General features: G+C 46.0%; 3 protein-coding genes across 18 annotated transcripts; 1 reads left to right on the top strand and 2 right to left on the bottom strand.

The window, feature by feature from the left end:
• Positions 1-33,073: 33,073 nt before the first annotated feature.
• EIF4E3 (eukaryotic translation initiation factor 4E family member 3) lies at positions 33,074-98,969 on the bottom strand. 15 transcript variants are annotated; one of them, XR_014000324.1, is made up of 9 exons: positions 98,033-98,337; positions 70,334-70,468; positions 54,777-54,849; positions 45,833-45,927; positions 44,258-44,318; positions 41,721-41,787; positions 39,031-39,186; positions 34,813-35,016; positions 33,074-33,639 (listed from the first exon to the last, which is right to left on the bottom strand). XR_014000324.1 is itself a non-coding variant. In XM_081159223.1 (8 exons), the coding sequence occupies exons 3-8, from the start codon at positions 54,933-54,935 to the stop codon at positions 34,970-34,972; spliced, it is 585 nt and encodes a 194-aa protein (XP_081015349.1). In that variant the 5' UTR covers positions 54,936-54,975; positions 70,334-70,468; positions 98,825-98,969; the 3' UTR covers positions 33,074-34,969. The 15 variants fall into 15 exon arrangements, 9 of the variants coding, with proteins under 9 accessions (XP_081015349.1, XP_081015346.1, XP_081015348.1 ...); XR_014000325.1 differs by having other exon boundaries at positions 54,777-54,975; positions 98,033-98,316; XR_014000326.1 differs by lacking the exon at positions 98,033-98,337 and adding an exon at positions 97,372-97,482 and having other exon boundaries at positions 54,777-54,975.
• Positions 97,871-98,995, top strand: GPR27 (G protein-coupled receptor 27; the record flags this gene model as incomplete). The annotated part of the gene is made up of 1 exon (XM_081160692.1): positions 97,871-98,995. The coding sequence occupies one exon, from the start codon at positions 97,871-97,873 to the stop codon at positions 98,993-98,995; it is 1,125 nt and encodes a 374-aa protein (XP_081016818.1).
• A 16,622-nt stretch (positions 98,996-115,617) lies between these two features.
• PROK2 (prokineticin 2) lies at positions 115,618-139,070 on the bottom strand. Of its 2 annotated transcripts, XM_081159907.1 has the most exons (4): positions 138,843-139,070; positions 135,565-135,690; positions 120,457-120,519; positions 115,624-118,610 (listed from the first exon to the last, which is right to left on the bottom strand). In XM_081159907.1, exons 1-4 carry the CDS (start codon positions 138,930-138,932, stop codon positions 118,506-118,508), a joined length of 384 nt encoding a protein of 127 aa, XP_081016033.1. In that variant the 5' UTR covers positions 138,933-139,070; the 3' UTR covers positions 115,624-118,505. The 2 variants fall into 2 exon arrangements, with proteins under 2 accessions (XP_081016032.1, XP_081016033.1); XM_081159906.1 differs by lacking the exon at positions 120,457-120,519 and having other exon boundaries at positions 115,618-118,610.
• Positions 139,071-144,179: the final 5,109 nt, after the last annotated feature.

Genomic DNA, 144,179 nt, shown 5'->3' with positions numbered 1-144,179 from the left:
ACTGACCTTCTCCCTGGACCAAACTGGAATTACAACTAAAATATTGAGGAAAAAAAAATCCTGAATAACTAACTGAAGACTAGTTAGAGACAACCCTTATAACCAAGTATGTGAAGAGGAGGCCACATAGAGACTGGTAGGAAATTTGGAGGTGTGAGAGTGCTGGCTGGGCTCACACAGGCAGCAGCTGAAGCTCTGGAGAGATATCTCAGCTGTGGGGGTTCCCTCTGAGAAGCCTGGGATCTAAACCCCAAATTGGGCTCCCCTTTCGCATCAGAATTGCAAAAGGTGCCCACATAAGATCTGGCTATGAAAAGCACTGGGGGTTCTGTCAAGCAGGCACAGATGGCTAAATACACAGACACCTCCATAAAGGGCCAATGCACTAAATTTCACTTGCAGCCACTTATCTTGGGCTACAGCGGTGGGAGGGCAGAGTGGACTAGAACTGCATGAGCTTGGGGAAGAGGGGTGAAGAGCAGAGAGAACAACCTTTGGGATCCACGTGCTGAGTCATTTCCCCATATGGCAGAAACCATCTTTATCAGGCAGAGCTTTCCCAATAATGCAGCTTTTGCCTGGGGGAAAGAAATTGCCCCAATCATTGGAAACCTTCTTACCCCACCCTGCAAGTTTTTACTGAGACTAACAATCCACAGGCAAAGGCAGATCTCTGGGTGTTTTGAGTCTTTGACTGACCTGCCTCTGGGCCCTGAGCAAGGAAAAGCAGACCTTGGTGCACAGCTCGGTCCTTCCCACATGCATCCAGCCTCAGCAGAGGGAGCCACATGCTGTGGATCGCTGATAACTCCAAACAGGTTCCCAGGGCCAGTCACAAACAGAGTCTGACATTGGCCTGCGCAAGAGGCCTTCTGAAGAGACCCAAAACTAATAAACCCAGAGACCAGCTTCAGACAACAACAGAGCAGGATCCAATAAGTTCCACAAGCAGTGTATCCACAGGGAGATAATAGCAGGCTCCAAACCCTGTAGAGAAGAATTCCACTTCCTGTGATAAGCAACTGCACAGAAGACCACATGCTGTGTTGGGGGTTGAGCCTCACTGTCAGCCAGCCTGAGGGTCGAGCCCATGCATAAATGAGCCAATTGTAACAGGAGGGCCCACACAACGCTTATGAGGAACATTATTAGAGTATCCAGGTCTGGTGATCAGGAAGACTGCGCCACTGGGTCCCACAGGTCACCCGCTACATAAGATCACCCCACGAAGACTGGAAGTCATAGCAGATCTACAAAATACACAGAAACAAACCAAAACAGGCAGCCAAAGTGGGGAGACAAAGAAACAAGCCCCAAATGAGAGAATAAGAGAATTCTCCAGAAGAAGAGCTCAATGAAATGGAGATAAGCAACTTATCAGATAGAGTTCAGAGCAATGATTATAAGGATGCTCAACAGCATGAGAAATAAATAGAAACTATAAAAAAACACCAGTTGTAAATGAAGAATGACACAGCAGAAATAAAGAAGTAATAAACAGCAGACTATAGAAAGCTGAGAATAATATCAGTGAATTAGAAGACAGGGTAGAAAAATAATCACTCAGAGAACCAAAAAGAAACAACAATTAAAGAAGAGGAGGACACTTTAAGGGAGCTGTAGGACAACATGAAACAACAATATCCACATCATAGGAATGCCAGAAGGAGAAGAAAGTAAGCCAAGGCTAGAGAACCTATTTAAAGAAATAATAGCAGAAAACTCCCCTAACCTGGTGAAGGAAAAAGTTCACAGAAGTTCAGGAGGCACAGAGAGGCTCAAGCAAGAAGAACCCAAAGAGGCCAATTCCCAGACACATCATAATTAAACTGCCAGAAATTAAAGACAAACAGAGAATCTTAAAGGCAGCAAGAGAAAAGCAATCAGCTACCTACAAAGGAGCTCCCATAAAGCTGTCAGATGATTCCTCATCAGAAACTCTATAGGCCAGAAAGGAATGACATGAAGTATTCAAGTTAATGAAAAACAAGGATCTGAAACCAAGACTACTCTACCCAGCAAGGCTATCATTCAAAATAGATGGTGAAATAAAGAGATTCCCAGACAAAAAAAGGCTATAGGAGTTTATCACCACCAAACCAGCACTGCAAGGAATGTTAAAGGGACGGCTGTAATAATAATGAGAGAGAGAGAGAGAGAGGGAGAGAAACAAAGGCATAAAGAATAAATATGGCAATAAATAAGTACCAGTAAATAATAACCTTAAATGTAAATGGATTAAATGCTCCAATTAAAATATATAGGGTAGCTGAATGGATAAGAAAACATGACACATATAAATGCTGTCTACAAGAGACCCACCTCAGAACAGAAGACTCACACAGGATGAGAGTGAAGGGGTGGAAAAAAGTTTTCCATGAAAACAGAAACAAAAACGAAGCTGGGGTAGCAATACTCATACGGGACAAAATAGACTTCAAAATGAAGACCATAACAGAGACGAGAAAGGTCTCTACATAATACTAAAGAGATCAATACAACAAGAGGATATAACCCTGATGAACATATATGCACCCAATATAGGAGCACCTAAATTTATTTTAAAAACTTCTGGAGGATTTTAAGGGAGCAATATAGTCATAGTCATGGACTTTAACACCCCACTGACTTCACTGGATAGATCTTCCAGGCAAAAAATCAGCACGGAAACAGTGATTCTAAATGACACACTAGATTAGATGGATTTAATTGACATTTACAGAACATTTCATCCCAAAGCTGCAGAATATACATTCTCCTCAAGTACACAAGGGACATTCTCAAAGACAGGCCACATGTTAGGACACAAAACAAGTCTCTACACCTTTAAGAAGACAGAAATTGTATCACGTATCTTTTCATATCACAATGGTATGAGACTAGAAATCAACCACAATAAAAACACTAAAAAACATTCATACATATGAAGGCTAAATAGCATGTTATCAAACAATTAATGGGTTGCCAATCAGATCAAGGAAGAAATAAAAACTTCCTGGAAACAAATGAAAATTAACACACAACAACTCCAAACCTATGGGACACAATGAAAGCAGTCCAGAGAGCGAAGTACGTAGCGCTACAAGCCTACCTCAAAAAACAAGAAAAACTTCTAATAGGCTCTCTAACCCTACAACTTAAAGACTTAGAGCACAACAAGAAAAGCCCAGAATAAGTAGAAGGAAGGAAATAATAAAGATAAGAGTAGAAATAAATGACATAGAGGCTAAAAAAAAATAATACAAAAGATCAATGACACCAAGAGCTGATTCTTTGAAAGAAACAAGAGTGATGAACTCCTAGCCACACTCATTAAGAAATAAAGAGAGAGGACCCAAATAAAGAAAATCAGAAATGCAAGAGGCGATATAACAACTGACCCAACAGAAATGCAAAGGATTGTAACAAAATACTATGAACAACAATATGCCACCAACCTGGACAACCTGGATGAAATGGACAAATTCCTAGAAAAATACAACCTTCCAACTGAATCAAGAAGAGTCAGAAAACCTGAATAGGCTGATAACTGCTAATAAAGCTGAAGCAGTAATCAAAGGGCTCCCAGCACACAAAAGCCCTGGACAGGATGTCTTCACAGGGGAGTTTTACCAAACATTCAAGGAAGAACTAATACCTACACTCCTCAAACTATTTTAAAAAATCCAAGTGGAAAGAACACTTCCAAGCTCTTTTTATGAGGCCACCATTAACCTAATTCCAAAACCAGAAAAAAACACTACAAAGAGAATTACAGGCCAACAACCTGATGAACATAGATGCTAAAATTGTCAACAAAATATTAGCAAATCGGATCCAGCAATATATTAAAAAGATCATACACCATGACCAAGTGGGATTTATTCTGGGGATGCAAGGCTGGTATAATATTTGCAAATCAATAAATGTGATACATCACATAAACAAACTGAAAGACAAAAATTACATGATCATATCAATAGGCACAGAAAAAGCATTGTACAATATCCAGCACCCATTTTTGATAAAAACTCTCAGCAAAGTGGGACTAGAGGGAACATACCTCAACATAACAAAGGCCATAAATGACAGACCTACAGCTAACATCATACTCTACGGGCGAAGACTGAAACTATTTCCCCTAAGAACAGGAACAAGACAGGGATGTCCACTTTCACCCTCTTATTCAACACAGTACTGGAAGTCCTCGCCACAGCCATCAGACAGGAAGAAAACATAAAAGGCATCCAGATTGGAAAGGAGGAAGTAAAACTGTCAGTATTCCCAGATGACATGATATTGTACATAGAAAACCCTAAAGACTCCACCACAAAACTACTAATTTTAATAAATGAATTGGGCAATGTAGCAGGATAAAAAATTAACACCCAGAAATCAATGGCATTTTTATACACCCATAATGAATGCTTGAAAGAGAAACTAAAAAAAAAAATCCCATTTACCATTGCAACAACAAAAAATTAAGATACTTAGGAATAAGCTTAACCAACGAAGTAAAAGACCTGTTCAGAAATCTACAGGATATTGAAAAGAGAGATAGAGGAAAATATAAACAAGTGGAATAATATACTGTGTTCATGGATTGGTAGAGTTAACATCGTTAAAATGTCAATACTGCCTGGCCAGTGTGGCTCAGTGGTTAAGCGCCCACCTATGAACCAGGAGTTCACGGTTTGATTCCCAGTCAGGACTCATGCCCGACTTCTGGGCTCGATCCCCAATAGGGCATGTGCAGGATGTAGCCAGTCAATGACTCTCTCCCATCATTGATGCTTCTATCACTCTCTCCCTCTCCCTTCTCTCTCTGAAATCAATAAAATACATATTTTTAAAAATGTCCATACTACCCAAAGCAACCTATTCAATGCATCCCTATTATAATACCAATGGCATATTTCACAAATCTAGAACAAACACTCCAAAAATTTATATGGAACCAAAAAGGACCCCAAAGACCCACAGCAATCTTGAGAAAGAAGAACAAAGTTGGAGGGATCACAATACCAGATATCAAGTTATACTAAAAGCCACTGTCATCAAAACAGCCTGGGACTGGCACAGAACAGGCATATAGGCCAATGAAACTGAACAGAGAGCCCAGAAATTGACCCACACTTTTATGGTCAATTGATATTTGACAAAGGAGGCAAGAGCATCCAATGGAGTAAGGACAGTCTCTTCAATAAATGGTGCTGGGAAAATTGGACAGATACATGCAGAAAATGAAACTAGACCACCAACTTACACCATACACAAAAATAAACTCAAAATGGATAAAAGACTTAAATGTAAGTCATGAAACTATAAAAATCTTAGAGGAAACCATAGGCAGCAAAATCTCAAACATCTCTCATAGCAATGTGTTTGCTGATACATCTCCTAGGGCAAGAGAAACAAAGGAGAAAATAAACAAGTGGGACAACATCAAACTACAAAGCTTCTGCCCAGCAAAAGAAACCGTCAACAAAATGCAAAGGGAACCCGCTGTCTGGGAGAAAATATTTGCCAATCATATATCTGATAAGGGGTTAATATCCAAAATATATAAGGAACTCATACAACTTAACAAAAGGAAGACAATCCAATTAAGAAATGGGCAAAGAACTTGAATAGACACTTCTCCAAAGAGGACAGACAGATGCCAAGAGACATATGAGAAAATGCTCAACGTCGCTAATCATCAGAGAGATGCAAATTAAAACCACAATGAGGTGTCACCTCACACCAGTCAGAATGGCTCCATCAACAAATCAACAAATGACAGGTGCTGGGGAGGGTGTGGGGAAAGGGGAGCCCTAGCCCACTGCTGGTGGGAATGCAGACTGGGGCAGCCACTGTGGAAAACAGTATGGAGCCCTGGCCAGTGTGGCTCAGTGGTTAAACATCAGCCTGCACACTGAAGGGTCTTGGGTTCAATTCCCAGTCAAGGGCAAATTCCTCAGTTGCAGGTTTGCTCCCCACCCCTAGTCAGGGCACATGTGGGAGGCAACCAGTTGATGTGTGTCTCTCTCACACTGATGTTTCTCTCTCTCTCCTCCCCCTCCTTCTCTCCCTTCTACTCTGTGAAAAAGCAGTGGAAAAACTATTGACAGGTGAGGATTAACCAAAAAAAAAAAAAAAAAAAAAGGGAAGGAAGGGAAGGGAAGGGAAGGGAAGGGAAGGGAAGGGAAGGGAAGGGAAGGGAAGGGGAGGGAAGGGGAGGGAAGGGAGAAAAGAAAAGAAAAGAAAAGAAAAGAAAAGAAAAGAAAAGAAAAGAAAAGAAAAGAAAAGAAAAGAAAAGAAAAGAAAAGAAAAGAAAAGAAAGGAAAAGAAAGGAAAAGAAAGGAAAAGAGTGTGAAGTTTCCTCAAAAAATTAAAAATGGAGCTGCCTTTTGACCCAGTGATCCCACTCCCAGGAATGTATCCTAAGAAGCCTGAAACACTAATCAGAAAGAACATATGCCCCCCTATGTTCATAGCAGCACAGTTTACAATAGCTAAGATCTGGAAACAGCCCAAGTGCCCATCAGGAGATGAGTGGATAAAAAGCTGTGGGACATTCACACCAGGGAATACTATGCAGCTGTAAAGAAGGAGGACATCTTACCCTTTGGGACAGCATGGAGGGACCTGGAGAGTATTATGCTGAGAGAAATAAGCCAGGCAGAGAAAGACAAGTATCACATGGCCTTGTTCATATGTGGACTCTAATGAACAAAATAGATCCAGAGACACACAAGCATGGGACAGACTGAGGAATGTCAGAGAGAAGGCGGGGGTGGGGAGTGGGCCGGGAGAGATGAATGAAAGAACTGACATGCACATCCGGTTAACCCATGGACACTGACAATAATGTGGAGAAGGAGTGGAGGGGCGGAGGGGGTCAGTGGGGAAAACTCGGACATCTGTAATACTTTCTACAGTACAGATAGGAGACTGACGCGCTACCTACTGCGCTGAGGCACCTCTACAGTAAAGATAAATTTAAAAAATAAAATAAATTTGAAAAATCAAAAAAGAAAAGAAAGAAATGCTAGCCAGCACTTGAAACGGAGAAAGCGGGGGGGCGGGGGGGATGAGGCATGTATGTGCGCTTTGTTTTCTTCTTTTGCTGTATAAATGGTTTTGAGTGCTGAAAACATCACAGTGTTTCTCATGGAATTTTTTAAAAATAGAGTTAGTTGTTAACATTTTAAAATTGAGGCAATTTCAAATAATTTTTTCTAATTTATCTTGATAAAAGGCACAATCTGAGACCCTCTCTCATTTGGAAGCAAATGTCAGGAGCGGTCTGGGGGCGAGTGCCTCCATTGGGCAATGCAGGGGAGCTCCTATGCCCTGGTCCTCACCATTCCCTGTTGTCTACCACATACCACTCTGTTGATATCATCTCTGGTCTCTGAGCTGGAGGTTCTAATTAGGCAGTGAGAAGGAAAGAGTACAAAGCAATGAATATGTAAAGCATACGTAAATCATGCATTATGATTACAGGTAATTTCAGAGCCAGATCTCAAAGACTACCTTTTGTATAATATAGATTTTTTTTATTGGCACTTCTACATAACATTTCTTCTAAAATATAAACTCACATATATGATATAAATATACAACCACTTTCCCTTATTCACAATTCTGAAATTCAAAGTCTTGTTTATTCTGCCCTGGCCGATTGGCTCGGTTGATTGGAGAGTCATCTTGTACAAGGAGAAGGTTGTGGGTTCAATTCCCAGTCAGGGCACATACCTTGGTTGACAGTTCGATCTTCAGTCAGGCAGAGTTTGGGAGGCAACCAGTTGATGTTTGTCTCTCACATCAATGTTACTCTCCTTCTCTCACCCCCTTCCTCTCTCTCTAAAGTCAATTTTTATTTTTATTTTTAATTTTTTTTTAAATATATCTTTATTGATTTCAGAGAGAGGAAAGGAGAGGGAGAGGGAGAGAGAGAGAGAGAAACATCACTGATGAGAGAGTCATTGATCGGCTAGCCTGCAAACCCGGGCATGTGCCCTGACTGGGAATCGAACCCCAATCGCCTGGATCCTAGGTTGATGCTCAACCGCTGAGCCACGGCCAGCCGGGCTAAAGTCAATTTTTAAAAAATCATATCCTCAGGTGAGGATTAAAAATAAAAGTCTTGTTTATTTTAAAAAATTTACTCAATGTTGGCAAGACCTGACCTGATACAGGATCTTTATAGAGGTTACTTAGATCATTAATGTGAACATTTACTTATTTCAGTGCAGAAATATTAATGTATCAGTAACAGGGTACACACTGTATGCTCCATGCACCACAGAACCTTTATAAAACCCCCAAATTCTATATTCTGGCGCCAAGGGTTTCAGGTAAGGGATCGGGACTCTAATATAAATTTTCACATACCTATAAATGAAATATAACATTCTCCACTTGAGGAAAAAAATGTAGTCTGTTGGAAAAAAGGGGGTGTCTAAATCAGTATCTTCAAAATAACCTTTTTGAAGACAATTAGTAAGAATCGGGGTAACGCAGTAGTCTCAGACAAGCGGGAATCAGAGGGTCAAGCCGGAGCAAGATTTCTCAACAGTTCTGCCCGCAGAATGTGGAGGACACAAGCTTTTTGCGAGGCCAACCCTCTTCCCTGTCTCTCCACAAACCCCCACTTTCCACTTCTCACGGTGAGACCGACGTCCTCAGACCCCAGCGATTTTCCGAGGGAGACAGAGGCCGCTTCGCCTCGCGTCCACTGAGCCGACCGGGTACCCGGCCGGCCGGCCCGGGGAGCAGCCTGCGCCCCAAGTGCAGGCTCCAGCTTGTGCGCCAGCCGGACGCGGGCTCAGGGCCAGGCTCTGCCTCCCGAGACAGCGGCGCCCCGCGTTCCCCGGGCTCTGGCCCTCCGTTCTCGCACTGGGTGGCGGGAAGGAAAGTCACTAAGGAGAGGGCCCAGTGCTCCCACAGAAAGCAGGCTTCCAGCGGCCGCCTCCTGGGCAAGGGCGGCCAGCAGCTCACAGGCACAGATGCCTGGACCCGCCTCCTGCGCGCCCGGCCCGGTACTGAGCGGGCCTGGAAGCAGAGAAAAGCCTGCAGCTGCCTCCTGCCAGGCCTAAGAGACTACCTGCTTGGCACTGCAAGAGCCCAAGGCCTCCAAGAAACTGATTTCAAAAGGGGCGGGGGCTTCTACGAAGCCAGAGCCTGTGCCCGAGCCATGGAGCCTCTACAAAGGGCCTGAAGGAGGTTTTCCTCCCCTTTCCTCTTTAATCTCCACGGGGCTGCCTCGAAGCCGGGCCACTCTGGCAGAGGCAGCACTGACAGCCCTTCCGGAACAGGGCATGGCGGAAAACCCCAGACCCCACACACAGCAACTGCAACAAAACGCCTCCCGCACCCGTGTCCCAGGACACGCCGACCCCACTGCCCGTCGGAGAAGGGCAAGGGGGAGCCCCACCGCCACCCGTGGGGTGGCCACCGTCCTGAGACTGCTCCCTCCCCACCCCCGTGGCAGGGCGGAGAGGAAGGACCGGAGCATGGTGACGGGTTTCACTCGGGCCTCAGTTTTATCCCCGAGACAGAACCAAAAGTGGAAAACACTTCTCCATTTTTGCACTTGTGGTTTTGGTCTGATTTCTCTCTTACGATTTTTTAAAAACATCTGAATTCATTTCCTCTGAAAATGGAGAAGGGCATGTTGGCATTGAATCCCCGGAGCCGGCTCACGATGCACGTCCAGTGTGGATGCCACATGCTCTCAGCAGGTGCCCTAGTTGATGCAGCTCCGTGGGGAGGGGTCCTGTACGTTCACCTGCAAACCGGCCTTTACTTTTAATTCTTTCAGTTTTCTACCGAGCTGACTCCGCCATAATCTATGTTACAGCGCCATCTCATGGCGGTTTGTGACCACCCTTTATGGATAGAAAAATGCTGGGCTGGCTGTCTCTTCAGCGTTTTAAAGAAATGATCATTTTTAATTAATCGCCCCAGATAAATGTGACAAAACAGTGGTCTGTAAATAAAAATGCTGTTTTGATGAAGTCTGCTAAAGGCCAGGAACTACAGACAGCACTTGAACAGCCACACAAACCTTGAAAACGGGAGATGAAACGTAAATCACTTCTGTTCTCACTCAGCGCCCCTGACCCCTGCATCCCTTCCCCGCGCCACCCGGTATGCTCATCAGGCAGGCCGAAGGCCGTGGCAGAGGATCCGGGAAGACCCTCGGAGGGAGAGTCCGGTCCCAGGAAGTCGCTGGAGGCCTGGAATTTCCAGCTCTGCCTTCTCATGGGGCATCGTTCCTCCCTCTTCATCTCCAGAAAACCCAGGGCACACTCCGGGTCCTCGCCACGACACAAGGAGACTCCATGCCACATCTAAGCCCATCATTTGCGAACATACTTCAGTCCCAGGTTGCATTCCAGGGGAAGATCCCTCGGAGCAGCCTCCTTCGGGGAGTCTGCCTGCCCAGTTCTGGAGGCTTGTTTCCTCTCTCTTCTCCAGGTTTATTTCCACCCGCAGAGTTGAAGCACATCGCGAACGGGCCTGGGTGTAATTCCCTACCCAGGACTCGGCCCGCCTGCGGCTGCTCTGCGGGCCCTCGGACGGCACAGGGCACAGGGCTTCCATTCCCGGCGTGCGGGGCAACGGCGAAGGGAGCCGAGTTCACGAGAGGGAGCTCCTGGTGGTCTGGAAGTGGCAGGGTCGCCTCAGCCCACCTGTCCCCGCCCAGGACAGCGATCTACCTGCAGCTCCCACACCTGGGAAGTCCTTGTTCGCAGCCATCTCCCTTCCAGGCTGCCCACGCTTCCCCCACCCCTCCTGCGGCATCAAGATGGAAAGTTTGAGTTCTTGGTGCAAGGCAGGGAGGGCACCATTCGTTGTCCATCTACGGATACTTTTCTCTCCATAAAGAAGATACAGAAGACACAGCGCTTCGTGAGAAAGGAAGAAAAATTAATATGCATTTGGCCAGATGCAAAATAAGAAATTTGGAACAAAGGCAATTTTAAAAAAGGCATTTGAATGTCAAATATTCCTTGGGTTCTTTCTGCCCTGTCACAACTGAACTGATTTCCTTTTTAACTGCTTCGTTTTCAGTAATCGTAGGGATCACAGTGTCAACATTCATGAAATTCAGGACTTAAACGTCCCAGCTCGTCGCGGTCGGTTCCGTGTGCCTGGTGTCCCCTTCCCCACTCTCTCCTCAGGCCCGTTTCCGCCCCCCCCCCCCTCCCCAACCTCGGTTGCTATAAACTTACCTTTGCTGTCCCCTCCCTCCCTCGTCCAGGGCTGTTCTTGCTTCAGCCCCTGCCCTTGGAATGTTCTCTCTTCAACTACCATCCTTGAATCCGCAGGACGAGCCCAGTGCCCACATTTCCCCATCTTTTGTTGAGTGTGTTTGTGTGTCTGTTACTGTTTTTCCCCCTCCATCAGGGCTCCAACGCGCTCGGCTCAGAGTCTGAACCGACTGTACCCATTAGGAAATCTCAAAGTGCAGACTGGCCCTACAACAGGTTCTGCAGACGGGCGGCCTCACCCCACCCACCTCCCAGCAGGAATGGTTTGTCATCGCTGCTCCAATTTAAATTTCTCAGTTTAATGTTCAAAAGAGATGATTTTTCTAATATCCTGCAAACTCCATCTGCGACCCCCCAAACAAGCTGTAGTCTCTGCCTCTCGCAGGCATGAATTATAAAAAGTCCGTACTAGGAGCAGGGAGGAGGTCGGGCCTTCTTGACCCTGAACCGTGAGAGCCTGGGTGCCTGGGAGCGCGCAGCACGTGGAGAGGCAGTGACACCTTCTTACAGCTGGCTGGTCCCCACCCAGCCTGCTGCTCCTCGGGGAGGCCAGGGCGCGGCCCTCGGAACCGGGAGCGAGGAGCCGCCGCTGCACTCGAGGCCGCCGGTGGCGGTGGTGGCGGCAGGGTCACTGTTCCAAGCTGGTGGCCTAGCGTTGTGTGAACAGAGAAACAGGTGGGAGTTTCGGTCGCTAAAATGGTGGCATCGGTTATTTATAGATTCGGACTAAAACTCAGGGGAACTGCCTTCTGCGGAGTCCCGTCCTCCAGGACAGGCTGGAGTCAGGGCTGTGAGTCTCAGTCTCTCATGGCGCCGCAAAGGATGCTGCAGGCGGGACTGTGGAGTCCAGCCCAAGGGCTCTGGAAGCCCTTTGATAAAGAAGCCGTAGCTTTCGAACAGGCTTTTGGAAGCGTCTAGAACGGGGCTGGGGCTCAGCTTCTGCGGGTGCAGCACCGCCCAGCTCGTCTTCCTGCTGCAAGGCTAGACGCGAGGCTTGCGCAGCCTGGTGTCACCATCTCTGGAGCAGAAAGTGTCCCTGGCGCCTTGCATGTGGCCGTCACTTAATCGATATTTACTGAAGGGGTGAAAGAATAAACACAGAACCTCTTTTGTTGGTACTAAGTATACAGCTATGTATTATCGGAGAAAATTCCCTTAAGTTCTCCACTTTATTTTTTAATCGTCACCCAAGGACGTGTTTATAGACCTTAGAGAGGGAGAGAAACAGTGACGTGGGAGACACACTGATCAGCTGTCTCCCACACACGCCCGCCAGGGCCGGGGACCGAACCCCGAAACCTAGGTATGTGCCCTGGACTGGGAACCAAACCCACCTTTTTGCTGTGCGGGATGACACGCCAACCGAGCCACCCTGGCTCCATTTTATTTTATAATTTTGACATTTACGTAGGTTATTATTTTTCTTTTTGGGGGGAGGGGGAGATGGGAAGGGCACCATTTCTTGAAAGATCTCTTTGGGCTACGTGCTGAACTAAATACTCCGCCTGTGTTGCTTTGCTTTAAGCTCACAGGAACCTACGGCCTTTCGCATCCCGCAGCGGCTGACTTGGCTGGGGCCGCGCAGCCCGTCGGGGTCGCGCCCCCAGCCACCCTCGGCGCCCAGGCCCAGCTGCGCCTGAACGCGCCTGCTCTGCTGGGCTCAGACGGAAACGTTGCTTTCTGTTCTCGGTGATAAATCTAAAAATCAAGATGGAAGAAATCTTCAGAGAATGGCCGAGCCCATTAACATTTTTTAGGAATGCTTACATTTTCATGACCGAGAAACCATTTCAGGAAACCAGTGAAAGCTTTTGCTTGTTTATTTTTTTATTTCTTTACTAAAGAGCCTCCTGGAAGACGTGCACAGGGACACGCCCAGCTCCAGACTGCTCTCTCCAGGCTCTCCTACTCATTTAGTCCACAACCTACCTAAAAATCTTAAAATGAAAGGAAAACATAGAACTGAACTTATATCTGGTGGCATCAATGCTTGAATTATGGTGTTAATTCTAAAATAAGCTATTGTATTGATTTAATTTTTATTAATATCCATTTGAACATATATAACAGCACTGAACATGTGAAAATTTAATAACTTTAATTACCATTTACTTGGAAAAGGTCCTCATTCATCCAAAAGTGAAGATTCTACCACTCTATCAAACTTGCTTGGAATCAAAACAAACTTTTCCATTTTCCTGTAATTCTCAGGGGAAGAGCATGCAGCTGGCTTCTCTATTCCGATTCATCCCGCCCCAACCCACACACAGGTGTTACCTGGGCCATAGACAGCATCTTGAGAAATAGTACAATTTCAGGCCCTCTGTGCCACGTGGCTTAAATAATATCAGTTGGAAGAAATAAATTTTATTAAAATTTTAATAATGCATGCATTGAGCTATCGATACTCAGTTTGTATGGGAGACATTTCCAAGTCAATCACCTAAAATTAAAGAAGCCCCCGTGTTTATGATGCTTGGAAAGTTGCAAATGTGGAAATGTACCTTCCCCTCAGCTTTAAATCCCCACATTCCACAAATCGTTTTCCAGGGTCACAGACGGCTCAGGCTCTATTGCCTCGACAAGAGAGTCAGGTTATCATTAGCATGTTGAACAATGGATGGCGTCCACTGTATTTTCTTGTTTAGAAAAATAAATCATCCTGAAGACTTTTTTATGTTCTATGTAAAATGGAAGCACATCAGCACTTGTGTATTTTCTTCCCCTGAGTCGGTCTGGCAGGGTGCCCGCGGCGGGAACAGCCAGGGGCTGCCAAGCAAGGGCTGGCCTGGGTCCGTGCCCATCCCTCCAGGGGATGTAAACATCCTGCCCTGGAAACTCACCAACCTGTAGCTAGAAGACTCCCGTGTGCACAGTGTGCAGCTGGGAGAACTGGAAACCGTGAGTCACTGCACCAGCCCCGCCCTGCTGGGTAATGAGGTCAAAGGTTGAGCTTTATCCACCCTGCCCCGGCCCCCAATACCAGGGCGGCACTGAATCTAGTGGAGAAACATACAGGAGCCAGAGGGCAAAGAAGACAGATTTCCTGAGCCCCTCCAAGCCCATGCCTGCTCCTCACCGGCACTTCCACGTGTGTCCTCTCTGGCCATAGTGAGCAGGGCCGCTCAGTGGGTAAGGCCAGGGAATCTAGAGTCAGACACCCCTGGGCTACTCACTAGCTGTGCAGTTCTGGGCAATTTGTGTAATCTCTCTAATTCTCAATGTTTTCATCAGCCAAGTGGGGACATACCAGTTAAAATACTGAAATCCTTTCCTACTTCTGGCTGAGCCAGCCCGTCCCTGGGTATCACCCCGCCCATCACAGCCCCCTTGCAATCCAGGAACCAAAGGCAAACGAGGGCACAGCCCAGCCTCCAGGACCTGTCCGGTGGCAAGAGCCGCCTTGCTCATGGCTGGTGCTCGTGGCATACCAGTGGTTAGGTAGCTTTACAGGGCTGTCCTAGGGACGGGGGGAGAGTCTACAGAGCCTATCACATGATAAGCCCCAAATAAAGGATGGCAGCTATGCCCATTATACAGATGGGGAAAGCTAGGCCAAACAAGGTTCAGGACCATGGTGAAAAGCATGTTATGGAGCCAGGATATGAATCTAGTTGACGTAGATTCTTGGCTCCATGTCAATCAACCATGATGTATCAGGTGAGAATTAGAAGATCCCATTTAATGATGGCAGAAAAGATGGGCCCATTGCTTCAGCTAGATTTCAGAAGGCCATGCTCATCCTGAATGTCACCCTTGAGGACTAAAAGGCAAGCATGAACCCAGTTCTAATGACAATGTTTTAATTCTGTCACCACACTTATTACATGGAAATTGCTTTTCTCAAGACTGACTGGAACCCGCTGGTCTGAGCTGAGGAGTGAGTCTGACAGGTACAGGGCTCTGAGTGAGTGCTGGGTTGTACCTCTGTGGTCTGTGTTCTTTGGGTGGGGGAAGAATACGTGCAAAGAGATTCAATCCCTAATTTCATTTTGTCAATAAAATCACTCTTTTAAAACTTTTATCAAGGTAGGATATTGTCAGGATATATTAAAAGCAATAATGGCTCTTCAACTGGAAATGTGATTCCCTGTTCTCTAAGATGCAGTCTTCTGATTCTGTATCCTGCTCCTCTCCCAGCTCTTAGCACTTGAGTATGAAATGTTCACCTGGGGGCAGGAGGGTGCTTCTAGGGGAGTAGGACATAAGGCAGTTAAGTTTTAAGAGAAAGGGGAAGAGATAGGAGCATTATAGGGGAAGGTCAGAGTGGAGATGATCCCAGACTCAACCTAAGACTTTGCTGCTCGACTTGTGGCTCCCGGGCCAACAGCATCGGCCTCTTCTGGGAGCACAGCAGCAGTAAAAAATGAGGCCACACTGCCCAATACATCACAGTCTGACTTTAATCAGATGCCCAGTTGATGCCTCTGCTCTGCTCTAGGGGGTTCCGTCTCTGCTCAGAATGGGCAGACAGAAACTGGTAAGGGGTGGCCTACAGCCGACAATGAAGCTGTGAGAGATGGGCAGATGCCCCAGTGTTCGCTCCAAGGTTATGCCGTCTGAATCGGCTGGAGGGAAGTCTGTTCTCAGCTGACGAGCAGGCCGTGGGTGCAGCTGCACACAGCGTGGTGGCCATCTGTGTATCACAGCGACGCAACACTGTGCAGGGGCGCGGAGCCGCGGCAGAGGCTAAGCCGGCCAGGTGTGTAAGCGGGAAAGGAGTCTTGAAGATCAAAGGCAAGTCGATGTAAAAGAGAACATCTTGCCCACCAAACACAGGCCCTCTGAATGGAGAGAGGGCGACATCTGAACAGACCAGATGTTAGCAGCCGAGGGATCCTGAGTCAACTCTCTGAAACAGCCGTGTGGCATCAAAACCTCAGTATCGGCCAGGCCCACCACTAAACACAAACACACGTCCTATAGAAGACGGGAAGTCCTGCAAGGCTCCCAGCTGAGGCGGTAGGAACTCTCCGCCCCTGTGGTAATGGGCAGTCATTAATTATAGGACAGATGATGAAGCCCCAAAGTGAGTTCTCTTGTGGATAACAGGGGAGTGCAGTTCTTGGAAAGAGCTGTGTGGGCACTTTGCACTCGCAATCTGAGGTCAGGACAGGTGCCCTCTCCTGCAGGCCTGAACTGGGTGGCAAGTTATTTCTGTTCACAAGAAGGGGTGGCTCTGTCCTGGAAGCACCCACCCCTTGTGGTCACGCTTCAGATCTGGTGCCAGGGCTCAGTCCCTCCACCAGCAACCCAGAAGGGTTGTGGGGGACGGGCAAGGAATGGATGTGTCGGCAACTTGTGAATTTTCCACAAGTACCAGCTGGTCTCCTTTTAATTGCCCCCACAGAGATTTTCATAAATACATTTAAATATAATAATTATTATTGTTATTTTACTTTGTACTTCTAGATGGCACCTTTCCTTCAAGCAGCTCAAAGAACTGTTCTGAAATTATCCAATTAATCTTTGCAAAATTCCTGTGAAGGTGGTTGGCAGTTTCTCTGCATTTCTGGAGGAGACGAAAGAAACAGGGAGGTCGGGCCCGGAGTGACACGGGGATGGTGGAGAAATGGAAACCAGACCCCCAGACATCCTCTCGAGCTCAGAGTCCTCCACGGTGCACAGCTGTGGAGGCAGGGCCTTGAGTACAAACACTTGTCTTCATTCCCTGGATCCACCCTCGGGAAGACATGGCTTTGGGCTGGCCACTTGGCCTCCCTGGGCTGCCGCTCCCCCAGCTTTCAAATGTCTCAGTGATACAGCTGATGACTGGGTGTAGAAAGGTTGTTGGGCTGCTCGGGCAGGGCTCTGAGCAGCTGCAGGGACTCTGTCCTGGGCACAGCCTCGGGCGCGCAGCCCCATGGGCTCTTCAGCCGGTCCGTGCACTGCAGTGCAGGTGGCACACTTAGGCTGGAGTGGAGCAGAGGGTCCAAGGTCCAGCTTGGGAGGCAGACGGCCTGACTCGGATCTTGACTCCAATGCTCCCTAAGTCTTAGGGCTTTGGCAGGTCACCTAACCACACTGAACTTCTGTTTCCTCACCTGTAAAATGGGAGTGGTGGTGACTAAATGACATAGTGCACGTAAAAGGTCTGGCATTGTAGACAGTCGCTAAGGACACCGAGTGGCTGCTGTCGGGCGGCCTGCACTGGAGCCCTGGCCCACCACCTCCAGCTCCGTGGCCTCGGGCAGGTCACCTCACCTCAGTGGACAAGGTAGGCTCCTGAGAGGAGTAAGCAAGTTCATATACGTAGTTTGTAACAGAATCGGACAGAGTCCCTGCTTGATGAATGTAATTACTACTCATGTTATGACTGTTGCTTCATTTCTTGTTTCTGTTTTATCTGTGGAGCCATGAACACTGGCCTCCACCCCCAAGGAAAGAGACGGCTGCACAGTTTGATGGCAGTGTGGAGGGAAAAGAGCCCAGAATCAGGCTACTTTCCCTTCGACTGGAAGTGTCTCTTAGCTGGAAAACACGCCCCTGGAGTCAGCGAGGCTACATCTGCAGCTACATCTGCCACTCACTCGCTGAGCACACTGGGCGAGTCCTCTCACCTTTCTCTCAGTCAACACATCCGCGAAAGCGTGGCAACAAGCTAGTCACCTTGAATTGTTAGAAAGGTGACTTGAGCTAATGTATACAAATGCACTTGGTAAGCTCTAATACTATATATATTTAAATGGTTATGAGTTCAGAAACACAAAGATCTGAATTTTCATTTGAACCCAGGGAAACTAAACACTTGTATGTATGCTTCTATTTTTTGCTTCTTTCAATAAAGTGAAAAATGTAAAAGCTGTTGTCTCACGTAAGTGAAGAACAAAGATGCGTTAGTTTCTGGTGGTCCCAGCACCTTGGGTTTGCCCTTCACCCCCAGCTGCAATAAACAAACCAAACAGTGTATCTACCCACCCGGGAAACTCACAGTAACTTGGATTCCTCTTTGCCGAGCTTCCTGTGGGGACTTCAAAGCCTGCAGACTTTGCAGATGTCTTGCTGGTGATACCCCTTTAGCTAACACATGGGAAATACTCCAATAAGAGAGACACCAGCTCCACGAGAGGAAATTTGGGGCAGAAACAGAGGGAGGACAGTGTGCAGGCCGAGCCGGATGAGCATGGCGGCCTGACAGTCATTTCCGAGATGGACAGCAGGAATCTCAGAGGGGATCTGCGACGTCAGCTCACCTCCAGCATTTACAGCAAAGAAGCACCTCGTGGGCTCTAGGTGGTAAATGGTAAAAACTGCCTTGAAAGAGTTACATTAAATGCCTCACTTGTGCCAAGACTCTCCCTGCAGTGGTTCACCCCCTCCGAAGATCAGGACAGTGCACCCTCCCACCTGGGCAGGAGGGGGGCAGACAGAGGGTAGGTCAGTGGCTGTGTTGTTTTCAAACTTGTGCTTCTTTTACTGTTTTGTTCTGTTGCTAACCCTCACCCGAGGATGTTTTCTCCATTGCTTTTGAGAGAGAGTGGAAGGGAGGGTGGAGAGAATCATCGATGTGAGGGAGACACATGGACTGGCTGCCTCCCACACTCGCCCTGACTGGGGCCGGGCACTGAATCTGCAATCCAGGTACATACGCTTGACAGGGAATCAAGCCCGAGGCCCTCAGGTGCTCGTGGGGGAAGGGCGGGGGGGGGGGGGGCTCTAGCCACTGAGCACGCCAGCCAGTGCTCTCTTCTGGTTTTGATTGTCCTTCCAAAGTAGGTTTCCATGGGACAGTTTTACCTTGAGCAGCTCTAAACTCTAACACAGAAAGTAAATCTTTACTTTCAGGAAAGTTTTTTATGGATTAAAATCTGCTTTTTGAATCAAGAAGCAACTCATCCTTTCAAAAGAATTTATTTAAAAACTACAGTATTGTCTACAAACCTAGACAAGGAGCGTTAAGAATCTGTGCATCTGGCAGAACCATTGGTGGGGCTGGGCTGGGTTAGGGGTGCCCACTCCGGGCCCAGCATATTCTCCCCCGGACATCAGGAGAATGCTTTGCAAGGGAGTGGCCTAGATCTGGGGGGGGGGGGTGTGTGTGTGACTGCAGTCACAGATCAGAGTGGAGCCCCCCATCCACTGGGGAACCAAACCCACAGGGCCAAACAGACCTTCAGCTGGGAGATGCCCGACCTGCCTGCTGCTCAAACCTGGTTGTTTTATACCCTGAAGATCCTTTGAACACCTGCTGTGAGCCAGGCAGGTGGCCTCCTTGCTCACAGTAGCCCTAAAGCAATGGTGCGTATGGTGACCCTCTTACTGTATGCCTAATGTTGTAAGTACCTAAAATTGATTTGATGTGCTCTTAAATTCTTACATTTAAAAAGTAGTGAAATTTTCAAGCATAAAATAAACTGAGAATTAATCAAATAAAGGCATGGGAGGCGCTATTCAAACCATCCCAGAACCCTGGCTGCGGAGGAAACGGGAAAAGATGTGGGCAATGGGGACTCAGACACAGCCCCTGCCCCCGGGCTCACTAGCTTGTAACCTTGGGGAAGAGACCCTTCCTCTCTAAGCCTTGAGACCCTCAGCTATGGAGGAGGGAGTGTCATGAGATGCCCTGGCTCAGGCTGGGGACTGAACCACTAAAAGTTGAGTAATACAGACTTAGGAGGCCCATGCATATCCAAAGGTAAATGGAGGTTTATCTTCCTTCCAGGAAGGTCCACACCTGTTTGTCTCTGGCAGGTGCAGCTGAGAGAGGCCCTTCGTTGGGCTTGTGCCCAGCGGGTGTAATCATGTAAATGACAAGCCCTCAAAAGACCTAACTTGTACTGGATCTTGGGAATCTCAAACCACAGTCCTAGGAGAGGGCCTCCAGCCTAGCTTGAGCCCTACTGTGCTCAGGAGACTAAACTCCACCACCCAGCTGACCCGGAGAGAGGCCCTGTCCAGTCCACTCCTGTAGCCACAGGATCTCTCTGTGCAAAGCCTTCTGAGCTCCTGAGGCACAGCTGGTCCTGGTTGTCCCTCGACACCACAGTGACTTTGAAAGGCTCTGGTGGACTGAATGCCTTATTTATCTATTCTGCTAAAAATTAACCTTAGAATTTCTACAACTTCTAAAACTACATACTTTTCCCTGTATTTTGAACTTCATACCATGAGGGAAGCATCTGTAAGAACTGGAGGGAAGCCTGTCACTGTAAGACCTGACTGCAGCCTGCTTTAACCTGGGCTGTCATGTAAGCACATCTTGTTCTCAAAGAGACTCATCTATGAACAAATTTGGTGGTTTGTCTGCAACATAAGAATTTAAATTTTGTTTTGTAAAAAAAGAAATATGCAAATGGACGTGCGAAATGGCTGCTGAGATAGGTTAGAACGGGCTGTGTTATAATCCAAAGTCACTGACCCTTTCACAGGCCGAGTCAGTGGTCTCGGCTCAGAGAACACCAGGCCCTGCTCGCTCTGGGCCCGGGGAGTCCTCCCAGGACTCTGCCCTCGGCCCTCTCACTGGAGTGACACTCTGGGGCTGCTGTGTCTGGGGCTCCACGTGGGCAGAGACCACTTAGCAGAACAGAAAGAACGTCTAAGTAACTGCCCTGTTTTTCCTCTTGGAATTTGACACACATTCAAATTCTAGCAGAGTGTCCCGTAGACACTATGAACGTTAGGTGACATGAACACAAAAGGCAAAGCCATTCCTGAGGACAAGACACACACTGACAGGAAAAATAATTAGATTTAAAATCATGAAATTCCTTCAGGGCCAAAAACTTCTGCTTCTTAGTGTGAGAATAGTGCGTATTTGTTAATCAAGGTGAGGGTGACTCAATTACCTAAAGGAGGGTTTCTGGCCTCTAGAAAGTCAGAGGGACCCACACAAATGAAGCTTAATGGCTACAGATCCTCTAAAGAATTTCTTAAACGGGGAGGAGACACAGGTGTCCGTAACTTACCACCTGCGGCCCCACAGTGCCTCTTTGCAGGACTCACAGCATTTCTTTGGTCCTTCCTTTTTCCTGTTTGTTTTCCTAGTTATTGTTTGCATTTGTTAAAATTAGCATGTATTACTTTTATCCTAAATGTTTTTTGGTAAGAATAAAGGTTTCTGGACTCTCAAATGCGCTTTTAAAACAACGGGTCAAGTTTCTAAACACACAGGCCTCCCTGCCCAGCAGGCTGCAGCGACAGGCGGCGTCAGACCAAGCCCCGCGAGGGCAGCCCTGCGGCTGCTGCAGGGGCCTCGCGGGTTTTCTCCTCTGATGGCCCCAGTGGTGACGCGTTCATTCTTCCTGTTGCCCGGATGAGCAAACCGGGGCTCAGGGAAGTCAGCTCATGGACGGCCATAGAACTAGCAGGTGGGTGCAGAGAGGCAGGACTTGGTCTTCTCACTCCAGCCGGGGGCTCTTTTCAGCACACACAGGGGCCCGGCAGTGGAGGCTGGGTTTCTGAAGGCGGGGATCTCTGCCGGCTCCAGGCTACGTTCCTCCTCCACCCAACAAAGAGCAGAGCCTCCCGATTCTCCGATTCTCCCGGAGAGAGGGTGTGAAGAGGCCTGGGAGCTCTCAAGCTAGCGAGCCAGGGCCACAGGGGGCTACCAGACATTCAGTGTCTCCTAGATGGCAAGAAAGGATGGCTCCTCGAAAGCCTGAAAGCTCAGAACAAACTTTGAGGTGGAGGAGGGGACCCTGCTCACCCTCGGTGCACCGGCAAGGGTGAGCCAGGAGGGACGGAGGTGGAGGGCTGGAGACACCAGGGGCTGGGTTGCCAGCAGTGTGGAGCCCACGTGTCACAGGCAGAGAGAGCCCTGGAGCCAGTTCACGGAGACATTTTGCTCATTGCTGGGAGCTAAATACAGCTTTGAATTATTGAAGGTCCTGGAATGCCACAAACATTTTGAAAACTGCCTGTCAGGATGAGAAAGACTTGGGGGAAGGACTTTCCCACCCAGTGTGGGAAGTGGGGGGCCAGGTGGCTCCACTTCACCTGCGGGTGCTGGTCAAGTATCTGCTGCCCGTGGTGGGTGTGGCCGGTGGCAGCAGAGCCCACAGACTTATAAGGTAGGAAGCCACCGTGTGGAGGGCTGTGTCGCTTACCTATTCGAGGGGACACTGTCTGGCCCTTGCTGAGACTGTGGGATAAAGGTACAAACCCTGCATTTTTTGAAGTCTTTCTGGCAAAGGCGTGAGGCACACCCAAGGCCAGTCAGGGACCATATTTTGTGCAACAGCAATTCTTCTAAATATAGGCCGCCGAGCGATCCCAAGCAGCATGGAAGCAGTGTCCTTGGATGCTCCACAGAGCAGGCGGCGGCCAAGCTGCTGGAGCCTTCGCCGCAATCCTGGGCTCGCTCCCCGGCCCGCGGGACGGTGCGGAGCAGGCGCCTTCTGCACCGGTCCTTCACCTCGTCCTCCCTGGGCCACCCTGACGGCACACAGCCCCTGCACCAGGGCCTTTCTTTTTCCACCAGGTAGAAGTAAATTTCCTCACCCACGCTGGGCTATCGCTAACGTTTGCCAGATATCACAGGCCAATTTCTTTTCTTTTTTAAGCTTCATCTTCACAGCAGAAACATAAAAGGGGGATCTATAAACATTTCAGATTCATAATATACTACTTCCTTTAGGTTCTTCTAAGCGGAAACTCTGCTTTTGAGCAAAGGTGAGCATCCACTAAAAAGTAATCTTCTCTGTCAGGAGGGCTCGCCGTGCACTCGGCCGCAGCTGAAACGTGTTTTAATAAGGCCTTTCTCCTTTACAAGCCCGGCTGGTGCTCAGCTCCATCCTTGGCCTGTGAGCAGGAGGGGAAGATGGCTCTGAGGTATCCTTTTGTTACCCTAATCAGAGCCAGAAGGGCTCTATTGACTTTTGGGCCTTGGGGAGTTGTAGTTTTTGCATCCATCTCATCCAAGAAAATCAAGTTTGATTAATTTGTCATCAAGGAAAATGTGTGACCCTCTCAGAGCCAGGCCTTTGAAGTGGAGGGTTAGCCGGGGGTGCAAAAGCTGGGGTCAGTGGGGAAACAGCAGAGCTGCCTGCTTTCATTTACAACTTAAAAAAACCCTTTTTCCACACATGTGCAGCGCTGCAGTACCCCGTCCAGGGTCTCCTTTTGTTTACTTTAATTGTGAAAATAGAGTTATCAGGGCTACAAAGCAAGACCCAGAAAACACTCAGCCACGACACCACGCACGGGGGAGGAGAGATTTGACCTCCTGCCAATCTCAGAAGACACCGGGAGCGGGAGTGGGGGGCAGAATGTGGTGTCAGCACGCGCCTCTGGAACGGATAAGAGAAGGGGTCCCCGCCTGGGTCAGAGGACAGATGCTCGTTTATGATGTTCTGGTCTTGTTAACCTGCACTTAGAGGAGTTCCCAAACTGCTGAAAAGGCATAAGGTAGTGGCCCCAAGATATTATTTAATCCTAGACTCAGTGTCATATTTCTTGTTCAGATGCTATATATACTTTATAGAGAATTACAGGGCTTTTAAAAATTACAGAGTAAGCAATCTTTAGACATTCCACAGTAAAAGAATCCCCACATTTAACATGTTGGTGCACAGGCCTTCTTATGATGGTTACCCCTCAGGTATATACACAAAGACAGTGAATTACTGAGCGAAAGTCAAGGACTCGCTTGGCTTTTAAAGATGTTTGAAAAACACCAATAAATTACAAACAGCCTTTGTGGTCACTGAGTTCAGTGTCAAAACTATTATTAGAGACGTTTAAAACAATGAGATTAATGACACTCTGTTTAGAAATCTAATGCTATTTTTACTTTAAAAAAACAAACTTCTGTTTATGACAACATTTAAACATTCCTTCAGTCAAACATGCATTGAGCTCACAGTATGTGGAACTCAAAGATGTTTGATATATACTTCCTGCCTTTTTTATGGTCTAGTAGTTAAGAAGTTTTAGTGCTATTTACGAATCTACTAAACTGTAAACTCCATGAAAAAGGATCGTGTCCTGCCTTGGTTATTTTTGTATCCCAGCACTTCACAGTTGCTCAATAAATCCTGAGTGAGTAAGTCAATGCCCAGCTTCCTCATCTCAGCTATACGAACGCCTGTCTACTTTCCCGCCAGATGCCAGGATTAAAAATATGCATGAAATACAGGGAACTTGCGGGAGGCTCTTCCAATCCTCCTCTATTGATGAGTTTGAATACTTACAGCCCACCGAGGGCAAGATGGTACTTATGCTTCAACGTGAATTTGTTCAGTTTGGAAAACATTTTCATTAAGTGAACTTCCTTCTTATATTCCTGAGTAATGATGTCAAGAATATCCTTCGAAAACAATGGAGTAGAATGTTCATTTGTGTTTTAAGTTCGCTCATGTAAGCTGGCTCAGAAGTCAGATACACAAGTGAAGAGGCAGGTTTGTTCTCCCCTATATGGTGTGATGAGGCAGAAAGACCAGGACACAAGCAGAAAAGTAGTTAAGTTTGGATAGTGTTACCACCACCAACTTGCAGGACCTCAACAACTTAAACTGGATCAGTACCTCAAGAGGAGAGGGTCAAAGTTGGATCACCTCCTTCTCTTTACCGCATGGACGAAAGGGTATATCCATCAGTGGAAGCACATTACTAACTACGTGAGCGAAGTGCTGAGCTGGGGGCCTACAGAAGTTACCTCCTGTGAAGAGAGCTGGAGCTCAGACATGAGTAACTTACTCAAGGCACAAGCTAATGGGGTTTCAATCCAATAAAAAAAACTCCAAACTAAGCTTTTTGCATCACTGCACTTTGCTTTCCTTTCCTTTTTTTTTTTTTAATATATCTTTATTGACTTCAGAGAGAGGAAAGGAGAGGGAGAGATAGAAACATCAATGATGAGTCACTGATTGGCCGCCTCCTGCACGGCCCCCACTGGAGATCAAGCCCGCAACCCGGGCATGTGCCCTGACCGGGAATTGAACCGATCGCCTGAATCCTAGGTCGACGCTCAACCGCTGAGCCACGCCCGGCCGGGCTGCTTTCCATCTGATTGTTAACATCCAAGGCTAAGATGGGCATCACATGGGTTCAACTCAGGGAGAATCCCACAGTCTCCCATCAAAACCTCCAAACCTTTTATGTAACACTCTGCTCAAGAAATCAAATTCCATCTTCTCTGCTCTTCTCCTTTCCAATCTCTGGTAGAAGCATTTGCAAACACAAATAGTTAAAGGTCACCAGTAAGAAGCAAAAGGGATTTTGCACGATCCATCTGTGCTGGAATAATCCAGAATTGGCCGTGAATATGTTGAAGGGCCTACACTACAGCAGTAATTCTTTTTCACCTGCCATCCACACCAGTCAAATGTGTTATTTTTGTACATTCTCTAGAAGAGTGTTAGGCATGTGCATCTACAGATTGGGCACTCAATGAGTGAGACAGAAAAGCAAATTTCAAATATAAGTTTTTAAATTCCCAGTTAAAACCTTGAGGAAGTAAGCAAGTGGATGGTGTGTCCTAGTTATAAACTGATATCAAGTCAAATCTGTTTTTGTGGAACTGATACAAAGAATCAGATTAGAAAATGTGTATTTTTTCCATATAAGATATGGAATGAAGAAAAGATGATTGATTTTAACAGCCAGAAGATTTGGGGATCTGGCTGCAACTTTGCCACCAACTGCTTAAACAAATTCTTCATACTTTCTGGGTCATTTCTTCATTTTTTTAAAATGAAAAAGGTTAAACTAGACCAGAGATTTTCCCCTTTTTTTCTTAAAGCTGTAGATCCTTTCTTTTAGAAAGAAGCTCTTCTAAGACAAGTGAATCTTTCCTTTCCATTCGTCAGCCCAGCATTGGGAGAACAGGCTGGAGCTACCCTTCCTTGCAGGTATCTGTGTCTGTGACACGCTGTGTGACCTCCTCGGGCCAGTTATTTCACCTCTTTCAACTTGGGTTTCCCACATACAGAAAACGGGGGCAACAATAATAGGATCTATCCCGGGGTTTTAGGGAGAAGTATACTAATTGATCTAGAGGGTGTGGAACTCCGAGTGTCAGCTGTTACTCTGGATACGACAGCCATGAGCGAGCCCGCGCCACCCCAGAGCAGGTCGGACTCCACGACTGACTCGGCGCAGGACCTGCTGACAGTGGTTCTCCTCTCACGTTTACAGGGCTCATACGTCACTTTTGTGAACCCAACTTTCTTTAGCAGAGGAGCTTCTACATAAAGAGGTAAAAGTAATGTTTATTACTTGAGTGATAAAACCAGAAATAAGTGCAAAAAAGTGCTTGCTGGAAGTCAGGGTGCTAGTTATTCCAGTGGGAAGGTGGGGGCTGTGGCTGGGTGGGGACTCGAGCAGAGGCTCCTGGGTGGTTTGGTGAAGTTCTATTTCTTGACCTGGGTGCTGTCACAAGAATGTCCTCCTTATAACAAGTTACTCAGTTACACATTTGTTTTAGGCACTTTTCCGCACCTTTGTTTTATTTTACAGTAATAAGTTCTAAGAAGTGATATTTCATAAACAGAATCAATGAGCACATAAATTATGCTTACTGGCTTCCAAAGTATTAACATCTCGCCACACAATACACATCAGCATGAATATGTTATTGTTTTACTAAACTTTCAAAATATATATTTTACAATAAGAGCTTTGTTTGCAGTATCTGAAAGTATTTCTGTAGAGCCAACCACCTGGGGAAGACTCTTTGAAAGCCAAAGACTTCTGCTAAAATTTTATTTATGATTTTGTGATTTTTGTTGCAGTTGTTAATACTCACCCGAGGATATTTTTCCATTGATTTTTAGAGAGACTGGGAGGCAGGGAGGAGGAGGGAGGGAGGGAGGGAGGGAGGGGGGGAGAGAGGGAGAGAGGGAGAGAGAGAGAGAGAGAGAGAGAGAGAGAGAGAGAAAGATCACACCGTGTGAGAGAGACGCATCTATTTATTGCCTCCTGCACGTGCCCCCACCGGGGCTGGGGATCAAACCTGCAGCCCAGGTACGTGCCCCTGACCAGGAATCAAGCTCACAACCCTTCTGAGCAAGTGCCGATGCTCTAACCACTGAGCACACCAGCCAGGGCGTGACTCCATGCTTGTTAAAGACACATTCTGAATATCAAGTCTTCTCCCTCCTAACTTGCTGTCTTCATGAAACCCCGTTACTGCTGCCTGGAAGAGGGAACATTGCTTCAGTGTTTAATGTTCATGCCCGTCATTCTCCAGTAAGAGAGGGCACAGAACTCACAGCTCACCTGGCCGGCGTGGCTCAGCGGTTGAGCATCCACCTAGAACCCAGGAGATGGAGGTTTGATTCCCGGTCAGGGCACATGCCCGGGTTTCAGGCTCGATCCCCAGCGGGGGGGTGTGGGAGGCAGCCGATCAATGACTCTCATCACTGATGTTTCCATTTCTCTCTCCCTCTCCCTTCCTCATAAAAAAATATTTTTTAAAAAAAACAACTCAAAACTTTCCTAAGACCTGAAACCTTCTTCTAGGTCCCTGGTTTCTAGAATTCTCTAGGTGTGAAAGCAAATGATTTAAGTTTCCTGAGTGGAAGGGGAAATTGGGGAAGAAGGGCTTGCCCACATCTTTGAGGCTGACAGGAGCACACACATAACCAGACCATCTGTACACATGGTCCAGAGGTCAGCGTGCTTGTGATTAGAAGAGCTTATGATTTACACTTGTTAGTTAATGTGCTTGTGATTTAAACTGATTTTCTCTGGCAAGAAATAAGTTAGCACCATAGCCTAGCCATATGATGGGAAATAGAGAAATATTTCCAGGATATACATTTAACTTGTTAAGCCTTGTAAACACTACTGTTTTCTTCCTATAACAAAAGACCTATCTTCCAATACGATTCCAGAGATTTTAAAAAAATATGATCATTAGTGAAAGCAGTTACAAGTTCTTTAACAACAGTTACAACACTAGAAGAATCACTGGTGTTGGCCTTTAAAAAGCTGCACCTCGGTAAGAAGGCAGAGCCCACGCTTACAAAACCACCAAGAACAAATTCCAACACGGACATCACTAGACCTGAGGCCCGCACGGGACACACGGCAGCAGCAACCAGACTCACACCCGAGAGGAGACACGAGGAACCTGAAGGTCTCGGAGTGGCAGGCCCCCATCAGCGTTGCCACCACATGCCCCGCGTCCAAATGAACAGAGCGCCACACACACAGCCCGGGGCTGCTTGTTTCCACGGCGAGGAACAGGAAAGCCTCCAGATGAGCGGGAGAAATCAGAGTTCGCTGGTACTTTTGTTTGTTTTTAAAGGGACATCTTAGCCAGAAAGGAAGAGCAAATTCACTTTACTTGGCTAAATGAGGACAAGTGAATCTTCTGGGCAAATTGTAGGGCAAAAGAGAAATAAGGATAATTAACTTATTCTAAATGAAACCACTCTTAGTAAAGGGTAAAGAAAAAGAATTAAAGTAAGTGAAGTGTGTTTCCTACTAGACTAAGTGAGCCCCATCACCAAGTGTGTTCAGGGGGGCGCGCGCCGGAACGCTGGGAGCCCGCACACCGGGCCTGGGCAGAGGTTTCCGTGCGTGCTGGGTGCACGGCTGTGACCTCCGCCACACGTACGCCTGGAGCCGCCCTGAGATGAGGCAATGCGCTGGGTAAAACTGCATGAAATGTTAAACTCGAGGGAGGAGAATGACATGTCTACACTACGGAACCCAGTTACAGAGAATTACGGGCAACACATTAGGAAAGATTAAATTCTACAAACTAGTGAACACTTAAACCCCACAAAGTTATAACTTGAAAAAGAAAGGAGCACAAATTCATAGCAATATAGTCCCAAATTAGAAAAGTGCAAGAACCTTTGCATGAAAAGTCTAAACATTTGCATGAAACACATAAATCACCACACTTTCAAGCAGGAAAAGTGCAGCCTAGTCTTACCTTATTGCTGCAAAAGGCTGGAATAAAACCACTGACTTATAGAAGCAACTTTCACATGTATTTGAACATCAAACACAACACACAATATAAAATAAAAAATAACTAGAACAGAAAAGTTTTCATTCTGACCTTAAAAATCCTGAGCAAATCACTGGATGAAGCCAGATCAAAGGAAGGGCATTCCACCAGCTTGGAGCCATATGTGAAAGGGCCCCAACCACACAGGCCACAGATGGTACACGGCTGGGGGGGCCACGAGCAGATCCCAAACATACGGCAAATAAACTCGCTTCAACTTACGCAGGTAGGACAGTTTGAAAGAATGAATAATTTTGAATACAACTGATGAGATTTTAAATTTGGGACAAATGGTGCAAACTAAAGTGTGCTCACAAGTTTAAGTGCTGAAACCCTTTGGTGTAATAATTTAAATGAAACTAAAATCTCAGTGAGGATACATGCAAAGAAGATAGTTACAACTTTTTATAAAACCATGCAGTGGTTATAAACCAAATTACCTGATTAAGGTCTGAGATATTCGGAAGGAATTTAATCTAGGCTCACAGAATTAATGGCTGTATTTGAAAACATAAACCCTGTAAGTTTATTAAAATGCTCGAAGTCCCTTAATATTCTCCGTTCATCATATAATGAAAGTGCTAAAATTAAATTTTTCACTTTCCTAAACCTTTACTGAAACTTGCCTTTTCATGCGTACAAAGGTGAGGCGGCGTTAAGTTTCCGTAGAAAACGCAGCAGCACTCAGATCTACTTCACGCTCCTGTCTGTAACGCACAGCTGCCAGTCAGTAATTCCCAAACAAACACTTGTTCCAAAATAAAAGTTTAAAGAAGTTCTCGGGCTTGAACATTAGAAGTCGAAAGCTTCATAATGAAATCCGGCATTTCATTAAATGCACTGATAACTTTTTTCAGGCAGCAACCGAAACAAACATTTAACACAGACGCCTTCAACCTCATGACTTTTGAAGGACACAAGAGCACAGAATATCCAAAAGGCGCTTTTATTGGATATTCTAGTCGGGGACATTCATCACACACAGACACAATGGGATTAAGTGTCAGGAGCAATGGCGAACAAGGAAACGGTGACTCACGGCGACTGCTCACCACTCTCGGTTTAGGGAATACTTCTTTGATTTTTTGACACTTCCAGTTTAGTATCAGCTGTGCTAAGCTACATCTAGGAGTGACAATTAATTTTAGTGGAAATTCACTCCCAGGCTACTTGGAGAGTCATTTGAACAGTTTTGCGTTATTTTACAGGCAATTTTATAGCTCTGTTACGTTCACTTAATCTTGTTCAATGATGCTGAACCCAGATGCCATCAGACATTATAGAAAAGCAGTTACTGCACATATGGAGTAACTACTTTTTCTGAACATTAATTTCTTTTTTCTTAACAGGCTGAAATGGTGTTTAGAAAAGAGAAAAGGCACCACTCTGTAGTAAAGGTTTTATGTTCTGGACTTGCAGAGCTGGGCTACCTGCTAGTGCTGCAGTCCTGGCACAGGCTCTGTCTATCGGTCTTAGCAACAGAGGCTCCTCTAGCCAGTCAGTCTGAGGCATCCTAATCGGGCACCTGAGAGAGCTGGGCGCGGGAGGCTTTCCTTGCCTGCGGGGTTGGGTGTAACCAGGGACGCTCAAAGTGAGGGCCGAGGACTGTCCACACGGCATCCCTGGGGAGCTGCTAAAAAGGCAGAGCCAGGCCCACCTGCTGCCATCTCTGAGGCTAGGCCGTCTAGGGCTGGGGGGGAGCTGGCACCAATGATCCTCCTCCGCCAAGGGCTGGGCGGGTGGCACTGAGAGATGATCTCGAAGGTCCCTTCCACTCTAAAATTCTAAGTCTGCGTTTGTTTTAAAAGTGGTGTCCTGTCAGCTGGTGAATGAACCTGTACAGCAGCAGAGGGAGACTTTCAGCCTAAGTCAGAGTGTTCTAAGACTGTCCCGCACACAGACACAGTAAGCAATGAAGCAGGCGGTACTGGTACTGTCGGTGTGTCAGGGGCCTGCTTGGGGTTTTCCCTCAGGGGCAGCGGAAGAGCCCCTCGAGTCACTACGGGCGCAGAGGTCCCCAAGGCCTCTCCTGCACAGCACCTCCTGGGGCTTCCTCTTCACCTCTGGCCTCTCTCAGTTGTTGAGAAAATTACCCAGGCTTTTCCACAATCTCGATTCACCAAACTCTTACGAAATTTTTACAATATATTCTTTTGATAAACTACTACAGGCAGTCCTCTACTTTCACTTGTAGTAAGTGAAATCTTACAGAAACAGATTTAGGAACAAACAGTAGACATACTTTAAAAGGGGACTTCCATACTCACAAAGCTAAAAATCAAACTGCAATTTTACTTCTCCCTTTGGCACAATATTTGAAGAAATAATTCCTACATGTTACTTTATTTCATTCTCTCTCTAGAACTGCTTAAAAGCTCAATGAGAGCCTACGATTTGAGATTTTAAGCACATCTGGAGAATTCTATCTTTGACGCATTTTATTAGGTGTAGAAGAGCTAAACCTCTGTGGGTAGTATCAAATTTTTATAAAACTGTAAGAGCAAAGTGCAGTAGGCTCTCAAAATAATTACACAAACAGCTGAATAAATTATGCTGCTCAGCCAGGCCGCGGGCAGGCACGCAGCGCCCCCATGCGGCGGCTCTGAGGTCATCAGCTTGGCAGGGCTCAGGCAGGGCTCTCCCAGCAACGCCCCCTCCTGTCCCAATCAGGTCACTTCCAGGCACCAACCTGTGACGGTGCTGCGGTCAGAGGGAGGGACTTGTGGGGACTGTTTATGACAAGGATGTCTCATTACAAAGACAGTCTCAGCAGCGGTCAGACTGGACCAGAGACACAGTGCTCAGCGGGCGAGATGCTGGGGTGAGGCCGACAGGCTTCGCACGCTCTTGCTCTAAGGAAGCCTGATGGACGTGGCCTGCAGACGCCAATGTCCAGCTCTGTCTCCAGTTAGCCCCATGCCCTTTAACAAAGGACAGGTTTGGTGGGTAGATTGTATATTGTGTCTATGGGCCCAATTTTATTCAAAACTTCTTTCAACTATAAAGCCTTGTGACTGAGTACATGAGCTAAATTCAAGAAGAAGGTTAGAGTGAGGCTAAACTCCTTTCAAGTTTATTGGAGTTGTGTTTTTCTTTTCATTTTTTTCTCCGTCAACTGTACCATAAATTTAACAGCCACATTATAGTAAATATGCATGTTCCCTGTAAACGTTCCCCACGTATCAAAAGTGCGGGAAAGTAGAGGGTGCGGGGAAAGACAACCTGCAATGAGAGTCAGCATGTCAGCAGTGCTCCTGAGAGACACTGAAATACAATTTATTTAAATGAGTAGTGTTCGCCCTTATTTCACAGTGACCTTCCTTGCTGTGAACAGCTGAGCCCTAAGCGCTAGCAGCCTAGGGAATACTGGGAGGTGACAAAACACGCTGGTTTCAGAGCCCCTGGCTCTGCCCCAGACCCTGAGGAAAGACAAAGACAGAGTGAGCTCCTCGGCCTGTGTGTGTCTGTGTGGACAGTCTAGACGGCACCTGCTAGGACGCGGCCGAGGAAGGCCCAGAATTCATCTGAAAGGCCTCGCTGGCACTCCCCAGCATTGGTCGAGACGGGGATACTGTCCAACACAGAAGTCACAGGCCTCACAGGACACTTCCTTGTAGCTCAGAAGAGATACCTTCTTTAACCCGAGAAGGCAAGGAGAGGCTTTTAAATTGATTAAATCAGCTTAGCTCATACATCTCTTATGAACTAAATATTCAATTAAAACATTTTCAAAAGCAAAATCTGACAAAGTCCTCTCTTAAAGTAATTTAGATGATAGGTTCTTAACCCAGAGGAATTAAACCCTCCTCGCAGCTGGTATTTTCCAGAGCTTCAGGAATAGCTGCACGCGCCTGGACAAAGCTCTACTTGTGTGTTAAGCCGTGATTCATGGTCAATGACAATATAAACTAGAAAACACTGGTGTGAGCCTAACATTCCTATTTATTTTATTTTTTTTACTTCAAAAGCTACATACATGCAGAAGTTGAACATGTCATCACAATGCTTTCAGATAAAGTTCAAAAATAAAAATACTTCAAAATCCATTTACTCATGGAAGCTATGACAATTATAATGACGATAAGTCAATTATAGCCTTTTCTAATCTATCAGAAAAATACTTATGTTATAAAAAAAGAATTTTAACTCATGTGTATAGTAATTTTTAAAATTCTTGATGAATAATAAAACGAGCTGGATGTTAGTACAATATTTAAAGAAACAAGTTCCAGGCTTGTGAAAACGGGTCTGATATCCTTGGTACCTCATTTAAAAATTGCTGAAGAAACTCAAGTTTAGAAACAAAGCATTTTTTAAAAAACTATGATCATTGTTATTATGGTTGATGTGGTTAGTAATGCAAATGAAGGGTACAACTTTTATAAACAGATGTTGTTGAAAGTCCTTTCAAATGTTTGAATGAAGAATTTTATTTACAAACACAGGTTGGAGGCTTGAGGTACCTCTATGGCTCTCTGCTGGTCAACACTGCAAGAGGAATTAAAAATCCTGGTTACAATGAAGCTCTGAGCGCTCGGCCTTTCTCTATAATGTGTAAGCACCTGAGAGCAACCCTGACCCCAAAAAAGCCCCAGCAGGAGGCAGCGCCTTCGAAGGAGCCCACCTCTTTCAGGTAGAGCGGGGGGAGCGTGCAGAGGCCAGGCGGCCAACAGGCCGCTGAGCGAGTCAGCGCCAAAGCGTGGTGTTTCCTTCCACCAACACCAGAGTTGCTTCGGTAACAGAATACAATATATATTAACAATTCCAAAAATTAATATGAACAGATACACACTCAAAGTTCAACTTTGTGAATGTTCACATTCATCCGGGAAACGAGCTCTAACTTCCTGCCCCTCAATGAAAACGCAAAGGAAAGCTGCCCGCGTGGGAGGACTGCTGATGGCTGGAAATGACACCCAATGTGGGCAGCAAAGGGGGTCACTTAACAAAAGGTGTGACACTGATGTGGAAAGCCCTAAGTGGGTACATACACCCAAAATTTGGAAGAAGCTTAATTCAAATAATTAAAATGTTCCCTCCTCTTTAAATCAGAAGTATAAGGTTTCTTATCTGGAGAAACCCCTTGTTACCATCTAAACCCTCCCATGAGAGGGCCAAACTGAAATTCTGGTCAGAAATATGTTCAGAGTCCAAACCTGGAGTTTGATTTGTATCCTGATACTCAACTGTCATTATAGTTTTCACGTTGGGCAACTGAACTATTTTTTTCCTCTCATACTAAAAAAAGTCTTAAAAAGGAAAAATAAAAGATGTGTATGCTGTCAGTGCAACATCTGATAAAGTGGTTTTTCTTTTCCCCAGGACAGAAAAAACAATGCCAGTGCCTAGTACGTACGAGTGTGTCGCAACAAATAACACTCAAGACAGGTTTCACCCCGGGTATTCCTGCCAGCGCAGCGTGGTCTGCAAAAGCAGTCCTGTCATGATTAAGCATATTCTCATTGACTAGGTGCAACATAGCTACTGGAAGGGAAACTGGTTTCTTGGGCCTCAGTGAAAGGAGAGTGTACAAAACAGTAATTAGACCAAATAAGGAATTTAAAAGGGCAAAAAAATTGAGTGAAAAGAACACAGAATTTAAAAAGAAAAAAAAAAAGCAAGCAATGTGACGGCAGAAACCCACAGTGTCCCCCACCCCACCTGCCGCTGTGAGTCCTAGGTGCCAATCTGCAAGCACAGAGCCCACTCTAAATTGACCAGCATCGGACTTCGGCAAGTCTCCTCTTCACTCTCCCTCCTGTTAAGACCGTTTCCAAAACCAATCAGCAAAGGACAAAGAATTCTTTACAGAGTGCAATTAGTGTTTTCCACGTCCACCTTCAAAAGCATGATGCTCTTCATGGGCTAAAGGACAGAAAAAAACAAAAAGAAAGAAAGGAAAGAAAACTTTAAGCAAAGGATGGGGCAACCCTTCTCTAAGGCATCTGTCTCATTCCATTTCCCCAAATGCTGGCAAGAACACAAATACCTTTTTGTGCCAGTAACTGTTAGCTAAGGCGTGCATTTCCTGAGAAATGTAATAATGAAAATTAAAACAAGGAATAAACAAGCCACGGGCATGCTGCCTGCTTCTCTCGCTGTGCCGGGGAGGATGCGTAACCAACAGAGAGTATGTGGGGCTCCGAGCAGATGCTGCAGGGAAAACGCGCCCCACCAATGCACGAGCAGGGAGGGACCTCATCTTACCCAAGACAGGGCCATTCACAAGCCTATCTTTAAAAATAAAATAGAACAAAAATAAAACAAAACAAAGAACAACACCAGGGTGGTAACGATTATGTCTCCCACCCCTGACCGCCCTCTCTGGGATATGAAGTTTCATGAAATTAATGGGTCTTTTATTTTTCCTGTGCATTTCTTCTCCCCAGCTATACTGCCTGGCTTGCAAATTACTATTTACAATTTTAATACTCTAAATAATAAATTATCAAAACTATTTTTCAAAGGCTTAAAACTTTGAAAAGTGGAAGTGGGAAATGGGAGACTTGTGAAATACATAACATGTCCTCCACGGCGAAGGGCCAGGATTGACTCTACTCGCTGGTTCTGGTTAACCACCATCCTGAAGCAAGGGCAGGTTCTCTTTCAGGGAAAAGTCTCTGTGGCTTGAGTCTGATAAAACCAAGGGCAACTCAGGATCCCCTGAGCTTCGTCTCCCCTCCCCACCCTCACCTCAGTGAAGCTGTCCTAGAAAGGCAATGGCGCTGGCCCATTTCCCCTCTGAAGCCCCTCCCAGTTCTCTGGTTTCAATATGCACCGAATTCTTCGGGTGAGTGGGGGTGGGGATGGGACCATCTTCCACTCAGGATCACCTATATGCTCTCCCGGTCTTCTCTTCACTTGCACAAAACACTGGGAGAAGCACACCTAGGCTTTCCTAAGGGTGGCCTGCAATCCAAACTGATTTAATTGAACATTTCTCACAAGGAGAACTACAAATATTTCATTTTGTATAGTTTTCATTCTTTTTAAGGAAGATTTTCAGGGCAGACACGGAAAAAAAAAACCTGCTCTGCAATAAAATATACAGTGCTGTAGGTCACACAGGGGAGCCACGACCTCACAGCAACGCTGGGCTCCAAGGATAAAACTCGAGATCGGAACTATCAAAAGGTTTCACGACTTGTGAGTGTGAGGGACACTGCAGTGCTGTGACTGGGACAGGCCATGGAGATAGCAGGATGGGCATTCAGAGCTGGGAGAGCTCTGTTCACCCAAGGCTGGCAGAGAGGGAATATGGAAATGCCTGAACCCAGGACTCAGCAAACTTCCTGGAAAGGGACACAGAATAAATATTTTGGGCTTTGCAGGCCATAGGCCTCTATGCCAATCACTGACTCTGCCACCGTAACATGATGCAGCCACAGATGAATGTGCACAAACGGGCACTGCTAGGTGCCAGCAGCCTTACACACACGTGGACACTGAGATATGCATTTCATACAGTTTTCATGCACTGTAGTTCTTCTGATTTTTTCCAACCACTTAAAAATGTGAAAACCATTCTTAGTTGCAGCCCATACGAAAACAGGTGACAAGGGGCCAGATTTGGCTTGAGGCTCGTAGTTTGCCAACCTCTGCTCTAAACAATTCTCACATCAGAAAAGACATCTGTCATTCAGCTGCTCTGAATTTGGGGAGAGGGCTTTCTGTCCACTGGGAGTTTCTCAGTCAAATAAACTATCTTTATCCAAATCATATATAACTTATCAGCAGCCCAATTCTCATCCACCCTGCAGGGAACTCTGCCGTGTCACCTGGCTCCACGCCCTGTGAATGCTCACAGCAGAGTGCTAGGAACAAGACCCAGTGAGCCCACAGGTGGCCATTCTAACTCAGCTCCCTCTCCAGCTGTCCCTCAGCAGGCTGGGCATAAGGTTTCTGCCCATGCCTTAGCTTTCCAGATCAGTTCTGCAGCACCTGATGTAGAACCCTACTGAGTAAAGGACTGCCTGCTGCATGTAAATTAAAGAGAATTGCTTCTTGTTTTCCAATTCAAATTTTTGAGTAATCTTTGAGGTTTTAAATGTTAATTTATGCCATTAAAATATGAATTTCCACTGAGACCTGTAGCCAGTTCTGTGTTACCCACAAACTTCCCTTGGCCTCTATCTTTAGGGTGTCTATTCAGCTTGATTTAACTGCAGCTTTCTCCCTTTGTTTGGCTCCCCGCAAGCCCCTGCCCATCACAAAGCTAAGCAGGGACTCAGTCTTGCTCAGTCTTACCTGATGGGACTGCCACTGCCCTAAAAAGCAGCCTAACCACTCTGTGGCCCAATTATCTACTGAAACCTCTCATAGCATGCTGAACCTGCTGCTAACCAACATGTTACCTGGAAATTTAATAATACAATTTTGAAGTAGAAGGGACCTTGGAGATCATTTAAGACTAACCTCCTTGCTACTTAGATGAGAAAGGGAAGGCTGAGGAGTGACTTGCTCAGGTCACAGTGTTGAAGTGGGACAGAAACCCAGAGTGCCTGACAGGAGTCCCAACTGCTTTCCTTCCCTTCTGAGTGAAGTGCAGAGCTGGCTGGAGGGCAGTAAAGAGAGTTTAGCCGGTTCATAGAGGGCCGTGTGGCATCCTTCCTTCGTCTCTGCTGTGGCTGGCCTTGCAGAGTGCGAGAAGAGAGACCTCGGGGACCTTTCGGCTAACATTTGTTTGAAAATGCAATTAATGTTCCCTGAGGAATGAAAATTGTACCTACAAATGTGCTACTTCCACACGCACCACCAGTAAGCGACCCCACAGTGCCTCTTGGCCCTTCTATTTAAATTGTCATCTCAAATGAGGAGCTAAGCACCTCCTGAGGCTCTGCAGCCCAGCCCAGGCTCACTGCTGAACTTCAATCACCTGGCCTGGCTGTGGGATTTCTTAGAGGAAACAAAATTTCACTTTTCCCCTCCTTTTTGCCAAGGAGCTGAGAAAAGTGAAACAATAAATGAAGTGTATTTCAGCGACTCTAAGATGCATTTTCCCCACTGGCGCCCCTGGGATCAATGCTGTGTCACAATTTCACTGGGGGCCTTTTACTTTTCTTTCTTAGTGATATGAAAACAATCCTACCACCAGGGCATCTTAGAGTCAATGAAATACAGTAGTTAAAAAAGCTGGGTTACTGACTCTCGGAACAGTTTGGGAAACAAGAAATTTATCACACACATGTGTAAGGCTGCCAATGCTTCGCTCTATCTCATTGACGAAAGTGTAGCCTGAGGTCCGAGCTACCAGACATTGGTTAAATAGCACTAAGCTATTTTCATTACGACAAAAATGACTTTTTCAAAAGAGCACACAAAAGCAATGAACATGAATCATGATGGAAACAATGGGTCCACACACCTATTCATACTTTTTCATTCCATCACTGTGCGTGAAGTCTGCTCAGCTGTCAGTCATCCATACTGAGGAAGCACCAGCGCTCCAGAACATTCACTCATCCTGTGCTCAGAAGAGCTCCTCCACAAACACAGATGCTATATATTGTAAAGTCCTGTTTGTGAGGGATGACTGAGTATCTACCTGCCAGCTCATATAGGAACAGTTTTGTTATTGTTGCTTCAAATAAAAGGTAATTTTTTCTGAGAATGACAAATTTAAGATCAGGTTAAAATTTTTGAAATGATACATACAACATGTATCTCCTCTCTGATCCATGCATTTAGGTAAGAATTAAATCTCATTCTAATTTCTGAGACTAAACTTTTTTTAAAACACTTAAATTTATTTTATTGAAATATTTTCTGGATTATAGAATTTCAAGTGATTCTGCCTTCACCTCATTTGCAACGCACTTTCTATTTTTAAAAGTATGACAGAATTATCTAGAAAGTAGTAACTGGAAACAAAGCACTTACGTTTATAAAATACTGCTTTAAAAGCTATGTGGGGCAGAAGTTCATGGATCTTTTCTAAAACGGTCGCTTCGCCCACTGAAGAGGCATTTACATTCCAGACTTGGACCACGTCGTCTCGGTCCCGGACACTCACGCTGACTCCTATGACTTCGTCATCTAGGGGGAAGACAGGGAAAAAGAGATGAGTGACAATTTCAAGTCTGCCAGCATTGTTTTCTAAGCATTTATTACTTTACCTGTAAGTTATAAAGTGATAAAAAGGTGACACAAGAGAACCCACAATAAATACTTGTTTCTAAGAAGAAATACTGGACAAAAAGCACGTTATTGGGCAAAAGCTGTAGCAATCACATCACATTTAACCGGGAACTTAGATAAACAAAGCGTTCAAGCCAAACACATTTTCCAGATAAGTAATTTACTCTTTTAACATGTTACCAAAGTTTTTTGACTATTTCTTACTGTTTTGATGAGACTTTTTCTAAAATGAGTTGCATAACTCTGCCCTCTGAAAGCCAAGTGAACTCAGATGAACTCTTCCTCGATGCTTGACTGTCTTTGTTGAGAAGAGCAAGTATTTCTCCTGACTTCCTGCCAAGCGCTCAGATATCCTGGGGTGGTTAGTACTATTTGCCCCAACACTAACTGGACGTGGACTGTGCATTCCGAGTTGCTCCCTCTGCTTTCTGTGGTTTGTCTCCTTTCCTATGAATTCTTCCTGTTCCCCAGGGCTTTGCTCGAGCCATCCCTGTCCTGTGTCTGGGCTTTTTAACTGTGGGCTAGAGAATCAGTGACCATTATAGTACCGCAGTGGCTGGACATTAAAGCATTTACCCACATTAATTAATGGAGGTCTTTTTAAAAAAACTGAATCCTGGGTTTAGGGCTACCTGTAGATACTTGAGAATGGTGGCTGGTAAGTACTATGCTCTCATATGCTCCCTTGCAGACCCTCTGTGGATGTTAATTTGAAGTGAAATGATAGGAGTAAAGACTCATGGCTCCTGGTTTTCACATGTTCGTGACACATTAATGAAACAGAGTTGGCTCTCTGCACCTGCACATTCAGCACCAATAGGTAAAAGAGAAAGGTAAGCATCAAAATTAGAAAATGTTGCTTTAGTAAACATGCTTTGCCCAATTTGCTGTAAATCTGTAAATCTAAACAACTTCTTCAGTACAGTGGTCATGAAGTCTTTAGGAAAATATCAGTGTTCTCCAGTCTTTTGATATTGCACATTCCTACACTTCTGGCCAGAGGGAGCTGAGGATGCTGAGCTGTCGAGTCCTGCCTGGCGTGGCTTCTGGTAACGAGCGAGGCACAGCCCACAGACCTAGCACAGCACTCGCGGAAATGGCAGGTAAGAAGGCTGTGACTCTCAGGCAAAGGCACATCCATCGGCAAACGTGGAAGAGTCTTACGTAGAGTCAATCAGCAAAACCCTGATTAGTTTAGGGCACTGGCAGCATGAGCAGTCAGGACCAGGGCAGGCCGCTGATTAAAGATGGGGAGTGGGGCCCAGAGGGATGAGCCACTTCAAGTGGCAGAGCCAGTTTTTAATGGTTAATAGTTAATGGAGTTCCTGAGTCAACCACAGAACAATAGGTCTCCTTTACTCAATCCTGGCTGTTTATTATTACTTAGATAATTTTCCCTGGTTCTGGAAACAGGAATAATTCACACACAAACTTTCTCTCCCAGGGATTTCTATATTTACGATTATACCTAGGGTGCATTTTGGCTGCATATTGTGAAGTTGCTAACCACTCCCTATTAAAATAAAAGGAATCTTATTTTTAAGACAATTTTGTCTAACCCAGGTTTTGTCTTCAGTAAATAAAAAGAGTGGTGTAAGAAGAAAGTAAAACAAAAGCAGAATTACCCAAACTGCTGGCAATGAGTTGGAAGCTGGCCACGGGACTGGGAGGCCGCCGGCTCTGAGGATCACACTAGCCAGCACATCTGCCGGCAAATTAGTCAACACCGTTTCGTTAAAAAAATCGCAACTGAATGCTAAACGGGAAAAACGTTACTCTAAACGTTACCTCAGAAGCATCCAGAAGGAGCCAACCAAGAAAAACAAAACTTTAAGTGAACAATTCAGTTCCCCTCTTTGAGTGGTTTCATGATAAAAACAAAGAAAAATTAAAATATACTCAGAAAATTCACTCAGTATTTGAAAGTGGTCTCCAGAGTCACGTCCTGAAGACCTTATACTTTAGCTTCAATAGTGGGGGGTCATAGCTGAAAGGCTGAGTGCATCCTGCCTACTCTTTACTGCTCCCCTTGAGCAGGAATGAAGAGAGGAGCTGGAGGAAGGGGAACGGGGCTGAGGGGGACAGAAAGAATTGTGCCTACCTAGCTATAAACTTCCAGAGCCCGACTGATACCAAATTTTCTTTTCTTTCTGCCTATTTTGAACAGATGATCACAGATACGGTTAAGATGAGTTATGAGGGAACATACATACGCATATACACAGACATATACTTAGTACACACACATGTAAATATGTATGTGTACATATACATAGAACACTAAGTGCCACAATCACATGAAAAAAAAATCTCAGTAACTTCACAGTTACAAAATAAACAACTTCAAAACATGTAAAAAGTCAAACACATACAAACTTCTGCAAGTAACAAGCACAAGGCAAGCACAGGGAGAGGCCGCGCTCGCTCTTTACCTGCTGCGGCGCAGTCTGTGAACTGCTCCCCGATAGTCGCTAACAACAACTCTTTCCAAACTGTGGACTGGTGTGAAAAAATAAAAAAAAACAAAACCAAAAAAACACAATGTATATATATTTTTAGACAATTATACTCAGGAGCTAAACAAGTCCCATTTTCCGCAACTTCACGTGCTTTCCATGCCCATGCTTAGAGCCCACAGACGCCTCCAACTACAGGCGGGACACCCACAGGGGCGCGTGCTGCCGTTCCACAAATAACGTTACAGACAGATGCAGTGACCCAGAGGCACTAACTTCGTGTCCAAAAGCCTTGGTGTCCTAAGTCACAAGGCTAATTTCTAGTGGACCCCTGATAAAATTCAAACAAGGGGGAAAAACGCATTAAAATGATTTAATTTTCTGATTTCTTTACCTCTCTCTGATTCAGAATGTATCAACTGGTTACACTTGAATACTATTAGCAAAATCCTTCTCTTCCAAACCCTTTCCTCTGTTTTCCTTGCAGTTTGTAAGGTACTTCAAAGGTTACACAGCAAAGAGCACTTAGGAAATGTCTGGGTTACTGAATACTAGACTTGCCAACGCCCACTCCGGAGGCAGGCTGTCTGCCCTAGTGACAGAGCCCTGTGAGTGTCCGTGTGCACTTCCCCAGAGGAAACAGCGCGCGGTCTGCTCCACCTCCTGCCAGTGGGAACATGGAGTCCTCTCTACTCAAGATCTGCTAGTGCCACCCAGCAAACAGGCCCCTGAAGGCCTGCAGTTCTGCCGGTTATTCCCCCTTGAGAAGTTCTTGGTCCCATTTATCTTCCTTGCCCCGGTCCACAGTCTCTGAGCTCTCCCAGAACTGGGTCTGAATCCTGGCAGGCTGCTTAGCATTTGTGAACCTGGCTGGGCAGGCTATCAACCTTTCTGAGCACGTTTCCAGAGGCGAACAGGGAAAAATAGTAGGGCCTGACCTCCCAGGGTTGTCGTGACCATGCCTCAGTCAGCAGTGCTTTCAAAGGGCTTAGCTCTGATGCAGCCGACTCAGCCATTCCATAAAGAGCTGTATGTCTGCTTCATGCCAAGGGCTCAGTGCATATTAACCACAATACCAGTGTTTATCATTACGTTCCAACGAGCGGAAAGCAGCCTCGCTGAACCATTGTGACCTCTTACTCTCAAGAGGGGTTTTCTTTTCTCCTCCCTAGACCCTCCCTCTGGTCTACTTGTCTCCCATCTAGAAATCACCCTGTTTTCTACCTGCCCAACTGTGTTCTCTTATGGTCAGTGGTGCAGCTCAGGGGGAGGGTGGAGTTAGGGGAGGGAAAGTTCCCTGTCCTGCTCTGGGTGCAGACAAGGGTGGCCACCAGACCCACTGGTTGCCAACTAAGCGTGCACTGAACTGCTCAGGATGACAACACTGTACAGACGTGAAGTGTTACTTGGGACTGAATGTGACCGAGTGGACTAACAGGGAAAAGGCAGACATGCCTTTCAGCCTCTTCACAGAAAGTTGGCATCCTGATTGTTTCTACTAGAATTCAAAGTCTAGTGTCAGAAAATAATGTGAAAAGGAAAACTTGTTGAAATTTTTAAAAACGTGCATTCTCTCCTCTTACACTATCTGCTTTTTCTCCTTTTTAAGGGGCACAGAGTGGATTCACAGGCCCTACTTACCTGGTTGTCATTTGCTCCCGACATCGTGATATACGCCAACTAACAGACAAATCTTGGAGCTACACATCCTGACAATAGCCTGCATCTTTAACAAACAGATCTGGCCACATCTTAGGTGTGTGCTTATAGGGAAATGACTCCAGCTCAAGCCCATGGGTCTCTGGGGACATTTCAATTCTTTGAGCTTATCCACATGAAAGAAACCACGGAGAGGTGAGAATGGGTAGCACTTGCCCTTTCATCTATTTTCAAAGCCGCTCTCTGGTTTCCCAGGGCTTAAGAACATTTGAACGTTCACTTTCAGTCGGTGTGGTGCACTAGAGTCCACCCACCCCTGGGAAGCTGAGGTTTCTGAGGCTTGGCCACAGCAAACCAGCGTCTCACCAGGCCATTCCTCCAAACCAGGTTCTCATGGGCCTCATGTGAAACCCCACAGAATGGTGAGACCCAGGCCTCCCCAGCACCCCCACTCTCCACACCATGGTCATACTCAGTACCACTTGCCCCCAGTGGAGGAGGGACAGGCTGTTGGAGGGAAGGACCCTGCTTCTTGCTTTGTAAAACTAACATCCACATGTTACTTATGGCTTGGTGAGAAAACGACCGCCTCAGAGATAATAAGCTTTCTGTAAAAGTTACAGGCATTCAGCTCTTCAGACCACATGGCACAGACCATGACACCTCTTCTAGAGACGCACAGTGGTGTAACGGAAGGGGACGGTGCAAGGCAGGAAGCCGCAGGACAGGGCAGTTTCTCAGCCCCATCCTGTCCCGAGGTGACCGGGCGCGCTGTCTGAAAGCACAGGACGGCCTCGTCTGCAACCAGCGACTCAGGCCCAGGCAGTTCTAGGACAGGGTCCGAGCACACCCACCGTGCTGTCCTTGGGCACTCTCATCTTCCACGCACCGCCCTTCGCATTACTCTCTTCTTCCCTGGGTCAAACAACGTCTGAAGTTACAACAAGGACTTACTTTAACAACAGATGACAATGAGAACAAAAAACAACCAGCACTCCTCAATAAACTCCCCCAGTCCTTTTATTGGGAACAGAAGTAGATGAAAGAAAAAGGAAGGGGGTGGGATGAAGAGGGAAGAAAATGAAATTCAGTGACCACAAGGGCAGGGAAGGGGATGGGAAGCCAGGCTCTCAGCCCCAAGGAGGTGGTCCTGAGAGGTCCCCTAGGTTGCCTGGGATCGGTATATTAGCACAAGTATTTCACCTATGTAAAGGCCTTTATTGTTTGGTATCAGGGTGATGGCATTGTCTCTTAGGTCCATCAGGTGACCCAGCCCCTTTGGTGGAAATTTTCTGTGTCTCCCTCTTCTGGTAAGAGCATCCCAATTTCCCTTTAAGGAGCCACGTGTCCCCTACTCTGTGTCAGACCCATTCAGATAGGGGTGACTGCACTCCCTAGCTTCAAAGATGGGCTTATGACTCTGGCTCGCCCATGAGATATTGCCTCTTCCCGTGCTTGTGATCGGCCAGGGCTGGGTGACCCATGTGAGCCAATGAGAGCCAGCCCTGGTATCTTCCGGGCTGGTCAGTGCTGACACAGATAACCTCGTAGGGTGCGAGCCTGGGGGCACTGTGAGCCCTTTTGCCACCACCAACGGGAGGGCCTGAAAATTAAACCAGTGCTGAGACAAGCAGAGCACATCTGTTGGAGCGCTCCGCTCCTAGAGCACCTGAGCACGCACCTGTCAGCAATCAGCGTCACCGCTGGACTTCTCAGGTACAGGGCCCCAAATTCCATTTTTTGGCTCAGATTTAGTTCCTGTCATTTGCTACCAAAGGAGATGACATACATTCCCATTTTATTAATGACTATGTAACTTATAACAGTTGAGGGACATGCTTTAACGATGTATTACTAGCTGGGACCTCAGCCCAGGCAAGCTGGCTGCCTGTCCACCTCCCTCATCACTGCACCAAGCTATTAAAGGGAGTCCCTGCCCAGACCCCAGGCCACGGGCAGTCCCACACCTTCTGTGGTCTGTGTAAGAGAGGTGTCTTTGGTGACATGATCTTGTTCAACCATACAACAGGCATGGATCCCACATCTGTCCCCCTCAGCTCCCCACAAGTCTAGAAGCTTTTCCACTCAACTGCCCAGGTCATCACTGAACAAATGAAAGAAGACACCCAGGTGATGCACACCCTGTGCAAAGGGTGGCACCACCTCAAAAGCATGAGTGATGGCCTATTGGTGGCGAAACTGAATGGGGCCCTTGGGGGGAGACCGAGAGCTCTTCCTACCATGCTGAGCCCATGGTGAGCGGGGGAGAGGGGCCGGAGGGCAGGGGCTTACTTCATAATTAATAGCTGAAACGGCTGCCAGCACCACCTGAAGAAAAGTGCTCTGCATTCCAACTCAGCATGAAGTGTTTAATGAGGTTACAATCATTCCCCTCCCACCATGACCTCAGGTTAACGCTAGACACTTACCAAAGCGGTCGCCTCTCTCCTCTCATTAAATGATAACTACATCTCAGAGGCAGGCTAGTCACCGGAGGGATGTTATTGTACACACTCCAGAATATCTTCAAAAGAAAAACACTTTGTTTAATATACCCAGTATTGATTTGTACCATGCCACTAGATTATAAAATTAATGAATTAAAGAAAAAAATCAGATCCTCATTAAGTCCTATCCATCCAAAATAGATTTTTCTCAGTGTTCTAATTTTCTGCTAGAAAACATTAGCATAACATTAAAAAATGTTCCTTGCTGAAGTAGGGCCAAGTGCTGTGCTTCACAGTGCCGTGGTCACTAAGCAAACACTCCTGTGCAATGTACCTCCACATACACCAGGAAAGGACCTTGCTAATGGTTTTCCTGACAAGTAGATGGCACCTGATAAAGCCCTTGGTGTTGAACACACACGACCCACGTTTCCTGTAACACAGGCTTCTCTCCAAGCCTACGAGGCTGCGCCCTGGACTACGGGGTGGGGGGAAGGAAGACGCTGGGCAGAGTGGCCCGAGTGCTCCTCCGCCTCGCGGAGACGGCGGCAGCTCAGCTGCCCGAGGTGCGGGGCGGTCTGGACTGCGTGCCTGTGCTCTCCTCACTCACAGTGCTGCTCGGAGGCGGCGGAGCCTGGCGCGGCGACAGGCTGAGGGCATCGTCCAAGAGGACGAGAGCGGGCCCCGCTCTGCAGCCCGGGGGGACACGAGGAGGAACCGGCCTCGCTGGAACGCGGCCACGCCGGCACCCTGCTCTTGGACGTCCAGCCTCCAGAGCTGTGAGACATCCGTTTTTGTAGTTTAAGCTGCCAGGCTACGGCATTCTGTGAGAGCAGCCAGAACTAATGAAGACAGAGCGGCTGGTAGACAGAAACATTATATAATAATAGTGTAATAGTAACAGCAATACTACCTGTAGTAATGATGCCAGGCTTTGGTCTATTAAATTTTACATGTTTGTGTAATCTGTCCCAATGACAACCTCATTAGGAGGCACTATTTTTAAGCTGTTTCACAGATAAGAAAGTTGAGGCAGACACTAACCTGCTCGAGCGCCCCTGTTCGGTGTAACCATTAGGGTTTGGATGAGATTGTTTATGAAGAACAAAGCCTTCCCCAGTTTGTTTGGAGTGGGCTACAGGATTACTCGGCTACGAATTCATTTATGCACAGAATCACACCACCAGTGAGAACTAGGCTCCTGTGTGGGGAGGCGAGTGAGGTCACCGTCTGTGTCTCCTCACGGGTCTACAGGGAAGAGCACAGCAGCAGAACTGGAAGGAGGAGCCCCAGAGCCTTGTGGAGAAAAGCGGTGCTGGGACGAGGCCACATCTGTGCTGAAGAGGGCCCCTCCTGCGTGTCTGAGCCTGTCTTGTAAAAAATTAACGCTGAACTAACTTCAAGGGCAGCAACAAGCTGTAAGGTAAAACTGACGGCAAAAATCTGCCTGCAGGGAGATTGATTAATTAGGGATCCCAGGATCCCTGTACTAATGCAGTGCTAATGTGGGGAGTAGCTGAAAATGGATTTGTAGGAACTGTGGGTCCTCAAGCAGTTTCCACTTTTTTAGGGAAGTACTGAAGGAGACCAGACTTTGCCAACCCAAGATATGCCTTTTGGCATATTATTTTAAGCTGGTTATTTTTAAGAATCAAAAGACTCAGAAAGAATCTTTGACCCTTCCCTTTTCCTGCCTAGGGGAATTCAGGTAGAAAACCCTGCTTCAGGAAGGTGGCCTCTGCCCATTCCCCTCAGCAAGGCTGAGCTGTGTGTGATAGATGGAGGCTCCTGCCAAATCTGTCTGTTGAACTCCCCTCTCTGCCCCACTGTTTGGGATCCCCCAGCGTGAATTTGTTTACCACGTTTGCTTTCCCATCTCCCTGAGAACTGCCTGCTTTCCCTTTGAAGTCCCAGAGCCCAGCTCCCCCTGCTCAGTCCAGAATGGCACATAAGCCTCAACTGCCCAATACGCCCTGGGGTCCCATATTCTTCTGGACACCCCATATGTACATACATAATAAATTAGGTTATTTTTCTCCTGTTAATCAGTCTCATATCAATTTATTTCTCCTGTTAACCAGTCTCATGTCAATTTGATTATTAGAAAGGTGGAAGGAAAATTATTTTTCCACCCCTAAAGTTCCTACCCTATAAATGGTTTGCTCTTAGTGCAAAGAATAGGGTAGCTCCAATTCTTTGGTTTCTGTCTGTCTGTGCACATGAATAGGTAGAGCCAAATTTGGTGCCAGGCAATTTGATTCCAAAACCTGTGTTCTTAACCACTAAGCTATTTCTTTTGAAAACGTTACCATGTTTTTTGGAACATCTTTCTTCCATCTCGGAAGCCACAGACCAGTCACAGAAGGAGGGAATGTTTAGAGACGTTTTCTCGCCAGTAAGCCCTTGGTGGCGTCCAGCACAGTGGTGCTGTGGCTCCAGCCTGGGACTCTCACTGTGAGGTGCTGATGACCTGTGCAGAACTTATAGGCGAGACTATGCTAAATGAGAAATCCCTGCCTTAGGTGAAACCAAAAGGACTTCGGTGCAGGAAACTTCAAGTCCCCTAAAAGGCATTCCCATACCACAGCACCTGCCCGCACTGCTCTGCCGAAGTCCTGGAGTCCTGACTTCTACCTACTGTTTGAAGCACCTTGAACAAAATGCTCTCCTGTTCCAAAGGTGAGAAAACACCCTAAGGACTGTACTAAGGTTTACAGCTTCTTCCTAAGGTTTATAGCTTGACCCTCAGGTTTACAGCTTCTCTTGAAAAAACCAGAAACACACACTCATTTTGTTAGTCTTGGCAAACCTGACAGATGACAACCTGAGGAGACAGCAACAGACTCAGCTCTGACTCAGCGTGCTGATGAGAGACACGGCTGTCCACCTGCGCACGAGAGCCGACGAGCGAAACACCTGGGGACGCACCGAGGGGAGCCCAGTCTAAAAGGCGGCACTAAACGGGCCTGTTCCCTGCTGCAAAGCACACGCAGTACCCGTTAGGTCTGCGTGAGGGTGAGACAGCTGAGGGAGGGGCCCGCGTCACGCAGCGCCTCAGACCCTCCCTCCTGCAAGCGAGAGGCCCCGCACGGAAGCTTTGTTATTCATGGCCGTTTCCTTGTAACGCTTTTTCTTTTTAGTTGAAACACCTACATTTCACTAGAGATAGAACCCAGCAAATAGACTACAAAGCAATTAGGCTTATAATTCTATTTGGGCCTGCAAACAATAGATTGCAGTAAAGCTAAAACCAAGCACAATGTTTACCAATGATGGTCAAATGGTTTTTTCAAAAGCCTAAAGAAAACCCAGGTCAAGGAGAAGAGCAAGAGCTGGGCGTCCTTCACTGAGCCAGCAGTGGGCACCGTGGGGAGTCCTGGGGAGCGGAGCCGGGTGCCCGCGGGCAGCCTGTGCAGAGGCCACTCCTCGGCGGGAAGTTCTTGAGCATCACTGCGGCACCTCTTCTGCTTAACAAGCAGGCCAGATGGCTGCCCAGTGCAGACTTAACTCTAACGGAGTTAGGAGCAGAGTTCCCAGGACAGTCCCCCCAGGACACACAGCCCTGGAAGCCTCCTTCCTCCCGGGCAGCAGGGCGAACGCAGCCATTTCACTGGCTAACTCAGCTCCAGGTGGCAAGTGAGCGCGTGGACGGCCTGAAATGGGGAAGCAGGTGTGGCCAGACTCAGCAGATAAAGATGACGTCTTGATAAACCCGTTTGCTAGTTCTGACTGGAGCTACTATGCCACACCTGACAGTCCTCTGCCAAAGAGAGAATCATCCATTGCCAGGGAAACTGGCAAATTTTCTTCAGGGGTGTTCTGAAGAAAAAATACGAGAATATACTTGAGAAAAAAAGATGCCACGTGGTGACAGAGAGCAAAGTGTAACACAAACACCCAGCAATGCACCTCCAGAAACCCAACCCTGCCCAGTCCAGCATTTCTTGTGAGGGTTGCCACATATGAAGCAGGAGAGTATTTTTCAAATGCTAATGAACATTTTCTTTCATCAGGTGTTTCTAGCTGTCTGGGGCTTGCTTCTCACCAACTGAATCTGAGCAGATGCCCAGAACAAACGTGGCTACTGAGGACCTTAACGGGTGTTTTCAGCTCGGAGCAGACAGGATGGGAGGAAAGCAAAGTGCTCGAGGTGTGCAGGAGCTGGTCACTTGGAGAGAAATGGGTTTGCTTGGAATTCCAAAAGGGCTTGACTTAAAGTGAGAGCCCAAGTTTTGAGGACTGATGGCCAAGCAGATCAGATGGAGGCTGTCAGGGCCATTTCCCACCCCGCAGGAAGTCGACAGAGAAAAAACAAAGTCTGAGTTGGGGACTTAAGCAGGGTTTAAACTTTGAGAGAAGTTCCTGAAAAGTCTGGGGAACAGCAGAGCAGTGTGCAGCCTGCTACTAGGTGCAGCCGACTGGTAGATGATTCCTTATTGAGGTTAATATTTTTAAGTTCAGAGGGGCTCCATACAAAACCCAAGAACTTGTTCATCTCAGGAGCTTAGATACTACTGAAAAAAGGGTGATACTTTGTGAAGAGGTGACTAGACAAAAAAAATCAGGATTTGGGCCCCTAAAGGTGTAAATCGTGGGAAGGTGACTAGGAAATACAAGGTAGATTAGAATTGTTTAGTAAGGTTTGTTATGTAGACTAGGGATGAAAAAGGGGGGCACCTTCACAAAGGGAAACTTAGGCCCCAATGTGAGGCAGAGAGCAACTCCTGCGTGCTGTTTCTTAGCTGCCTTCAGCTCAAACTAATCCTTCTGGTAAGAGGCACATTCTGATCACCTTCAGAAGAGACCAAGTTTTACCTCCGAAGTGACTAAATTACTTTTACTTGGCAAGATTTAGTCTGTCCCCTGCACCCCCACCCCATCCTCGGAAGGGCCTGCAGGCCAGCTGACTGGAGGGTCACAGGTAATTCAACTTCGGTTCTATTTCTGCACAACTAGGTTGTGACTATATGTTGATCCCATAAACATGTAATGAATAAATTCAATGATAATAAAGAATCCTGTCTGTTACACTTATTAGCCTGTGCTGGCCACAGCTATGAAGTAGAACTTGCTTCAGGTCTCTCTCTCTCTCTGTCTCTGGTGTGCAGTTTCTTTTGCTCCTCCCCTTCCCCCCTGGTTCCCTCCAGGCCACTCTACTGCAGGACACCGCCTGCCCTGGGCTGCCCTTCTGCAGGGAGTACTTGGAACCAATGGTCTCATCATCTTCCATTATCAACACTGACTTATAAACCTCTCCTTCTGAAATGGCAGCCTCGCTTCCAGGGGTTGGAAAGCCACCTGTTGTCCCCACTTCATGGCCTAACTTCATGTGCACAGCTGCATGCTTCTGAGGGTGACATCTCGATGTCATGGGCACATTTTCTTCATTTTAATAGAATACATATATTTTAAGAAGCCCTTTTGTTTATGGTAAATGATTCTGGATATTCATTTACAGAAGAAATGTCATTTTCTATATAAGTAAAAATCAGTCAACTTGTGGGAAATACTGGGTAGAACCCAGTACCAGTGGGACACAATGTGGCAGAACTTGAAGTGACAACACAGACGGCTGAGGGGGTAGAGATGCTGCATGGCAATGAGCTTTCGGGTGCAGTTTTTGGTCTCGAGAAGCAAGGCTGGAAGACACTGGGAGTGAGGAGCCCTCCCTTACAACTCACACCTGGTAGGTAGCTCTTGGTTCTCCCAGGGGTGAGACCAGGCTTGTTCAGAGCTGGGTTCCATTCTGCAGAGCATCCATTTTGTACTTAAAACACAGGTACTTAAAACACTCCCCTCCCCATCAAGGTCTCCGATATGCTGAGGACCTCAAAGTATAAAAGATGCATGGTCTTTATGTGAAAGTAATCACTAACAATACACGGTTCTTACAGCTCAGCCAAATGCAAGTGGGGAAACAGGCATGCGTAGGGATGCTGTTTTTAGTGCTAACAAAAAGTTCAAGAATCAACCTACAATCACAGGCTAAAAAGACAGTGGGACAAAAGCAAGTCTTCAACTGACTTTAAGATAGAAACCTAGGCTAGTCCTTCAACACTAAGGATTATTCACAGATATTAAGGACACTCAAGGGCTGAAATCCCAAAAGTTATTGATGGGCAGATATGTCTTCATAAGTAGGGGTGTTAGCTATGGTGTAACTGCTTGAAAAAAATAATCTAGTGATCGTAGCACACAGTTTGCTGATATAAAACATGGCTGAGAAGACAAAGAGCAGTTCCTGAGGGAGGCAGACAATGGCAGAGGAGCGATTACTATTACCATTGAGCCTCACCACTGCTCTCTACTTCCTGTGCCATCTCATTCTCACAAGCTCACGAGACACCTGGGTCCCAAGGATTCCGTCTTAAAGATGAGCAGGCAGACACAGAGCTCGAGCAACTTGCCCCAGCCGGAGTGCAGCAGGTATGGGGCATAAACCCAGGCGGTGTGACCCCCGCCACAGCCCACGTCCTCTCCAAGCAACTGGCGGAGCTGCGGGTGGGACTCAACACCACCTCAGTGAAAGCTGCTGACATCCGAGGGCTTACTAACTGTTAAACACTCCTAAGAACTAGGTGCAACCTCAACTAACGCTCAGTCAACCAGGGGAAGCAGACACTTACTCTCTCTGTTTTACAGGTGAGGGAACTGAGGGGACAGAGACACTGGAGAGACGACAGGATGTCCTGTGCACTTAGAGTACCTGCAGGAGCCCCTTTTCCTAATCACTCCCTTGTAAAAAATATTTTAATGTTTTCACTGATTTTTTTTTCGAGAGGGGGAGAGGGAGAGAGAGAGAAACATTGATGAGAAACATCATGTATCGGCTGCCTCCTGCACGCCCCCTACTGGGGATCGAGCCCCCAACCCAGGAATGTACCCTGACCGGGAATCGGACCAATGACCTCTTGGTTCATGGGTCAATGCTCAACCACTGAGCAACACTGGCTGGGCTCCCTTATAAAATTTTAAAGCTACAGAGAGACTGTATATCTGTTTATGTACTGTATGTACATCTGTGCTTTACATATTAAAAAAGTAAGATTTTTTTCACCCACCAAGAATCAGTTTTTGCGCCCACTGAGAATAGACGGCCTATAGCTTACTGGACCCTTCTAGGAGTAGTCTACTGAGACTCAGGAACACCACTCACTTGTTAATTTCTCATTCATTCATTCAACCCTGCAACATTTATTGAGTAAAAGGAACCAGACAAAATAAGTAGGGTGCGATCCATCATATGAGGTTCAATAAAAACAAAGTGAGCATGTGGTGGCAGGAGTGTGAGCAGCGGTGGCTGCTGGGGGAAGGACTGGCTGGACCGGGCTGAAGGAACTCTCTGACGATGGACTTTTTTTATTCTGATCTGGATAATGATTACAAGTTTGCATGCCTTTGCCAATATTTATCAAACTGCACACTTAAGAAATCTGCATTTACTGAATATAAATTACATCCCAATGTGGCTTTCAAGGAAGTTTTAAAGAAAGTACTTCCTAGTACATACCAACCTGGGTACCTGAAGTGGTCCCTGAAGACCCGGCTAACTTGCTCTGGACACCAAAGCTCAGCTGTGCACGTGTGTGGTCACACAGGGACAGGACAGCAACTGCCCCTTCATCTGACTGTACAGGCCGGCCGGCCCGGACTCCGGGCAGAGCTCTGATGGCCAGTGTCGTAAAGGAGAGGAAAGTCCACCGAGTCCTCACAAACCAAGGGACCTAAGGACGTCCACATGAGGACAGGCTTTGAAGTCGAATGCTCAGGGCTCCAAACGATGGGCGAGGGAAGCCTGCTCTGGACTCTGAGACCACTGACCCCCGGGCCAGCTACTCCCACACTGCCTGTGACGAGGTGCGTGCTGGCTCTGAGGCTTGTCACGCAGCACCACATGCTTATGTCATTTCCCAACTAGATAAAAAGCAGCCTACGGTCGGGACTGTGTCTTTACTCCCACTCACTGCCCTCCCTGGGACCACAGAATAAACCATATTTCCAGCCAGATATTGGGAAAGGTGTCAGAAAAAATGCTCTCCATGATGCTATGCATGTGAGAGACTGCCTAAGAGGTGCAATCTAGGTGCCCAACTCTTTGAGTTTCTAAGACATTAGAAGGTTTAGGGGTACCCCAGGGAAACTATTTAAATTGGCCTTGTAGAAAACTTAGGACTTGGTCAATGAAATTACGAAGCAGACTTAAAAGCTTCATTCTCTCTGTAACAGTGTACTAAACCAGAAAAGGGAGAGAAACTTGATGGAATCTGCTTTTGAAGAAAATAGAAATGTGATCAACTAAATAAATCAGTTTTTTAAAGAAATGTTCCTCCTAAGAGTTGGAGACAGAGAGAACTAATAGAACTAAGCTTACCTTTGTTGAGAACCTACTATGTGCTCTGTTGTTCAATCCTCATAACCATGAAGGGGGTGCTGCCAGTGTACTAGTTTTACAGAAGGTAAAAGGGTGGAGACTTGCCCAATGGAGGGCAATGGAGTTTGCACACGAAGTAGGAAACTGATCTTAGACCTTCCTCGCCCATGCTCAATGCTCCCTGCTCCCCCTGGGTGGCTGCAGCCGCAGTGCCTGGGCCTTGCCCAGGTGGGAAATAGCTCGCGCAGGGAGCTGGTGTTTGAATGGGGGACACAGGCCTGTGTCTTCCCAACCACAGCAGCCTGCTGCTCCCAAGGCTTTGTGCAAGGTTTAGGGAGTAGGTAAGTTCTGGCAGTTTACCAAGATAAGGGCGGGCCACGTGGGCGCATGCCCAGGCAGCCTCGGGTCCACGAGTCCGGGGCCGCTGCACCAGAGTGGGCTGAGAGCCCTCCGGGGGCAGAGCCATGGCGGGGCTCCAGCACAAGGGCAGTTTCAGGGGGGTGACCCAGCCCAGCACGTACCATGTCATGGGCTGTGCTCCTTTTTCAATCTTACCTGTACTGTTTGTACCGTGTAGATTTTCTTCAGATTTGAGGCACACTCAGCCGCTGTGGCTCCAGGCAGGGATCTAAATAAACATAAGCGAAAGGGCAAAGACACAGCAGGACAGGCAGTCAGTGCCCACGGGCTCCTCCGCAGTCTGCAGGCACTCATGCAGGGCAGGTACAGCCACAGGCCTGGGCATTCCTGGGACCTGTTTACAATTTAAGATGTGAAAGTCCTACTTTCTGAAGTCATGGGTTTGCTTTTCCTAAAAATAAACTTATTCTGTGGAAATATAGTAGGAAAAAAACAGAAATGTTTGTAAGAAAGGTCCTGGAAACCTTAAAATCACATTTTTAAAAATACTAAAATAACCTTGTAATGACCAAGCCTTTTGCCTAGGAATTTGGGTGGGAAACTGACTATGGCACAGGTGACAATGGAAATACAGGGTCCTGACCTGGTTATATGTTTGAAAAGCTTGTAAGCTCCCCTGTGGTAAATATTCATGAACTCCTGAGAAACAGAGTGACTTCTGCCAATGCTAGGAAAACATGACTACGAAAAGTCAACTTCAGCTTCCCTGGGCTTGCCTGCATTTACTTTCAGCTGTTTCCCTGGCTGACGTAATTAGCTCTGCTGGACTCACGGTCAGCATACATTAATTCTTAGTTTGCCTATGTTCCACTAGATGGCAACATACTACAGGTTTACACACTAGAAAAACCAGGCATGATTTCCTGGGAGGGGTAACACGACGGGGTCTCGTCCATCCTCAGGAGACCCTCAGCTGTGGACACCTCTCCTTCCTCCCTGTACTGAACAAGCAGTTCTTGCTAAAAAAACGGTGTCCGGCTACATCAGGCCTAAGATGAAAGTGCACCACTCAAAATAATGCTCCAAAACGCCACGTCTGTTTGTTAGTGAGACATAAGAGACTTGCTGAGAGGAGAGCGTGCTGGCTCGAGGCTGACCCACTGGGGTCTGGAACCTATAAAAGGGATGCTCTTTACAGCCACTGACCCTCAGTCACAGTCCTGGACTTGACTTCCGGATGGTGAACTCCCTGGGTGGTCGTTAAGCTGCTGAACGCTGGAGATGTGCATAAAACCCACATAGCTCAGGCAGAGGGGATGGCAAAGCAAGGGCCCTGCCCAGCTGTGTGTGTATTTGGGGGGGCGGGGGCTGAACATGAGGCATAAGTGGCAGGCTCTACAGATGATATTCCTGGAACTAGGGACCCATGGATGCTCCTTGGGCATTGAACCTGAACACCAAAAACACATCTCTGAAATCAGTTCTGAGCCTGGAGGTTACTAAGAGACCCCTGTTGAGCAGGTGAAGTCTGATAAATAAATCTCCCTAAAGTACTGGGTTTACAACTCCTTTCTAGTTGTTTATAAATAATCTGGACACTGGTTTTTTGAAAAGCAAATCGACAATAACCACCACGATTGCATTTTGTTGCCCAACTTGAAGCCTCAGGTAAGTATGCTGCGGAGTGCGGGGAGGGGAGACTCATCCAGCGCCTGCTACAACTGTGCCTGCCTGAGCCTCGGCCATCAGGGTATCCCAACCGCCGGGGCTCAGCTGGAATACTGGCTGGATCAACATTGATTTGCTGTTTAATGCAGGCCTTTAAGCTGTTCTTAGCTAAAATTATGAAAATATTGGGGGGGGGGTTAAAAACCTTGAACTTTTTCTGAAGAGAGAGTCATATGAAAAATCTATTGCTTTTATATGAAAATCTGCTGCATTTATTCCAATACTGACTTTTCTTCCTTTGAAAAGCTCAGCTGACTTCCCAAATGAGTATGCCCAGCACAGACACCCCGGCTCACCTAAAGCACAGAGGAAGATGTACACAGGGCTCCCCGACAGGTGGAGGGTGGGGTGCTGGGCTCCAAAGGGAGTACATGGACTTTGTACTTTTTCATTTTAAAATATTGTATATTTCAAATTTTTACTAATTTTTGAAGTTACACTTCAATTTATGATGGTTTAGCATGAGAATAACTTGAATGCTCACCTCGCTCACACCAGCGTAAACAAACACAAGGTGAGGATCCCACCACCTAACCTAGAAGGAAGTTCACTGGGGACTTTTTAATGCTTCACATTCTTGAGCCCGAGACCAGTATACAAAGTCCTCTCAGTTTTCCATTTTTGAAGAAGTTTAGTTTCCAGAGTCCATAAAGGGCTCTCGAATAAAATAAGGACTAGGCAGTGCCTATCAGCAAGCGTTCATGACAACACCAGTAGCTCCTATGTATGGAAGTAAATTCTTGCATTTACCTTCATTACAGCACCGAGTCCCCGCAGGCCTTCCTACGTAGCTGTCAATATTCTCTTACTACTGCACAGGTGAGCAAGCCAGAATTTAGAGAGGTCCGGTAACTTGCCCAAGGCCACAAAAGCCTGACCAGAATACAGGCGACCTGCCTGACATTCCCTGCTCTTTACCCCTGACAGCTGGACTGTCCGGTCAAGCTGTACGTACACTCTTAATGGGATTCTGCAATTGACCTTGGTTGTTCTCATCCAGGCCACAGGCTGCTGGGTCCCATTTTTAATACTAGATTGTGTCCGTATAACTCCCTTAGAACAGTCTTTCTGATGGAGCACTGCGAGGAAGGGCCTCACTAAAGCTGCCAGGCTCATGTTCAACAGCTCGATTCTGATGAACATCTCACGACGCCGATGTCCCGGTGTTTGAGAGGAAGCATCAGGTTCCACGGAAGCTCCTTCTAATTTCTCACTGGAGGAGGCGGGATTCTGTGAGCTGAAAGGCTCCTTCCAGCTGCTGCCCATTTTATAAATATCCAGGTTTCAAAGTAACAAAACAGAGTTGTCAGAACTTCTGAAGGTAGTAAATATTTGGCTTGACCCGTGCAAGGCATGGCATTACTCTGTGAGCCAAATCTGATTCTGACAGTCACTGAAAAATGCCAAGATGCTTAAATCCAGTATCTGAACCTCAGATATCAACAAGCAATGCTCGTCAATGCTGAAAGGGGCAAACAAGCTGAGCTTTTTAAATGATCTGCCTTGTAAACAGACCAGCATGTGCTGGACTTCTGGTTCAGCCTCGACCCTGTTTCTTAAAGCAGCAGTGCAGGGGGCTAAGGGCCCAGCTGCAGCCCTGGCAGCCAACACCCACACCTCTGCCCAGCTCTGCTAACAGGTGCAGCCCCTGGAAGGTAAATGTCCGTAGTGGGTTTCCATGAAACAAACATTTGTACTGTGTCACTTACACTATATTCTCCTACCTTTAAAAAGTCTTTTTACTTCATTCATGTTACAAACCTAAACCTCCCAAGAGAACCCTAACTAAACCCTCTCTCCGCAGGCCACAGATGCTCCTCTCTGGGTGGCGTGGCCCCCCAGGGAACATTCAGCAATAGCCGGAGGAAACATTTTTGGTTTTCACAAGGGAATGGGATGCTGTTGGCATCTAGCGGCTGGAAGCCAGGGCTGCTGCTGAGCCCCCTGCAATGTACACAACAGCCCTCAACAAAGAATTATCTAGTCCAAACACCAACGGAGTCAATGCTGAGAAACCCCGCGTGGGCAGGGCACAAATAGTTTCAGAGGTTTACAATTCATTTAATCAACAGACTCATCGCACACCTCTTCTAGCCGCTGGGAACAAAGACAAAGCCCTCGGCCCCGCCGAGCTCCGAACTGGCAGCCTGCTCTCTGAATCCCCCAGACTCCCGAGGGCAAAGAAACAATGTTTCCACCCTTGTACCTGCCTGGGAGAGAGGAAGTGCCGGAGCAGGCTGAGGGCAGGTACACACTGACCCTGAGCCCTCCCAAAAGGAGATGTAGCCGGAGCTGCGGAAAATCACAGAGCCAGGAGTGAGGACCCATTCTGACGTTCTCTGAATTCCGTGCCACCCTCCCACAGGACACGGCTGGAGCTCAGGACACAGCAATGGAACAAAAATGCCCCTGGATGGACCAGGGTAAGGAGTCTGAACTGTCCCTCTGGGAGCTTTCTCTCTGATTTAGTGACTTTACTGTAATAACGGCTTCCTTCTATTGAGCACACATATGAAAGGGTTTTACATCTATTATTTCAAACCCTTACAGCAATCCTGCCATGTTGGTATTAACCCCGCTTTATAGATTAGGAACCCAAGGCTCAGTGAGCCTGTCTCTCAGCAGATCTGGGTTCTTTCTCTGGTCTGTCTGGCTCTGATGCCCACAACCTTCTCATGGAGAGGAAGCCTCTCAGTAAAAGCCAGCCGTCCTCTCAGCATGGGTAGTCACAGGCAGGACGTCTTATGTCAAAGACCGCTCCTGCCCACCTCAGATTGTCTGCTTCCCCTTCCTGGGCCCACCCACTGCTCTTGCCTGTCATTCTCTCCTCTACCACCAGCCATCTAGTCACCAACGGGGCAGAAGCAGAGATGCAGGACAGGGTTAGATGCCACCAGAGTCCCTGGCAATAACGATATCCCAAAATGTGATACAAGGAATACTTTAGGAAGAAGACATCTTTAGGTCGTTTTCTGGGGCTGGATGTGAGAAGAAAATAATTGACCAAACAAAAGCCACAGACGGGCTGTAGCAGAAAGACAGGGAAACAGGGCTGAAGAGGATGGTCTCTGGAAACAAAGATCTGAGTTCCAGCCCCATCTCTGCCACCTACAGCCGTGTGACAAGCCTGAGCGTCCTGGCCCTCGCTCCCCTCCTCTGGGCACGCCACTCTGCTTCCTAGACTGCGTGGCCGACTGCTACAGAAAGTGCCTGGCATCTGCTAAGCAACTGCTGCTGACATCACCACCATCACCACCATGGACAGGAGGACAGGGACAGGTGAGAAAGGAATCAGAACTAAGACACCAAGCACGTTCTCTCATCTGTGGGGCAAAGAGTCGAAGTCCCAGGAAGTCAGAGCGGAGAACCACCTCTACCCAGCCCCGGAGAAGCCAGCCCGTCAAGTGCCAGTCTCTCTGGGCGTAAGGCCGTAGCTAGGCGAGGGCTACCCCCCGCAGATGGCGCTAATCCAGAAGCTGCGACTGTTAAGGCAGAAGCGGGATCCTTCCAGGTCTCCAAGTAGATGATCAGTAGAAAGATATCAGCGGAGCACTAATGTTACTTCAGACCAACTTCCAACGCCAGCTTTATGTTACTTAGTAACGGAATAAAAGGAAATGCATCTTAAGAGTCTCCAGGGAAAACTGGTTAAAATTCCCTTTTATCTGTGTAGTTAGGAGAAGGCAGGAAGTCCAGTACGGTTGAACCAACTGTTCCACTTGAATAGTTTTGAGCCACCTAAGCACCACTTACTTGCTGAAATTCATGTGTCGTTCATAAATCACCTTTATCTACTCATTAAAGCAGGTTCCTGAGAATCTCCACAAGACAAAACTCTTAGCTCAAGTCTGAAATGCTTCAAAGCATCGGATCCTCCCTCTTTTCAAGTACTTACTGAGCCCCAGTAACTGGAAGGAGTAGATAGCATGTGCTGCATGCATGCTTTGTCTCATTTCACCCTCCTTAAACCCACTCTGCAGAGAAGCAAACTGAGGGCAGAACTTGCCTAACGATACACAGCTGGCCAGTGGCAGAGCTGGGACCTGAACAAGGGCCGCGTGGCAAGGGCGCTCCTGGTCACGAGCCCAAGCTGCTCACTTACTGCATGACCCACGCTCTGCTTGGTACCAACGAACACAACTCCGAACCAAACAGTCTCAACTGCCCTACAGCCTGCATCCCCAGCTCGGACTGCCGCAGTCCCAACGCCTTCCCCGCCACCCCCCTCTACAGATGTGACCGCTGTGCTGCGCTGCGCCCGTGAGAGGTCACTGGGACAGAGACCTTGGTAAATGCCTAAAGAGGTTACCCCACCCACAACCAGGCTAGCTCTTGGGGGGCCACAGCACCCCTTAGCCAGTCATCTAAATACGTGGAGATGCTTCTCACAGAGGAAAACTGAAAAGGTTCCCCCAAACCCTGCCTGCACCCGTCCACTCACAGTGTGGTCCCTGGGCTGCAGCTGCCCCGGGGAGCAGGGGAGAGGCCACGCACAGCGTCCCCTGGCACCCGTGAGCCCGCTGACGCACGCATACCCGAGAGCCTAAGGGGTGCTGCCTGTCCTCCAGGCCACAAGAGATGCCAGCAGCGCAGGAGGCAAAAGCTAACGAGCCGCTGATGGCGCAACAGGAGAAAGGTGACATCACATTTCACACACGCACGTCCCATCGCTCAGCGCCTACGGGGACAGTGTGGGCGCTGAAGTGCAGGACGGTTCCATAAAGGCACTCGAATACGGGTTTGGGCAGGGCTCTCCTCTCTCTGCGAATCCCGAAGCAGGACGCCCTGGCCTGACTGATCTCTGACGACACTGGCCCTTGGTTTCCTTCTTTGTGAATTAAGCGGTAGGCCTGGATTACCTCCCAGGTCCTGTCCAGCTCGTTTCAGATACGAGACGTGTGAGAACTGTGTCCCATTCATTGCCCATATTCAAAGGAATGCAGTGTTCAGCACGATTAGGGACCCCGAGCTGGGGGTCGCACACTTAATTCAGATCCTGTTTCTGTTCCACATGAGCTGTGTGGCTCAGAGCGGCTCCTCCGGCCTCGGTGCTCTCATTCGCGCCGCGCTGCCGACACCGCCTCCTGCACTCTCGAGGGTTGGGTGGGTCATCAGGCACAGCACCCACTGCCCACCCAGAACACTGAGGCACATGGTAGTTAATAGTAACTGGTTAAAGCGGAAAAAGAGGTTTGAAACTTTATATGCGGTACCACATATCCAAATAATGGAGACCTGTCCAGCGCACGTGCGCAGAAAATGGCGGATGAAGAATGAATGGGGACAACACCCCCCCTAATCTGAGGTCCTCTCATTCCAGCGACAGGAAACGGCAAGGGGAAGCTATAAAGCCAGGGGTATGGCTCCTAAAAGCCAGTCTTCTTGTTGACTTTGCTAACATCGGGCTCAGCTATGGAGGGAAAATCAGCTCAGGCTCAGTAACGTGATGAACACGTCCCTTGGAGATCACTCCTTTAAATCACTGTTTGACAGATTTCATTTCAATCACGTTTAGATAGATCTGTGGCTTGTGGTTACGGCTTGCTGCTTGAGAAAGAGTCACATACAAAAATGATTCAGGGACACTATTAACATTTAACAACACATCCATTAAAACTACACAGTCTGAATGCTTTATTTTTGCATTTTTATTGGATTTTGATTTTTCCCTGCTATTGTCACACCTAGCCTACAAGCTCCTTAACAGTAGCAACTGGGAGTCTTTTGATCTTGATACATAATTACTCCTTCAGCACTGGAAGATGGGTGAAAGAGAGGTATGACTGTGTTAGAGCCAACAACAGAACTAGCAAGGCCAGGTTTCGATCTGTCGTAATGCCAGGTCACTCAAATTTTGCCAGCTGTCTTAGGTTTGGAAATAAGGACATGGCATCTCTAATATTAAAAAGAGAAAAAATATTTTTGGAACAGTTAGTACTGGTAGGAACTAGGAACTTTTCTGAGAGAGGATATTTAGAGACCACCGGCCTATCTGCAAAAGCCAACCGTTGACCCTGTTGAACGGGCTGTGAGCCCCTAATCAGAGCCTTTCTCTGCCTATCTACCCAGAGGCCCTTTGCCCCTTACATGCTCCTGTGCCTTTAAAAGAGCCTGGAGCTTCAGGAAGGCAAGAACAGGGAAAAGAGAACAGGAGTAGCTGACATGCCAGCCACCCTCTACCTGTCAGCTGTGGCCTTCTATGCAGCCTCCTGACTGCACCTAGTCCCTATGGGTCATTCTATGAACAAGGATAATTTGGGGATCCTCTTTGCCAAGCTGGACTCTACCTCCATGCATCACATTTGTTATTATGGAGCACACAATTGGAATGCATTTGAAAGCATTATGCCCCAAACGGTGGGTCCCTCTAGAACCCAGCACCTCACTGAACTCATCACTGGTGCTGTGGAAGCAAAGGGCATGTGAGGGAGCTCCCCCAGGAGGCCCAGGTCCAATGCTGTGGGCATCTTTACCTTCTCAGCACCTTCTCAGAACAGTGACCAGCAACTAACATGCTCAATTAAACTGGTTAATAAACAGAGCAGTAATTCTCAAGTTTTGATGCCTAAGGCATTTGTTACAAATGCACACTGCATCCCAGAGGTCTCACTGAGTAAGTCCGGGCAGGGTGGGGAGCCTGAATTTTAACAAGTATAGCTGGGTGATTTCAAAGGTAAGTGGTCAGGAGCTACACTTGAAGAAACAAGGCTGGGTGGAGCTCAACCCTGATGGGGTGGGGTTAGTGGGAGATGCCTGTAACAGGCCACCTCTATGATTAAAAACACAAAAACACAGATACTCACTAAGCACCTACTATGTGCACTGGAATGTGCACTTCCAGGAGACACACAAGAGGCAGTTAAAGCCTCACAATCAAGCAGGCGGGACAGAAGAGAAATCAGTGACCATTAAATCAAATACTGGCCTGTAAAAAATGCTGGGGAAACAAAGGTGGTGGGCTTAATCCTGCCTGGGCCTAGGGCTATGGAAGGACAATTATAGAGTCAGCATCTTAGTAAGGCCTTGAGGGATGCATGGCAGCTTTTCAGGTAAACAAAGGGAGAAGGGCATGCCAAGCAGAAGGAACACGGTGAAACCAGTCTTAGAAGCTGGCTGTGCAGGGTCACCCTGAGACGGGCCAGGATTCTGCTGTTACCAGAGAGAACGGACAGACTGAGTGGAACTCTGGAGTTGGGAGAGATAGGCAATGAGGCTAAAAAGGAAGTGAGTTTCAAATTAAACATAGCAATACAAAAGTCTGTAGCATAGCATGTAAGTCTACAGTCTTCCCTTTTTATTTAAGCTGGGGAATGCTGCTTTCAAGTTAAAGCCGCCCATTTCTAAAAGCAAAACACAACAACAAAACCAGTCAGAGGTGCTCTGGTAAAAGCAGGGGTGGAGATCCAGGATCCCACCGGTCCGGTACACGCAACCCCACTGCAGAGACACCCTTAGGTGGTGAGCGACAGTCAAACCCGCCACTAAGGCAGAGAGGGATGGGGGAGTTTGGGGATGACAAGATCAGAGAGGATTCAAAGGACAAATGGAAACTTCAACTCTGAAAGACTTATAGGATGGTGGCATTGTTACACAGTACATGGCAGGTAGCACATGTCGAGTCCTGAACTCAGGAGAGAGCTCAGGGCTAGAGGTGCAGCTTTGCAAGTGATAATGAAAGTAGTACGAACAACACTGGAGAAGGGGAGTCAGTGAGGGCAGAATCAGTAGCGCCCTCCATGCTGAGTGCGGGCCAGCCTATGCTGGCTCCCACCTGGGAGCTGCAGACACGGCAGAGGGGAAAGAACCCTGCGGAGCTCACATTCTAACGAGAGAAGACGGGCAGAGGGCTGATCCCAGCGAGAAAAGCAAGCAGGGTGTCTGGGTGTGCGCACACCTTGTATCAGTGCTCAGGATGGTCGCCCTGACATGGTGACATTTGAGCAGAAACCAGGAAAGAAAGGGAGCACAAGCGCCCAGAGATGACGGACGGAGGGACGAGCTTCCAGGCAGAGAACCACGCCCAGGATACCGGAGAAGGAACAAGGGGCCAGTGAGCTCAAAAGGTGTGGGCAGGAGGGACAGGGACAGGGACACAGAGGGGTAAAGGGGGCCTAGGTGGGGGCAGGAAATGTTGCAGAGTCCCGCGGGCTGTTATAAGCATCTTGGCTTCTGCTCTGAGTGAAACAGCATGAAAGTAACAAGTCTTAAGTTGGGTATTAAAGGCACCACTTTGCTGCGGTGATGGGAACGGGCTCTAGGGTAGAAGCAGGGAGAGCAGTTAGGATGCTCCTGCATTCCAGGGTCTAGGATGCAGGTGGTGACAGTGAATTGGATTCTGGATACACTTTAATGGTAGAATCATAGCATTTGTTGACAATGGATGTAGAGGGGAGGGAGAAGCGCAGGAGAGAGGAGAAGGGGGAAGGTGAAGAGAGCCACAGATAACTCCAAGATTTCTGGGCTAAGCAGATGTAAGGAAGGAGTTGCTACTAACTGCTTTTACCTGAGATGGACAGATGGAAGGAGGAACGTTGGAGGGAAGGTAGGGAGATGGTCTGGCACACAGAGTCTGGATGTGTATCAGACATCCACACAGACACAGGAGGCGGCACTGGCTGTGCAGTGTCAAGTGTGGGGAATCACCAGGCATAGACGGAACTGAAAGCCCTGGGACTGGATGAGCTCACTGGTGTGGGTGGAAGCAAGAAGAGAGCTAAGGACTGTGGGTAACACTCAGAGGAAAGCAGGTAATCAGGAGATGAAAACAAAGCAGAGGCACACAACCAAGAGTGGCCTCCAAGAATCAAGACAGGGCAGGGTTCGAGAGACCAGAAAATGGAAGGAAAACTTCATGCTGTACCCTCAACCAAAAGTACCTCCCATATGCTTAAACCTTTAGCTCAAGTGTACTTAAAAACAAACAAAAAACAAACAGGGTCATATTGGAATTTCCATTTGAAAATTCAAATAACTCCACTGACGGGCTCTCCAGTTCATCCATGAGGGCAGCGAATGAGGTTGCTGGCTTCCTCACACTGAGTTCAGATAAGCCGCTCCAGGGGCTGTGGGTGAGTGGAGGAAGAGGAGGGGGGAGGGAGAGGTTTGTAATTTGGGAGCAGGAAATACCCATGTTAGAAGTTAATATTCATTAAGCATTTATGTGTTGGTGTTTTACATTCATGGCTCTCATTTAATCCTCAGAACAGCCCTATAAGATCTATTCTATTATCCCCCTTTTACAAACAATGAAAGTGAGGCTCAGGAAGGCTAGATCACTCGCTTGTCCACCTCCCACAGCAGGCTGGATGGTAGGACAGGCCAGGAGACAGGTACCAAAGGAGAGTCTTAAGTAGTGGGAGGCCTTTGGGTGATGTGGGGCTCAAAACCGGTATCTTTGGTGGCGGATATCAGCTGAGAACTTTACCAGTTTCTCTAGCATCTTGTTCTTCTAGGAGAAAAAGTTAGAAATGAACCTCTAGTGAAAATATTTCAGAAAAAACGAGACTTGTGGTACCTCCCCCCCCCCCAGCTTCTTCTTTGGGTGCTGGGAAGAAAATGGCTCCAACTGTCGATTCTCAGAGATGGGAGCTAAGTCCCATAGGAAGGAAAGAATGAGTATGTCAGTCTTGAAAAGACGAGTATCACTTTTTAAAAAGTCTTGCAAGCATTTTATACAAGGTCTTTTAAGGCCAGATTTCTGTCTAGTAAGTAAATTTCACAGAAAACTGTCAATACATTTCCTCCTAACAACTATAGTAGATACAGTGCTATCGGAATTGTGATAATCTCCCGGGGCAGCCCTGAGGTGTAAAGCTGGGCACCCTCTGTGTGAGACACTAAAAAGGGGCCTCGTGTTCATCAATTTACTCGTTTGTCAGCGATTACTTGTGCTCCTACTGTGTGCCGGGCACAGTTCTAGGTGTTGGGATACAGCAAGTGTCAAAAACAAAGTGCCTGCTTCTTGGCCCGCAGCAGAGGGAGCCGCCGCGGGGCTGGCACAGACTAAAAGCGCACACAGGGCACACTGCGTGGTCAGCATCGCGGCGGGCGCCGGGCGGCGGGGCGCGGACGCACGGCGGGGGCGCAACTCCCACGCCGCTGCCAGGGAGGCATTTCTGAGAAAAGGGCACTTTCGCTGCCCCTTGAGAAAGCTGGGAGTGTCCCCACCCACGCAGCTGCCAAGGTGAGGTACCGTCCCTACGGAAGCCCTGGCACCTAGCGGGAGTGTGGCTGCTCGGTAAGTGCTGGAAAAAATGCCCGCGCAGCGGACGAGAAAGAACTCGGGGTGCAGGCCACCCGGGGGCGCGGGGTCAACGCGCCCCCCCCCCCCGACGCCGCGCCCCCAGGGCGGGCCCACCCTCCCGGCGTCGCAGCCAAGGTCGTGTCCCGAGCTCCCGAGAGCCCGCGGGGTGGCCGGGCCCGCCGCCGCCGCCAGCCCGCGCCCGCCCGCCGCCCCCCCAAAGGGAACGGGACGGAAAGTGCGGCCGAAAGTTCGGGGCCGCGCCGCCCTCCCCCCGCCGCGCGCCCGGCCCGGCCCTCGGCGTCCCACCCGCGCCCCTGCGGCGGGCGGGCGCCCAGACCAGGCGGCGCGGCCTCACCTGTCCAGCCAGAAGGTCCAGGGCGAGTGCAGCGGGACCCCTCCCGGCTCGGGCGGCGCGGGGGCGGGCGCGGGGGCGGCCCGGGGCCTCGCCATTTTCTGCGCCCCGCCTGCCAGGCCCGCGGACCGGCAGACGCGAGGCGAGCCGCGGCTGAGTCACCCACCCGCCTCCAGCCGCCCCGCCCCCGGCCCGCGCCCCGCCCCCGCGCCCCGCCCCCGCCCAGGTCCTCGGCTCGCGCGCCCACGGCCCCTCGGAAACGCGCCAAGCCCACGCCCACTCCCCGCGCCCCGGCACCCGGCCCACGGCCCACGGCCCCACCGCCCCGCCCGCCAAACAGAACTGGCCGGCTCAGGGCGAGGTGGGTCGGGCTCCCCACTGGCACGACCTGGGCCCCAACGGAGCGCTGGCAGCGCAGCCCGGGGCATCCTGGCGGGCGCGGGGCGGAGGAAGGGTACCCTCAGGCCCTCGAGAGGCTGCTTCTGTAGCCAGACAGGCAGTGGGCAGCTGAATGGATGGGCTGCAGGAGGATGGAGAAAGGCCTCCGGGGGGGGGGGGGGGGGGGAAGGGAGTTGGCAGATGACTAGGGCAGGGCTGGAGGCATGAAAGGGCAGATGGAAGCACAGTTGGACGTGCAGGGTAGATGCGATGGGAACCTCTAGCCAAATGGATACAGAGCCTGGAATGCGCAAGAAAGGGCCGCCGGCCAGAGGCCAGGCACCACGGACTCGGCCGTGAAGCTGTAATAGGCCAGCCTTACATTTCTCACGGTGACAGCACTTTCCAAACTCAGCTGATTTGAAGGGACTAGAGCCCCCAGGCCACCTTCTGTGTGGCCACCATGTGACCTTAGTGAGGGGCCCAGGCCTGGCCCAAAGTGTGGCCAACTTCAAAGGAAGGTTCCCAGAGTCAGTTGAAGTTCTCCAGGCTTGCCCCAAAGCGCCCACAAGAAAGGGGGAGGAAGCCAGGCAGTCTAACAAGATGCCCGCTGCTTTCTGCACCTCTGTAAAGAAGCCTCCATGGCCAGAAGAGCCCTGAGGGGTCCTCCTGGCACAGCCCCTTACGGGTCTGCGTTGCCCTCTCGAAAGGCAAGGAGAGGCCTGAGAGCATGTGAACACACCTGGAACTGGCAGGGCAAGGATACTCCCTTTAACCTTGAACTTCTGTATGTCCCTCTCTGACCTCCAACAGCTCCGGCTCCTCACAGATTTTCCACCTGGCCTAATACCCGTTCTCTGTGCTTGAGCCTTCCCTGGGATGGACCAGAACCGGAGCTGCAAACCCAGATGGGCTCAGGCTCACCACAGCATCGCAAAGGTCTGTTCTGAATCCGAGTAGGTGCCTTCCCTAAAAGGGATTCAAGTCCGGATAAAATGGCCATGGAAACTAGACGGCTGCCTTTTGATCCCTGCTTCAAACATAATTTATTTCCCTTAATCCTTACCCAAGGATATTTTCCCACTGATGTACTGAGAGAGTGAAAGGGGGGGACATCCATGGGAAAGAGACAGACCGACTGGTTGTCTCCTGCATGGGCCCTGACTGGGACCAGGGGTCGAGCCTGCAGCCCAGGCACATGCCCTGGACCGGGAATCGAACCCAAGACCCTTCAGTGTGCAGGCCAACGCTCTAACCCCTGAACACAGTGGCCAGGGCCAAACATAATTTCTACGCAGCATATGATGCTGGAAGCAGTGACATATTTATAAAGTCCTTCCAGCTTTGAGATACTGGGGTCCTCCTGGTTAGACGCATTTAAAATTTCTCCTTTTGCCCTAAGCTGAGTGAGGATTTAAAAAAATCGTTTTTCCCTTTATTTTTTCATGAAAATACATGTATGGCATTGTTTAGGCTGTTCTGAGCACTTTATACTTAACTCATTTAATCCTCACAACAATCCAATGAGGAAGGTACTATTATTGGCCCATTTTATTGATGAGAAATGCAGAAGTTAAATTAACCCCAAGGTCACACAGTTAATAAGTGAAAGAGCCAGGATTTGAACACAGGTTTCAGACAACAGAATCTAGGCTTTTAACACCCAGGCTCTACTGCCCTTCCAACTGAAAAACTAAAAGGTCTGCATGGTAATACTATGAAAAGTCTCCCTCCATCCCAAGGCTAGCAGTCTTCCTGCTCACAGGAAACCCTGTTAACAGTTTCCTTCCAGAAAAATGCAAGTATGCACATAAAAGCATATATCTAGATATATAAATTGCATACCTACCTACCCATATCTTTCATGACAGAAATAGAAGCATTTGATACCACTGCTGCACACCCTTATCTTAACATTATATATTAGAGGATTTTTTCCATATCAAAACACATAGATCTATTTCATTTTTTTAAAATCTTTATTGTTGAAAGTATTACAGATGTCCCCCCTTTTTAAAGTGCTACAAAGCAATCCATTCTAAAAAAGTAATATAATTTAATTCACTCCCCCTTGAGATTTTGGTGGTCTGTAGTGACCTGCTTTTATAAATAATGCTACCATAGCAGTTTTGTATTCGATGTCCTTCCTCGTCTGTACCAGGTTACTTCAGAACAATTGGGAGAAGTGTAAATTTTGTCTGTATTTAAAAATGTGATACATTTTGCTAAATTACTGTGCAAAGTGGTTACATGAATTTATATATCATTAACTTATAAATACTAGTTGATTGTGAAAATTTCTATTTACTAATTGACATTTATGTTTATAAAATTCTAAGGCAGTGGCAGAAAGGGAGTTTTTGCTTCCTAATGATTAAAACTAGTCAAGCTGTCAGCTGAACATCTTCCTATGTCCTTGAACAACACCCTCAGCAAGAAAGGGTTCATTTAAAAGTTTTATCTGCAGTTTCTAAAAAACAGTAGGTACCATGTGATAAGTTACTTTCAGAAGTTAGAAGAATAGTCTGCCAATTTTCCTTTATTGAGTCATGATTATGTACCTCCCTCTCGTTTTCACTTGCCTTCCAGGATGCTCAGTATTACATCTGACGCTCAATCACAACATCAGTATTAACCACTGAAGAAGCATCACTATTCTTATATTACTTTATTCCTATTTTAATTGTAATGACCTAATTTCACACATGCATCTTATACAACCCCTCAAATTTATTTTGGAAGTAGGTGATGTACAAAAAAAATTAAATGACCCTTTAGATTAGTAAGAGGTCAGGTAACATCACTAAGGTAGGAGGCTAGGGGGGAGAGCAATGCGCATAACTTTCATTCCCTTCCTGTTTGACATGTACTATTGCTCTTCAGAATCGTCCTTCAAAGACAACAAATTGGGAAAATTCCCCCATCTCCCCCTTTGTAACTGGACAGCGGGAATTAGAATTTCAGGGTAGAAATGGAATTTGAAGATTATCTAAGCAAACCTATCATTTTACAAATGAGGAAACTGAGGCCCAGAGAGGTGAAGTGACTTACCTGAGGCCACCACTCTAGGAAATGACAGAGCAGGACTAAAGCGTGGGCAGCTTGAGATCCAGGCCAATGTGCTTTGACTAACAGGCAACTCGGACGACTTGGGGTGGCAGGAGGAAGAGAAGGTAGCCACAGCCCCTAGCAACGAAGACAACAGAAAGGACTTGAGGCACTCATAAATAATTAAGCAATTAGCTGCAGCAGCCACTCCCCTCCCCTCCAGCATGCAGTCGCCAAGGCAACTTGGACAGCATGCCCGCTGGTTGCCTAGTAACAGTGTGGTTGGCTCCACTGACATGCTCCCTAGGCATCAAAGGATTTGAGAGCAGGGAAGAGCCTTAGCCAGGGATCATTTTTCTAACACCTTCATTTTCCAAATGAGGAAAGGGAGGCCCAGAGAAGCTGAGTAACCTACGCAGTGTCACACAGCTGCTCAGAGGCACAGCCAGGCTCTCTATTTCCAGCTGTTGTTCACTGCACTAGGGCTATGTTGGGGACACTGCAGATGGGAGAGGGGGGCGGAGATCTCTCCGTGGTTCCTAGGACAATAGGGAAATAAGACCCAGACAGCAAGCAAGAAAGAGACAGAGACCTTGAGCTCTCATGTGCAATTAACTAGTAATCCCATCAGCCCAACTTTCATCATCACCATGGCAACATGGGTGAGGTGGGTGCTGGTTGCCTAGTAACAAGTGGTCCTCTCTCTTCCACTCATACCCTGCTCCCTGGGAGTCACAGGAACAGTAGAATGTTGGAGCTGGAAGGGAAGGCAGAGATCCTAACTCAGTCTCTTTCTTTTACAAATGAGGAAACTGAGATTTGAGACACTGCAAGGTCATACAGCCACAGAGCCAGCTAGTGACAGGGACTCGCTGGCCAGCCATTCTTTCCTGGGTTCCCTCCATTTATTGTCTCTGTCATAGCACTGTGGGAAAAGAAACTTCACTCAAAGCAAAAACATTGGAGGAGAATGGCTGTTGGTCCCCTGGAGGTACTTCTACCACTTGTCTAAAGGTGGCTATGCCACATATGAGGCCTGGCACACAGTAGGTGTACATGGATGGACTATGCACAGTAGTTAAATCCAAGGTCTCTAAAGTCAGAAAACCTCAGTCAAAGCCAGCTCGCCCCGAACCTGGCAAGCTTCTTGTCCCTCTGTGCCTCAGTCTCCACATCTGAGAAATGGGCATCCTGACAGTGCCCACCTCTCAATGAGCATAAGTTGTCATCAAGATTAAATGAGACAATGGACACATCAAATGACTGGACGCAAGATGCAGTAAATGTCAGCTATTCACTTATTCTACATGCAGTAAGTACTTGTGGCATGTCTGCTATGCAGATACCTGTCTGAGGCTCTTGAGATTCACTAGTGAGCAACACAGAAAAAAGAAATCCCTGTCTCAGGGAACTCACTTTCCAGTGGAATGACTGTGTATGTGCGTGTGTGTGTGTGCATTTTTTAAAATGCTTGTTGAATGGGTGGGGGAACTTACTGGCAATATCCTATGTTTATGTTACTGGGCTCCTTCTCTAAGTCTGAGAAGTTTCCTGTTTACAGGGTGAGATGCTATAAATATGCAGGGCTGTCCTGTATGTGGGAACTTCTTTCTTTCTTTTAAAAGCTCAAGAAAAAATGAGAAGGCAGTGGCCACTAGATGGCAGACCTCAGTCTCCCTAGACACACGGCACGGGGAGAAGGCACAGGCCTGGGGCACACTTTCAGCAATGGCAAGTGTTGCAATTGGTCAGTCCTAGGGTGATGGCTTGGAGAGGTGAGGGAGATTCGAAAATCCCCTAGGACACTGGGGTCATCGGGGGAGGCTGTAGAGTGGTTTAAGAGTGATTGCTTTATCCCCATGTACAAAAATTAATTCAAAATGGATCAAAGACCTAAAGATAAGATCTAAAACGATAAAGTACATAGAAGAAAACATAGGTCCTAAACTTATGGACCTTGGTCATAGAGGACATTTTATGAATTTCACCCCAAAAGCAAGGAAAGAGAAAAAATAAATGAATGGAACTATATGAAACTAAAAAGCTTCTGCAGACCAAAAGAAACTGACAAAACAAAAGGCAACCAAGCGAATGGGAGATGTTATTTACAAACAACAGTTCTGACAAGGGGTTAATATCCAAAATATATAAAGAACTCATACAATTCAACACCAAACAAACAATCCAATTAAAAAATGGGCAGAGGACTGAACAGATACCTCTCCCAAGAAGATATACAAGTGGGCAACACTTATATAAAAAGATGTTGAACCTCACTAGCTACTATGCAAATGCAAATCAAAACTATAATGAGATACCACCTCATGCCTGTTAGAATGACTGTTATCAACAAGACAGGTAATAAGTGTTGGGGAGGCTGCGGAGAAAAGGGAGCCCTCATGCACTGCGGGTGGGAATGTCGACTGGGACAGCCACTATGGGACAGTCTGGAGGCTCCTCAAAATATTAAGAATATAGTTAATCATGTGACCCAGCAACCCCTCTCCTGGGTCTCTACCTGAAAACTTGAAAACATTTATCACAAAGGTATATGCACCCCTATGTTCATTGCAGCATTATTCATGGTGGCTGAGACATGGAGACAGCCAGTGTTCTGCTCTAGAGGACTGGACAAAGAAGATGTGGGACATGGACACAATGGGATACTCTCAGCCATGAGAAAGGGTGAGATGCTGCCATTTGCAACAACATGGATGGACCTGGAGAATATTCTAAGCAAAATAAATCAGTCAGACAAAGCAAAGAACCACATGACTTCACTCACGTGTGGGATATAAAACTGAAACTCATAGACACAGGCAGTGATATGGTGGTTACCAGAGGGAAGGGGGGGAGTGTATATAGGGCCAAATATATGGTGATGGAAGATAATCTGAGTTTGGGTGGTGGGCACACAATGTACTATACAGGTGATGTATCATAGAAATGTAAATTGAAACCTCTACAATGTTAGTGTGACTTCAGGAGTTACTGACCTTGCTGAGTCCCACATTCCTCATCTGGACCACAGAGAAAATGACAAGAGCTCCCTGAAGGCATGTGCAAGAAAATACGTCTAGTGCACCTTGCAAGCTCAACAAGCATTACTTACAGAAAAAGCTCAACCAATGTTACTCATCTAAAATTGAAAAGATCCCTGAGTGTCTGGTTCCGAGTGGCAAGAGGAAAAAGGGTAAAGGGATAGCGTTTGCTAAGCATTTGCAGTGAGGAGAATGAGGTCTTGCCAGTCACCAAGCCTGGAAGCTGTGACACTGAGGTTCGGTTGTCCACCCTCCACCTCCAAATCCACCAGAGTACCCATTTCATTCTCTCTGCACCCCTGTGCTGGTCTTCCTTCTTTTCCCAGCTGCCCCACCCACCCCCAGTCCTCATTTCCTGAGTTCCAGCCAAGCACAGCACCCTGCTCACTGGTCTCCCTGCTTCCAGCACTTGCTCCTCCAACCCACTGCCAGGCCGCGGCCTGAGCAACATCCCGAGCAGGGATTTGGTCATGCCTAGGGCACTCCGCTTGCTTCTCACTGCTCTCAGGACAAAGCCCAAACTCTTTCTGGTGGCCAACAGGGCTCAGCATCTACTGGATCTTTCCTGCCTTTAAATAAATGTATTTGTAAATACACACACACACACATTTGGATGACTCTTCCCCTTGGTGCAGTGACATGAGCTCCCAGGGCTGGGCTGGGACCCTCTCCTCCACCACTGTCTGCCCAGCTCCTGTCGCACGCAGCAACTGGCACATGGAAATTCAACTTTACGGAACCGGTGACCCGTCTAATCCCCACTCAATAAACACACTGTGTGTGCTCATATCTCCATACTTTTTCCTGAGAGCTTTTTTTTCTTCTCTGCTCATTAAATTTCTCCAACCATTCTTCAAGGGCCAGATCAAGTTCTATCAGAGATCAGCCACCAAACACAACTGTGAAAGGAGTAGGAGATCCAGAGCTCCAGGGCAATGGCTAAGAGGTGCCCAAACTGCTTTCCTTAGGAGCCTCTTGCCCTAGCAAAGGGAACACTGGAGAATAACCATGCTTTTCCTTGGTTAAGAAAAGAGTCCATTGCCCTGGACACTGTGGCTCAGTTGGCTGAGCATCTGGTGCCCTGAAAGGTTGCTGGTTCGATTCCTGGTCAGGGCACACTGCGATCCCCAGTCGCAGGCAACTCATCAATGTTTCTCACATCAATGTTTTTCTCTCTCTCCCCTTCTCCCTTCCTCTCTCTCTAAAAAATCAATAGAAACATATTAAAATTAAAAAAAAAAAAAGGGAGAGTCCCAGTGACTTCAGAAACACTGGCTGTGGCCACTCTAAGAATTCAGATGAAGGGAACTTTCTTGTGGCTGCACGGGATTGTTTACTGACCACAGGGCCAATGATTCAAATAACTGGCTCTCAGCACTGGGCATTTAGACTGTCACCAAGGTCTGTCCCCATAATAAGCAGCCCTGCAACACCAGACTCTGTAAGTCACTGCCTCCTTATCAAAGGGTAGTTACTGGTGCTCCCCCAGACCAATGGGCCAGACACCTGAGGAGTGCTCAGATCAGAAGGTGGCTGAACAGGAAAGCCAGCAGGCTTCAATTTGGTCTTCGGCAGTTTTTGGAAGAGGAAGGGATGGACAATAGAGAGGCAATGTGAGCAGAAGAAAGTCCAAAGTGTTTGAGTCCACACTTAACAGCTATGTGCTTTGGGACAAATCATTCAACCTCTGAGTCTCCTTTTTTCTCAATTGAACAATGAGTGTGCTAACAATACCTGCTTCACAGGGCTGTCGGAGGGGAGGCCCTGCCTTAACCATAAGATGCTACACAGTGCAGGTTGCTGTTTGCTGTTGGGCTTTGTGCACTAAGACCCGGAAAACCCTTCCTCATCCTGGGCACAGTGGCATGGCTGGTCTGCCAAGCATGGCCACAGGGCATGCCTGCTCCTCCGGGTTTCTGTACCCGCTGCCCGTGGACACGTGCTTGCACAGTGGTAGTTGGCACTGCATGGGCTACCTCTTCACAGCTGAGAAGCTGCTTTAAGGGTGAGGTTTTGCTTGGAGCTTTCAGTTATCACTCAGACATTACTGAGGGGAACATTTTTTTTAATTTTTTTTTTAAAATATATCTTTATTGATTTCAAAGAGAGGAAAGGAGAGGGAGAGACAGTGACAGAAACATCAATGATGAGAGAGTCATTGATCGAGCCCACAACCGGGGCATGTGCCCTGACCGGGAACCGAACCCCGATTGCCTGGATCCTAGGCCGATGCTCAACCGCTGAGCCACGCCCGGCCGGGCACTGAGCGGAACATTTTGCAAGCCAACACTCCAAGGAAGGGCATTGTGCTTTCTAGGCTTAAATAATCACCTCACATAAATAATCTCATCCATAAAATAGAGTACCATAAGCATCCTGATACAGAAAATGGCAACTTACAAAGCAAATACTAGGAGGTGGTGAGTTGTGTACAAAATGACCTCCTGCAGCCCTTTCCCACATCAGCTGCAGTTCCTGGGGGCGAGGGGCCCGCCTGGGGTCCGCTCAGAACATCCCGAAGACTGCCCGTGAGCGGCCACTGAAGCAGCAGCTGAGAATGGAGCCTCTGTGCGTGAACACCCGCTCTCACGGTGTGCACTGACACCAGCCAGCTTTCCTCTTAGGAGCTGAGTGCTCTAACATCTGAGAGCCATTATCACTCGATGGGCAATGGCAAAAGGAAAATAAAGCAATTTTAAAAATGGAGACATTTGCTTTCCAAAAATATTGTAATGGCATGAAATTTTCAGAACTGTAACTACTGTGCAAAGCTCTAGATTAGTCATGAAGATGCTTTCGATTGGCATCTTAGGCCAACGAACCCTTAGCGGGTCCCTGGTCTCACTCCTTTACCACCAGCAGGAACTGCACACTCCCAAACGAGCGAGGCTGTCCAGCCCCACTCCCTGTCCCCTTGCTCCTACTGGCTACGTACGATGCACACAGTGTTCACTTGCCTGTTATATGACTAACCTTTAAAGTTTCTTCGTTTCTGTGGTAAGACACTATCTTTCTCTGGAGTGAAAACAGGCACATACTGATCACACTCTGTCCTTTACAAAGCGTGGTCTCTAACATAGAGGGCAAATGCGGTTCCCACAGGCCACTCTGCACACAGATTTGTACCACAAATGTTTACTGTCATTGACAATGATCTTGGAGATAGTTAGGAACCATCTTTGTCCTTTCAAAAGCTTCCAGGTCCCCCAGAACTAAACTCTGAATTATCCTAACTTTGAGTGGATTCGCTATCATTCCCAAAATGCCCAAGGGTTATGTTTTCTTGTCTTGTTGGACTAAAATATTTTATATTACATGAAATATAATCTTGTCAATAAAATACAGTACAGTCGTTTTCATATTTTGCAAAAGCATAGTTAACGATGCAAATAATTTCTTATATTTCCTTCTGAAGGAAAACCATCAATAAAGCTACACTCCTTGCAAGATTCAAAACTCAGGGTAAGCGGACACAAACCACCCACTAAAGGCAAGATCAACAGCGAGGAAACAAACTGAATGATTGCAATGTACAGATGGGAACGAATGACTGAATCATTCTTTATGAAATCAAACAGCATCTTAACAAGTTGGTGCATGATCTCTGTTGATTTAATTCAACTGGAAGATACCAGAAAATGATTCCAATGGTAAAAAACAGCTTCATTTCCTCTGCTTACTAGCATTTGACCTGTGATTCCTCTCCCTTTTTGAAGATGAAGTTACCCCCAAAATGGTCTTCAGGTTTCTTTCCCTGAAAGGCAGTCATGCTAAGTACAGAATTAGCCTGAAACTATAATTAAATTATTGAAATTACAAAACTGAAACCCTAGAGTTTGGTCAAATCTTTTATCATAGAAAAAATTCAAACATTTCTTTTACCAGGCAAGCTGGTAACTACAGATTGTCATGGAAACAGGATGCTTTCAAATTCTATGAGGAATGACGTTTCTCATCTAACGAGGTGTTCATGTCCTCTAAAAAGGGAGACACTGTTGTACCTGAAATCTATGATATTTATTTCCAATCTGCATTAAAAACAATTCATTTCCTGTATTTTATATAGGAATACATAGTCACAGAGACTCGCTCTCATAAAAGGAAAAATTAAAAGTCTGCAGAAGAACTAGTGCGTAAATAAAGACATAAAATGAAAATGAATCCCATGACATAAATCTACTGATGCATAGTGAAGGGCTAGGAGAATGGGAATCAGAGAATAAAATACCTCTTGGGACATATTTTTCTTCAATGGCATTAGTGACTATTTTTACAGAATGATCTAGGCCAGAACAGTTCTCAGGAAATTGGGTGACTTGCTAACAGGTGTATTGTCACCATCATTGATTACAGCAGAGTCCCTGTTAACCCACAGACTTCTCAGGAAGAAACCAAAGGAAGGCAATACTGTGTTAAGAGGCTTCCCCACTTAAAAAGGCAACCACTGAGAAACGCATGGCACATGCTAATTCTGTGGCTGGGATTACAGCATGCAGGGCTCTTGTACCGAGGAGGCAGCCTGAAATACTGTTGGATCAAGGTAATCCTCGAGAAACTTTTCTTTTCTTTCCTTTTCTCTCCTCTCCCTCTCCCTCTCCCCCTCCCTTCTTTCCTTTCTCCCTCCCCTCCCCTCCCCTCCCCTCCCCTCCCCTCCCCTCCCCTCCCCTCCCCTCTTCCAGGTGAAGATAATATCTCCACCTACCTCCAGAAGAATTACTTTTTTATGTTTTGAAGCCTAGAAGGCTGAGGCCGCAAAGAAGCCCTTTATCTAACACATAAGCTAATGAGTGAAGTAATACCAACAGCTCTAAAATACACAAGAAACTATTAAAATTAACATTAAAAAATTGAAAAACCTGATTTCAAAAATGGCAAAAACCCTGAACAGACACCTCACCAAAGAAAATAAACAGATGGCAAATAAGCATATGAAAAGATGTTCTACATTCTATGGCATCACAGAGTTGAAAATTAAAGCAGTGAGATACCACTACACACTAATTAGAATGGTCAAAATCCAAAACATCAACAAAGCCAAATGCTGGCGAGGAGGTGGAGCAACAGGAATGCTCACTCACTGCTGGGAGGAATGCAAAACAGTACAGCCACTTAGGAGGACAATTTGCAGTTTCTTACCAAACTAAACATAGTCTTACTATGGGATCCAGCAATTGTGCTCTTGGTATTTAGCCAAAGAAGTTGGAAACATGTTCACACAAAAAAAACCCACATAAATGCTTATAGAAGCTTTTTTCATAATTGACAAAACTTGGAAGCAAATAAGATGTCCTTCGACAGATGAATGATAAACTGCAGTATGTCAAGACAATACAATATTATTAGGTGATAAAAAGAAACGAGCTATTGAGCCATGAAAAGACACAGAGGAAGCTTAAATGCATATGACTAATATGAAAGAAGCCAATCTGTAAAGGATACATTGTGGGAATGTACCTTTATTTCAAAAACACTCTAGAAAAGGCAAAACTATGGAGACAGTAAAAGGATCAGTGGTTGCCAGAGGTTAGGGGGTAGAGAGAGATAGATAAATAAAGAGGATTTTTAGGACAACGAAACTATTCTGTATGACACTATAACTGTGGATACATATTATTATATATTTGTCCAAGCCCGCAGAATGTAGAATACCGAGAATGAACCTATTGTGAACTATGGACTTTGGGTATCACCTGACAATGATGTGTCAATGTAGGTTCATTGTGACAAATGTACCCGTCCTGTAGGGGATGATAGTACGGGGGGCTATGCATAGTATGATAGAGTGAGGACAAGGTGTATAAGGGAAATCTTTGTATCTTTAGCTCATTTTGCTGTGACCTAAAACTGTTCTAAAAAAAAAAAGGCTATTAAGAAATAAATAAAACCAACACTAGTAATAGTTACTATTTCATGAGTGTTTAACTATGTTCCACATTTACTTATCTCACTACTCCACACGTCAAATTTATGAGGTAGGTATGATTATAATCTCCATTTTTGTACATTATAAGTTCAAAATAGTTACAGAACATTCCCACAATTACACAGCAAGAGGTATGGAGTCCAGACCCAAGCTGGCCTGCTTCCAGCCCTGTGCTCCTAACATTGGCAAATTCTCCGCTAAGGACAAGTTTCACCTCAGGGAAGGCATTCCTATATCATCTAAAGAGTGAGATGGGCCTTTGACTTAGGGAAGTATTCAAAGTATGTCCCCAAATGTTCAAAACAGAATACTGTGGAAAAAGTGCTTAGGGACCTCTGGAACAACATCAAGTGTACTCACATTCGAATTATAGGATTCCCAGAAGGAGAAGAGAGAGAGAAAGGGGCAGGAAACCTATTTGAAGAAATAATGGCTATAATCTTCCCTAACCCGGCAAAGGAAACAGACATTGAAGTCCAGGAAGTGCAGAGAGTCCCAAACAAGATGAGTCCAAAGAGACCCACAGCAAGAGACATTACAATTAAATCGTTAAAAGTTAAAGATAAAGAGAATATCTTAAAAGCAGTGAGAGAAAAACAACTAGTTACATACAAGGAAATGCCATAAGATGATCAACTGACTTTTCAACAGAAACTTTGCAGGCCAGAAGAGAGAAAAGGAAAGACCTCCAACCAAGAATACACTACCCTGCAAGGTTATCATTCAGAATTGAAGGCGAGATCAAGATTTTCCCAAATAAGCAAAAGCTAAAGGAGTTTATCACAACTAAACCAGCATAACAGGAAATAGTGGTCTTAAATGATACACTAGATCAGGTGGATTTAATTGATATTTTTAGAGCATTTCACTCCAAAGTAGCAGAATATACATTCTTTTCAACTGCATATGGAACATTTTCCAGAATAGACCACATATTATGCTACAAAACAAGTCTCAATAAATTTAAGAAGACTGGAATCATATCAAGCATCTTCTCTGACCACAACAGTATGAAACTAGAAATCAATTACAAGAAAAAAACTGAAAAACACACAAACACATGGAGGCTAAATAACATGCTACAAAACAATGAATGGGTTAACAAGATTAAAAAAAGAAATGAAAAGATACCTTGAGACAAATGAAAATGAAAACAAAACAACCCTAAGTATATGGGACACAGCAAAAGCAGCCACAAGAGGGAAACTTATAGAAATACAGGCTTATCTCAAGAAACAAGAAAAATCTCAAATAAGTAATCTAACCTTTCACCTAAAGAACCTAGAAAAAGAACAACAAATAAAGCCCAAAGTGAGCAGAAGAAAGGAAGTAATAAAGATTAGAATGGAAATAAATGAAATAGTCTAAAAAAAATGTAAAGGATCAATGAAACCAAGAGCTAGTTCTTTGAAAAGATAAACAAAATTGATAAACTTTAACTAGACTCATGAAGAGAAAAAAAAGAAAGAACCCAAATTAATAAAATCAGAAATGAAAGAGGAGAGGTGACAAACTGACGCCACAGAAATAGAAGGGACTATAAGAAAAGACCTTGAACAATGATGTACAACAAACTGGACAATCTTGAAAAAAGAATGGATAAATTCCTAGAAACATACAATGTTCCAAGACTGTATCATGAACTTAGAGAAAATCTGAACAGACCGATTATAACCAATGAAAGAGAGGGAGAAGCAAGAGTGGGTGGAGTTGAGCAAAGGTGGGAAAAATGTGAACATTAAAATAATTTTTTTTAAAAAGAACACTTACCCTTCTCAAACTATTCCAAAAAATTCAAGAAGAGCTATGTTCACTGCAGCATAATTTACCATAGCCAAGATATTGATGCAACCCAAGTACCCATCCATAAACAAGTAGGTTAAAAAATTGTGGTATGTATATACAGTGAAAAATTACTCAGCCACAAAAAAGAAAGAAATCTTACCATTTACAACAGCATGGGTGGCCCTAAAGTGAATTACACTAAGTGAAATTAGTCAGAGAGAGAAAGACAAATGCCATGTGATTTCACTTATGTGTGGAATCTAAAGAACAAAAAAATGAACAGACAAAACAGAAACAGACTCATAGATACAAAGAACAAATTGATGGTAACCAGAGGGGAGGGGTTTTGGGGGGCTGGGTGGATATAAAGTGAAGGGATTAAGAAGTACAAACTGTTAATTACAAAACAGTCACAGGAATGTAAGCACAGCATAGGGAATACAGTCAATAATACTGTAGTAATCTATTTACAGTGCGAGGTGGGTACTGGAAATATCAGGGGGTCACTTTGTAAAGTATTTGACTGTCTAACCACTATGCTGTCCACCTGAATCTAATATAAAATAATATTGAATGTCAACTGTAATTGGAAATTTTTAAAAGATAATAAATATTTTTTAAAAGACAGTAAAAATGTTAGGGATTGTGAGGTTGGATAAAATAGCAAGACGAAACAATAATGCTGCCTGTAAGAAACACACTTTGAGCACACAGCAGCAAGATTTCAAAAGGAAGAGGATACAATGTTACCTGTCTCTCTGCAGGGAGTATACAAAAATTTAGCTTAACAAATATTTTCTAAGCACCTACTACGAACCAAAAATATCTGAGAAAAACTGTTAAGAGAACAAAAGAATTGTAAAAATTCATTCAAAAGCACACACTGGTGCACATGCACAAACACATTCACACACACACACACCCTGAAATCCAGTTAAAGTTGTAACTTTACAACTTTACATTGATCCTTAGCTTGATTTTATGAGCATATTCTACCATCATTTTTAAACTAAAAAATAGTACTGAAAGATATCCTGTGCTTCTCCGTATCAAAAGAAAGCTCAAGCAGCTACATTAATATCACACTAAGTAAATCTTGGAGCAGAGTATTCCTAGGAATGAAGAATGTTGATGGCTAATATAAAGGAGTCTGATTCTGAGATGGCTGCAGAGTAGCTGAACACTCCATCCAGTTGCTTCCATACCTGTACCAAACTTACAGCTAAATTACAGAGCACTCAACATGAACAACCAGTTGAAGTGTAGCTGATGTGAAAAATAACCAAGACGCACGGAGGAACACAGGAGACTGGTAGGAGGGGTGAAGACACGGGAAGGGTGAGCCGCTCAGGCAGGTGCGGGGGATGAAAAGCCGGGGGCTATATGGCTCCGGAGCTCCCTCCCTCTGGGACCGTGGGGTCTTAGGCCCAAGCCAAAATTCCCCAGTCCAGAGCAAGAGGGCAAGGGGAGCTCGCTTAGCATGGGGTGGTGGGAATCAGTGGGAATTCTGTGCACCTAGGAAACGTGGACCACACCCTCCCAGGGAAGGAGCACTCCTATTGCTACAGCACCAGCCTGGGAAGTTGGCTCAGGTCTGTTAACTGCTGGAGAGGCCACAGGGCCATGCCTAGGTCCAAGAGAGGGGTATGCTTGGTATACACAGCAGTGACTCTGAAGGGCACTCTATTCTCTTAAGAACTTTGGGCAGAGAGCCTGTCAGGGACTAAACTGGTGGCTTGAGAAAGAGGATAGGACCCACCCACCTCAGGTACAAGGGTTGCACCCCTCCCCCCACCTGCTGACGTGCTGGGTCTGCCGTGTTCCGAAGGACCCAGGAATAGAGCAGGCCTGGGACTCTCCACACACCCCACTTGGTTTGACAAATACAGGTAGACTGGAATAATTTCAAGCATTTTCTCAAAACACAATGGCATGAAACTAGAAATCAACTATAATAAAAAAAACCCTCAAAAACATTCAAACACATAGAGACTAAATAGCATGTTATTAAACAATGAATGGGCTATCAACGAGATCAAGGAAGAAAGAAAAATTACCTGGAAACAAATGAAAATGAACATACAACAACCCAAAATCTATGGAACACAGCAAAAGCAGACCTCAGAGGGAAATTCATAACACTACAGGCTTGCCTAAAAAAAAAAAAAAAAAAAAAAATCAAGAAAAATTGCTAATAAACTATCTAACCCTACACCTAAAAAAACTAGAAAAAGAACAATAAGAAAAGCCCAGAGTATGTAGAAAAAAGAAAAATATAAAAACCAGAGTGGAAGTAAATGACATAAAGACTTAAAAAAAAACAAAAGATCAATAAAACCAAGAGCTGGTTCTTTCAGAAGATAAACAAGATTAATAAACCTTTAGCCAGACTCATCAAGAAACAATGAGAGAGGACCCAAATAAACAAAATCAGAATGTGTTGGGAGCCGCTGTGGCCCCAGGTACAGAGGAGCTGCCTGGGTGAGCTGCAGATATGCTCCCCTGCTCCCTGGGAGACGTGGGTGAGCTGCTGTGGCCCCAGGCACAGAGGAGCTGCCTGGGTGAGCTGCAGATGTGCTCTCCTTCTCCCTGACCCAGTCCTTGAGGCACCAAAGCAATACTAATTTAGCTTGCGGCCATAAATTCTAGAAAGGCTAATTAGGAAGCTGGCCCCAGCCTGAAAGGGTTAAGGGATAGTTAAGTCACATACCAAGCCAAGGACTCAATCCTCCCCAAAAGTTCCCATTAGAAGCCGAGATAAAGATAGTTACCAAGGTCTGAGCTCCTGCGGGGGGCAGGGTGCTTACTCTGAAAGAGCATTTGTAGGGCCTTGAAGGCATTACTTTGTATCGGGCAAGGGGAAGAAATGCGGGGCGGGGTGCTATTCAGCACAATCAACAGTGCCTGTATATATTGAGTTGAGAAAATAAACTCGGGGCGTAGCAGTCACGAGCTGCAGTCCTCCCGATCCCATCTTTTTTGTGTCTGTCTTTTCTCCATCCTCACCCCTTCCTCAGGACCGTTCGACTCTGCCGGCGGGCTCCAGCAAGAATGAAACAGGCAAAGTAAAAACTGACATCACTTGAAATACAAAGGACTGAAAAGAAAATACTATGAACTATATGCAAACAAATTGGACAATGGGGACAAAATGGACAAATTCCTGGAAACATACAATCTTGCAAAACTCAATCAGGAAGAATCAAAAAACCTGAATAAACTGATAACAACTGATGAAATTGAGCAATAATAATAATAATAATAATAAAAACTCCAGCAAACAAAAGCCCTGGACCAAATGGCTTCCCAGGCAAATTTTACCAAACATTCAAAAAAGAAATAACACCTATTCTTCTCAAACCATTCAAAAAATTTAAGAGAAGGGAAGGCTTCCAAGCTCTTTTTATGAGGCCAGCATTTTATCCTAATTCCAAAACCAAATAAAGACACTACAAAGAAAATTGTAAGTCAATACTCCTAATGAATATAGATGCTAAAGTCTTCAACAAAGTATTAGAAAATCGGATCCAGCAATACATTAAAAAGATCATACACCATGATGAAGTGGAATTTATTCTGGGGACAGAAGGTTGGTACAATATTTGCAAATCAATAAATGTGATACATCACATAAACAAAATGAAAGATAAAAATCACATGATCAAATCAATAGATGCAGAAAAAGTATTTGATAAAATCCAGTAGCCTTTTACAAGAAAAACTCTCAGCAAAGTGGGAACAGAGGGAACATACCTCAATGTAATAAAGGCCACATATGACAAACCTACAGACAACATCATACTCAATTGGCAAAAACTAAAAGCATTTCTCTTAAGCTCAAGAAAAGGACAGGAATGTCTGCTTTCACCACTCTTATTCAACATAGTACTGGAAGTCTTAGCCACAGCAATAAGACAAGAAGAAGAAATAAAAGGCATCCAAATAGGAAAGGTGGAAACAAAACTGTCATTATTTGTAGATAACATGATATTATATATAGAATACCCTAAAAAATTCCACCAAAAACTATTAGATCTAATAAGTGAATTTGGCAAAATAGCAGGGTACAAAATTAATATTTAGAAATCAGTGGCATTTTATACACTAAAAATGAACTATGAGAAAGAGAAACTAAGAAAACAATCACATTCACTATTGCAACATCAAAAAATAAGGTACCTATGAATAAACTTAACCGAGGAGGTAAAAGACCTGTACTCAGAAAACTATATGGCACTGAAGAAAGAGAAGAAGATATAAACAAGTGGAAGCATATACCATGTTCATGGATTGGAGGAATTATTATCATTAAAATACCCAAAGCAATCTATAAATTCAATGCTATTCCTATTAAAATACCAATAGCATATTTCACAGAGCTAGGACAAATATTCCAAAAATGTATATGGAACCAAAAAAGACTCCAAATGGCCACAGTAATCTTGAGAAAGGAGAACAAAGTTGCAGGGATCACAATACCAGATATCAAGTTATACTACAAAGCCACTGTAATCAAAACAGCCTGGGACTGGCACAAGAACAGGCATAGAGATCAGTGGAACAGACCAGAGAGCCCAGAAATCAACCCATGCTTTTACGGTCAATTACTATTTGACAAAGGAGGCCACAGCATACAATGGAGTAAAAATAGCCTCTTCAATAAATGGTGCTGGGAAAATTGGACAGGTACATGCAAAAAAATGATACTAGACCACCAACTTACACCATACACATGAATAAACTCAAAATGGATAAAAGACTTAAATGTAAGTCATGAAACTATAAAAACCCTGGAAGAACACATAGGTAGTAAAATCTCAGATATCTTGCATAGCACTATTTTTGTTGATATATCTCCTAGGGCAAGAAAAAACAAAGGGAAAAAAATAAACAAATGGGACTACATCAAACTAAAAAGCTTCTGCACAGCAAAAGAAACCAACAACAAAATGAAAAGGGAACCCACTGTATGGTAAAACATATATTCCAATGATACATCTGATAAGGGGTTCATTTCCAAAATATATGAAGACCTTATTTAACTCAACACCAGGGAGACAATCCAATTAAAAAATGGGTAATTGACCTGAATGTACTCTTCTCCAAATAGGACATACAGATTGCCAACAGATATATGAAAAAATACTCAATGTCACCAATCATCAGAGAGATGCAAATAAAAATTACAATGAGGTATCACTTCACACCTGTCAGAATGGCTCCATCAACAAATCAACAAACAATAGGTAGCTGGCAAGGATGTGGAGAAAGAGGAGCCCTGGTGCACTGTTGGTGGGAATGCAGAATGGTACAGCCACTCTGGAAAACAGTATGGAGTTTCCCCCTAATTAAAAAGAAACTGCCTTTTGATCCAGGGATCCCACTTCTGGGAATATACTCTAAGAATCCTGAAACACCAATCAGAAAGAATATATGCATATCAATGTTCATAGTGGCGTTATTCACAATAGCCAAGATCTGGAAACATCCCAAGTGCCCATTAGTAGAAGAGTAGATAAAAAAAGCTATGGTACGTTTACACAATGGAATACTAGAGCAGTACGTTTACACAATGGAATACTAGAGCAGCTGTAAAAAAGAAGAAACTCTTTTATCATTTGCGACGGCGTGGATGGACCTGGAGATTATTATGCTAAGCAAAACAAGCCAGTCAGAGAAAGACGAATACCATATATTCTCCCTTATAAGTGGAATCTAATGAACAAAATAAACTGATGAACAAAACAGAACCAGAGGCATGGGTACACGTAATACACTGACAGATCTCAGAGGGGAGGAGGGTGGGGGGAATGGATAAAAGAAAGTGAAGTTATTAGCCAAAGAACATACATGCATAGCCCATGTACACAGGCTACAGTGTGTTAAAGGCTGGGGTGGGGGTGTGAGGGCTGAGTGGAGGTGGGCAAAGGGGGGGGTAATGGGGACCATCTCCAATAGTGTCAACAATAAAAATATATATGTAATATAAAGAAGTCAATTCACCAAGAGAATATAACAATTCTAACAATTTTTGCTCCTGATAACATATCTCCAAAATACACAAAACAAAAATTGTTAGAAGTGCAAGGAGAACTAAACAAATCCATAATTATAGTCAAAGATTTCAACACTCTTCTCTCAATAACTGATAGACGAAGTAGGCAGAAAATCAGTAAGACTATCTATAAAATAGTTTAACAACACTATCAATCCACTTGACCTGCTTGACATTTGTAAAGCATTCTACCCAACCATCAAAGAAACACATTCTTTTGAAGTGCACATGGAACATTTAGCAGGACAGACCATATTCTGGCCCATAAAACAAGTCTCAATAAATGTAACAGAATTCAAGTGATACAAGTATGTTCTCAGTCTACACCTGACACTATTTATAAGAATTAATTCACATGGACCATAAAATTAAATGTAAAAATAGTGTCAACAATACAAAATAAATTAAAAAAAAGAAAATTTTTTTAAAAATCTAAATGTAAAACCTAAAACTTATAGAAAAACACGCACATAGATTTACGCAAAGATTTCTTAAATGTGACAAGAAAAGTATGATTCATAAAATAATCCAAATTGATAAGCCAAACTTCAAAATGATAGTGGTCTGCTCTTTAAAAGATACTAGTAAATAAATGAGCAGACAAGCCACAAACTAGGAGAAAATATTTTCAAGTCACATATCTAAAAAAAGACCTGGTTTTCAGAATATATAAAGAACTCTTAAAAGTCAATAAGAAAATAAATGACCTAATGCAAAAATATGGACAAAAATGTGAACACATTCATCAGCAAATAAGATATGGCAAATAAGCACATAAAAAGATATTCAACATCATGGGTCATCGTTCCCAGCATAGCAGAGCTTCTATTCCCAGACTATCAATTAAGTCTGAAGGTAAAATAAGGGCATTGCCAACTATGTAACATCTTAAAACTATTTAGCCCCAAAGTACCTTTCTCAGGAAGATACTGCTGTATGCACACTACCTACCTAAAGGTGAAACGAAGAACAAAACGAGGACAATGTGGGCTTGAGGACAGAGACCCGACACAGGAAGGGAGACGAGACCAGCATGACGGGGAAGGGAAGGCCTGGTGGCAGCTGTGCAGACAGCTGTCCAGACCAGACTGAAGTGAGAGACTGAGGTTCCAGGAAAGACGTCTCAAGGACAAAAACACAAGCAATAGAATAGGTAATGAATTTGGCTGCACTGAGTGAAATTATTTTTCTGTCAAAAAATGTGAAATCAAGTGAGTTCCCTTCATTATTAAGGGAAATAAGAAGTACATTTACAAAGTATAGTTGTAATAAATGATTTGCTGTGGCCTGCACTATACTCCCACACCTCACTGATTAAGCTAATCAGACTCTAACCCTGAATCATCAAACTAGTTCTTTGCCCTTTAGAAAGTGGTGAAGGGTAGCAGCAGGGGGTGTCCGGGAAATGCAGCTGTTTAACAAAAACGTCTGTGACACTGACCTCAAACACACACACACACACACACACACACACACACACACACCTCCCCGAGGTGACAGGGAAGTCTATGAAGCGACTGCCAAAGCTGTGCCTTTTGTGCGACTTGTCTAACCTTAAAAATCTGTCTGGTTTGTCTCTAAGATAAGACCTACTTTATTTTTGCAGATACTCTCCCCAACAGTGGTAATAATTCTGCCCAAGAAAAGAATTTCTATCTCATCTACATCAAATCCCAGTGCAACTCTTGGTGGTAGGGGAGAGAAGGAATTTACATCAGGGCAGGGGGATGTAGGTATATAGAGGGTGAGTATTTTAGAGTTAAAACTTTCATTTCTCATCACCAGAAAGTCAATGTATAATAGGTAAAATAGCAAGTCCAGAAATAGTAGGTACATATTTAAAGATGTGTCTTGCGGGCCTCAGTTCCACAGCTTAGAGCATGCCCGAGAAAGTCATCTTAGAAAATAGTCTCAATAGTGCATGACTGACTTGCGTAAGAGGTGAGAGAGCATTACAGCAGGTGCAGCTCTGACGTGTAACTCACACGGTTATTCCACCCCCAGGAAGAGAACATGCAAGGAACAGGTGTGATCCCATGATCTTCTGCATGCGCCCTTATCCCATGGCAGCATTCAATCTTTAAAAGCAAAATTTAGGATCACAACAGGACTTAACCATTAGAGGCCCTTGAAACAGCATTGAATATCATGGAAGAGAGAAGGCCTACATAAGGCTTTTGTTGTTGTTGTTGTTGAAAGTATTACAGATATTCCCTTTTTCCCCCCATTGATCTCCTCCACCCTGCAGCCCCCAGGTCTTCTCTACACTATTGTCTGTGTCCACAGGTCATGTATATATGCATCTAAGTCCTTGATTACTCCCCCCCACACACTCCCTACCCCCACCTTCCCTCTGAAAGTCGTCCAACTGCTCCATGGTTCTGTGTCTCTGGATCTACTTTGTTCATCAGTTCATTTTGTTCATTAGGTTCCACATATGAGTGAGATCATGGGTACTTAGGCTTTTTTCTCAGAGACATGAAAAAACTTGTTACAATGAAAGTGTGTTATATAAAAATGCGGTTGTAAACGGTAATTCCTGCTAGTGTAGATTTTTGTTTCTTTCCAATATTGTGTTCATTTTCAGGTGATTAAAAACTGCCTACAGTAAAACAGTTTTTCTCAATTCTCTATCAGGTGATACAACCCTCAGCTTAATATTTATAAAGTATTGACAGTTTTCCCTCAATTATGTATTAGTCAACACAACTCAGCCCTGTATGTATTTATCAAGAATTCAGGCCAGCCCTGGCTGTTGTGGCTCAGTGGTTAGAGCACTGGCCCACACGCCAAAGGGTCATGCGTTTGATTCCCAGTTGAGGGCATGTAGCTGGGTTGCAGGTTCGATCTGCAGCCCTGGTTGGGGCGCATGTGGGAAGCAACCAATTGATGTCTCTCTCTCACACTGATGTTTCTCTCTTTCTCCCTTCTCCCTCCCTTCCACTCTCTCTAAAAAAATCAATGGAGAAAATATCCTCTAAAAAAACAGACACACAAAAAAATTCAGGCCAGACAGACTAGAGTTTTAACCTTGCTTTGCCATTCTGTGCTGTGTGACCAGACTGTGCAACATAACTGCTCTAAATAATGTAAGACTCAAGTTTCCTCGTCTGTGAAATGGGTACAGGGTTCTGAAGGAGTAAATTAGATAATGTATGCGAAACACCTTGATACACTACTTACTGTACCTAAAAACAAATGATAGCTTTCCTCGCAGATAGACACCGCAATACATGTATAAAGCTACTAAGAATTTTTAAATCCCTTCTCCCAAGTTCTTTTCAGCATCAAAGCATGCAAATGCTAAAGCAGATCAAAGGGGAAACACATAACCACATGGCAAGGTACGGCTTATCTGTGGCCAGCCTTAGGGAAGAGCACAAGAATTCATACCTTAAAAGACTACATTCGCTCAGAAATAACAAGGAGTCCAGTTGTTTTCCAGGTCCCTATTCATCTTTTAATAAGGACACTCTCAAAGGTCACAAAGGTCACTGACTTTATGCAACTACCAGCATTACCTAATTTTAGACTGTTTTCATCACCCCCAAAACAAACCCGGTACCCATCAACAGTCACACTCCAATCCCCATTACCCTCCAGCCCCTGGAAACTACTAACATACTTTCCGTCTGCATGGATCTGCCTCTGCTAGGCATTTAACAAAAATGGGATCATATAATATGCGATCTTTCATGCTTAGGTGTTTTCACTTAGCATGTTTTCAAGGTTCATCCATGTTGTAATATGTATCAGTACTTCATGACTTTTTATGAGTGAATAATATTCCATTCATCCATTCACCTACTGATGGACATTTGGATTGTTTCCTCCTTTTGGCTATTATGAAAAATGATGCTATGAACATTTGTGTACGAATTTTTATGTGGACATGTTTTCATTTCTCTTGGGTATGTATCTGGGAGTGGAACTGCAGGGTTGTAAGGTAACTTTATATTTAACTTTTTGAGGAGCTGCCAAACTGTTTTCCAAAGCAGCTGCATCATTTTACATTCCCACCAGCACTGTATAAGGGTTCCAATTTCTCCACAAAATCACCAACATTTCTTATTGTCTGTCTTTGGATAACAGCCATACTAGTAGGTGTGAAATGGTACCTCATTATAGTTTTGATTTGCATTTTCCTAATGACCAACGATGTTAAGCATCTTTCCTTGCATTTACTGGCCATTTGTGTCTTTTCAGAGAAATGTCTATTCAATCATTTGCCCAATATTTAATCGGGATATTTGTCCTTATATTGTTGAGTTATGAGTTCTTTATATATGCTGGATAAGTCCTTCATGAGGTCCATAATCTGAAAATATTTTCTCCCATTCTATAGATTGCATTTTCACTTTCTTGAATGTGTTCTTTGAACTACAAACATTTTTTTTTTATTTTGGTAATTGAATTTAAAGGGGTGACATTGGTTAATAAGATTATATAAAGCACAAACTTTTAAATTTTTAATAAAGTCAAATTTATCTATTTTTTTGTTACTTGTTCTTTTGGTGTTATATCTAAGAAACCACTGCCTAATCTAAAGTCATGAAGATTTACTCCTATGTTTTCTTCTAAGAGTTTTGGGGTTTTTTTCCTTTTTAGAAGGAGGGAGGGAGGGAGGGAGGGAAGGAGAGAGGGAAACATTGATGTGAAAGAGACATTGATTGGTTGCCTCCCGCACGTGCTCTGACCGGGGCCAGGGATCGAGCCTGCAACCGAGATACGTGCCTTTGGCCAGAATAGAACCTGGGACCCTTCAGTCTGAGGGCCAATGCTCTAACCACTGAGCAAAACCAGCTAGGGCTCTTCTAAGAGTTTTATAGCTTTTAGCTCTTACTCCTAGGTCTATGATTCGAGTTAACTTTTGTATACGGTGTGAGGTAGGGATCCAACTTCATTCTTTTGGCATATGGAGAAAATCAACTGTTGAAAGAATTTTCACTAAAGTTACAATATGCCATACATATACACATAAAGATATTCATTGATTCATTCAAAAAATATATGCAGCAAAAACAGTATTCTGAGATACGAACTGATAATTTTTCTTCCTCTAGCCCTGGATGGTGTGGGTCAGTTGGTAGCATTGTCCCATGCACTGAAAGGTGGTGGGTTCGATTCCCAGGCAGGGCATATAGCTAGGGTGGGGATTTGACCCCCTAGCACGTGTGGGGGTCAAATCAATGTTTCTCTCTCAAATCGATGTTTCTATTTCCTCCCTCCCTCTTCCCTTCTCTCTAAAAACCAATGAAAATGTCCTTGGGAGAGGATTAAAACTTTTTTCTTCCTCTGTTTCCCGCTTTCTTTCCTAACCTTCAAGCAGAGAGCTGGCTCCAGGCTTCCTGGCCTGGACAGGGTTAGGCAAGGCTGCCTCCTGGCTTTTGTTTTCTCAAACACCTACATTCTAGGACGACAGATTCTCAGGGGAACTGTCCAATTATATTGTCCAGAGAAACAAGAACTGGTTTTTCTCTCTGCCAGAGTAGATAGGGAGTTCCCAGAAATGAAGGCACAAGGAAGAAGAAACAGGTCCTGAGAGATGGGGGATCTGACCCAATTTCCCAGACCTACTGCTGAGAGAAATGGCTGTGGATGTATCTACAGCACAGGCATCCTCGGCCCAGATTCTCAACCCTAAGTCTGACATAAGGCAGCTAAGAATCACTAAACCACAATTGCTTATAAGGACAGGAACAATATGGCAACAACTGACCAAACATCAGATGGGATACCCTCCTGCCCAGGCATATCCTGAATGCCTGTGAACCCTGCAATCTAGGCACTACCCTGATATTAATGTCATATCCCAAAGACGCAAGGGGCCATGATGAAACCCAAAAAGCATTAGGTTATATTTTTTCTCTCCCACCAGCAAGACAAAATGGCAACTCAGAGTGGGAAACCAGGTTTCTAGGGAACAGTTATATTTCTTGCATGCTTGATTTTATGGACTGACATTTATACCTGCCACACAAATATTAAGAAGCACTATGTACAGGACATCCTGCCAGACTAATTTGGAGTGGGAAATACAACAGTCATGGTTAGCCAAGGCATTTATAGTCTGGTAAGAGCAAACATGAATAACTGTAGCTGCCATTAATCACACAACACTGTGTGCACAGCTTGTGCTATACTCAGGAAATGGTTCATGTTTAATGGACTCTTCCTCGCAACGGACCTTTGAGGTTCAGAGGAGGCAAGGGACTTGGCTAAGGATGCACACTAGTAATCGGTAGGACTTGGATGTGAAACAAGGCACACCTAACTCCATTTTCATTCCTGAAGTAATGACTCCTCCCATGGAGAGGCCAATCTGAGTGCCGTATTTTGATAAACCCTACATCCATTGGGCCTAGACTTTGGCTCATTTTTCTAAGAGTTGGGATGGGCTTAAGCCAAACCAATCTTCTCTAACTTGGTGTTCAATGCATCTGTTGGCAGATGACTGGCCAGGAGAACCTGAGGTTGGAAAGGAGACACAGGCCAAATTGGCTCCCATGACACTGGGTCTCATGGCCTTGCTGTATCAAGGTGTGTCAACCAGCTGCTCTGAACAGTCCAGGTTTTTATTACCATTCACACCGTCTTTATGTCCAGCAAAGAAGTGATGTATCTGATTTTGGGGGGAAATCTCCACTTTTCTATTTATGTGCAAAAGGAAGAATTTGGTTTTTTGCAAAATGGAAATTTTTCTTACGGGTGAAAAAATCTGAGAGCTTTTTTGTTTTGAGATGTAGGCACTTAAGTGGTGCCTAAGAAGCTATTTTAAATTCTTGTCTGAAGCTTCCTAGAAACAATAAAAAGAAAATAAGTTGATTCTGGCAGTGAAACATGAGTTTTTCTTAAGTATTAACCCACTGAACAAAGGCTGTGCGTGAAAGCAGGCATGTAGCTATTGTGAGAGCCACGGTTTATAGATTTCCTATTGCTGCGTCTGCTCTTTGATTCTGGGTAAGTGACCAAGCCAAATCTCAAGTCTCAAAGAGAAGCATATTGAGCCATACAGAGAAGTGGAAAACACAGAGAAACCTGACTTGTAAGGGACTACTGTCTCTTCTTTTGTGTCCTTATCTGAAAAATAAATCTCTCCCCATTTGGGATTGTATAACCATTTAACTTGAATTTTCTCATGTACAAACTGGACTTCAGAGCTGAGGGCCCTCGGAAAGCAGTTAGTCCAATATCCCATTTTGTAAATGGGAAAATTTAAGATCCCAAGAGGTTAAGTGACTTGTCCAATGTCATGTGTTCATTAGAACAAATAATATTATTATTTCAACTAAACGGAAAGGGTACTGACCTAGAAGTGAGAAGACCTAACTTCTACTTCCCACTCAGTCATTAAAAAAATAAAAGTGTTATTAGATGGTTTTTGAAAACCCTCTCTGAAGGGATTATAATTCTGTGAACATGAACATCAGTAGTTTTTGTTTGTTTTTAGAAACTCAATAACTTTCTTTGTAGTTATGATAAAGAGGCAACGTGTATGGAGTTATGGGTGTGGGCTCTACGGCCAGATGTCTGCCTTACAATCCCAGCTCTCACATTTACTTGTGGTGAAGCCTGAACAAATTACCCTATCTGCTCATCTGCAAAATGGAGACTGTAGCAGTACCCACAACACATGGCCCTGACGAAGATGAAATAACACCTGTCGAGGATTTAGCACAGTGCACAGCACACAGGAAGTGCTCAGTGGATGGAGATCACCATTAGTATTACCATAGATGAACCAAGTCAGTGTGTCTCTGTGCGAGTTATAGGAAGGCATCCCTTTCTTTGGGGAAGAAGCAACCCAAAGCTAAGGTCCACATCAAGGCAGGACTCATTCTCCATGGTGATGTGCCTTGCTTTTAAGAAAGAAAGAAAGCATTTCCCTTCCTGACCATGGTAGCCAATGACACGTAAGTGTTTGTTACAGTGTAGGACTTCTTAAAAGCTCTTCAGAGGAGGCCTGCTTGGAGGGCAGAACACTTCTGCCCTTCCCTACTTCTCCATCTTTCTGCCTGGAATTCAGAAGCAAGGGCTTGGGTGCCAGCAGCCTACTGATCATGGGGGAAGGGCTAAAGACTTTCACAGACTCAGTCCTTGACCCAATGCCAGCAACCACTGATCTCCAGACTTATTTCATGAGAAAAACGAACTTGTGCACATTTATAGCTATTATTATCAAAATGCAATCCTAACCAAAATACTGTCGAAAACTGATTTCTCTTCTCTGTCAATAAATATTTGCAGATCTGCCTGGTTGGCCTCTTGCCCCTAGCCACTTAAGGGTGCTCAGTGAGACTATGACTTGGTTGTCACTTATGTTTTTTCAAAATGTCCACCCTGTCCTCAAGGTCCTTGCTACTCATACCAGCAGCATTAGTGTCCATGAGGCACTTGTAGAAAAACAGGCTCTCTGCTCTGTTCCAGGACCACTGAACCAGAATCTGCATTTTCACAGTATCCCAAGTGACTTCTGTGCACTTTGAAGTCTGAGGCTCTAGACTCCACATCCAGGCATCAGAATGTGGACCAGCAGCATTAGTGTCCACGAGGCACTTGTAGAAAAACAGGCTCTCTGCTCTGTTCCAGGACCACTGAATCAGAATCTGCATTTTCACAGTATCCCAAGTGACTTCTGTGCACTTTTAAGTCTGAGGCTCTAGACTCCACATCCAGGCTCTACAGTCATTCCTCTTGAACGGTGCTGCCAAGATAAATGTCCCAAGCACAGCTCTCATCATGTCCCTCTCCTCAAAAAGCCTTTGGGACTCCTCACTGCCTACAGAGTAAAAATTGGATTCCATAAGCCTGCTGACCCGGGCCTTCTATGAGCTTGTCCTGGAAAAAACCCCTCAAAGTGTTTGCCATGCACTAGGAGGCAGCAATAAATAACGTTCTGTTCCATGCCTGGCCGGGGTGACTCAGCAGTTGAGCACTGGCCTAGGATCCAGGAGATCAGGGTTTGATTCCCCTGTCACCGCACAACCTGGGTTGTGGGCTCGATCCCCAGTAGGGGGTGTGCTGGAGGCAGCTGATCAATGACTCTCATCATTGATGTTTCTCTCTCTCCTTCTCCCTTCCTCTCTCTGAAATCAATAAAGACATATTAAAAAAATAAAAAACAATAATGTTCTGTTCCCTAATTCTGGCTTTACTATGCTAGGCATTTGGGATACAGGGGTACGGAAACCAGACACGGTCCCTTGCCCTCACAGAGCTTAGAGATTGCTTGAAATATTTTTAAAAGGCATTAAAATATGTAATGATAAATTACAGGTGCTATGAAGGAAATGCCTGGGCAGGGACACAGAGTAAGGCGGGGGGCGGGGGGCAGAGGAGAGCCCAGCCCTGGTGGGTGTGGCTCAGTGGATAGGGCGATGAGGGTGCGGGTGGGTTCCCTGTGAAGGGCAGGTACCTGGGTTTCACCTCTTCCTGGGCCCCATCTTGGCGCATGCGGGAGGCAACCAATTGATGTGTCTCTCACATTGACGTTTCTCTCTCCCTCCTGCTCTTATCTAAAAGTAGCCTCAGGTGAGAATTTTTTAAAAAGTAAGAAGAGGAAGAGGAGGAGAGGAGAGGAGGGGGAGGGGGTACAGAGGAGAGGGGAGAGGAGGGGAGGGGGTGCAGCGGGGAGGGGAGGGGAGCCTGGCTGGACCAGGCACCCGCAGCGGCACAGGCACAGGCTTAGGAGAACTTGGTGTGTGAGGCTCAGGGCAGGGGCTGCCCTTCAGGCGTCCCCAGGAAACACGCCTCGGGGGGAGGTGTCCTGGGACTGGCCTTCCAAGTCATCCAGGAGAAAAGGCCGAGTTTCTTTTCCCCGACACGCGTCTTCACTGGGCCAGGGCGGGACAGGCCCTGGGCCGCCGCGGTCCCTGAGCTCGGCCCCAGCGACAGTCGGAGCCCGGCTCCGTCGCTGACCCGCTCTCCGCTCCCCTCGCCTCCAAGCTTGTGCCTCCCGGGCACCAAGTGGGGTTACGGCGGCTGCGGGGAACGCCGAGCGAGACCCAGCTCTGTAGTTGCCCTGAACGCCGAGCGAGACCCAACTTTGCGGTTGCCGTGAACACGAGCGAGGCGCCGCGGGGAGCCGCCGGACCCGCCGCCGGGGTGCTGGCCTGGACTCCGACCGCCACCACGGTTAGCTTCGGGCAGGGGCCCTCGCAGGCGCCGCGGCCCCGGGCTCCACCCCGCCGCCCCCACCCCGCCCCGCCCCCACCGCGGGGCGCCGGACCCCCGTTACCTGGGGCCGGTAAACGCGACTTGTCGGCACCTCGCATCCTGAGCCGCCTCCCTCCCGGCAGCCGCCAGGCCCCGCAGCTGTCGCGCCGGCGTCCCCGGCCCGGCCCGGCCCGGCCCGGCCCAGCCCGGCGGCGGCCACGCGGCGCGCACCGGCGGAGGGGAGGGGGCGCGGCGGCGGCGGGGGCAGAGCCAAGAGGCGCGGCGGCGGCGGCGGCGGCGGGGGGCTGCGGGGCCGGGCGGCCCTGTCCGCAGTGAAGCCCGCGGCGCCCTAGGCGCAGGGAGTGGCCGTCGCCTCCCGCGCGCATCATTCCCGAGATGGCGGCGGCGCGGCGGCGCGGGGAGCCCGGGCGGCCCCAGCCGGGCGCAGGCTGAGCCCCGCCGGCCCGGAGCTGCCGCAGGGCCCGCGCGGCGGCGGAGCCTGGGCCGGGCGGCCTGCGGAGCGGCGCGGCCGCAGCGCCCCGGGGCGGAGCAGAAGGGAGCGTCGGGCCGGGGAGGCCGCGATGGCGAACGCCAGCGAGCCGGGCGGCGGCGGCGGCGAGGCGGCCGCCCTGGGCATCAAGCTGGCCACGCTCAGCCTGCTGCTGTGCGTGAGCCTGGCGGGCAACGTGCTGTTCGCGCTGCTCATCGTGCGGGAGCGCAGCCTGCACCGCGCCCCGTACTACCTGCTGCTCGACCTGTGCCTGGCCGACGGGCTGCGCGCGCTCGCCTGCCTCCCGGCCGTGATGCTGGCGGCGCGGCGCGCGGCGGCCGCGGCCGGGGCCCCGCCGGGCGCGCTGGGCTGCAAGCTGCTCGCCTTCCTGGCCGCGCTCTTCTGCTTCCACGCCGCCTTCCTGCTGCTCGGCGTGGGCGTCACCCGCTACCTGGCCATCGCGCACCACCGCTTCTACGCCGAGCGCCTGGCCGGCTGGCCGTGCGCCGCCATGCTGGTGTGCGCCGCCTGGGCGCTGGCGCTGGCCGCGGCCTTCCCGCCCGTGCTGGACGGCGGCGGCGACGACGAGGACGCGCCGTGCGCCCTGGAGCAGCGGCCCGACGGCGCCCCCGGCGCGCTCGGCTTCCTGCTGCTGCTGGCCGCCGTCGTGGGCGCCACGCACCTCGTCTACCTCCGCCTGCTCTTCTTCATCCACGACCGCCGCAAGATGAGGCCCGCGCGCCTGGTGCCCGCCGTCAGCCACGACTGGACCTTCCACGGCCCCGGCGCCACGGGCCAGGCGGCCGCCAACTGGACGGCGGGCTTCGGCCGCGGCCCCACGCCGCCCGCGCTCGTGGGCATCCGGCCGGCGGGGCCCGGCCGCGGCGCGCGCCGCCTCCTCGTGCTCGAGGAGTTCAAGACCGAGAAGCGGCTGTGCCGCATGTTCTACGCCGTCACGCTGCTCTTCCTGCTGCTCTGGGGGCCCTACGTGGTGGCCAGCTACCTGCGCGTGCTGGTGCGGCCGGGCGCCGTGCCGCAGGCCTACCTGACGGCGTCCGTGTGGCTGACCTTCGCGCAGGCGGGCGCGAACCCCGTGGTCTGCTTCCTCTTCAACCGCGAGCTGCGGGACGGCTTCCGGGCGCAGTTCCCCTGCTGCGCGGCCGCGCGCGCCGCCCGCGCCGCGCTCCCCTGCGCCCTGGAGGGCGCGGGCCGGTAGGGCCGCCGTGGACCCCGCGCCGCCCTCGGGCTCCGACGGGCGCGGCCTCGGCCCCTCTGCGCGCGTCCAGTCGTGCGGCTGCCTTCAGAGCGACCCAAGTGGACCGACACCTGGGCTGTGCAGACTCCCTGCAGAGGAGGGGTTTCCATTCCCAGCCGCTCCCAGCTCCCCGCCTCGGGCAGTGTTTTCTCCTGAAATAGGCCCCGGAGCCTTTGTATCGGTACTGATGTCTTCTACTCCACGTTACTACTTTTGAAAATAAAGCCTAAACTAATTTTCTTCACGCAACGTTTCCTAAAGACCATGGCCAGTTTTCTACAGAAGCTATTTTTGACAACCTCAAGTGGCATTACGTTTTGCAGTGAAGAGAAGAATCCAGGGGCTCACGGCTGCGTTTCCTGAGGGTCTTCTGGTGGAAGCGGGAGGAGGGGCGGGGCTGCGGAACGGTCTCAGGTTCCTTGGAATGGCCAGCGCGGGTCGGTTTGCTGCTCCGGGTCTTTGAAAGTGTTTCAAACTTTCTTCAGTATGAAAATGAATTCAGAGAGCAGCAGCGGGCGCGAGGAGCGCGGCGGTGGTTTTCGGAGCAGCAAGGAGCAGGACTGGCCCCTGCGTCCTGCTGGAGCCCGGCCGGCCCGCGCTCTGCCCGGTGCCCGCGGGACTGGAGGCGTTTCTGCGAAGCTGTAGCTTTCGAAAGTTAGCAGGTGTTTTGGTTAGTGACGGGGTGAGGAAAATACGGCACTGCATGTTTTGTGTGTCCTGATCGTGGTTCACTGATGGGGGCTCTGAGAAGCGGAGTACCAAATCAAAGTCGCCTCGCTATTTTTTTGCCAATAAAAATTAAAATGATTTTACGGAAACAGCTCGTGCTTTCAGGAGCCCAGTTTTATTCTGGCTTATGAGGCTAATTTCCAGTTTGAAAATTGTTCTTTTATTCATGGTATAAATGAATGGCATATAATGATACTCTACTCTTAGGGGACAAAGGGTTTCCTTAAAATGTTTGCTAGGTTAAGCTGTGTTGTTCTACTGACGGTTATTTTAAATTAATAATGAAAACTATAATTTTAAATAGTATTTCTTTGTTAGACACATTGTAATCTTACATTGCGAGACTAAATTCTGCAAGTACTGTATAATTTTTGCTTATAATGCTGCATTTTTATGAACGTACCTTCTGTTTTGAGGATTTGTATCTGTATTTCTCTTTGCGTTATACAAATATACGAGTATTTTCACTTGAGTATTTTGTTGCTGTTGTTGTGTGAGGCTGTGGCCGGTACTAACAGGCATCTAAGTATGGCTCGTGTTCTCGTAGCCTTCTAGTGCATGCCCTGAGTTGGCCATCAGCATATAGCTAAGACATTTGGAGGCTTGTCAACTTAAGATGCAAGATCATCTGCAAATCTCTTTAAGGGGAGCAAGCAATAGTCATATATCTGCTTTAAAGCTGTTTTATTATGGACTGATAAAACATGAGCAAAGCAATCATTTTATTTCAAATAATTAAAAATGTGTGTAGTAAAACACTTTGAAATTTATTTTAGTTGAGCATCAATAACTATTAACTGCTCAGTCCAAAAGGGATGTCATAAGAAGATGTACCCACTTTATCTCTGGTAAATGGTCAGCATTGTGTTGTTTTGTAAAAGTCAATTAGTCTGTGCAGACAATCTCATATTTGGAAAATATGAGTAACCATTACCTTATTTCTCCCCAGGTCATAAGACCAGGTGGATGTTAATTATACCAGGGCCAGTCATCAGAAATCTCAGCTAGCCTAAAGACAGAGGCCCAGGAAGTAAATCTCTCCTCATCTACCCCCCCCACCCCCAAGTGATCCAAGTTCAAGAAAGCCCACCTGGCATTCGAGATCTGAGCACCCGTCATGACACAGGAAGCAAGCCGTCAGGGACTCCGGCACAACTCCAGCCGCATGCAGCCCTGATGGCACAGAGACAGCCTGGTGGCTCTATATGGCCTTGACTTCATGGATATTTTTATAGGAGAATCCATATGCCAGTGATTCTCAAATTTTCACACTAAGAATTACTTTACATGCTTGTGGGGTTGAGAGGTTCTTTTAAGGTAGGATTGAGGTGGAGCCAGGAAAGATCATTTTTAACAGGTTGCCCAGGTGGTTGGAGGCATACCTCCAGGCCTTTGTTCAGACATAATTTGAACAAATTTGGTTATCTGGTTTGGTTTTATTCTAATTACATGGGTGATTTCTAATGAGAGCTGAGGTGAGGAGTAATGAGAAATGACAGTGACTGTGAAGGAAAAGGAGAGAAGAACTGTGGGGCCGGAGGAAGGGAGCTCTCCAGGGAGAAAGCTCCTTGCACCTCAGCAGCTTCTTGGTCAATGAATCTATTAACATGTACTTGAGTGTTAACTATGTTAATAAAAAATCGAGAAGAGGTTAGTTGTGTTCTAGAAGACTATTCATTGTACCAGGACAGGTACAATGTACTTGGGAAAGACTTCCATTAAAATGGCTTTCGTTGCCCTAACCAGTTGGGTTCAGTGATTAGAGCGTCAGCCCACAGACTGAAGGGTCCCAGGTTTGACTTTGGCCAAGGGCACGTACCTCGGTTGCAGGCTCGATCCCCGGCCCCGGTCAGGGCACATGCAGGAGGCAAGCAATCAACAAGTCTCTCTCACAGCGAGGTTTCTCTCTCTCTCTCTCTCCTGTCCACTCTCTATGAAAAGCAATGGAAAAAATATCCTCGGGTGAGGATTTAAAAAAAAAAAAGACTTTTGTTTATTTGGAAAGTTAATTTAACAACTCCCCACCTCCAACTGGGATGAGAAAAGTTGTCACTATACTTGAGGCAATGAAAATAGTCTTGTACATCAGTCATGCATGTCTTGGCGTGGAATTATTGAGTCAAAAATGAGCATTTTGGGGTCCTGATAACTTACATTAAATATCTTTTCAAAAAGATCATATTGACTTACATTTCCACCTGACTATGTTCAATTTTTAGAAAATGGATTACCTCAAGCAAAATGGGGAGGCAAACAAGAAATCGGTCACCGTCCTGGGAAGCAGGACCTCTGGAGCCACTGTCCAGCCTTGAGAATCAGTCACTCTGCCAGACTGGTTTCTACTTTTCCCTGTCTTGTTTTTCCTTTCCTTATTTTTTTCTTTCCTCCATCTCTTGGTTGCTCTTGCTCGCCCTCCCGTCTTCCTTTTCCTTTCTTCATTTCCTCCCTCCAGTCTTTTCTCTTTTTTAAAAAAGAAATAAAACACGGCGGTTACTTCTGCCAAGTCTGTGGTCTCACCATCAGGCTTCTGCGTTCTCCAGTATCCTGCTCTGAAGAAGTACCAGGGTCCCGGGTCCGAGGGCTGAGTCGGGTTTAGTTTTGCAGGTGCATCTTTGAGTGGGAGGGGTTGGGTCTACCAGTTACAAGGTCTACAGGATGAGTGCGAATCCTTTGCCTGCCACAGGCCTTTCATGGTCTGGCCCCTCTGCCACCTGGGTCTCTTGCCCCCGTTGTGTTTCCATCTCTCTCTGCTCTGGTTGCCTTTGTATTAGCTCTCCCTGGAAAACCCACACCCCTTCTCTGCCAGGGAATCCGTCTGGAACAGAGGCGATATTCATAGTACTTAATAAGTGAGATGGCATGGGCATAACTAACCTGCACAGCCATACCCCTAGGTCCTGTGTAAACACTGGGTCTATACTGGACCCAGATCCAAGACATCTGGAAACCCTTCTTGGCCCGGTCACCCCCCCTCTGGGCTCTCACAGTGCATGGTGTTTACCTCTATGAATCTTAGGGCATGCCACTGGCTCCTGGCTCCCTCTCCAAGCTTACTGTCTCCCACTTCTCGGGCCCTGTACTCCAACCACTCCGAGTCACTGGCCGTGCCCTGGACAGATCATACTGTGTTGCACCGACATACCTTTGTATTTATTATTTCTTGTGTCCTAAGACTTCACTCCTTTTTTCCCAACTCAACTTCTGTTAAGCTTTCAGGGGCTGAACTCCCAGACAAAAGAGTAAACTAACCCCTACAGATAAGACAAGATTTTCCCAGTGCAGGCCCTGCAGAGCTTTCAAGGCTCCAAGCTTAGTCCTCAGATTTGAGGGCAAGGTGGACTGAGTAGCACACTTACTGTCTTGGTGGCTTTTTAAGTTGTTTGTGCACAGAACTGGCTGTTACTAAATGTGGTGTTCTTCATTCACCAGGCGTCATGGCACCTGTGCAACCTGCCTCAAGACGAGGCGCCTTTAGGACTCCCTCTGTGAGGAGCAAAGGCGATGACCCACCCACATTTTAGATCCAAAGCAATATGCTTTTTATATGGTTTATCATCTGCTTCTGGAGTCAATAGAAGTAAAAGCAAACTTAGAGTCCAAGGGCTTCTTTATGCTTTTTTCCCACCTTGGACAAGACTTTGGGGGCCTAACCCAGCCCATGAAGAGAGCCCTTTTGCCCTCCCTCTGCTTTCCTTTTCAGCTGTTTTTGGTGAGGATATGATGCTTGGAGCCACAGCAGCTATCCTGCAACTATGAGAAGAGATACTGTCAACACAGGAAAGATAGCAGACCAGAACGATAAAAAGAGCAGACACCTATTTTAACACTGTTGGACTGCTTAACAAAACGGGCAACCTCGTAGCTCCAGACTTCTGATTTTGAAATGAAAACTACTATTGCTTCAGGAACTAATATTCAGAAAACCTGTCATTTGAAGTAATAACCACAACACATTCAGAGCAATCCCATCCCCTCCACTCTGCGAGGTATGCTTGATATTCTGAAACTGTATTCACAAATTTTTAAAAATTAGACGTATTTCATTTATTTTCCAGCTATCAGATCATCCAGTCTGCTAATAACCATTAAATTAACCTGGCTCTACAAACATAAGGTAGCTTAGCTATGACTTGATTTCTTAGATTGAACTAAATCTAGAAGATTAAAAATTGTACTTTATAAAACTTTTTGATATCATAAATCTAGTTACAGTGATCTGGAAAGGAATCCATCCAATAAGCAGGTACTGTGAGCTAAGAGGCAGTGCAGGGGGACATGGGGGTGAGGAAGGTCCAGTTACCTTGCTAATGAGTTAGCAAGCTAATCGGAGAAACTGGCCAAATGTGCCCCAAACCATAAAGCAAGGCAGAAATGACAGACGCCAAAGGAGCGCTAATAATGAGCTGCGATAATGAGACCAGACACCATAATAGATTGTCTGGAAGGGCCCAGCATTCCGTCTGCTTCCCCAGCTGAGAGAACCAGGAGAGACGAGAAGGCATCTCTTTCTGACTCCCCTATTGTCCTCACTCCAGAGTCTGTTTTGTAAATGAGTTCCTCTAAGTGAAAGAAAAGCACACAATTTTCTCTTCAAAGTTTTCTGTCCCAATTCTGAGTGTTCAAGTGCTAGCAAGGAATGTGTTCATTTTAATGGAGGAATTTTTTTTTTACATAAAATCTTGTTTAAGGAGAGCCAGCATAGATGTGATTTGATCAGAAATGCCAGGACCGCATAGAAATAAAAAAGGCAGCCCCCAGGAAGAGCAGTCCCCTCCCGGGAAGAAGAGTAACAAGTTCACGCTGCAGAAAGTGGAAAAGGCGTAGTAGGTACTCAACCCACCCTGTAGGCTTGAGTGCAGGCAGTGAAGATAGATAAACAGCTTGAAATTTGTATCTGAAAGCCTCAAGTCTTGGAGTTGCCTCCAATTACACAGAGAAAACATGCAAAAATGTTTTAAATTGCAATGTCAAGGCATAGATGCAATCACTTATTTCTCAGAAGCATTAAGGAGGCAGGTAGGATAAAGCTATTACTAGTTGGCTTCTAGGAGGAATAATTTAGTCACTTCTAAATTAAGTACTAAGTGGCCAGCCTACTCTATGCGGAACACATGTAAACTGTCGTAGATTTTTCCCCCCAGTGCATTTAGTTATCCAAAACATGCCATCTGTGTAGCTTTCCAGGATGGAAATCTTTCTCCCAGGATGTGATATATCTGAGAAGCACATTGTCTTGGGCTAGAACTTAGATTAGAACCTGGAGAGAGCAATGAATGGTTTCATTTTCTTAAAGATAAAGATGTGCTGTAATTTCAAAAGGCTTTGAAAAGTTATAAAGTTTTGATGCTGACTTAATGCATGCCTTATCAAAATGTTCTCTAGAGACCACAAAATTTAAGATGCACAAGATGAAACTTTCCCTTGTCTTTTTCATTTAACATATTGTTTCCTTTTGTTCCTCCGTATAGATTCTCCATATATTTCCTGAGTATTGACCAATTTGCATGGAATGTGCTTGGCAGAAGAAGGTGGAGAGGAGAGAACCCCCGGCACTGTGTTCGTCCCGCAGAAGGATTGCAGAGCATCCTGTGCAGTGGGTAATTCTTTCAACCCCCGGGAACCATCAGTTCAATTTGCATATCTATCTTGAGGAATTATGGGATACACTGAGCTATTTCTAGAATTTGATTTGCATAATTATTCTAATCCTTTGTGAGTATGGTGACATGCAGTCTGACAAGTTTTTTTTAATTTGCAAGTTACCTTATAAGTTTGATGAGAATGTTAGAATTAAACTCCTATGGGTATCTATTTAATAGCTCGCCTCTGCTGGAAGGGCCAGCTCTACCGAGGGGTGATTAGTTCCCTGGTGATGGGCATCACTTTACTTCACACCCATTCGAAAAGGGCCTGTTCACCCGAACTTTGTCACTGAAAGCTTATTCCTTTTTCTCTTTTTCTAGCTTCTCTTGATGAGATTAAAATTCATTTCAACATCATAAGAAAAATTTACCATTGTAATGAGTCTCAGTGACTTTCCTGTCTCCAAAATTCCTTAATCTGTGGGTAGATGACATTTTCTGGATTTTGAGACAGTAGCAGCGGGAAGTGGGTTCACACGTGTCCTCGGTGTTTGGAATATGAACGCTCCCACGATTGATGGACCATTTCCGGTTGGAAGGTTATTTCTTCATTTGTCATCAGTTTCTCATTATTATTTCAGGGCTGTGGTAAAGGGGGAAACTCCGCTGTGGGTGCTGGGACACTGACAGCTCTCAAGCCTCCCCTCCCCTTCCTTTCTGCCCCTCCCCTGGGTTAGCCAGCCCCAGCAGGTAGGAATTCTCACCCTAGGCCCTGCCTCTTGGCCACAAAAAGCTAAAACCAACCAAATTGCCTCACTATCTGCCACTTGGACTGACTGCACCTGCTCTATTCTTGCCAGAAAACCTCATGATGTGAGTGATAATTCTTGTCACGACCTCTTGGTGTGTGTGGTGTTGTCAGTGCCAACATGCAAACCAGTTTTGGGTGGAGGTTGATCTCACCCTCTGCAGCGCAACCATTAAACAAGAACATAAAAACAATGTTTTAAAGATCTAAGAATGAAGTATAAAGTACAACAGAGCAATGTCCTTTTGAAAAGAAGGATTTCATTTGCATTGGGTAGGGTAGACTGGGCCAGAGACCCAAAATGAGAGTCACCGTTTCTCTGGAGTTCTAGGTCCTGCTTCAGGGGGTCATCAAGCAACTCGGTGGTGGGTCAGCTCCACTCTCTTCCCCAAGTGCCTTTACGCCCAGGGGTCTAAAGGAGCCCGATTCAATGCACCTCTCCCGTGGGAGAGAGAGTACACTGCGGTTTTCTTCTAAGCAAGTGAGGCAGATTGTCCCTGATCGAGTCCCATTGCTAAGAAGTTAGTCACAGGGCCATACAGCCAAGAGCTGCTGGCAGACGCAGCCTCTAGATGTCTGATGTCTAGATAGGTGGCCACGTGCCAGGGGGTAGGGGGAGAGACAGACACAGAGAGATTCCAACAATTGGAGCCTAGCAGCCATGTCTTCCATTCAATGATTTTCTCCTCCTGACCGAATAGAGCAAAACTAAACTTAATAGAGAATATTAGCATTTGCTCCCACAGCCTGGTAATTGCAGGCAACATTCAAGTCTCCAGAAACCAATCACAACACCATAGGCAGCAATATTCTTCTGTAAGTCTTTTACTTTGAGTAGCAAATATTTCTTTTAGAAGTTGATACAGGGGCAAACATTCAGTCACATGGACATTCTGGGCCTGAAATATTTTGCTTCAAACCCAAAGATTTAAAAACTGTATCTCAAGAGTAAATGTTTAAGTGTTCAGGTCGATCAGTGAAGGTGGTAACGTCTAAGAGAGAGCCGGCGTCAGTGCGCACACACAAGGATGTGGCTCCTTCTCAGTGCGGAGGGACCCTGTGCCCCGGCAGGGCGGAGCCCATCAAGACAGCAGACTGATTTGCTTCAAGACCCTGTACAGATGGTGTGGTGTGCAACTCGACACCTGAAACCTATATAATTCTATTAACCAATGTCACCCCCAGAAATTCAATTAAAGATTTTAAAAAGACAATAAGGAGAGGGAAGGGTGGGGGTGGGGGTGGTTTGGTAGAGCTGCAGTAAGACTGGCTTTGAGTGGATAATGATTGATAAGATCCTGGATGATGGGTATATGAGGTTCCTTACACAACTTTGCTTTTATTTTAAAATTTTCCATAATAAAAAGTTTTTATTGTTTTGCTTGTTTTTATTTTAACGAATGAACCAAATATACTCATGGCAGCATCAATCTTCTCTATAGGAACTCAGACACACTGAGAAAACTCAATTTCTAAAACTTCTCAACAGTTACTCAAATTTAACTTAATAAAACACAATTTTCTCCAATTTTCCTGTTGTAAAGAATTTCAGTCTCTGCAACAAAGTCTTGTTCGTAAATTATAACATTTTAATTAGGACAATGAAAACTTGGATTTAAACAGTGTGAATATTTGCTTAGAAGTGCACTCTAAAATGTGAAATCTGTCCCAGTTGGCTTGGTTCAGTGGTTAGAGCATCAGCCTGCAGACTGAAGGGTCCCTGGTTCGATTCCAGCCAAGGGCACATGCCTGGGTTGCAGACTCACTCCCAAGCTGTGGCTGGTTGCATGCAGGAGGCAACCAACAACCTCATGTCAATGTTTCTCTCCCTCTCTCCCTCCCTTCCACTCTCTGGAAAGCAATGGAAAAAATATTCTCACCTGAGGATAAAAAAAAAAGTGAAATCTTTATGATTGAAGTTATTTTATCTGAACCCTCTGCTTCAAGTTTTTATTTTTATCTATTTTTAAAATCGATTTTAGAAAGAGAGGAAAGGAGAGAGAGAGAGAACTATTTGTTTCACTTTTTTTAATGGTTTACCTGTTTATTTATTTTTTATTAAAAATTTTAATGTTGACGTTATTGCAGACTTCCCCCATTTCCCTCTCCACCCACCCTCGCCTCCTCCACTTTCGGCCTTAACCACACTGTTGTCCATGTCCACCGGGTATGCATGTGTGTTCTTTAGCTAATGCCTTCCCCTTCTTTACCCAGTCACCCCCACCCCCTCCCCTTGGTACTAGCAGTCTGTTCCATGCATCCATGCTTCTGGTTCCATTCTGTTCGTCAGTTTATTGTTCATTAGATTCCACATATTACTGAGATCATATGGTATTTGTCTTTCTCTGCCTGGCTTATTTCGCTTAGCATAATATATTCCAGGTCCCTCCATGCTGTCCCAAAGGGTAAGAGATCTTTTTTATAGCTGGGTAGTATTCCATGGTGTGAATGTCCCACAGCTGTTTTATCCACTCATCTACTGATGGGCACTTGGGCTGTTTCCAGGTTTTAGCTATTATAAATAGTGCTGCTCTGAAAATAGGGGTGCATAAGTTCTTTCTAATTGGTGTTTCAGGATTCTTAGGATACATTCCTAGAAGTGGGATCACTGGGTCAAAAGGCAGCTCCATTTTTAATTTTTTGAGGAATCTCTATACTGTTTTCCACAGTGGCTGCCCCAGTCTGCATTCCCACCAGCAGTGCACTAGGTTCCCCTTTCTCCACACCCTCGCCAGCACTTGTTGTTTGTTGATTTGCTGATGGAGCCATTCTGACAGGTGTGAGGTGATACCTCATTGTGGTTTTAATTTGCATCTCTGATGATTAGTTACCTTGAGCATTTTCTCAAGTGTCTCTTGGCCATCTGTGTGTCCTCTTAGGAGAAGTGTCTATTCAGGTCCTTTGCCCATTTTTTAATTGGATTGTTTGTCCTCTTTTTCTTGAGTTGTATGAGTTCTTTATATATTTTGGAAATTAACCCCTTATCAGATGTGTCATTGGTGGATATGTCCTCCCACACAGTGGGTTCTTCTTTCATTTTGTTGATGGTTTCTTTTGCTGTGCAGAAGCTTTTTAGCTTGATGTAGTCCTGTTGTTTATCTTTTCCTGATTTTTCCTTGCCCTCAGAGACTTACTGGCAAAAATATTGCTGCGAGAGATGTCTGAGATTTTACTGCTTATGTTTTTTTCTAGGACTTTTATGGTTTTGAGACATACATTTAAGTCTTTTATCCATTTTGAGTTTATTCTTGTGTATGGTGTGAGTTGGTGGTCTAGTTTCTTTCTTTTTTTATTGAAGAGACTGTTTTTACTGCATTGTATGTTCTTGCCTCCTTTTCCAAATACTAATTGAGCATAATGGCTTGGGTAGATTTTTGGGTTCTCTGTTCCAGCATCAGGCTGTTTTGATTAGAATGGCCTTGTATATAGTTTGATATCTAATATTGTGATCCTCCCAACTTCGTTCTTCTTTCTCAAGATTGCTGTGGCTTTTGGGTTCTTTTTTGGTCCCATGTAAATTTTGGAATTTTTTTATAGTTCTGTGAAATATGCCATTGGTATTTTGCTAGCAATTGTATTGAATCTAAATATTGCTTTGGGTAGTATGGACATTTTAATGATAATTCCTGTAATCCATGAACATGGTATATGCTTCCACTTGTTTGTATCTTCCTTATTTTTTTTCTTTAGTGTCATATAGTTTTCTGAGTACAGGTCTTTTACATCTTTGGTTAAGTTTATTCCTAGGTACCTTATTTTTGTTGTTGTTGTTGGAACAGTAAATGGGATTGTTTCTTAGTTTCTCTTTCTGATAGTTCATTATTGGTGTAAAAAATGCAATCCACCTCTAGATATTGATTTCATATCCTCCAACTTTGCTGAATTCATTTATCAAATCTGGTAGTATTTTGGTGGAGTCTTGAAGGTTTTCTATGTACAATATCATGTCATCTGCAAATAATGACAGTTTTACTTCCCCCTTTCCAATTTGGATGCCTTTTATTTCTTCTTATCTGATCACTGTGACTAGTACTTCCAACACTATGTTGAATGAGAGTGGTGAAAGCGTACATCCCTGTCTTGTTCCTGATCTTAAGGGAAGCACTTTTAGTTTTTGCCCACTGAGTATGATGTTGGCTCTAGGTTTGTCACATATGGCCTTTATTATGTTGAGGTATGTTCCCTCTATTCCCACTTTGCTGACAGGTTTTTATCAAAATGGGTGCTGGATTTTACTGAATGCTTTTTCTGCATCTATTGATATGATCATGTGATTTTTATCTTTCATTTTGTTTGTATGAATGTATCACATTTATTGATTTGCAGATATTGTACTAGCCTTTCATGCCTGGAATAAATTCCACTTGGTCATGGTGTATGATTTTTTTAATGTATGCTGGATCCAATTTTCTAATATTTTGTTGAGGATTTTAATATCTATGTTCATCAGGGATATTGCCTATAATTTTCTTTCTTTGTTGTGCCTTTATCTGGTTTTGGTACTAGGATAACGTTGGCCTCGTAAAAAGAGCGTAGAATCCTCTCCTCTTGAAATTTTGGAATAGTTTGAGGAGGATGGGTGTTAGTTCTTCTTTGAATGTTTGGTAAAATTTTCCTTTGAAGCCATCTGGTTCAGGACTTGTGTTTGCTGGGACGTTTGTTTTTTCTGTTTGCTTGTTTCTAAATTACTGCTTCAATTTCAATAGTTGTTATTGGTCTATTCAGGTGTTCTGCTTCTTCTGATACAGTTTTGGAGATTGTATGTTTCTAGGAATTTGTCCATTTTGCCCCAGTTGTCTGTTTGGTTGGGCTATAGTTGTATATAATATCTCTTATGATCATTTGTATTTCTGTGATGTCAGTTGTTACCTGGCCTCTTTCACTTCTTATTTTATTTATTTGGGTCCTCTCTTTGTTTCTTGATGAGTCTGGCTAAAGGTTCACCAATCTTGTTTATCCCTTCGAAGCTCTTCGTTTCATTGATCTTTTGTATTTTTTTTTTTTAGTTCCTATGTCATTTACTTCTGCTCTGACCTTTCTTATTTCCTTCCCTTTACTTTGGGCTTTTCCTGCTGTTCTTTTTCCATTTCTTTTAGGTGTAAGGCTAGGTTTTTTACTAGAGATTTTTCTTGCTTCTTTAGGTAATGCTATGAACTTCCCTCTCAGGACTGCTTTTGCCGTGTCCCATCAATTTTGGGTTTTGTGTGTTCATTTTCATTTGTTTCCAGGTAATTTTAAAAATGTTCCTTGATTTCACTGATAACCCATTCATTGTTTAATACCATGCTATTTAGCCTCCATTTGTTTGAAATGTGTTTGAATATATTTTAGCTTTTTTACCCTGGTTGATTTCTAGTTTCATGCCATTGTGATTGGAGAGGATGAATGATAAGATTTCAATCTTCTTGAATTTGTGAAGACTTATTTTGTATCCTAATGTGTGGTCTATCTTTGAGAATGTTCCATGTGCACTTGAGAAAAATGTATATTCTGCAGCTTTGGGATGAAATGTTCTGTATATATCAGTTAAATCCTTCTGATCTAGTGTGTTGTTTAAGGTTACCATTTCCTTGTTGATTTTTTGTCTGGAAGATCTATCTATTGATGACAGTGGGGCGTTAAAGTCCCCTACTATGACTCTATTGCTGTCAATCTCTCCCTTAAAGTCCTCTGAATTTTTAAAATATATTTAGGTGCTCCTATACTGGGTGCATATATGTTAGCCAGGGTTATATCCTCTTGTTGGATCTACCCCTTTATTGTAATGTAGTGTCCTTCTTTGTCTCTTTTATGGCCTTTGTTTTGAAGCCTATTTTGTCAGTATTGCTACCCCAGCTGGGTTTTTTGTTGTTTCCTTTTGCATAGAATATTTTTCCATCCCTTCACATACATCTGTGTGTATCTTTTGTTCTGAGGTGGGTCTCTTGTAGACAGTGTATGTATGTGTTTTCTTATCCGTTTGGCTACCCTATGTCTTTTGATTGGAGCATTTAATTCATTTACATTTAAGGTTATTATTGATAGGCCCTTATCTACTGCCATTTTTTATGTCTGTGTTCCTCTCTCTGTATTTCTTCTTATAATAGTCCCTTTAGTATTTCTTACAATGCTGGTTTGGTGGTAATGAACTCCCTTTAGTTTTCTTTTGTCTGGGAAGCTCTTTATTTCAACTTCAGTTTTAAATGGATCTCTTTGGGTCTATCTTGATTGGGACTCACTATGCCTCCTGAACTTGCGTGACTTTTTCCTTCACCAGGTTAGGGAAGATTTCTGTCATTATTTCTTCAAACAGGTTCTCCATCTCTTGCTCAATTTTTCCCCTTCTGGAGCCCTATGATGTGGATGTTGTTATGTTTCATGTTTACATTTCATGTTGTCCCAAAGTTCCCTTCAACTATCGTCCTACTTTTATTTATTTACTTATTTATTTATTTATTTTTATTTATTTATTCTTTTAACTTTTTTTTTTTTTAAATATATCTTTATTGATTTCAGAGAGAAAGGAAAGGAGAGGGAGAGAGAGAGATAGAAACATCAATGATGAGAGAGTCATTGATCGAGCCCACAACCCGGGCATGTGCCCTGACTGGGAATCAAACCCCGGTCGCCTGGATCCTAGGTTGATGCTCAACCGCTGAGCCACGGCCGGCTGGGCTATCGTCCTACTTTTAAATTATTTTTTCTTTTTTCTGTTCTGAGTGATTTTTTTCTATCTTGTCTTTTAATTTACTGACTTGATCCTCTGTCTTGTCCAGCCTACTGGCTCTTCCTTGCAGTGCAGTCTGTATTTCAGACAGGGCATTCTTCATTTCCGACTGATTATTTTTCATGGTTTCTATGTCCTTCTTCATGCTGTTGTTGTTCTCACTAAGTTTCTTGAACATCCTCATAACCATTACTTTGAACTCTCTGATAAATTGCTTGCCTCCATTTCATTTAGCTCTTTTTCTGGAGTTTCCTCCTGTTCTTTCACTTGGGGCCTGTTTCTTTGTCTCCCCATTTTGGCTCTCTTTGTGCTTGCTTCTATTTTAGAATAGAACTGCTGTGCCTCCGAGTCTTCATGGGGTGGCCTTATGTAGTAAGTGTCTTGTGGGACCAAGTGTGCAGTCTCCTTGATCACCTGAGTTGGGTATTCTAGGAATGTCTCTTGTGTGGGCTGTTTGGACCCTCCTGCTGTAATTGAGTCTTGACTGCTAGTGGCCCTTTTGTGGGTGGGATCAATCCTCAGGCTGGCTGGCTATGAGGCTCAAGCCCGACCATGGTGTGCAAACTGCTCTGCAGGTGCAGTCTCGACGTGTCTTGATGGGCTCTGTGGCACAATTGTTAACCCTTCAGGCTGGGTGTCTATAGAGGTAAACCTTCATCACCATGTATGAGACACTGTTCAGGGGCTTCCCCCCAAGGCAAGGTTGTTCCCAGCAGGGTCTGAAGCCTGCCAGCATTCACCTTTGGGTTCCTCTGCCCAGTGCTACTCAGGCTCTTCTTTCCATCTCTGTTGCTCTGGGTTTGGAATCCCTGCATGAGGTTGAGGCCCCACACTGCCAGGGGGATGGAGCTTTGTAGCCAATATCCTTCGGGCCTCTTAAACACTTCACCTCTGCTCCTCTTACCAGTCTCTATGTGGCTTCTTCAGTTCTCCTTAGCTAAAATATTTTGATCAGGTACTCTTCACTTGGTTATTCAAATTGATTGCATATTTTATCTGTAAACCTAGTCCCTGGTTGGCAGTAAGGGCTCGCAGCCTCCAGCTACCTTGCAACCATCTTGGTTCCCCCTTTTTCCACTTATTCATGCATTCATTGGTTGCTTCTTGTATGTGCCCTCATTGGGGATCAAACCCGTGTATCAGGACCCTGTTCTATCCAACTGACCTACCTGGCCATGGCTGCCTCAAGTTTTAAAAAGTGCCTTAATATAAATTTTTTTTCCCCTTGAAATACAGAGCTGACGTGTAACTCCTACTTCTTTAATTGGCTATATGAAGTTTACCATCAAATGTTTACCTGGCCATTACTTTGGATGCAAAATGATAGTTTTTTGTTTTGTTTTTTTTTCGTTTTCAGGATGCTGATTTTGTAAAATCCCATTTGGATGCTTTTTATAATCCTGTCATTTCAAATTTTGTTTAATACTGAAACAAAAATACAACATTAAATAATGTCAAGCAGACACAAAATATCTTCCAGAATGAACCAGTGGGTCTCACAAGGGGATCATTTACCCCACCTGTACCCCCAAGGGGCATTTGGCAATGTCTAGACACATTTTTGATTGATACAACCCAGGGGAACTACTTGCACCTCCTGGGTAAGGCCAGTAATGCTGTTAAATATCCTCTATGCATAATGCACACCGCCCCCCTAAATTACCCAGGAAGTGGGCAGTGTTGAGATTGAGAAACCCTGAACAGCAGTGAGAGGCTGCCTGGAGGTAGTTGCCAAAGTTGCCATTCCACAGAGCAGGCTAGCTCTGCCTCGCTGCACACCACCACCACCAGAGGGAAGCCACGGGGACACAGATGACTGCTTGGGACGCACATCACAGAGGTTTGTCTGTGCATTTTACTGTCAGAAATCGTGCTTCCACATGGTGTTCCTCTTTCTCACTTTCAATCTTCTGTGATATATACACGTTTTATTGAAATGCTTACCAATCTGAGTTCTTCAGTTACAATCTGCTGCAATATTGGACTTTCTAAAGCATTTTGATGATTTGTGGGCCCAGTAAAATAGAATGAAATCCTGAGATGTAGGGGAAAGAGGAGCTGGGAGAGGGGAGCATCTGCTTGGGTGTTTGGAAGGTGAGTTACCTGGCAGGAGACACCAGGAAGAAGTGAGAGATCAAGGAACCAGGGGCCAGCAGGAAAACCAGGGGACCAGCTAGGCTGAACACACACCTACTCATCTTTGAACAGCTCCTCACGTGAGCTGTGTGTCTGGGACCTTCTGTGAGCTGCCCCCTAGAAGTGGTGGTGGAACTAAGAGGAAGCATTCCTTTATGTTTGCAGGTCACAGGAACTTTTGAGAGTGGCAAGAAAAGACATTTAGCTACTCTCTTGACTTCTAATTTAACCAGAAAGGTGTCTCATAAAGTAGTGTCACAGGGAAACAGTAGCCCTGTCAGTGACTCTCAGCCATGGGCACACCTCACAACTAAATGAGCAGCTTTAAGAAAGCCACAACACCCCGGCCTTACCCAAGACAAGTCAAATCAGTCTCTGAGGGCAGGGGATGGTGGGAAAATGGGAACAGCACTTCAAGATCAGCATATTAATGGCACCTCTCATTTGGAGAAATGTGCACTCTGAAAGGACCTTGATTTTCTTGTCTGGGGAGAGGTGGAGGTACCTAAACTTTAAGGATTATGTTGTTAAGGGTTGCCATCTCTGGGATACATTGAAAATACTATAGTTCTCTTTAATCCAGAAGGGAGAACTGAGGATTAACAATATAAGGAAAGAGATTAGAACATGAAAGAAATATTTATTCTGAGGAGACACCTGAAATGCACATCTCCACATGGAACAGTGATTGTGGAAGGTCACCATGGACTTTAGACAGTGACCCTCACCGAATACCAAAAATGTACTGTTTTTAAAATAAAAATGGCCCCAACTTTAACCTTCTAAAAATGAAGTTAGAAACAAGTGGAACAAAATTTCTGATATTAAAACCAAAGAAGAAAATGGGGTCATGTGCTTGCTGTCACTGACTGTCCCGCTCCAACCAGACTGTGCTGAGATGCCGGGAAGGCGAAGGTCTGCGGTGACATGGGAGAGGCTGTAAGAAAATTGTTTGGGAACAAACTTTTCTATGGTTAAAAAACATGTTGCTTTTAAAAAAAGGTTGAAGTCAGAAATGACAGTTTTCATGAAAGTCAGTATTTGCAACGAAATCCAAAGGTGCACTTGAATTTAGCCAGTAGTTTCTGGCATAAGATTCATTTCTACTTCATAATGGATTCCATCCATTCACAGGACTTACACCAAAGTACACCGTTGCCTTGGTTGTGTGTGTAAATTCTCTGCCTTATCTTGGAGAAATTCACGCCTGTGAACTCCCAACTTCAGTGAGCGACCCTCCTGGGCCTGGCGGAAACTGCGCCGGTCTGCACAAAGTAAGTCTCGCTGCCACACGGAGCAGCGCTGTTTCTCGGGGTGGTAGAGTCAGGAGGTGCAGTTCTCGGTTTTCTACCCGAGCGTCCCCTGCTCTCCTGGCTGTGCACTGTCTCCCACGTTGTAAAGTTGAGTCGGTGTGTGTAAAAGTCAGTTTTTTGAAAAGTTGATTATATGCTTGTTTAACTTGGGTGAAAATGGATGATTGATCCAGTTTTCTCACCACGTTTAAAAAGGACACGTCAAGCATCCTGTGAAAATAACATTTCGCAACATTGCCGAGTGCCTGTTTCTTTACCCATGATTCCACTTGAAGTCTAATTTTGTGCCCAACAAACTCCCTAAGGAATGTTCCTTGAGCACAGACTAGACTGAACCAAAACTAATACTTCCGTAACCAAGTATGGTCCTTAGTACAGCAAATGGCCCCGGGTTGCAGCTACACGCAACGAGCAGCGATGGGCCCTGGCTGTCCATGACTACAAGAGGGACATTTCTTTGAAGCGGTTAGTAGGTTGGAATGGTGAGGATCAGTAAGCGAAACACATCTTATAAGTGGTTTATCTGTGACCTTGAATCCCTGGAGGGTGCCGGCGGGTTCAAGGCCAGGCTGCGCGGCCTCTCCGTGGGCCGGCTCCCAGCTCCCGCCTGAGCGCCTGATGGCCACGCCACCACTATCTGCTGACCCAGTGGGCGGAATCCCGAGTCCATTCCCCACTGCGGTTATTCTCCTTCATGCTCCAGAACCTCACTGATTCACAGATTTTTTGTGCTGCCTCAATATCCATGCAAACAGAACTTTCCTGTGTGTAAAATGAAAACTCACATACTATTCATGCTATTTTACCAACTGAAGACTCTTTACCAATTTTAGGATGTGGGCTATATAAAAATCTGCTTTTAATAAAAACTGAAGACAGCTGTGACAAAAATAAGGATATAATATTAAAGTAAATCAAATGATATACAGTACTGTCATTCTGATACAGAATTTTTACACAGCAATATTGATACAGGTACAAATGGCAGGATGTCAGACAACCCATTACAACAGACCTTTTGATTACAAATGAAGTTTAGATTACAACTTAATACTGATTTAAAAATGGTAACTAGTTTTATGCCAGAATAAAATCAATACTTCCTCTTCAAGTGACATTTTTAGTAACTTCTCTACGAGATTCTCTAAAATTAACTTCATAAAAAAAGAAATAAATGTAATACTGTATTGCAGCGATTTTCATATTAAACTAATTACTAAAATTCTGCAGCACACCAAAAAAATGTATTTTTTGCCCATCTGACAAAAAAAAAATAAGATGCATTTGATTCCTTCACACCTGACGGCTTTCGTATGTTGGCTGTTGTCATTTTTTTACTTGACAATCTAAGGGAAAAGAGGTCAGTGCCCCTGACTAAACAGTCAGGTACTGCAGGTCTTAAAAATTCTTGTGGCACACCAGCTGAAAATCACTGCTGCATTGGAAAGTCTTTTCAAAAACCCCAAGCCTATAAATCTGGACTAAATTAACGTGGCGTTGCATTCCTTCGGTCCTCACACAGCCACGCAGCAGGTTCAGGGGAGTTTAGCGGCGCCCAGCCTCCTCTCCTGGCGGGGGAGCCTGGAGCGTCTCCTTCAACTGTACCTCTTCCCTGTTTAGGTATCAAAGAGCTTGACTTTCATCAGTGACTCTGCCTGCGAGCTAGAGGATAGGGACACCCCTTCCCCCCATACACACATATTTTAAAATGCCAGAGGGACAGGGAGGTAAATGACAAATAAAGTGAGGTCCTTAAAATTCTTTGAGGGGTGAGAGACTAGAGACCGGACCAGAGGGTGAACAAGGTGCCTGTGGGTGGTGGGGCAGGGGTGGGAGGAGGAGGGTTGAAGAAAAAAAGTTTCCGTAACAAAATATCAAATTCTTACTGTCCTCATTTTTGTGAAAATGAGTGAGTTATTGGCATTAAGAAAAAAAGCCAAACCAAATCGTAACACAAACAGGAAATTAGAGCCAGTTCCATAATGCCTTGAACGTCATATTTCTACCCCAAACCAAAATTATTTCAGTAAAAAGAGGTCATTTAAAAATCAGCGCTAGAAATGTTACTTGGCACGTGGAGGGAGCCGCAGCTCTTCTTTCTGGCACACTATCTGCTATAGTTTGGAACAATCACAAGGAAACAGACCTTACAGCCACCCTGTGGCCGTTCACATCCGAAGTTTCTACTCTAAAGTGATTACTTTCGGGCTAAACAAACAAAGCGGTTGAATGAAGCCCGTAAACAGGCTAAGCCCGGCATACATGGGCACGTGTGATGCATTCTCCGCCCAAAAAATGGAACCTAAAATAAAAAAGAAAACTTGAGTCAGAGCAGAAACATAACAAACAAAATAAATCAAAAACCCCACCCAACTATTCCTGAGAAACCCGAGTAACCGCGTTCGCTGCGTTAGCGGCTCGTCGGGCAACACGCTCCGCGCCCGCGGCCGCGCCCGGCCCGGGAGCCCGCTGCAGGTGCGCCGCCTTCGCCGCGCCCACTCGGACGAGAGACTGAGGCCCAGAGCGGGTCGGCACTTCCCGAGGTCACACATCCAGAACCTGAAGCTCGGCCGGCGTCAGACCAGAGACCAGGCTTTTAGCCACCACGCTATACTGCCTTTCGCTGTTTCTCATTTTAATTCTTCCTACAGGGTCCCGCTACTGAAGCTCCCACGGAGAGCGCCACGCTATGAGCATGACCACGTCTACATCGTCCGCTAACAAATTCACCGACAGGGAGCAAACCAGAGCTTCGCCCACATGCACACAGAGGTCAGAGAAATCAAACCCCGGGGGCGGGGGCGGGGGAGGCACGAGAGGCGTTAGGGAAGGAGGCGACCCTGCTCACTGAAACCGGACCGACCGAACCCACCCGGGAGAGCCGGCGGGGGGGCCCGCCCGCCCCGAGCCGGTCATCTGAGGCTCCAGGCGCCCCGCCCGTGCCGCCCGCCGGGCGGGCCAGCGGCTGGCGCGGCGCTCCCGTGCCAGGCCCGGCGGGCGCACTCCAAACCCGACGCCGCTCGAGGCCCAGGGCCGGCCCCTCCGGGAAGGGCGCCTCCCGCCGGCGCCCGCTCGGGGGGCGGCACCAGCCCGGGAGGAGCGCGGGTCACCGAGGCTGGGGCGGGGCCAGGGCGCGGGGCGGGGCGGCCGCGGGCTGGGCTGGCCTCGCGCGGGGCGGGGAGCGCGCCCCCCGCCCCCCGCCCCCCGCGGCCTCGCTGCGCCCCCCCCCGCCCCCCGCGGCCTCGCTGCGTCCCCCCCGCCCCCCGCCGGCCTCGCTGCGTCCCCCCCGCCCCCCGCGGCCTCGCTGCGTCCCCCCCCGCCCCCCGCCGGCCTCGCTGCGTCCCCCCCGCCCCCCGCGGCCTCGCTGCGTCCCCCCCGCCCCCCGCGGCCTCGCTGCGTCCCCCCCCGCCCCCCGCGGCCTCGCTGCGTCCCCCCCGCCCCCCGCGGCCTCGCTGCGCCCCCCCCGCCCCCCGCCGGCCTCGCTGCGTCCCCCCCCGCCCCCCGCGGCCTCGCTGCGTCCCCCCCGCCCCCCGCGGCCTCGCTGCGTCCCCCCCCGCCCCCCGCGGCCTCGCTGCGTCCCCCCCGCCCCCCGCGGCCTCGCTGCGCCCCCCCCGCCCCCCGCCGGCCTCGCTGCGTCCCCCCCCGCCCCCCGCGGCCTCGCTGCGTCCCCCCCGCCCCCCGCGGCCTCGCTGCGTCCCCCCGCCCCCCCGCGGCCTCGCTGCGTCCCCCCCGCCCCCCGCGGCCTCGCTGCGTCCCCCCCGCCCCCCCGCGGCCTCGCTGCGTCCCCCCCGCCCCCCGCGGCCTCGCTGCGTCCCCCCCGCCCCCCGCGGCCTCGCTGCGTCCCCCCCGCCCCCCGCGGCCTCGCTGCGTCCCCCCCGCCCCCCGCGGCCTCGCTGCGTCCCCCCCGCCCCCCGCGGCCTCGCTGCGTCCCCCCCGCGGCCTCGCTGCGTCCCCCCCGCGGCCTCGCTGCGTCCCCCCCGCCCCCCCGCGGCCTCGCTGCGTCCCCCCCGCCCCGCGGCCTGTCCTCGGGGACCCGAGACGCCCCGCGCGCCCCCCGCCACCCCGCGGGCCGCCTGCGGCCAGTGGCAGAACCATTCCAGCCGCCTCGGGCGGGGCGGGGCCGGGCGGGCCTGGCGGCGGCGTCTTACCTCCTGCTTCCTCTTCCTCCGCGTCCTCTTCCTCCTTTCCTGCCTTCCATTTCCAAAATGGCTCTGGAAGGGCAGGGAGACGATGGGGAACAGTGTTTACAGGGGCGGGAGGAGGCGGCCGCGTGCCGGCGGCCAGGCCGCCCAGCCCCGGGCCCCCGGGCGGCGCGACCCCGGGGCCGAGGACCCCGCGCGGCGCCGAATGGTTCTGTCACTGCGGGGCGACCTTGAGCCCGGCGGGGACGCGCCGCTCGCTCCTGCCGGCCCGCCGGGGCCGCGCCAGCGCTTCTGCATGTGGGGTGAGCCCCCCGGAGGACACGGCACAGCCCGGGGGGCAGCGCGACGACCTTGGGCGGTGGAGCCGAGAACGCTGCCGGAAGCCTGCAGCGCGCAGGGCGGCGCAGCGCGGGGCCTGGCGGCGGCGAGCGTCCGCCTGGGATCCGGGCGCTCGGTCCGATTCCCGGGCAGCGCACGTGCCCGGGCTGCGGGCTCCATGCCCAGTGGGGGCGCGCAGGAGGCAGCCCATCAGTGACTCTCATCATTGATGTTTCTCTCTCTCTCCCCCTCTCCCTCCTCTCTCTGAACTCAATAAAGATATATTTTTTTTTAAAAAAGAATTATGTGGCCCAAAACGTCAATATAGCTGAGATGGAGAAAAACTAGCGTAGGCAGCAATCTGCAAGGAAAAGGAGCCTGAAATAACTGAACTGAAACTATAAAAATACCAAGCATGTTTCTTTTATTCATTCATTCAACAGACATTTACTAAGTGTCACCAACATATCAGGCACTATTTTAGGTGTTGCAGATACAGCAATAAAGGAAACAAGGAAGGGCCTGTTCATCCTGGAACTTACATTTTAATTATGAAAGATAGATGAGCCGGTAAGATATTTTCAGCTACTAATAACTGCCCTCACCCTGCTTATGGTCCTGCAAATTACGACACTGTGGTCACTCTTTGGCTTGTCGCATAGGCTGTCAGTGCTAAACACAGATGGAAAAGAAAGAAAACAGTGGCAGCCTGCCATGGGCCAGGCCTTGTATGGCATCGTGTATGAATGTCACATCAGGCCCATGTGCCAGTCCTCATTTTGACATGAGCTAAGTGGCTTCCTCTTGAGGTGAAGTAGTGTCCCTGACTGAGGTCACACCCAGCTAGAAAGGGAAAGTATCATAGTCAAACCGGGTCCCACTTTCTCCCAAATTTTGCTCTCTCCTCAAACAGCACCATGTCTGGGCTCCATGCTCTCTGAACAAGGGACCGGTCTGCTTTATTTATGAGCACAGCCCCGAGTCTGGGCCATGGAAACACTCCAGAAGATATTTGTGGAATGCCTATCTCCCTGCCACACCCCTGCCCCCATTATAGTCTGTGATCTCCCCAGAGGCCAAGGGAAAACTACCTCAGGCCCTGTGACCTTTCTTCACCCCGCATACCAACTCCTGGTACAGACAGGCCGCCTGATCCCCTCCACCAAACATGGAGGTGGATTTTCAGCAAAACAAAAGCAGCTGATGCCCTTGTTTGCGCAGAAAGGGCCCTGGCAATGTATGCACAAGGGCCTATGTTTTTGTGACACTTTAAAAATATCTCTGTATTATTCTTTTTCTTATTGAGAGCACCAAGACTGTGTAAACCTCAACTTGGATCTGCCCCAGCCAAGTTCAACATAATCATTAGGTCCCTCTATCACTGGATGCCCTTTTTTTAGTTTAATCAAACCCAGTTCCCCTTTTCAAGATCCAGTCTGTTTCTCCCTTCCTTCCCCAAGCCTTTCTTAACCTGTCCCTACCATATGAGAGCTCCGATGACGAAGACCATAATTTCTGATATGACATGCTCAGAGAGCCTTGCCAATTTCTTGACTGGCCCATTCACTTCTATATCTAAATACACTGAGTGACAAACCTAATAGGTGTCTGACAGTCACTAATGTATGAGCAAGTGATTACAGAAGATGTATATTCAGGTGTACAAGTATAGTCAAGGAGCTAATCATTCAGTCCAAACTTGATAGTTTACTTTAGAATCAACTATATGCTCAACCCAATGTTTCCAATGGCCTAGAACTCCAAATAGCACAGTCTGGGAGATACCAAGGCAGGACACCCAACACGTTAGAGAAAGCAGGGGCCTTATCCATTTGCAGCACATTTTAAAGGAGGAAATAGCACTGATACAAAACAAAGGTACTTTTTCGTGATTCCTCTCAAAACAGAAAACATAATGGGATACAGGAAGAAAAGCCTAGTCATGTGACATTAAAAAAACTGATCCTATTGTCATTTTATTTGTAATAAAACCAGTTTTGTTACAACTTTCTTCAATAAAGGTACATAGTTCTTTAAAAAATCAAATGGTAGCCCAGCCGGCATGGCTCAGTTGTTGAGCGTTGACCTATGAACCAGGGCGTCATGGTTCCATTCCCAGTCAGGGCACATGCCCGGGTTTCGGGCTCGATTCCCAGTAGGTTGTGCAGGAGGCAGCCAATCAATGACTCTCTCATCATTGATGTTTCTATCACTCTCTCCCTCTCCCTTCCTCTCTCTGAAATCAATAAAAATATATTTTTAAAAAAATCAGATGGTAGAATAGTGCATAAAATAAAGACTGAAAGTCCCAAACTTCCACAGTTTCTGGTTTTAATAATTATGAAGATCACTATGTATCTTAGTTTGGTAAAGTTTTAAATTGTTTCTTCAAATTTTTTTGAAATACATATACATTCATATAACACTAAATAATGCAATCATTCCTATCTTCCTCTTGTGAGCAGAGGGTTAACATGAGCCTTGGATGCTGGAGGCCATCCTGACACTGACCTTGGCCTTCCACTGCTCCGTGTCCTTGAAAGGACTGAGGGAAAATGGGAGTGGTGGGTTGGCCTCACTGGCTGTGTGGAATTTGGGCTGTGTGGAATGCAGGCCTTGGGCCTCTGGGACTAGGGAGTCATTACAGATTTGCAAAAGAATGGGGGTAGCTTCTGTGAATCAAGGGGATCCCCCCACATACTTTGACCCTCATCTTTGTTAGCTACAAGCACCCCATATGGGTGAGAGGCCAAAAGAAGCTGTGTGCTTGGGTAGCTGCTGAAGCTCCCAATGAGACGGAAGTGCTGCATCTGCTCTACTGTGTCCTGTGGGCTAGAGATCAGCATAGGATGAGGCCAGCGGTGCACAATCAGGGTGATTCCAGAACACAGCCCCACCCTCCAAATGCCCCCAAACCTGCCAGTGGACATTTGTCACAGCCTAAAGACATTTTGGTTGTCACAATCAGATAGCAGACAGAGGCAAGGGATGCTGTTAAACACCCCACAATGCACAGGACAACCCTACAACAGTTATCTGACCCAGGTGTTAGCAGTGTCCAGGTTGAGAAGCTATATTAGACTAAAACATACTTATTTCTTCAGCATCTCTCTGCCAATGGCCAATGAATCTGTAACCACAGCTACGATCCTGCCCCCAAGAGGTCAAAAGTAGACAGGGTTTCTTGACATCCATGATATGAAGGATGAGGCAATTAACACATCATGCTTCTTCCACTACGCATCTTTCACTACACTCTGTGTGATGTAAGTTATATTTTTGTTGGTATTTTCAAAAATTTTATACTCTACCTTAAAATTACAACTATGTTTACAATGTTTTGTCACAGGTTCAGTCTATAACAGAAAGTCAATAATTTTTTAAATCTTCCATTTTCTTTTTACATAAACAAAAGACCCACATTTTAATTTGAAATTTTTTTCTTCAAAAAAGAATTATTATTTGTCATTTTAAAATGCAGCTAAAGAAAGTAAAACTGGTGCTAAAAATGTTGACATAAAAAGTGGAGCAAAATAAAAGATTAATTTTTTTTAGAGGAAATGCAGTTAAATTGAAAAAATTCATAAAATAATAAGCAATCAAAATTAAAAGTATTAATCACATAATTATAAACTTCTAAAGCCAACAGGTAAGCAGAATGGTATGGAATTGGCTGGTCTTTGTAAACTCTGGAAAGTATAGGTGTTAGTAACCTTGAAAGTAGGGATCCTTTAAAAACAGCAACGTCATCCCTATAGACATGGATTCAGTAACTTATCCTTAATTGTTTAAAAGTTTATTGTTAAAAAGGAAGCCATGCAAAAACTATTCTTTGCCTAAAAATGTGGTTAGAAATCATGTTCTCCTTAGATGGACTTATATTTTACTCTATTTTTGAATTATCAAATGTAAAGTTGAAAACCACGTAATTATAAAAGTATAGACTAGTAGTCAGTGACTGCAAACTCTACAACTTAACTGATGCAAGTGAAATAAAATAGTAAACTGGACTCAGTGGCTATCACTTCTGTCACTTCCTACCTATGGTTCTCAATTTCATTCATCAACTATTGTTCACTTTATCAAAATAAACAGACATTTGTGGCTAATGACTAAGTCAAACCAAAATGGAAAGTTTAAACTTTAAACAGGTATAGTCTTCACCTATTCATAGCCTTGTGTTTTTAGAACACCAACTCCTGTAATCACAATCAGTTAATCCATTTTTTTCTTTAAAATAAGCAGGGGATTGGGGTGGGACGGGAAACATAATGAGCACATCACATTAAAATAGAATTTTCTATACATTATATCCATTCTTTACCATCTACTAATGAGACATTAAACTTCAGAGTAGAGTTTCACCAGGATATAATTTTTTTTCTAGAGTTGTTTTGGAAGGCAGCTATGCTCACCACTACGCCACCAACGCTAGAGTTGTTTTGAATAAAATATAGTCAAGAGATGTTCTGGAAGAAACTTGATTTTTACCAGGATAGGTTAATTTCATCCAGAAGTAACAACTGTGAGACAAAAATAGGTCATTGAAATGACCTATGAAAATGTATTTTCAAGACAGAAATATAACCTACATGAAAAATTGTAACACTGAGTTCTAGAAACACATTTCAAGAGGGCATCTGAATAGGGTGAAAGTTCAGATCTGACATAAAATCTTATTTTTTTAATACTTCAATTCTTTGTCACTTAATTCTATTATGGAAGCCATAATCTGTTAGAGGCCTCATTATTTAAACTGTGATAAAAACAAAAGCATAGAGCTATACCTAGGTTTATAGGAGAATGGTTTCGTTTACTTTCAGAATTGACCGGGCACGTTTCAAAACCTGAACTACAAGATTTATAGCAACCAGGAAAACAACTTGGTTCTCTTTACTTTTTAAAAATTTTTATATGTTTTTATTGATTTCAGAGAGAGGAAGGGAGAGAGAGAGAGAACTAGAAACATCAATGATGAGAGAGTCATTGATTGGCCGCCTACTGCATGCTCCCTGCTTCGGATCGAGCCCAAAACCTGGGCATGTGCCCTGACCAGGAATTGAACCGTGACCTCCTGGATCATAGGCCTGTGTTCAACAGCTGAGCCATGCCCAGCTGAGCAATTTGGTTCTCTTTAAAATATCTCAGATTTGAGAGATCCAAGATGGTGGCATATTAGGTGGAAGCTATACTTACCTCTTTCCAAGGCCAAACTGGAATTACAACTAAAGTATAGAAAAATAATCTGGAATAGCCAACTGAAGACTAGCTGGAGAGAAGCCTTATAACCAAGGACTTACAGGGGAGGCCACATAGAGACTGGTGGAGAGGTGTGAGAGTGCTGCCAGTCACGGTAGCAGCCGAAGTTCTGGAGGGATATCTCAGCTGTGGGGGGTTCCTCCTGAGAAGTGTGGGGTCTAAACCCAAAGCCAGGCTCCCCAGTCCTGAGCACCAGAACCAAGAAAGTTGCCCACATAACATCTGGTTGTGAAAAGCAGTGGGGTTTCTGTCTGCCAGGGAAAGACGGCTAGAAATGCAAGCACTTCCTTGAAGGGCCAACACACAAAATTTCGTTCTCAGCCATTCACCCTGGGTTCCAGCAGAGGAAGGGCAGAGTGGACTAGAACTGTGTGAAGAGAGTCTGGGGTTGGTGGCTCTTGGAGAGAGCTGAGAGGTCAGCCGCCAGGATGCCTGTGTGCTGAGTCATTTCCCCACACTTCAGAAGCCATCTTTCTCAGACAGAATTCCTCTCCATGCAGCCTAGGGAAGCAATAGCCCCACACACTGGAAACCCTCTCTCCCCATCCTGTGGAGCTTATGCCTGCTGAGGAGTACAGCTCGAGGCTCTTTAAGCAACTGAGCCTAAAAGACAGCATGCAGGCAGAGGAGGATCTCTGGGGGCCTTGAGAGTTTTGCTGACCTGCCCCTGGGCCTGGTGCTAGTAAAAGCAGACCTTGGTGCACAGCTTGGTCCTTTCTGCATGCACTCAGGCCTAGCAGAGGGAGTCATAAGCTGTGGATTGCTGATAGCTTCAAACAAGTTACCCAGGGCCAGTCACAGACAGTGTCTGACACTGACCTGCACCAGAGTCCCTCCAAAGCAGACCAGACCCAATATACCCAGTGGCCAGCTTCAGACAACAACAGAGCAGGAACCAATAAGCTTCACAAGCAGCATATCCACAGGCAGAGATCTTGACAGGCACCAAACCCTGCTGAGGTGAATTCTGCTTTGTGTGATCAGTACCTAGCAGTTTGCATGCTGTGTTGGGAGCTGAGCCTCACTGTCAGACAGCCAGAAGGCTGATCCCATGCACTGACTGTCCAACAGCAATCAAGGCTCCATTACAACAGGAAGGCCCACATAATGTGCACAAGGGACATTCGTAGAACATCCAGCTCAGGTGATCAGGGAGACTGTGCCACTGGGTCCCACAGGTCACCTACTACATAAGGCCACCCAGCCAAAGCTGAGAGTCACAGCAGATCTACCTAATACATAAAAACAAACACAAAAAAGCAGCCAAAATGGGTAGAAAAAGAAAGAGGCCCCAAATGAAAGAATAAGAGACGTCTTCAGAAGAAGAGCTAAAGGAAACAAGGTAAGCAATTTATCAGATATAGAATTCAGAGTGATGATTATAAGGATGCTCGACAGCATGAAAAAAGACATAGAACCATAAAAAAGGATGAGTCAGAAAAGAAGAATGCCATATCTGAAATAAAGAATACACTGCAAGCCCGGCCACGCATGGCTCAGCGGTTGAGCGTCCACCTAGGATCCAGGCGATCGGGGTTCTGTTCCTGGTCAGGGCACATGCCCAGGTTGTGGGCTCAATCAATGACTCTCTCATCATTAATGTTTCTATCTCTCTCCCTCTTCTTTCCTCTCTCTGAAATCAATAAAGATATATTTAAAAAAAAAAAAAATACACTGCAAGATGCCCTAGCCAGTTTGGCTCAGTCATTAGAGCATTGACCCATGGACTGAAGGGTCTCAGATTTTATTCCAGTCAAGGGCACACACCTCAGTTGCAGACAATCCTGGCCCCAGCTGGGGTGGGTGCAGGAGGTAACCAATCAATGTGTCTCTCTCACATCAATGCTTCCCCCCTCCCTCCCTCCCTCCATCTCTCCACCCTGTCCCTTCCACTCTCTCTGAAAAGCAATGGAAAAAATATCCTTGGGTGAGAATTTAAAAAAAAAAAGAATACACAGAATGCTTGATGAGGATCAAATAAGCAATTTGGAAAACAAGGTAGAAAAAAACACCCAATTAAAGCAGCAAAAAAAAAAAAAAAAAAGAATTAAAAAACAAGGATAGAATAAGGGACAAATAAAGCATAACAATATCCACATCATATGGGGTACCAGAAAGAGAAGAGGTAAAGCAAGGGAATGAGAACCTATTTGAAGAAATAATAAAAGAAAATTTACCTAACCTGGTGAAGGGAAAAAGACATACAAGTACACAAAGCACAGAGAGTCCGAAACAAGATGGACCCAAAGAGGCCCACACCAAGACACATTATAATTAAAATGGCAAAAGTCAAAGAAAGAGAGAATCTTAAAAGCTGCAAGAGAAAGGCAGTCAGCTACCTGCAAGGGAGCTCCCATAAGACTGTCAGCTGATTTCTCAACAGAAACATTTCAGGCCAGAAGGGATAGGCTTATAATATTCGAAGTGATGAAAAGCAGAGACCTACAGCCTAGACTGCTTTAGCCAGCAAGGCCATCATTTAAAATTGAAGGAGAAATAAAGAGCTTCCCAAACAAGAAAAAGCTAAAGCAGTTTGTTACTACGAGACCAGTATTACATGAAATGTTAAAGAACCTGCTTTAAGACAAAGATGAAAACAGAGACAAAGAAAAAGATGAGGAAGATGATGAAGAGGAGAAGAAAGGGGAAGAAGAAAAAAAGGAGGAGGAAAAGGAGGAGGAGGAAGGGGAGGGGGAGGGACAACACAGTTAAAAAAAATAAAATGGCAATAAATATGTACCTATCAATAATCACTTTAAATGTAAATGGCTTAAGTACTCCAATCAAAAGACATTAGATAGCTGAATGGATAAGAAAGCAAGACCCACATACATGCTGCCTTCAAAAGACCCACCTCTGAACAAAAGATACACACGAACTAAAAGTACAGGGATGAAAAAAGGCATTTCATGCAAATGGAACAAGGGAGGAAAGGCTGGGGTTGCAATACTCATACCAGAAAAAATAGACTTTAAAACCAATGCTAAAGCCTGCCAGCCGGGCTCAGCTATTAAGAATCAACCTATGATCCAGGAGATCTTGGTTTGATTCCTGGTCAGGGCACATGCTGGAGTTGCAGGCTGGAACCCCAGTAGGGGGCATGCAGGAGGCAGCCAATCAATGGCTCTCTCATCACTGATGTTTCTATATCTCTCTCTCCCTCTCCCTTCCTCTCTCTGAAATCAATAAAGACATATATACACACATATATATACACACAGACAATGCTATAGTAAAAGACAAAAAGGACACATGTAATGATAAAGAGAGCAATCGAACAAGATGATATAACCCTTGTAAACATTTATGCACCCAACATAAGAGCAGCTAATTATGTAAAGCAAATCTTGATGGACATAAAGGGAGAGATTGACAGTAATACAATTATATTATGGGAATTTAATACCACACTGACATCAATGGATAGATCTTTCAGACAGAAAACCAACATGGAGGTGGTGGCTTTGAATGACACACTAGATCAAATGGATTTAACTGATATCTTCAGAGCATTTCACCACAAAGCAGTAGAATATACATTCCTTTCAAGTGCACATGAAACATTTTTCTAGGATAGACCACATATTAGGACACAAAAAAAGTCTCAATAAATTTAAGAAGAATGAAATCATATCAAGCATCTTCTCTGAGCATAAAGCTGTGAAACTTGAAATCAATCACAAGAAAACTGAAAAACACACAAAGGCATGGAGGTAAAATAACATGTTACTAAACAATGAATGGGTTAACAATGAAATCAAAGAAGAAACCAAAATATACCTTGAAACAAATGAAAATGAGAACACAAGAACCAAAAATCAGTGGGACACAGGGAAAGCAGTCCAAAGAAGAAAATTTATAGCATTACAGGCCTATCTCAAGAAACAAGAAAAGGCTCAAATAAACAATCTAACTTTACACTTAAAGGAACTTGAAAATGAACAACAAAAAGAGCCCAGAGTAGAAGGAAGGCAATAATAAAGATCAGAGCAGAAATAAATGAAATAGAGACAAAAAAACAACAACAACAAAAAAAACAATACAAAAGACCAATGAAACCAAGAGCTAGTTCTCTGAAAAGATAAACAAGATGGACAAACCTTTAACTAGATTCATCAAGAAAAAAGAAAGAAGACCCAAATAAATAAAATCAGAAATAAAAGAGGAGAAATAACCACTGACACCAATGAAATATAGGGGATTGTAGGGAAATATTACAAACAACTATATGCCAACAAGTTGGACAATCTGGAAGAAATGGATAAATTCCTAGAAACATACAATCTTCCAAAACGAAATCAGGAAGACTCACAGAATCAGAATAGACAGGTTACAACTAGTGAAATTGAAGCAGTAATGATAATTAAAAAAAACACTCCTAATAAGCAAAATTCTGGACCAGATGGCTTTACAAGTGAATTTTACTGAACATTCAAAGAACTAACATCTATGCTTCTCAAACTATTCCAAAAAATTCAAGAGGAGTGAAGACTCCCAAGCTCATTTTATGAGGCCAGCATATCCTAATTTCAAAACTGGATAAAGATATGAAAAAGAAAGAAAAGTATACGATAATATCCCTGATAAACATAGACGCTAAAATCCTCAACAAAATATTATCAGGCCTAATCCAGCACATCAAAAAGTTCATATACCATGATCAAGTGGAATTTAATCTGGGGGAGCAGGGTTGGTACAATATCCACAATTCAATAAATGTGATACACCACATAAAGAAAATGAAGGATAAAAACCACATGATCATATTGCCCTGGCCAGTTTTGCTCAGTGGTTAGAGCGTCAGCCCATGGACTGAATGGTCTTGAGTTCGATTCAGGTCAAGGGCACATACCTTGGTTATAGGTTCAATCCCCAGTCTCAGTTGGGGCATGTGTGGGAGGCAACCAGTCAATGTGTCTCTCTCACATCGATGATTTTCTCTCTCTCCTTTCCACTCTCTCTGAAAAGCAATGGAAAGAATATCCTCAGGTGAGGATTAAAAATAAGAATAAAAAAAAATACACAATCATATCGATAGATGAAGAAAAAGCATTTGATAAAACCCAGCACCCATTTATGATAAAAACTTTCACAAAGTGAGAATAGAGGAAACACACCTTAATGTAATAAAGGCCATATATGAAAAACCCACAGCCAACAACATACTGAATGGGCAAAAACTAGAAGTGTTCCCTTTAAGACCAGGAACAAGATAGGGATGTTGCTTTCACCTCTCTTATTCAACATAGTACTGAAGTCCTAGCCACAGCAATCAGACAGGAAGAAGAAATAAGAGGCATCCAAATAGGAAAAGAGGAAGTAAAACTGTTATTATTTGCAGATAACATGATACTGTATATAGAGAACCCTAAGGGTTCCACCAAAAATTTACTAAAACTAATAAATGAATTCAGTAAAGTAGCAGAATACAAAATAAATACCGAGAAATTCGTTGCATTTTTATACAGCAATATTAAACTATCAGAAAGGAAAACTAAAAAAAAAAAATCCCATTCACAACTGCTTTAAAAAGAATAAAATGCCTAGGAATAAATTTATCCAAGGATGTAAAACACCTGTGCTCAGAAAATTATAAGACAATGAAGAAAAAAACTGAAGAAGATACAACTAAGTGGAAGCATATACCATGTTCATGGACAGGAAGAGTTAATGTCATTAAAGTATCCATACTACCCAAAGCAATTTACAGATTCAACGCAATTCCTACCAAGATACCAATGGTGCATTTTGCAGAGCTGGAACAAATATTCCAAAATTTGATATGAAAACAAAGACCCCAAATAGCAACAGCAATCTTGAGAAATAACAAAATTGGAGGAACTACACTACTTGATATCAAACTACAAGGCCATAGTGATAAAAACAGCATGGTACTGGCATAAAAAGACATATAGATCAATAGAACAGAATAGAGAGCCCAGAAATAAACCCACACCTTTATAGTTAATTAATATTTGACAGAGGAGGAAAAAACATACAATGGGCTAAAGACAGTCTATTCAATAAATGGTGTTGGGAAAGTTGAACAGATGCGTGCAAAGAAAGTAAAACTAGACCACCTCCTTACTCCACACACAAGAATAAACTAAAAACACATTAAAGACTACATGTGAGCCCGGCCAACATAGCTCAGTGGTTGAGCATTGACCCATGAACCAGGAGGTCATGGTTCAATTACCAGTTAGGACACATGCCTGGGTTTTGGGCTCAATTCCCAGTAAGGGGCTTGCAGGAGGCAGCCAACCAATGACTTTTTCATCATTGATGTTCCTCTCTCTGAAATCAATAGAAAAAACAAAACATATTAAAAATAAGACTTAAATGTTAGACTTGAAACCATAAAAATCCTAGAACAAAACAGTAAAATCTCGGATATTTCTCATAGCAATATTTTTTCTGATATATCTCCTTGGGCAAGGGAAAAAAAGAAAAAAATAAACAAATGGGCCTAAATAAAACTACAAAGTTTTGCACAGCAAAGGAAACCATCAGCAAAATGAAAACACAACCCACTTAATGGGAGAACATATTTGCCAATGATATATCTCATAAGGGGTTAAATGTCCAAAATTTATAAAGAACTTATAAAACTTAACACCAAAAACCCCCCACAAATAATCCAATTAAAAAATGGGCAAAGGACCTGAATAGTCCCTTCTCCAAACAGGATATACAGATGGCCAAGGGACATATGAAAAGTTGCTCTATGTCATTAGTCATGAGAGGGATGTAAATTAAAACCAGAATGAGGTCTCACCTCACACCTGTCAGAATGGCTCCATCAATAAATCAACAAACAACAGGTGCTGGCGAGGGTGTGGGGAAAGGGGAGCCCTAGGGCACTGCTGGTGGGAATGCAGACTGGGGCAGTCACTGTGGAAAACAGTGTGGAGGGTCCTCAAAAAATTAAGGTAGAGCTGCCTTATGACCCAGCAATTCCACTTCTGGGAATATATCTGAAGGATCCCAAAACACTAATTTGAAAGAATATATGCACCCCTATGTTCACTGCAGCATTATTTACAATAGCCAATATTTGGAAGCAGCTGAAGTGCGCATCAGTAGATGAGTGGATAAAACAGCTGTGGTACTTTTACAAAATGGAATACTACTCAGCCTTAAAAAGGAAAGTGTTACTCTTTGTGACTATATGGATGGACCTGGGGAGCATTACGCTAAGTGAAATAAGTGAGTCAGAGAAAGACAAGTACCATATGATTTCACTCCTATGTGGAATCTAATGAATAAATTAAACTCACAAGCAAAACAGAGACAGACTCATAGATAGAGAGCAGGCAGGCAGCTGGGGGGTGCTGGGCAGGGTGGAGGGATTGAGCAAAAAAAGAGAAAGAAGCCATGGACACAGACAACAGTGTGGTGGTTGTGGGTAGGGGGCATGGGAGGTAAATGATGATGGGAGAAAAAGAAAAATAAATAAAAACATTTCAGATTTGGAAACTCACTGGAACTACAGGATGAGACAAATTCCCACTCTGACCTGCTAGCCCTCATCCCAGTGAACCTCTCGCCCACACACACCAGTTCTGGTCAATTGGACTAAAAAATGTTCAACAAACACAACAGCTTTCATGGAGAAAGAAGAGTCTAGTGGTTAAGACCACAGACCAGAAGTGAAGTCAGGCGCCTGCCCTCTGACCTGACCTTGTGACGTCAGGCAGTTGCCGAAGCCCTCGCTGTCTGAATGCTGGTGTGTGGAGACCATGACAAAAGCAACCCTACTTCACAGGCTTCTGTGAGCCTTTACTAAGAAACTCACACATGACATCGAGTATGGGGCACGTAGCACATGGCAACATGCAGCACGTGGCAACTGTTACTGCTAACACGAAAACGGCTCCCCAGGCCCTGTCACTCCTCACGTGCTGAGCACAGGCGGTGCAGTCCTCGCCCAGGGCCGTGAGGTGATGCTCACACTTCAAGAGCAACACAGGTCTTAAAGGAGAGGCTGAGTTAAGAGCAAGCTTTTCAGCGACAAAGGCGCAAACGTACAAATGATGACCGACACTCAGTAAGGAACACGACCACACTGAGATCAGTGCTGAAGGCGGGGCAGGGCCAGCGGCACCTGCAAGCGGGTTTGGAACCAAGACAGACGACTGACGCTATACGACCTTTCCTGGTCTAAAATGCCAAGACTGAAAGGTGCGTACCGTGTTTAAAAATGAAAGCACAGTCTCGAGTGACAGAACCCACGGGAGGAATGGTCTAAACGTAACAGGAAGTGTTTCTCAAGGAAACCACAGGAAAGCCACACTCGGCCTTCAGTTATGTCCAAACACCCAGAGTCCCTATGCACACAACTCACACAGAGCTCAACCTGACCCAGTTTATTTCATTACGTTTATTCCGAAGAAGTCACAGTAGTAACTGTCACCTGCCACTGTGGAGCACAGGGAAGTTGTTTGATTCTACTAAGTTTTAAACTCTATGCACATGTGATAAAAAGTAGAGGTGGAATTCAGTTTGCTTTGATAACGTGTAGAGAGAACATTAGAGACTGAGTTCTGCCTCCACAAGCCACCTGGCCCGGGCACATCCTTCACTTTACTACTGGGTAAAATGAAGACATGGGACTAGGAGAGCAAGGCACTGCATCCCTGGAGGATTTTGCAGAGATCATATTGTGTTTCAAAAGTTTTGAATCTGAAGGGCAAGGACTCTCCCCACACTTCTCTGCTCCCTCCCGCCTACCACCTACCCCTTCCAGAATGGATGTAAACCTGCTGGTCCCCTGCAGGCCCCAGAGGCTGCAGCAGGACCTCTAGAGCCCTATCAATCCTGCCATCCTGTGGTCCTACCAGTTATTGCCAATAGCTCTTCAAAAGTGTGGCTTAGGCCACTCTGATATGAAGATAAGATATGTAGATAAGATACATTGGAAAATTAACTATCATGAACCTCTAGGGCTGTGAACAATCTATCCTGTGGATAGAGTCAATTACTTTAGTATCTTAATTAAGATACAAGACTAGTTGTATTATCGATGATTTTCTGAAAAATGAAACCAAACAGCGGATGGCAGTGTCTTCCACTGTGCTCGCAGGTGTACAAATTCTTACACTCTTAATGCAGCTCCTAACAGCATGGCACGTGCCCCCAGCACAAAACACAACTTACTCTGCCTTAGCAGTAGGTCTGATATTAAAAATCTTTTCAAGAACGTCTACACTCTGATTTCTGCAAAGCAGCACACAATGGTATAACATATATATTTTTTCCCCTACATGATTTTTAAGCTAATTCATGTGTTTGAAATTACATTTATGAAATGTCTCTAATGTCACGAGAACAACGATAGGAAACTGATCACTAGGGTAAGAAGTTAGGGGACACAATCTTTCCAATGCAGGGGAGAGGGAAGAGCAGGCGCTTTTCCACTGGCTTCTCTAACTTCCAGCGTCAAGCACATACCCTGGGCTTCACGTCACACAGACCTTGCTCAAAGCTGGGCACCACACACGAGGGAACCACGTGAACAGAGATGCACATACTAACTTTCCGGGTCAGCGGATGGCAGCTGTCTCCTATTTTGCCCATAGGTGTGCAGATCCTTATGCTCTTCACCCAGATGCTCACAGCACAGCACATGCCTCTCCCGCACTGGGGGTCCTTGTCACAAGCCTGAAATGAAAGAAGCAAACAGATAAATATAGATGGCGTCAAGGACTCAGGGTAAAGAAATCTAAAACTAGCAATAAAAAGCACTTTCAATGTCCAACTGCTACAACACAAATAATCACGTACATAAAAAGCTGTGATCTTCATTTGCTTGTGCATATTTACCATAAAATCTAAGCAGAAAAGATCTTCCTAGTTTTTAAAAAATCGCCTAAAAAATGGCTCGCACATTAAATCTTAAACACAACATTTTTAAAAATGAGTTCTCTTTCTAGTGTTTTACTGAATTTGCTTTGAACTTGAAAAAATGAGTCTGTATTAATCGTATACCACACACGGCCACTAGGAACTACACAAGTCAAATCACAAGATTTCATGACTGTTAACTGCAGAAAACATTGGGCCCAGTTTTACAAACGGGATTTAGACGGTCTCTGAGTCCAGCACGACTCACTCAGGTCCATCAAGGCACCAACATAAATTTCAGGAGTGCTCATTTTCCTTTTCAAATATTTGTATTTTGGTTCATGAGACTTAATGTTTCTCACACCACTGACTTGATTTTCACTATTTCCTCTTTAAAGAAAGAAATCTCATATGTTGAGAGTGGACAGACCAAGACTTTCCCTGTGTTTCTCCTTTTTCCAGGGAGTAACCTGCAAAAAGAAAATAGCTGGCTTAGGCTATGCTCATGTGTACGTTACAAAACCAGGGAACTGTCCTCTCTGAGCTGTCAGAGAAGGCACTGCAGTTGTCAACAGTGATTACTCAAGGCACCTGTTCCCAATGTAAAAATTGTGAATGCATATAATAAAGAATCAACTATGAAGGAATTGTCATACTGTAATAAATATAAACGAACAATGAAGTCTAAACTTCTGTGCTCGAAAGCAGACCTGAGAACTCTCGCTCTTTCTTGGAATCATAGGAGGCAGGGTGCTTTCTCTGGATGGTGTGCAATAATCTATTTTGCTAACAATAAGGTAAAACATCCTGCACTATAAAATATGTAAGAAACTAAAAAGCTTATAATTTAGGCACAAGATTAAATGTACATTTATTGGAAACAACTAAAGCATTCCTTCAAAATTCTTAGTTTTGGGGACTGCCATAACTTCTTAAAATGTAAATATATGGGCACCCCCTTACTCATTACTTTTCATTAAAAGTGATCTTGCTTTAGACCTAATTTATTTCCCCCACTAAAATTTTTTTGTCAGCCTATTTAAAACAAGTATCTGGACGAAAACTACAATCTCCACCTTGGAGTGTTTGGACATTTACAGGACATGTAAACATTTCCACTTTCCGTCTTTTATCTGAATGCCAGATATCATGCCCATGTGGCCATTCCATTCCATAAATGAGATGTTCAGCACATGATCTTTTCCAATATGGTTTTCAAAAATTGATGTGAACATATAAATCATTTTTAAAATGACTACATATATTACCCAAAACAGTAAATATTTAAAGGTGGAGGTTTCAGGCCATATTTTATTTCAAGACCCTGAATTCTAAAGCCCCACCAATTCTTTTTATAAGCCAATCAAAATCCAGCCAAAAATCTTTTAGAATTCAATCAATCACTTGGATGTTTAATGTCCTATAGAAATATATCTAGATAAGTTAGTGTTTCGTTTCACTCCAGATGGTTCCTGTCATTGAGCCATAACTACATTTCTTTATCGCCATGCAGCTGTAGAAAGACTTTAAGAGAATTCTCTTTTTGTAACAGTTCAGTGACAACAGCACACAGCACACACAACTATATAACAAGCCTCGTCTAAATCTCTCTGTAGATAAACATCCAATGTGATAAAAATTTCATTTTGTAACAAGAAGCTTCAGTTCTTGGAAATATTTACAAAGAATTGCATAGGTTTATATACTTCTAATTAAACCGCTGTTTCCTAACGCCCTTCATCCTTAACCCACCGCTGATCTATTCCAACTGTGTTGTCCTGTGAATGGAACAAAAAGATACTTAAATTACAAAAGAATTTTGGGCTCAGAGGATTAGGAGAAATTTTAAATGAGCCAGCAGGAGAAGAGGGGAAACCATGTTTCCATTCTCATGGATTAGAAAGACCTGTAAAAACTTTTTTTCACCCACACTAGCTGGCTACTGACAAAGCTATTCAAATACATTTTGTAAGAAATCTCTAAGCTAATCTAATAAAATCACAACTCTTACAATTAAGTACCTGCTGGATAGAACCAGACACTGTGGTACCAGGCTTCGGTGGCTCCAAGCCTGCTCGCGAACGCGGAGAGCACAGGGCTTCCTTTCGCAAGACTGAAACCCTAAGTGTAAGCGTCGCTGCGTTCCCTGTGCCCCGTCGCTGCAGCCGCCGAAGTTGTATTTAAATCCCGTGATGTGCACTCGGAATGTGGATGACTTTAATGGAGGTGTAACATGATTTCGGGCTTGGAGAAAGGAGGAAAGCAGCTGAGCCACCAGGCACTGCTGCTGTAACGCGACGACACCTAACTCGGCGCGTGGACGCATCCCTCGGATGCACCCCGAGAACTGCGGGGAGCGGGCGAGGAGCGGCGCCGCGACGCCCCGGGAAGACGCGTCTCCCGGCCGAGGCATCCACGCGGCCGCCCCCACAGCTGCGGGAGCGCGGGGCGCTTTGTCAGAAGGACTGGAAACTCGCGGGAGACCCCGAGACGCTCAACAACAACCAGAACAAGCCCGGGAGCCTGGAGGAAGCGCCTGCGGCTGCTCAAGGCGCACCCACCGCCTCCAGCCCAGTCACTCCGAGGCGATTCCGCGAGGCCCGGCGGCGGGTCCGCACCGCGGGCCAGGGGTCGAGACCCGGGGGCGCCCCTGCGTTTCCGGGGCCCGCGCGCCTAGGGTTCCGGCTGGAACGCCCTGAGCGGGGCTTGAGGAGACTTTGAGGATCGTCTCTCAGCTGCACAGGACACTGGCCAAGCCCAGGAGGGGGCTGCGGGAAGGCGCGGGGGGAAGGCGGCGACAGCGGCGGTGAGAGCGGCTCCTCGGTCCCCTCCTCCTCCGGCGGCGGGGTCTAAGGGCGCCCCGGGCCACCGAGAGTCCGGGCGCGGGGACCCCGCGGCCCCGCCCTCCGGCTCCCTCCCGGCCCCGGGCCCGCGGGCGCGCCGCGGCGGACAGGTGCGCGGGCTCTTACCCCGGTGATGACGGCGGCGCCGGCGGGAGGCGAGAGCAGCGGCGGCAGCAGCAGCAGGAGCAGCAGCCGGGCGCAGCGCGGGGTCCCCATGGCGCCCTCGGCACTGGCGCCCGTTGGGGCGGTTGGGGGCGCGGAGCGGCGGGCGGCGGCCGCGAGCCTCCGGGCGGTTATAAGGCGGCGCGGCCGTGACTCAGCCCGCGGCGCTGCCCGGCACACCCCGCCCCCCGCGCACGCGAGCCCACCGGCCGGCGCCCCGGGCGACACGTGCCGGCGCCCCGCGCCCCGCCTCGGGCGCCCCGCGGGCAGCGGGAGGAGCCCGCGCCCGCCGCCGTCTCCGCGCGAGACTCGCCGCCGCGCCTTCCGCACGCGCGGGGCCGCAGTCGTGGGCTGAGACTCGCTCGCGGCTGTCCTCGTTTCCGAAGCGACACGTGCTCGGGGCCGGCCGCCTGCAGCTCGTGCGTTCCGCAGATGTTTACGGAGCGCCCACTACCTGCCGGGCGCGGCGGGCACGCGGGGGGCGCCCGCGCGGGGGAGCCGGGCCTCTGGGCGCGGCCGTTCGCCCCGCGGGTCTGCGCCGGCCGCCGTGGGCCAGGTGCCCCCCGCGCTGTGCCCCCGGCCCCGCCACGGAGAAGGCCGGCGCCGAGCAGAGGCGGGAGCCGCGGGAGACGCGGCAAGAACAAAGGGAGGGCCGCCGCCCCAGCCGCAGCCCGAGGACGTGCGGGGCTGCCCTTCAGCCCCGGGACCCCCGTGCATTGCTGTCAGTTCAAATGCTTTCCCTTTAGGCTCACATCTGCTCCGACCCCCCCATCTCTCTCTGTCTCTCTGTCTCTGTCTGTCTCTGTCTCTCTGTCTCTGTCTGTCTCTGTCTCTCTGTCTCTGTCTGTCTCTGTCTCTCTGTCTCTGTCTCTGTCTCTCTGTTAGTCTCTCTCTGTGTATGTCTCTCCGTCTCTCCGTCTCCCTCCCCCCCCTCGGATTTTTCGCACGAGCCCTGCCCCCTCTCCAGGTCGCGCGGGCGCCTGGCCGAGCTCCCTGGACGCCGCGGAGGGAAGCGAGCGCGCGGGGTTCGAGCGCCCGCCCCCGAGGCCCCGCGCGGCTCCGGCCGCTCCTCGCCCGCCCAGGACGCCGCCCTCGGGCCTTAGAGACGCCGCGGCGCCGCGCGGTCCTCCCCGGGGCCCCTGCGCCCCAGGCACCCCGACAGGAGGAGGGGCAGGTTTGCCCTCCATCTCAGAGCCGAGCCCAGCGCCGAGAGCTCCAGCCTGTTTCTCCTCAACAAATGTGATCAGGAGACTGCTTAGATGTGACCACACCAAACTTGCTTGCGCCACAATTTTGGGAAGCACGACTCTCCCTAAATCTTCGGAATCGCAGGCTTTCCCGGGTCCCTTAAGGGCCACAGCCTTTTGAAAAGCAGATGCGTCTTTCAGGCTCTAATAAATACAGTGAGGAGAACGGAGACAAAGTTACTGTCAGACTGTGGGGCTCCCTCGTGCCAAAGCATTCAGACTAAATGTGGAAAGAAAGAAAAAAAGAAAGCGGGCAAGTATCCGAACGTTTCAAACAGCTGAATATTTGGAAAACCAAATCTTTGACTGATTTTAAAAACCCTTTCCCCCTTTTTCATGTTTCATAATGTTCTCAAACAAACAAAAGAATCAAACTTTAAAAAAATTGTTAAAATTGGACTCAGTAATAAGTGGAAACAGTAGCAAGTGGCAGATTGGTGGAAAGTTTCCTTTTCCAGTCTCCATGCCAACGCTAGCACGGGACTGCTGCTGGGTAAATGTAAAAACCAGTCAACATTCCTACATTTTAAAAAATGCTCCATTTCCTACTTGCTAGTATTGAATGCCAGCCTGGGCAGACCCCGCTTCCCCACACGTAGGGGACAGGGTACATACGTCTTACAAGGAAAATCAGACTTCAAAAGTGGATGGCTTCCTACATGCTGTTTGGAAAACAATCCTCATAAGGCTGTTTTGAAACAAGGTTGGAAACACTTAAAAACAGGGTTGGTTTGGTTTCATGTTTCCTTTGATCATGCTGTTTCTTTTAATTGGTTTAATGCTCTGGAGGAGAAATGAGGCCCCTGATATAACAAATCTTTGCATCCACGGCCAAGTTAGGAAGTTGAAGCCTGAAAGTTGGTTCCATTTTATAAAGGGGAGATGAAAGGCTGAATCTGGGTTAGTTCATAAGAATGAGTGAGGCAGGAAGGCCAACCACCAGCACTGAAACAGAACTTGCAGAGTTCTGCCGGTCCTGCTCCATTTCTTACTGCGGCCTGTTGACACGGCGATGCCATTAGCCCAGCCCAGAGGTGGCGTGTGAGGGGCGCCCAGTTCTGTGTAGTGTAGAGTGCAGACATTTGTAGCAGCCGTGAAGCTTGGCTGAACGAAAGGGGCGGTACAGGAAAGTCCATGGGGTCCGGCATTTGTGATCTCATGAGCTGGACTGGAATCCTGAGTGACCATTGAACAAGTTACTTAACCTTTCTAAGCCTCTATTTCCTCACCCATAACATGGATATAAAATACTAACCTCATGGGTTACAACCTCCATGGAGTTAGAGAGGGTGATACCTGTGAAGTGGTCCTAGGGCAGACTGGGAGCCCTGTTAGAGTGACCTCTTATCAAGTCCTGTTTGGTGTCCTCTGCAATTTCTGCCAACACTGATAAAGTTATTTTTCTCTTTCCCTCCGGATTAGATTATGTGCTCCTTAGGATCCTGTGTCTAGCTTCCCACACATCCTTCTTGGCACATAGCACAAGGATAGGCATGTTAGCAGGCCTCTCAGCAAAAGATTGACCATCAGCAGGAATATGTCCTTCGGAGGACAGTCCAGAGACAGGTCACAAGCAAATGACAGACAGTGTAGATACACATTTAATTTACATGAATTGATTAAACGTAGATCAAAAAGCTGGAGGCAAAGATCCTTTACCTCATGCCAGTGATTAGCCTGCCATTCTACTCAGTGGACATGTGGCTGAAATGAGGTGAACTGGAGGACACAAACCTGTCTTGTTGCCCCTACAATAAGACCCTCTGGGACCCAGGCTGGTGAGGGATCCATCTCAACATGCGCTTCGTGATTGCCAGTGTAGGGTTTATAGTGGGTTAAATTGTATCCCCCCAAAAAGCTATTTTCAAGTCCCAACCCCAAGTACTGTACCTGTGAATGTGACCTTATTTGGAAGTAGGGTCTTTGAAGATGTAATCGATTTAAGATGAGGTCATACTGGATTAGGGTGGACCCTCAACCTAATGACTGGCATCATTATAAAAGAAAGGAGAGGGAGATTTGGACACAGAGACACAAAGGAGACACATACACAGAAGAGCACCATGTGCGGATGGCGGCGGAGATTGGAGTGATGCGTCTACAAGCCGAGGAATGCCAAGGATCGCTGGCAACACCAGAGTCGAAAGAGGGAAGGAAGGACCCTCCCCTAGAGCCTTCAGAAAGAGCATAGCCTAGTGGACTTCTAGCCTCGAGAACCGTGGGGGAATATGTGCCTGTTGTTCTAAGCCACCCTGTTGTGGTAATTTCTTGTGGCAGCCACAGCGTGCCAGCACAGGTGGGTGGAGCCTCCAAATGCCTCTTCCTGGAATTGATGCCCATCACTTCTGTCAGGTTTTGGTGGCCAAGCAAGTCACATGACTAGTCTGCAAGGGGATGCACAAGGCAAGTCTACAGTACACTCTGATTTCTGAGGAGAACCAGAAATGTAGCGAATAACACTACCTTATAGGAAAGGAATCAGTCGTGGCTTAGACTCCTTAATGAGTGTAATGAACTTCTTATGATACGATAATTATTATAAATGATAATTAAGTATTTTCTTTGCACCCTTTTTTTTAGTTCAGTATTTCTTATACTAGAATTATACAAAGACTCTGAAAGAGTAAATGTTTAAGCTGATACTTTCTTTTAGGTGAGTAGTAAACCATGATTCATTCATTCATTTAACTAAGTACTTACTATGACCAGATGTTGTTGGGGATACTGGGGGTACAGTGGTGAGCAGATGGACATGAAGCCAGGCCCCTGGAAGTGGACATGAATCAAGTAATCATACGATTATATGATTATGAGACTCTTGCTTTAGAAGATGAGTCTGGAGTTTCTCTACTGCTTCTCAGGTCAAATTAGTTACCACCAAATATATTATGGCCTATACTCTTTCATTTATCAGTGTAATCCCCATGCTTCCTGATGGCCCCCTAGCATGTTCACTGTGCCACAGACATTCTCATTGCAGTTGTCTGTTACATAGTAGCAGCTCAACAAGGATACTGCATGTCCAGGGACTTGGGAAACAAGGGCAACACCTGTATGCTTGGCTGTGGTCTGCAACTGGAAGCCTGAACCGTTCTCCTCAACCATACAAGTGAAGAGCACTTCTAGTGTTCTCGTATGTGAAGCTCTAGTTTAAAAGTGAGTCCAGCTTGCTTGAGGACTTATCTTTTTGTGTATATTCATATGACTTTTAATTATTGTTGCCTAATAGGTGGGCCCAGTAATTTTATACCTGGGTCCCATTTGTCTTTTTGTAAATAATTTTCATTTAGATGGATTAAAAAAATTAAATATTCTTTGATTTCTTTATCTTTAGCCTTTAATCACTGTACTATTACACAGTGGCTTTTCTTATTAACAAACTCATAATATGAGTCTGAAATAACATTTTTGAAATAATAATTATGCTTTAAATGTGACATAGAAAAAGTGGAGTTGCTTTTGTAATTCTAAATGAGACATCTATTTTAATCTATTTCAATGCTGATGATTTCTCTTTATTTTTAAAAATAAACCATCATGCTTCAATTTGAAAGCCAATTACTTATAAAGGCACTAAAATAATTTGGCCTATTCAAGTGATAATGTACAATAAAGTTTACCTATTTTTTACAGTTGAAATATTAATCCAGGAGAAAGAGTTTTCTTAAAACAATTAGTATAAAATGCATTTGAAATAATATGAGGGGTCAGGTGGAACATTGGGTTCTGAAAGATTTAGGCTTTATTCATTATAATGCTGAATGTATCTAATATTTATTTTTGGCATTGCAGATGGGCCTCGTACTTCATTAAAAGGAAGAGGTCGTTATGCACATCTGTAGCATACTTGGTAAATTTCCAGAGAGAAATCTCATGAGGTAAATAATTTTCTTAAGATAAAAACCAGGGGTAGGGATATTATTCTTTTAGCTTTTATAAAAATAAATTTCATTTAACTATTGGTTTTTTCCCCTAAATTTGAATCATATTTGTTTTTCTACAGGAAAAAGGGCTTGACATAATAAGGTATCTAGTTATAGAAATTTATAGACAC

This window comes from Miniopterus schreibersii, assembly GCF_964146895.1.
Source record: "Miniopterus schreibersii genome assembly, chromosome: 15".
Taxonomy (NCBI): domain Eukaryota; kingdom Metazoa; phylum Chordata; class Mammalia; order Chiroptera; family Miniopteridae; genus Miniopterus; species Miniopterus schreibersii.
The sequence above is the reverse complement of the archived record's forward strand: the minus strand, read 5'-3'. Positions and strand labels throughout refer to the sequence as shown.

Excerpts from the sequence above, each read along its gene's own strand:
- EIF4E3 (XM_081159216.1), bottom strand. The coding sequence starts at position 67,002 with ATGGCGAGGCCCCGGGCCGCCCCCGCGCCCGCCCCCGCGCCGCCCGAG. Across the intron at positions 45,928-54,776 it reads ACACGGTACAAACAGTACAG|ATATTCTGGAGTGTGTACAA; the intron begins GTAAGATTGAAA and ends TTTCTTTTGAAG. Across the intron at positions 41,788-44,257 it reads GAGTGCCCAAGGACAGCACG|TCCACAGTTTGGAAAGAGTT; the intron begins GTGGGTGTGCTC and ends TTTTCACACCAG.
- PROK2 (XM_081159907.1), bottom strand. The coding sequence starts at position 138,932 with ATGGGGACCCCGCGCTGCGCCCGGCTGCTGCTCCTGCTGCTGCTGCCG. Across the intron at positions 120,520-135,564 it reads GCCATCCGCTGACCCGGAAA|AGCCATTTTGGAAATGGAAG; the intron begins GTTAGTATGTGC and ends CTGCCCTTCCAG. Across the intron at positions 118,611-120,456 it reads GGAGGAAGAGGAAGCAGGAG|GTTCCATTTTTTGGGCGGAG; the intron begins GTAAGACGCCGC and ends TTTTTATTTTAG.